The 144,179-nt window shown below is 43.3% G+C and overlaps 3 long non-coding RNA genes across 15 annotated transcripts; 1 reads left to right on the top strand and 2 right to left on the bottom strand.

Annotated features, from left to right (window-relative positions):
* Positions 1-5,184: 5,184 nt before the first annotated feature.
* Positions 5,185-11,418, bottom strand: LOC117203459 (uncharacterized). Its single transcript, XR_004486235.2, has 2 exons — positions 11,258-11,418; positions 5,185-6,735 (listed from the first exon to the last, which is right to left on the bottom strand). It is a non-coding gene; the product is annotated as an uncharacterized LOC117203459 (long non-coding RNA).
* A 35,001-nt stretch (positions 11,419-46,419) lies between these two features.
* LOC125962662 (uncharacterized) lies at positions 46,420-53,635 on the bottom strand. 3 transcript variants are annotated; one of them, XR_007474123.1, is made up of 2 exons: positions 53,064-53,635; positions 46,420-48,122 (listed from the first exon to the last, which is right to left on the bottom strand). It is a non-coding gene; the product is annotated as an uncharacterized LOC125962662 (long non-coding RNA). The 3 variants fall into 3 exon arrangements; XR_007474122.1 differs by lacking the exon at positions 53,064-53,635 and adding an exon at positions 49,690-50,154; XR_007474121.1 differs by lacking the exon at positions 53,064-53,635 and adding an exon at positions 49,016-49,313.
* LOC117203460 (uncharacterized) lies at positions 47,292-91,970 on the top strand. 11 transcript variants are annotated; one of them, XR_007474126.1, is made up of 4 exons: positions 47,292-47,432; positions 51,130-51,179; positions 85,977-86,320; positions 87,471-91,970. It is a non-coding gene; the product is annotated as an uncharacterized LOC117203460 (long non-coding RNA). The 11 variants fall into 11 exon arrangements; XR_007474131.1 differs by having other exon boundaries at positions 47,299-47,405; XR_007474128.1 differs by lacking the exon at positions 47,292-47,432 and adding an exon at positions 48,054-48,172.
* The last annotated feature ends 52,209 nt before the right edge of the window (positions 91,971-144,179 follow it).

The following is a 144,179-nucleotide window of genomic DNA, read 5'->3' as shown; positions in this document are numbered from 1 at the left end:
GATTAACAGATACACACTATTGTATATAAAATAAACAACAAGGTCTTACTGTATAGCACAGGGAACTATAGTCAATATCCTGTAATAAACCATAATGGAAAAAAACATGAAAAAGAATATATATGCATAACTGATTCACTTTGCTGTACACCTGAAACTAACACAACATTGTAAATGAACTACACTTCAACTTGGGGAATTCCCTGAGAGTCCAGTGGTTAGGACTCCGAGCTTCCATTGCTGGGAGCCTGGGTTTGAACCCCGGTCAGGGAATTAAGATCCCACAAGACAAGCGGTGCGGCCAAAAGAAAAACCAAAAACAAAAAAACAAAAAAACAAAAAACTATACTTCAGTTAAAAACAAAAGTGCCTTGAACATAGGAGATGCTCACAAAATTAATTATGAATTAATTAAAATAATTCCCTTCCTTCTTCTCCTCCTTTCTCTGGCCATGGCTCTGCCACTTAGGAGCCTATGGCCTTGGTGAGTCATTTTTGCTCTCTGGGCTTCATGAGGGGAAGAGAATGTCAACAGGTCATCAGCACAGATAGTCTGAATTTACTGTTTACCAGGGGGAAGGAGATGATGTCTCTTTTTCCCCAGCCGCAGGGCCTAAAGGACTTGCTTAAGTTAGCACAGAGATGCCCCTCCCCTGCCTAAATGGGCATGGTGGGGGACTTCAGAAAGGAAGCTAGTGAAAGGGACTACCCTTTGAATACTAAGCAGGCTCTTAATTTCTCCTTGAATCGACGAGCATTATATTATGGCCCTGCCGTTGGCAGATAGGGGAAAACCTTGATGGTGGCTGAATTAAATATGACTGGGATTTACAGAGGAATAAAAGGTCCCAGAGTAATATGGCTTCTTTTCTCTGAACTGTACATTGGAAACCCTGGTGCCTGATCGGCTACTAAATCTCCAGTCCTGAGGGTTTTTAGATGGAGAGCTCTGGAAGCACTCACCTGGCAGCGAAGTTTCCAGCAAATGATATCACCAGAGGTTTTGCCCTGCAAGGCGTGCTGGGTTGAAGGGCAAAGGGACCTACCATATTTGCATGGTGTTGATGACATCACACTGGCTAAGAGGACTTCAGCCTTTCTCCAATCATCTCAGGGGATGGCCTGAACAGAGGGCAGCAGACGAAGGGCTGGAGGGAGCATAGGCAGGCAGCATCATGGTTCAGCTGCTTGGAGTTATTTGCACAAGTTCGATAAGCACCTCCTCCCCCTCCCTCTCTGGAAGAATGCTGCAAAGATGGAAAACAGTCGGGACCAGTGACTGCTTGGGGCCATGCCTGCAAGCCCCTAAGGACATTTTCTTCGGGAAAATACCCTGCAGCATTTTAAGGAGCATAGTCTGGGTACAGCAGAGAGTAGAGTCCTTACTTGCTTGAAGTCTGGCGGGGGAGGGGCAGAGAACAAGACAAAGGCAGGGAACCTGTTTCATTGTCACAATAAAGTTCAAGGTGGGTGGGACTGTGATTGATGTCATTGTAGGAATAAAGAAACCGAGATCTAAGGAGATTAGGTGACTTGTCCACAGTCACACAGTTGGGAAGCAGTTACTAAACAAGAAACAAATTCCCTGGACACCTCAGGCCCTCATGTTCTCTCCTGTTAAAGCTGCCTTCAATCCCCCTGTTCATAAAGAGGGGTACAGATGGTGCTGGGGAGGATGTGTACATGGTGATGATGCAGGGTTTTGTCCTGCTGCTTCCACCCTTCTCCAAGGCAGGGGAACAAGCTGCGGACTATGAAGGCTGTGAAGACAGAAGCTAAGATATTCAGTGCCTTTATGGGGCTTAGAAAAGATGCCCACTCTGGGTCAATGTAACCCTGTGCCAGGCCTGGACTTTAGCCTCAACTTATCCTTCAGGCTGCGTACATTTTTGTAGAGAATAATGTACACGTCCCTCCACATCTGCTCTGCTGACAGGAATTCAAATCTCAGCTTCAGAAGGAGGCTTTCCACCACCAAGACTTGCCATTTGCCTCTCTCCTCTTCCCTCTGCTCTTTTAAGCAACTCCTTCAAGGAACTGTCTGCTAAAGACACCCAGACAACTTACCCTACTGCCTATCTAGTACTTTTTTTTTTTTTTTTTTTTTTTGCGGTATGCGGGCCTCTCACTGCTGTGGCCTCTCCCGTTGCGGAGCACAGGCTCTGGACGCGCAGGCTCAGCGGCCATGGCTCACGGGCCCAGCCGCTCCGCGGCATGTGGGATCTTCCAGGACCGGGGCACGAAGCCGTGTCCCCTGCATCGGCAGGCGGACTCTCAACCACTGCGCCACCAGGGAAACCCTATCTGGGACTTTTGACAGAACCCCACCAGACCATTCAATCCAGGCAGGAAACAGAAAGCAGCAGAGGTTGGGAGACATGCCCGAGGCTGACAGTCAGGTGGGATCCACCCCAGGCATCACCCCTTCTGGTGTCATCTACCATCTTTCAGGTGTCTTCTACTGTCTTCTCAGCCACTCTTGGAGTGGTCCCAACCCATCTCTGAGCCAGTAGTCATTAAGCTGCTTTGGCTAGAGCTTCCATGGACACATAGAAGGATATTAATGTCCAATCTGCTTTTTTTTTTTTTAATGTCAACAACTCAACTTACTTTTTGGCTTTTTCTTTGCTACATTAAAAGTCAATTTCTCTTAGGTGACCTTCTCTTTAATAAAATACAAATATTTTTCTTACTAACAACTGTGCTTCTGAAGACCAAACCCTTCCTGGTATAAAGTAAGAGAAAAACCACTATTGTGTGTGCATGTGTGCGTGTGTATATGTGTGTGCGTGCACATAGGTGTGTATGTTAATTAACTAGGATGTCATTAAAATTTCATTTAGGGGTTTTATGAAAGAGAAGAATAAAATAAAACTTTTGAGTTGAGGGCAATGTGAGTATGTTCTGCAAATGAGAAGAGACTGGGAAAGAAGGAAAAAGAAGCGGGGTCTGGTTCCAGGCGTGTGTTGGAGTAAAACAGCCAAGCTGGGGTTCCAGGCAGCTGGGCATCAAGGACCAGTGTCAGGGTACTGTTTGAGTTTCTAGGAGGTAGGCTGGAGCAGGATGTTTGTCCAGGGACAACGTACCTAATATTCAATTCACATGAGGGGACCACTTCATCTGCCCCTAACGTCCTCATCAGCCCAAAATCCAGTGACTTGCAAGTCTTTTCTCTCCCGTCATATAGATATGCACAAAGCTGTCTCTCTGTAGAGGTCCAAGATCCACTGTAATGGTGGAAAGGGATTTTGAGCAGGCAGCAAGGAGATGGGGAGAAGCTGATGTACCTGTGTGAAGAGGTGAAACTGAGCAAACAAAGGTCCATGGAATTAAACATGTGGGGCTTGATTTCTCGAATAGGTAACCTCCTCAAAGGATTATTTTCTGGTGAGATCAAATCCAATTGTAAAGGTATGAGGAGAGCTTGCGATTGAAGAACACATAAAACATAAAACATAAAACAGGATGTTTTATGAAATAAAGAATCCTTTGGTCATGAGTCAAGTTTGCCCCATGATTTAACTTAAATAAAACCCTGTAAAAATCCACACCATCTTGGAAAGTGGATTTTCCTAAACCTAACTAGAAATGCAGCCACTCTTTAGCTCCTCCCTTAGAGGAGAAGAAATAGGCCCTCTTGGACAGGAGATAGCAATGCATCACAGGGAGCCCTCCCATCTTCTCTACTCACATTCAAGCTGGAACGTATTGGTGAGGTTTGCTGGGACCAGGCTTCGCAGAAGCTAAGACTCATTGGATGCTGTGGTTAGAAAGGATCTCAGAAGTCATCTGGTCTGCCCTCACACCTGTTATAGCAACATCCTGCTCATGACAGATGGCCACTTGAGGACAAGGACCACTGGGTCTCGTTTGACTTTGGTTCCCCAGAACCTATAACATCATTTGTTAAGTATCAGGTGCTCAATAAATATTGATCTAATTACCTGCTGACTGAGTAAATGAATGCATCTCTCTCAGTAACAAAGATTGTCTCCTGGATCAAAACTCTCATTGGGCTCCTCTGAACTCTCTTCTCAACTAGGCTCTGACTCTTGTGTTTCTATGTTCAACTTTTCATCGTCCAGTTTTAGCAAGAATTCTGCTAAATCAGTTTAACCAGAATCCTCTACCCTCAATATCTGATGGAGTTGTTCATCCTCCACCATTCCCCAGCTGAGGTCTGATCACCCTGGCATATGCCTTCAGCAAGAATCCTATTAGGTTAATTTAGCCAGAATCCTCTCTTACCCCTGATGTTTCCTCTTAGTAATTTTTAATCCTCTGACTCCCTCTCTGCTCCTTGGCTGTAAATTTCCACTTTTCCTTGTATTTGGAGTTGAACCTCATCTCTTTCCCTTACTATAAAACCCCATTGTAGTAGCCACCCCCCACCTCCCACCTTGAATAAAGTCTGCCTTACCATCTTTTGATGAGTACCATGAATAATTTTTTCTTTAACATCTAAGCTATTTGGACACCTCCAGGGACAGGATGCTTACTATCTCAGAAGGCAATATATTGTTTTTGTAGATCTTTCTGATTATTAGGAAGTTGTTTAAATTGAGTCAAAGATGGATTACTTGCAAATTTTCTACATATGTCCTGGTTCAGTTCTCTGAAGGCAGCAAAAAAGCCTCTTCCTTTATTCCCTTACTATAGTTTTTGTTGTCCTATTTTTCATGTGCTCTTTCTTCAGTAGCCAGTGACCTCATGCTTTTCCTTGCTGAGCTGGAACATATCCAGTGAAGTGTTTAACTCACAGATGCCTTGCCATGGCTCTATGATTTAGGTCTCTCCTTTTCTCTTGGCCGTGTTCATGTTGAATGAACTTGTCATAGGTACCATCCTTTCTCAGCTAGCTGCTACCATAAAAAACTAGCTGAAAGAGAAGATATTTCTGGTGGGGATATTATTAGTGACTTTTTTTTCTTCTTTACATTTTCTTGTAATAATGGAAAATATTTACAATGAGAACGCTTTACTTTAATAATCAGGAAAGAAAATCTATAAAGCTATTTCTATTACAGAAGAAAGATACTGATAAACTAGCTTATAATAGAGTGCTGATGAACAGTATTGGCCTAGAGAAACTTTATCAAATATCTACTGTTGGAGAAGAAAAAAATTCCTCCACTCTTCAAGGTTCATTTGCCTGGTCTAATAATTAAATTGAGATAAGACAGATTAACAGGAGAAAAACAAATTTAATTATGTGTGTACGGGAGCCCCATAAGAATATGAGACCCACAGGAAGTCAGGCAATTAAGACTTATATGCCATCCTGAGCTGAGGAGAAAAGGGTAGGGGTCTAGGGCTTCAAACGGAAGGAAGACAATTTACAGGAAGATGGGAAAAGCAAATGTTTGGTAAACAAATGTTTGCCATGCCACACAGAGACAATGGGACACAGAGAGGAATTTGGCCCACAGGCCCTGCCTAGCTTCTCCCCACCCAATTTACCACACCTAGCCCATATTCTTTGTAGCTATCTTTGGTGATAGCTCTCTTCCTGGACCAGGCCCCGAATCTAAATTCTTTTGGGCAGTTAAGGGGAAAGGTGAAAAGCTCTTCCTGAGTCATTTGGGCCTTGACTGTCTTCAGCTCAAATAAATCCACATGGCAAAGTGGCACATTTTGGGGAGGCTCATTCTGAAATCCTCCTGTCCTGCCTTTAAATTTATTCAAGAAATTTTATAGTCCAGAAGTTGAGTTGGTAGATTGCTCCATCTATTGAACCAGTCTCTTAGTCTGAAAATAGATCAGTTTAGTTAAACAGTTGTGTCTCATTTTAGGAGGCAGTGAGGCAGGTGGGCTCCAAAAGTGAGGCCTATGGTGCAAGCAATCAGGTACTTTATAAGAGGCATTTCTATGGAAACAAAAGAAAACAATGGTTAATGATTGGAGCTGACTATAATCTTAGTGTCTGCGTTCTGAAGGCGGTCAGTTGGGAAGATTGCTCAATGTCCAGCTCATGACACTTTCAGATGGAGTGAGGGCAGGCAATGTCAATCTGATATATTTACTGGATTGCAGTTTGAATGTCTCTGGTGATTTTTCTGAGTAGCCACACAGTAACAGGCACAAAGATTGCCCCTACATGAGCTACTATGGTGATTTCTCTAAAGTTGATATCAAGTTGTCCAGGCTTATTTTTCCAATGGGCTTTATTGGTTCCATAAAGTCAACCTTAGTTCCTTAAAGCTGTCTGGTCATATATGAGTCTATATACATTTCTCTCAAATATGACATTTCATTCAAGGCCTTGGTGATGTAACCAACGTTTCTAATTGTGTCCTGTTACAAGGAGAACAGATTCTTAGGGAACTTAGGCAAATAACTGCTGTGAAAATAAGAATACTCACTGAGAGTTTCTGAATCCTGGAGGGATCAGGCAGGGAATAAAAGTAATTTTTCATCTTTGTTCACAAAGATAGATTTTACCAAATTACTCTAAGGAAAGAGAAGAATGTTTGCTTAAATCTGGAAAAACAAAACTTAAAAGGACCAGCGATGTTTCAAACAAAAAGTCATAAAAAATTATAATCATCCTCATCAGTTCATTCAGTCCCATGAAATTAATATTTGTTATACTTGAATCCAGTTTTTCCATTAATTTTGAAATTTCTTACCCAGTTCAGTTTGACAATCTTAAAATTGTCAGAAATCTATATTCTAGAATACTTTAAAAGTCCTTTCCATGAATCTCTCTAAAGATGAAGTTTTTCAGGAACACTTCTGCAAAAACATCAGAGTAAAACAATGACAGAGTGAATGACAAAAGACTTAAAAATACCCACTTTTAAAGATCTGATGAGAGTTTATTATAATGTAATTGACAAGGAAATTTACTTATTTTTGTAACGTGCAACATTTTAAGATAATGACTATAGTTATGACTGATTAACATTATACCAGGACATATCAGAATTTTAGGAATTTCATACAATTTCTAGAACACTCATATTTTTTAAAATTTAATTTTATTTATTTATTTTTATACAGCAGGTTCTTATTTGTTATCTGTTTTATACATATTAGTGTATATATGTCAATCCCAATCTCCCAGTTCATCCCACCACCACTACCCCCCTCCTCCACTTTCCCCCCTTGGTGTCCATATGTTTGTTCTCTACAACTGTGTCTCTATTTCTGCCTTGCAAACCAGTAGAACACTCATATTAATAGTATATATCTATACAAATACAATCTAACACTTGTCTTCACTTATTTGATAGTGCTTCTTGTAACTTATCAAATAAACCTAATTATTTTAACATCTCTCTTTTTATAAGGAGAGAGAAGAAATCTTTTGAGATGTTACAGAGGCCCTCTGGAAAATCCCAAAGTTACTTCTGGGTCAAAAAGACATCATTTAAAATTTGATTTGGGGAAGTTTGTCAAAAATATCAAAAGGTTTGGACGCTTGACTAAATAGAATCACAGATCATTATGAAACAATATTTAATTATCCATTCAACCAAAATGACAAGAAGATTTCAAAGGCAAATGTAGAAGCTTACATAGTTCTGAGCAAAACTTAGCTCTTTTAATACTTCATTTAGTTAAGTAATCAAAAGACCTGAAGATAAAGACAACATGAAGCACAGGAAATTATTCTGATAAAACATAGAATTTCTGCTTTTAGGCATATTATTGAAAAAGGTAAAGAAAAACCTTTTACAATCTCTTATTAGGAGCAGACCAATAGTCCAACAAAACGTTTTTCTTTGGCAGATGAAAGAAAATTAAGGTTCAGTTTTATATAAGTACACTATTGACATTAAAACTTATTTAAAAAACCCCTATAATAACAATTCAATTGTAGCCAGCTTGATTATACAAGGTAAAATTCTCTCTGTCTTTTTTTCTCTCTCTCTTCCCTACCTTCTATACCATTTAGTTTGTCCTTCATTCTTATCTTTCCCATTCTAAAATAACCAGTTTTACTTTAGGACAAATTTGCTTTCTTTTTCCTTAACACAAATGCACCTCCACACCTCTTACATTTTCTTAGCCCAATCCACATCCTATTTTCTTTGTATTTCCCTTATTTCTAGTAGTTTTAATTACACATATTAGAATTTTTAAATTAAAAAAAAACCCCTTAATTTCTAGTGAAAATAAAAAAGTAAACAATTGTGAACTATCTTTTATATTAGCATTCTGTGGCTTGGCAAATTTATAAATACTTTTTGTAATTTCTAGAAACACATGCTTAGATCTCACAGTAAATTTTTTGGTGTGGCACAAAACATGCTTACTAAGAGACCCAAATATCTTTTGTTCCTTTGTAATAAGGGGTTAAAAGTATTGCATAGGTAAACTTAGACTTATTTAGCAATTAATGTTTTAGCGTTTTACCTTATTTGGAAATGATCTAGCCATTTAATGAATTCCCATCAGTTAATTTAACTTAGCAAAATTCTAAGGGTGGAAGTTACCAAAGAGATTTGGGAAGCTATTTTAAAACAGACATACCATAAAACAATTATTATTGAAAAGTTACCTAAAAACTCTTATGCCACTTACATCTATTACACAGTTCATTTGTTTTTAACAATCATATTTAGATTATGCCTGAAGATTTCATAAGACTTTAAAGCAGCTAGCCATCACCTTAAATTATTTTTCTTGCTGACATATTTTGTAACAGAGATGAGCTTATTTGACTTTCAGTAAACCTAGGTAAAATAAAACTATTATACCTGATGCTGATAACTCTAAAGACATGTCTGTGCTAATTAAACCAACAAACTTAAACTAGATTTTATTTACCCAAAATTATCCTAGGTCATGCAAACTTGAAAAACATTTGGGCTAGTTTCTATTACATTTCTGAGATTTAAAAATAATTTATAAGTGCTTATTTTAAGCCAATGAAATAGAGTTCTTTTACAAATGAATTTGGCAATACCATCCAGAGGTAGAAAAATATATCTGTAATGCACATACATAGACATACATAAACATGAAGACAGACATAGAGACCGTATAGTTTGTTTTTTTTTTTTTTTTTTTTTTTTTTTGCCATACGCGGGCCTCTCACTGTTGTGGCCTCTCCCATTGTGGAGCACAGGCTCCGGACACACAGGCTCAGCGGCCATGGCTCACGGGTCCAGGCGCTTCGCGGCATGTGGGATCTTCCCGGACCGGGGCACGAACCCGTGTCCCCTGCATCGGCAGGCGGACTCTCAACCACTGTGCCACCAGGGAAGCCCGAGACCGTATAGTTTTTGATTTAAAATTGTAGCCATGGGATGGGTATGACTGTGCAAAACTCACTAGTTTGTAGAATAGTGAATTGGAATAAGTTAAGTGTACCTGACTAGATTTTGGGCAAGAGAGCTTTTATAGCAGTTTGTTTAAAAAGGCTCTTCCCTTCCTTTGTCCCTTTTTTCAATCTTAGGAACTAGGAATGGTCTAGATAAGAGTTAATATTTACATCTCAAAGGCACAGGAAATGAATGCAAGTTCCTACAAGAAAGACTGGTTTCCTAAGACCAATATTTACAAGCCTTTTGAGGTAAACAGGGGAGGTTCTGGGATTGGTGAAAAGGAATAGGCCTTTAGAGCTGCATTTCTACTTTTGCAAAGATTTGTAAGATAAACACAGTTGCTTTTCATTCTTCAAAGAACGAGGTTACAGCCTAAATGAAGGAGCTGACCTGCCCATCCAACTATACTACCTTCAATTTACTTCTGTATATCAAAGAGAAGATTTCCAACTAAGATGGAAACCAAAAGATTTATGTCTTTGAAAAGTCCATATAAAGCATTTTTAAAAAGCCTTCCTTTTGAGTACACAGTTCAACCTTGGACCAATTCACCTTAGGGGGAACGCCTCTAGATTGCTTCTATCAGCCCCTGAACATCAGCCTTCAGCTGATCATTTGTGGGAGGGCCTAGGAGGAATTCTGGTCACCTATTTCCCCTGTGTGTGTATTTTTCTTCCCCAGGGGGTCATCTGAATTGTCTATAATTACGGTATAATCACAGAAGGGAAGAATACCTCTTAGCAGTTAATCTAGGTTCTGAAACTGAATAGGCCCCCATAAGGCTCCTGGGCATGGAAGACTTTCTGTGTCCCCCTTTCCTTGTTTTCAGGAAACAGACTCCAGCTTCCATGGCCTTCCCTGAGTTTCAAAGGAAAGATTTGAACAGTTGCTAATCAGGGATGGGAGAGGCTGCAGAGATAAGGGAGGAGTAACCAAGAAACTGTAGTGCAGCTTTGGGGCAGGGTCCTGGTTCTGCCTTAAGAGACACACATCACAATATCTTTGAGCTCTTTATAGAACTAAAACCCCAACAAATGGAAGATGTCAGCATTCTTTATTCCAGAGAAGACCACCTGAGGCCAGATTAAAGGAAACAGAGAAGCTCACCAAGAGATTATCTGAGACCAGATTAAAAGGGTGCAGGACCTGCACATACCCTAATCTTATCAGCAGTCCCACCCTTGAACCATCACTATAAAACTCCTCAACAAATCCTCCTGGGTGGGGACACACGGTTTTCAAGGACTGGAGCCTGCTGTGTCCCTCTTTTCCTGGCAAAGCAATAAAGCTATCTTTTCTACTTCACCCCAAACTCGGTCTCTGAGATTTGACTTGGCACTGCTGCAGAGAGGCCAAGTTTTTGGCCTCAGTCCCTGTGAGTGGGGTTGTGAATGGTCACGAATCTTTTAAATTCCTTTCTAAATTTGATACCTAAGTCAAATGCGTCACTGGGTGGAAGATTGTGTGGTATTTTACAGAACACCTTGTTGTACGGAATTTTCTTGAGGTTTGGTGGGTGACCTAGTGTCAATCTAACCTTCTCCATGACCAACTGATCTTAACATGAGAGTCTTTGAGTTAGGTGGTGAGCACTCTAATAGCTTTTAAGTGCTTGATCCATGCCTGCCAGTTTCACAGATTTGGCTTCCAAGATGTCCCTTAACAAAAGCCTTTACCTCATATGCACACTAACCCACAGCAAAATGTGTCTAAACATACTCCAGTCTGGTGAGAATCATGAACTCAACCAGTCTGTGAGGCTGACTCAAATATCGGACTTATAGGGCTTATGCCTACATTCTACCCTATGGTTTTCCTCCTTATGACAAATGACACAACAGACAGAGACAAAGAAAGACAGTGGTCATCTCTATGAGGGAAAGGATCAACAAGAAGAATAGCAAATCTTTACCAAAGTTGCTATACCTATAATATTTTCTCCTGCTAATTTAAATTTAGAAAAGTAAAAAAAAGACTCTCACCACTCTTGCTTCCATTGGATTTTGCAGCCTGGAAGACTGAATTGGTAAGAATTTTTACTTTCTGCTGGCTTGTTGTCAGAGGTCCCAGTTTTCTCAGCTGTAGCAGCCTCCGACTGAGCAGTGTCCAGCCAGTGAAGGTAATCCTATCTGGGTCACCAACTGTTGGGAAAGAAAATACTTTCCTCTACTCTACTAGGTTCATTTGCCTGGTCTAATAATTAAATTGAGATAAGACATATTAACAGGAGAAAAACAAATTTAATTATGTATATATGGGAGCCCCATAAGAATATGAGACCCATAGGCAGTTAGGCAATTGAGCTAACATGCTGTTCTGAGCTAAGAAGGTGGTAGGGGTCTAGGGCTTCAAAGGGAAGGAAGACAACTTACAGGAAGATGGGAAAAGCAAATATTTGGTAAACAAATGTTTGCCATGCCACACAGAGACAATGGGACACAGGGAGGAATTTGGTCCACAGGCCCCTGCCTAGCTTCCCTCCACCCAATTTACCACACCTAGCCCATATTCTTTGTAGCTATCTTTGGTGATAGCTCTCTTCCTGGACCAGGCCCCCAATCTAAAATCTTTTGGGCAGTTAAGGGGAAAGGTGAAAAGTTCTTCCTGAGTCATTTGGGCCTTGATTGTCTTCAGCTCAGATAAATCCACATGGCAGAGTGGCACATTTCAGGGAGGCTGGTTCTGAATCCTTTCACTACTAAGTACCTGGCACTGACCTAGGTAGTACAGAGATAAACAAAAAAAAAAGTTTTTCATTTAGGTAGCTCTCAGTTTATTTGCTCCAACCATTATGCCCTATGAAAAGAAAATGCTCAGGTCGCTATGGGGGCACTGAGGAGATGCACTGAAAGTAAACTGGGAGAGCAGCAAAGAACTTTAAAAAGTAGGTGTCTAACAGGGAATGAGGAAGGGAGAATTAAACAGGAAGGTGCACTGATATGCAAGAGATTGTGGCCCCTTTGAGGAACTTCCAAGGGTTTGGTGCCCTGGGAGGGCAGGGTGTGAAGGAGGGAGGGGAAGAGCTGAGGCAAGAGGGGTCAAGGTCATGGAGGACTTGCTGCTAGACTTTTAGACTATTCTGTGTGCATGTACATGAGGGTAGGGTGGTGGGGAAGGAGGCAGGAAAGGTGAGAGCCTTTAAACAAGGAGGACTAATAACTTTGTCCAGAGAAATGATTGGTAATGGTAGAAATCCTGGCAACATGATTGTTAGAAGGAAAGATTTCTGGGTGACGAGAACGGGGAGTAGGAGAATATATGTGCTTTCATTTTTCAAGGAATATCATACTTGTAAAGACTCATAGTCCTTCTGCTCTGCCACAAGAAATGGGAAAAGTCATTGCTTAAGGCATAAGAACACGTGTTCTAGAACGAGTTTTCCTAAATTCTAATCACAGTTCCACTACCTACTGGTGATGTGATCATAGCCTCTCTGTGTCTCAGTCTCCTCATCTGTAAAGTGAAAATAATAATAGTACCTATCTTATTAGGTTGTTGGGAAGATTAAATGAATTAGCATATAGGCATGGCTCTTAGAAAATAATATTATTAGGTATGGCTTATCTTCTAAAGGGTACCAGAAGATGCCACTCAAAAATATACCTCTTTGGGGCTTCCCTGGTGGCGCAGTGGTTGAGAGTCCTCCTGCCGATGCAGGGGACACGGGTTCGTGCCCCGGTCCGGGAAGATCCAACATGCCGCGGAGCGGCTGGGCCCGTGAGCCATGGCCGCTGAGCCTGCGCGTCCGGAGCCTGTGCTCCGCAACGGGAGAGGCCACAACAGTGAGAGGCCCGCGTACCGCAAAAAAAAAGTATATATATATATATATATATATATATATATATATACCTCTTTGGCATGTGGATTATTTTGAGTTAAAAGGCAATTGAGAACCAGAAGGTGCAGGAAAAGCTTTAAAAGGAGGGCACAATTTTTCCTTTTACAAAGGAAATTTTCACTTGTAGAGATGTCTCTGTTGCCCATACCGGGAAGAGGAGGACTCTTACCAATTCTTATCACCAATGTAAATCTGCATAACAAACCTCACAACATTTTACTAAACAAGTTTGCCATACTTTCCTGGTCACCTTTCCAAAACTTGCCTCCCCATCCCCTCTTTCTACCCAGAGGCCCCAAACACTTTTTCCTTTTGTTTAGCCTAAGATGGTGTATAAGCTCAAATTCCAACCACCCCTTTGAGTTACTCACTGCTGGATGCTCCTACGAGCAATGCACCTGTTAATAAAATTCTGTTTGTTTCTCTCTTGTTAATCTGGTTTTGGCCAGTCTCATGCACAGGAGTCCTCTGAAGAAACTAATCTGGGTAAAAGAAAAACCTATTTTTCTCCCCTACGCTTTTCATCATTGTTCTATCTATCAAGGAGAAAGAAGGGTTGAACGGGATTTGGAGTCAGAAACAGCATGCCTCCATAACTAACTGTGTGACTTGCACAATTTAACCTCTACTGGTCCCAGTTTTCCTGTTGGAAATGCAAATAATGATAATTCCCACCTCACAGGGTCTTGTGGGGATCAAACGAGATAATGGGTGCAAAAACACTTTATAAATTGTAAATTGTCGAATACCAGCCACTAGATTAATATTCTCTCACCAGTCCTCTCATGAAGAGGGCAGGGATGGGTCTCCCTGCTTAAAAAACTGAAGGCCAAAGGGGTTCAGTAATTTACCACAATTCTTCTGCAAGTCTGGGTCAGGTCTGGCCTGGGACAGGACTCTGCACGCAGCAATTTCCCTACACAGTCTGGTCAAGTGTGCTCTGCTGGCCACCTCCACACCCAAGAATTCACATGATTAAAAGCAAAATCCTGGGCCCGCCCTCCCCCCCCCCCCCCCCCCCCGCCACTTCACTGGGTTCTAATTGCCTTTTCCTTCAGAAATAGGAATAATTAAATAGCAGCTTTATTTTAATAAGCCTCAGGTCAGGCTCAGCATTCTGCATCCTAGGTCAATTTCCCCACGTTTCTTAGCTAATCTGGGGGAGAGGAAACTGTCTAGAAGCAGAAGCAGCTCATTTGCATCAAAAGCACTATAATTTGTAAGTAAATGGCATTGCTTTTAAATGCAAAGGAGCTTCCGTGAGCTGACAGAGAAGACTGTCTTTGATTCTTCAAATAACTGTGACCCCTAATGTTCTGGAAATAATCTTTCCCTCTCTCCAATTACACCCATCCCAGGAGGATCCCCCCTTAACTCCTCTTCAAAATATAGCTATTAACATTTCTCCAATCAAAGGCGGCTCTCCTTGACCACAGGAGGACTTATTTGAGGAACAATCCTCAATTGGGCAGACGCATTGAGATGCTACTAAATGCCAAGTGTTGGGAAACAAAGATGAATAGGACACTGTCATGGCTGTTAGGAAGTTTACAATCTTGGAAGATAAGGCTGCTACATGTGTAATAGAAGATAGAATATGTTGTTTGAAGAGAGATGCAAAATGTTCCATGAATTAGTCTGAACCTGCCTGGGAGATTAGGAAAGACATGGAGGAAGATGGTTACTATTTTGAAGCTCAAAATCTGATATGATCTCTCCACCAAATCAGTTCTCCTCTGTCCTCCACAATTCTTACTCCCCTCACAGTCTCAGTCCAGTTCCTTTGCTCATGCTTGGTCTTCCGTATTTGACAGTCCTTCCTGTTAAAAACAAGACAACAGCCCCAAAAGGAAGTCACTTGTCACCAGACGTCATCAAACCAAGACTTAATACCTAATTTAATGACACTTTCAGTCTTTCCCAAGAATGAAATCTTAAACCAGTCAACTGGACTGGAATTACCTGGTCAACATTAATGAGGTCATCTAACTGATAGATCCCTGCTGTCTCCTATAGGAAGGTGGCCTTGTCACAGACAATCCACTTTTAGCAAGTATAAATCCCTTGTCCTGATCTCTCCGGCATAGGAGTCTTCTGTTTTGTACAGCTCCTCAGAGCTCCTTTCTAGCTGCTAGATGGGATGCTGCCCGATTCATGAATTGTTGAATAAAGCCAATAAGATCTTTAACATTTTGCCAACTACCAGTTGGCACTTGCCATCTACCTCTACAAGGATTAAAAATCACGAGCCGCTGCAGCTGCTGACTTTCAACACCCCCTGAAAGGAGTTCAGGGTGGAGATCAAGAATGAGGCACTCTGTGCTCTGGGAAAAACTGGCAGAACAGGCCTTCAGATAGTTAGATATTTTCAGGAGAAGATTTTATGAGCCCAACTCTTGCATCTCCTTGTATCTAGAAAAGTACTGAAATCATTAACTGTGATATTTGCTCCTCGTGCCTAGCAGCAAACCTCTGCCAAAATGTGTGCTTGATTGCACGTCCCCCCTTCACTAAAATCGTATATAATGCTGACCTTCCCCACTACCTCTCTGAAGCAGCTCCTCAGAGCTATCCGAAACGCTGTCTCCCAGGCTATAGTCCTCATTTTTCCCCCAATAAACCTTAACTCACAACTCTCCTGTTGTGCTTATTTTTTTTCAGTCGACAGTTAACTCAGTTGAATTTTGTTTTCTTAACAGTCCTTAGTTAAAGCATCACTCCCTCCAGGAGTCCACCAGGAAGAAACTTCACCCTTGTTAAAAAAACGAAATTCAACCAAGTAAATTTGAAGATCTAATAGGCTTTATTCACTGATTCACGAATTGGGCAGCATGGTATCCGGCAACTAGAAGAGGACTCCAAGGGGTTGTACAAAATGAAAAGTTTTTATAGGAAGAAGGGTGGGGTAAGGGAGCTATTAGAAAAAGAAAAGAAAGGATTATTTTTAGGCCAGGATATCTTCTTTTCTGGGAGAAGGGAAAGGCTAAGGTTTCATCATGCAGATTGCCTCTTCTGCCTCTGAGGGTATGGAGAGGGTCCACATGACAGATTACCTTACTGGTGTTGACCAGAAGATTCCAGACTGGTTGATTAAGGTTACATTTCTAGTGAAGGTCTAAACTGCAATTAGGTTAGGTATTACATCTAGGTTTAGTATCATGGGTTTTGCACAAGTGCTACCATTTTGGGCCTGTGCTTATTCTCTTTGACACCATCTAAAGTGAATTTGTGTAGCCTATTAACTAGCTTCAGGCCTCTTTTCGAGCCTTTGTTCTGTATACTCTGTGCCTGAATTCTTTCTCGCTTTGGGCAGACCCCTGAATGCTGAGGATAGACGGTTCAGTGGGAGATTAGAAGTGGGAGTGGATTGGAATCCAGCCTCTGACCCTAGCCAGCTGTGTAAATTTGGGGAAGTTATACAGCCCCTGAACTTCACACTCCTCATCTGTAAAATGATAGTAATAATTATCACTGTACCGAGTTATTGAGGAGAGATGGCTAATGGATATAAAGCAGTTAGAAACTGTTTCATAAAAAAAATGTTTGTGTTCCTTATGGCTATACATCATTAGTTTTGTTGGGTGTGTTAGGCCATTTCCTGGGTGTGTAGGAAGATCTTTTCCTGGTACTTGGTATTTAGTAGATGATAACTAAGTGCTTACTGAGTGAATGAATGCTCTGTTTCATCTCTATAAGTTTGTGTATGCTTTTGCTCGTATTTGAAATATCATCATCTTAATCCCTCTCTCCCCACCACATAACTTGGTTAACTACTGTTAATTACTTGAAAAGCAGTCCTGCAGCCCACTTCCAAGCTAGACAGCTCCTGTTATGGAGTAGAAAAAATAAGGGTAAGAAGACTTGTTTTTCCTGGGGTGGCATGTCACTGACTACATTGCTACTGTTCAAAAGTAACCACTGCCTCTTCCCTACCACATTGATGGCTGGCTTGACCATGTGACTTGCTTTACCCAATGAAATGTGAGCAGCAGAGTCACGTGTCATTTCCAAGAAAGAATTTTAAGAGCCAGTATGTGAACTGCCACAATCTCTTTTCCCTCTGCAATCCCACCAGTCATGCTCTTCCACCTGCATGGGAACTGCTTAGAGAACATGCGGCAGAGCCACGAGTGACCTGCAATGCAAATGTATGAGAAATAAACCTTTGATGTTGTAAGCTCCTGAGGTTTGGGGGCCATGTGTCACTTCAGCTTACCCTGGCTGATATAATAGCATATTATCTGGCTTTTCTTCCTCTGAGGTGCTGCCCAGCCCTTTTCTCCCATTCCGGTGATTGCATCAATTCCATGCCTTAATATTTACCAAACCTATGTATCTCAAGCCACAGTCCTCACCGTGTGGATAGCCTGCTGGCACCTGAAACTCAGCAGGCACAGAACCAGACTCACTTTGCTCCCTCCCTTCCCCAATTCTGCTGCTTCTCCCATCATCCTTTCTATATCCATGGACTAACTAGAGAAATCTGAGAAGTCACTGGTACCGTTCTCAAACACTTCATTCCACTGAGGGGTGAGGCTGATCACTTCTACTGCTGAAATGTCTCTCACTTCCGTTTTCTCCTTTTAAAGTCTCTAACCCTAATCTGGCCTTCCATTTGTCACCTGAATGCCTACAGGAGCCCTGCAGCTAGCCTCCCTGCCTTTTGTCTCTTTCCTAATCAATCTGTCAATCCTAATATTTGCAGGGCCTGGGATAAAAATGTGAATAGAGACCCAAACATTACATGTCTAAATATTTAAAATTTATAAATCAAGATAAAATACATGCTAAACAGAATATATTCTGGTTTCCTGTCTTAACAAATAGACCTTCATAATGACTTGGAAGCCCAGATCAAATTTCAAATTTTGGGGGGGTTACATGATGGAATATATAGAACGGGGAGAACTGGATCCCGGACACCAGCTCATCACCCACACCCTTTTCTCTTCCCATTCCTGGCTTTACTCATGACATAAGAAGCTTTGCACACACGTGTGAGAATTCTGAGCTTGCATGTGTAAGATTCACCCTCACCCCATGCAAGCAGCCAAGCTTTGCCCACCCTTCAGCCTAGGGTGAATATGACAAAACACAGTCTGCCCTTAGGATGAAGAATCAAAGATGGTTAATAGTTTGTGCCATGGAAGTGGGCTTGCAGCCATGTGTGTAGGGAATTCCACGATCTCGACATGCTGAGGGAAGGACACTCTGGAGGGAAGGACATTGGCTAGAATGCTTTGTCCTCCTGGTTCCTTGTACTTTCACCCTATGAGAAGGGCATGAGTAGAGATATGGGTCAAAGTGCATCCTTCTAAAGTGGAAGGCCTAGGGCAGGGGTCCCTCTTCCTGAGCCTAAGAGCAATTCTATAAACCATAATCACAATCAACATTGATTGAGCATCACTGATGTGCCCGGCATTGTTCTAAATTACTTACTGATGAAGAAACTCAGCACATCTCTTCATTTGCCCAAGTTATACTGTTACTGGACACAAGTTTGTGTGCCTGTTGCACAGTGAGGCCAAACTGAAGGCTTGGAGTTTAGAGAAGAGAAACTCCAAGGGCCCAGCAAGGAGAAGAGAAACTCCAGGGCCCAGCAAGGAGAATGCGGCTCATGGCCAAAAAACTCTTGAACTCCCTGAAGGGTTTCAGCAAAGCATTTTAAAAGTGAGTATTTCAGCAAGGTGAGGGAGGGGCTTCCCAGGGTCTGTGACCAGCTCGTGCACAGTTCTCTGATTGGTTGATGCTGAGGCCACAGGACAGGTAACATTATCCATCCTTAGGCACCAGAAGGTCTGGGAGCTATGTGCTCATGATCATCAAGCAGTTAACTTCTCCCATTTGGTGGTGGTTTTTAGTATCCGAAAAATGCAGGAAGTATGCATGAGATACTAATATCTAGGTACTTCAGAGAGGAGCTACAGCAGAAGATATGGGGGAGGGGTCTGTCCTGGAAAGACTCCAAAGGGTTCTGACCAATTACAATACAGCTCATAAGAGGCAGAGTCAGGGACTGAACCCAGGCAAATCGAATCCCAGAACCACAGCACATAACATGCTACACTGCCACTAGAATCAACTGAAAATCCCGGATCTGATTGAAGCCGTCTCCTGTTCACCAAAATGCAGTGTGTGACCCAGTAAAGATAATATTAGGGAAAGGACTCCAAGATTTGGAGCCAGAAGATTTTGGTTTTAATGTTAGCTCTACCATTTGCTAGTTCTGTCTATTAATCAAAGAACTTTGCCTTTCCATAAAATTAGGAGAGTAATAATATGTCTCCCATTGGGGATTAAGTGAGTAGTGAATATGAAAAGCTATAAAGCCCCGTTATTATTAAGTCTGTTATTAAGATATTACAGTTACTATGGATACATAATAAATTACCCTAAAACTTAGTAGTGTGAAAGAACCATTTGTTAAGCTCCTGGATTCTGTGGGTCAGGAATTTCAACAGAGAAATTTCCATTTCTCTGCTCTGCAACGTCTGGGGTCTCAGCTGGAAGACTTGAAGAATGGGAGCTGGAATAGCTGAAGACTTGCCCTCTCCCAATGATGCTGGCCATTGGCTGAGACCTGCAATGGGGCTGAGGCTGAAACACACGTGAGGCCTCTGCAATACCTGGCCACCCTCAAACTGTGGTGGCTGGATTCCAGGGGTGAGGAAATAGAGAGATAGATAGAAAGATAGTGATAGAGACAGATAGAGATAAAGATAGAGAGACAGAGACAGAGAGAGAGAAAGACAAAGAGACGGAAATGGTAAACAATGTTGAACAAATCTCTGCCCCTCCTGGTTTGTATCTTTCTGAAGTGACATTATCTCTCCACACTTTCCACGGTAGCTGGGGATCCAATTGCAAGGTGTCCTTGCCATGGCATTAAGCATCACAAATCAGGATGGATCCTTGTCTGCTTGACTGAAACATCCCGCATCTTTCTGGCATATATTGGACGAATATTTTGTTAAGAGCAGGTAATTAGCTGTGCAACTTTTCTTTTGAATGGAGGAAGTTACGATGTATCAAGCAGCAACTTGCCTTCCAACATCATATTATGTTAATTCTTCTCCATCATACGAAGGTGATTTGACACAGCGTAATGTGATGTGACTATAGAAATCAAAGTAAAAGATGGGGGCGGTTACTGCCCAGCCTCCTGTTCCTGAAAAGGAAGATGTTCCCAAATGGGCTGTCCTAAACAACCTGAGAGCCCAGGGGATCACTACTGTTGACTAAAAGATTTTTGTGCACAGCATCTCATTTACTCCTTACACCATAATCTTGTGGGATAAGCATGGGTAGCGTTCACATTTTACTATTGAAACAGTGAGGACTCAGAGAGTCCAAGTTACTTTCCTACAATCGCATAGCTGTTAGGATGTGGAGCTGGAAGTCTGGAGGAACATGAGGGATGTCCGGTGTATGAGCTTCTAAACCTGGGTTGCCTGATACTGAGCTAGCTGGGATCAAGGGATCCCCCTTCCACAGAGGGAGGGGCTGTGTCAAAACTTAGCTTCCCACTGGTCCTGAGGGCCCCAAGCATCCCAGGCGACATGGAACTGTGTTTCTCAGTATCCCCCTAAGAGCCAGCAACTAAGCTTAGACTGCTAGACATTTGAGCTCCAAATGTGTATCTCCCCATACAAAGCTGCTCCCACCCTCACCCCACAAAACAAGCAGATGGAGGTGTTGGGGGCCTCTGCTGGAATTCAGCTGCACTCTGGCCACTTCTATGGCCATAAGACGTAGAGAGAAGGCCCCCTGTGTGCACCTACTGAAGTCCTGCCCAACAGTGCCTTCACCCTGATAGGGCTTGCTGGTGGTGTTGGAGCCCTTGTTTTACAAAGACAAATCCACATCCTCTACTGGACATCCTCTGCTTCCTGTGTTGTTTGAGGCCATTGCATTTCATGTGGACCTGTTCGCATTTATTCAACTTTAATTTATATTAGCTCATTACCTACATAATCTCATAGAATCCAGGAGGGTCTGGGAATGCAGCATGAAATACTATTCTACCTCACAAGGAAATGTGTTCTTTCAGCTCTGCATCCTAAGGAAATGCTTGGAGATAAATAGAAATAAAATAAGCTTTTTTTTTTTTTTTTTTTGCGGTATGCAGGCCTCTCATTGCTATGGCCTCTCCCGTTGCAGAGCACAGGCTCCGGATGCGCAGGCTCAGCGGCCATGGCTCACGGGCCCAGCCGCTCCACGGCATGTGGGATCTTCCCGGACTGGGGCACGAAGCCGTGTCCCCTGCATCGGCAGGCGGACTCTCAACCACTGCGCCACCAGGGAAGCCCAAAATAAGCTTTTTTGAAAACAAAGCTGTTCTCCATTGACAATTGTTTTTCTATATCTAGGTAGAATTATGTTCACAAGATCAGGGTAGATATTCCTTTGGATTTGAAGAATCTGTTTGGAACAGTGTTTGAATCATTATCTCCAAAATGAGCCCCAGTTGAAAGCTCTCCTAAGATCAAGTCTTAACAGGGAAAGGGAGCTCACTCAGCTACCTGGGAATGATGTTGCTGTATCAATTTGGGCAAAAGGAATGATTTTGAAACGACACAGACAATCTGACATAATGTAGATCCAGAAGTTGGAATCAGGAGCAAAGAGACTGCTTGAAAAGTGAATGGGCTGCTTGAGAACAAAGTAAATTCTGTTTCTCAGAGGAATTAAGATGGGTGACCGTTTGGTGAGGTTACATTAGAATGACCAGAAGAATTAGATGGGGGCAGTAATAATAATAAGAGTAATGGTAATTTTTATTTTTTGAAACTTAGTCTAGGCCTAGGAAGGAGCTAAATTCTTTACATACACAGTATTACTTAATCCTCATAACAACCTCATGAAGCAGGTATTATTATCCACATTTTGAGGATGAGAACACTGAGGTACAGAGGTTAAATAGTATATTCAAGCTTAAACGTCACAGAAATAGGTTTAAATCCAAGTCTTTTTGATTCTAAAAGCCCTTGTTCTGGGACTTCCCTGGTGGTGCAGTGGTTAAGAATCTGCCTGCTAATGCAGGGGACGAGGGTTCGATCCCTGTTCCGGGAAGATCCCACATACCGCAGAGCAACTAAGTCCATGCGCCACATCTACTGAACCAGAACTCTAGAGCCCATGAGCCACAACTACTGAGCCTGCATGTTGCAACTACTGAAGTCCACACGCCTAGAGCCCGTGCTCCGCAACAAGAGAAGCCACTGCAGTGAGAAGCCTGTGCACTGCAATGAAGAGTAGCCCCTGCTTGCCACAACTAAGGAAAGCCCGCATGCGGAAATGAAGACCCAGCACAGCCAAAAATAAATAAATAAATAATTTTTTTAAAAATTTGGAAAAGATACCTTTAAAAAATAAATAAATAAAAGCCCTTGTTCTTGACAGTTAGTCCTGGAAGTCAATGCCATTCTTCTAAAGAATTCTCTGACCCCTGCTAAACTCTTGACTTCTTGATTTAATAGTCATGGAATAAGTCCCCTTACGAGGGAAGTTCAGAGCCCTTGCACTGTGTGTGGTTACACTGGAGGTTATTTTCCTACAATATTTTCCTCTGTGTGGTCCCCACCTCTCTACTGGCAGATGGAGATGAGCAAAGTCAGGCCTCCTAGCAGACAGTGAGCGGGGGGGCTACCTTCCAAGAGTAATGACCTGTTGTATTGTAAAGTAGAGGGCTGCAGGACAGGGTTACTCCAGGCCACTGAGAGTGCAGAAGGCTCCTTTGAAGTAGAGAGTGTAGCTTCTTTGGGGAAGAGTTCCCCAGTGGGTGTCCATGGCACCAATGGGTCTTAGGGGTGCCAAGATACTGATTCCCCCAGTCAGCACGGCAGGAGGACAGGTCCTAGGATAGCCAGAGCCTGGATCCCGAAACCCTAATGGCCTTTGGCCACAGACAGGCTCTCCGATTTCCCTGGTGTTGTATAAACATTATTTTGTATATATGCCTTGATGTGAAAAAGTGAGAAAACACTATTAAAAGCATATTGCAGACGGAATGTTAGTTAGGAGGAAATCACTGAATTTTATGGATTTTATGGGAAACTGAGGCTCAAAAGATTTACTCTGGAGGCTGTTCACAAGTTCCCTTCAGGTTCAGTCAGGATGATAGTAAGAAGGAGGAAAGAAAAATAAAACGAAAAGGAAAAAGAAGGAAAACAGAGGATCTCTACTGTCAAAGGGGAGGGAGCTGGTGTGAATGTTGTGGAGCCTTCAGACCCATTACAGTCAAGCAGGACCTTAGCCAGGGACTTCTTAGCAAGGGGAGATGAATTATTGAAACGCCGGAATTTAACATGCTATTCTTACTAATAAGTGCTCTTAGCTACAACCCCAAAAATGTCACTGGATGTCAAGAGAGGATTCATAATGACACTTAAGTTTGCAAAGAATCCCATTCTGAAACTGCAGCCAATCCATAACACATTATCCACGTCGTGCTGAGCTCGTATTTAACTCTGACAAAGGACAAATATGAGGTGGTGAGAACTTGATGCTTTTCTCCGCCGCCGCTAGAGAGGAGAAGCGTTGGGGCATATTGTTTTTGACACGGCACCTCAATTAGGCCTTAAAGAATAGGTAGTACATGCTTGATGAAATAGGAGATGCTACACTGATCCGAGGAGAATTCAGCAGCTTGGTTTGAGGTTTAAGTTTGATGTTCCCCCACCAGGGACCCAGCAGTCACAATAATTACATTGCTGTCTTTTCATAATATGATTTATTTAGATGTTGCTTTATGAATTAATTCCCTCTAATTGCTGCTCCTCTCAATGTAAATCAAGGTTTCTTGCCTTCTGTAGTATGACGAACATTATCCTACAGTGCAGTAATTAGTCCAATTAGGAAGCAAGGCAGATGCGGAAAACCAATTAGTTTCAGGAATATATCTGTGCCTATGTATCCCAAGCAGTATTCAATTGAAATTTAATAGCAACTTAATAAAACATTGTTTTATTCATAAACCATCTACTCTTTCCAAGCTCTCATTTGTTTGTTTATCTGTTCATTTCTAACAGAGCCAGCGCCAACTTGCTTCATGCTTGGCGAGTCTCTTTCCATGCAGAGAAGATTATCATTTTCTCCCTGTTATTGGAGTGAAGGGATCCTTGCTTGGAGAAGGAGGCAGAGGCCAGTGGTTTGGGAAGGGGTGAACTTTTGGCATCCTCATCCTCTTTATCATAAATGTAACCATCATTTGATCCAGGGACTTAAACCAGGAGGTGTCAGCTCTGCATTCTACATACACACATGTACATACATTCTTACACACACAGAAATAAAACATGTATGCACAGATACATACACATATACACACATATAGATACACATGCACATACATAAACTCACACACGGACACACACGCACACACACAGATAGATACACATATTAACATACACACTTACATGCATATACATACATATACACACATACACACAGAATCATGCATGTGTATACACACAGGTACGTGTATATATCCAAACATACATGCACACTCATACATATGTATACACATATACATGTACACACACATGTTCTTGGCCACTGCCCCTCAAAGGAACCTTGTTCCTAGGCCCCTTTCTGAATCTAGCAATCTCGCTGGGGCTTTTGCTGCCTTAGTCTGGGCATGACTCAAGAGACATCCTACTTCCTGAGGTTTATTTCATTGGAAAATTAGAATAAAATGAATTATTAATCCCCTGGGTCCAAAAAGTAATCTATTCCTCAAAGTTTCTAAGTATTAACCCACAAATCACCAACAAAACAAAGTGGTTTAACATGCAAACCGTTTGTGCTCTAACCCAAGACAAATTACTGTGGATAACACCACCCAGCTACTCACATAGACAATTTCACCAAGTGTAAAAAAAGGAAGAGGGTTATACCATCCCTTGATTTAATGTAGGATCTGGGGAGTGAAGCATTGCACACAGAGTGAGGAAAAACTCATGTTTCTTTAGTTGATGAAGGGCTGGCTGACTTTCACTAAAACTGCAGCTCAATTCTCTCTAGAAAGTGGAAGGCAGGAGGTGTCCTGTTGCATTTTGTCTGAGGAGTGTAGGTACCTAGAATCTCAGCGAGAAAGGGACCTTCAGGAATGCAAAGACCCTTCTACATACAGTATTTGATGGAAGAATCTGAAAGCCACAGATGGGAGCTGGCTTCTCTCCGCAAGGTGGCAGAGTTAAATCAGCTCAAGTGTCTCTTGACTCATCAAGCTGCCATGTTCTTTGCACAGCATTCTGCTGCCTCCCTTTAGGAAACACATTTCCAGTTTCTAGAACATCTTTGTACAAGAGTTATTTAAAAAACTCTATCACAAAACAATCACAATAACTGAAAATCCCTATTCACTGCTCGATCTGATAGGTAAATTACTGAACTTTTGATTTATGTAACTCATTATCACTGCAGGGTGGTTGCAGTGATACGCTCCGTTTGTTTCCTTGATCATTATGTGGTTGCTTCTCTCTGTGTCCTGAAAGCAAGACCTTAATAATAACCAGCAAGGGTAATACAATTAGCAAGATGTGGCATTAGTGTGTGCAGTTAGCTGTGTGAGGATGTGTGTTGTGAAGGCGCAAGTGATGGGGATTTCAGTGCAAGAAGTTCATCTTTTGGGACCAGGGACCCCCTTCTCTCCTGACCCAGGAGAGGGATGGGGCCTGTGAAAGTTCTGTTTATATGCCTAGACAGTCCAGTTGGGGGCCCTTGGGTACACGCTGTAGTGTTGGGGGAAGGGGAAGGGAAGAGGGAATACTGTCAGTGTAGAAAGGAAGAGAAAGGATGGTGATAAATCTGTGGTGGATCTCAGAAGAGGGCTGCCCTCGTGACCTGAGAGATGAGGTTGTTCATTGCAGCTCCCAGAAAGTCATTATTGCTCTTCTGATGGCATCTCTCCCTGGGGGGGACATTGTGACAGCGCTGGGGTTACAAACGCCCAGCCACTCCAGAGTGGATGACGTACCCACCTAAGCTGTTGGAGGGGTGTTAAATCAAAGCTTGAGAAGCAGAAATGTTTTCCTTGCCTTCCCAGCCTTTCACCTGTACAGGCACTTTTGGGGGGGTGGGTGGGGTAAAAAAGGCAACTGTCAATCAAACCAGTAACATTCTTAAGAAGTCAGACTCCTTTCTGACAATTCCATACAATTTAATTCCACAAACGCTTATTGAAGAATACCTGACAGTTATAATTATCATTAATAATATAAATAATAATATACTGTACTGGAGTGTATGGCTTATTGAAAGAAGAATCATATAGGATTCCTGGCCTCAGAGTTTACAATCTACTCAGTCATGAGCAAATGGTCCAGATGCCTGTAAGACATAGATAATGAGTGATACAGGAAGCATCCAAACGGTGAAGGGTCTGAGAGAAAGGGGGAGGGGATCAGAGGAAGCTTCATGAAGAACATGATATGTGAGCTGTATCTTGAGGAATGGTGGGTTTGGGGCAAGCAGAAGACATCATTGCAGACAGAAGGAACAGCCGGCAGCCACGTGGTCATAGGAGAGTAGTGGTAATTGTCAGAGGGAGCAGGAATCCAATTTGTCTACAACGAGGATGGCAGTGGACTTTAAAGGTGGGATCTGCTCTTAAGTTTGGTGGGCACGGGGCAACGATAGCCTTGACCAGGTTTTCTCATATTCTTGGGACTTTTCTAACACAGAAACCATTTCAACGATCCATCCTAACTGCTCTGCTAAATGATTGTTTTGGAAAGTGAAATGCATGAACCCTTGCAAATGACATTTTTTTAAAAAAATTTTTTTTAAATATATTTATTTATTTATTTGGCTGCACCGGGTCTTAGTCATGGCACACAGGGTCTTTAGTTGCAGCATGCGAGATCTTTAGTTGCGGCTGGTGGTCGAATGGCTAAGACTCTGTGCTCTCAATGCAGGGCGCCTGGGTTCGATCCCTGGTCAGGGAACTAGATCCTGCATGCATGCCGCAACTAAGAGTTCGCATGCCACAAATGACATTTAATTCTGTGCCCCTCACAACTCTTTATCAGGCGAGTCTTCAAGCACACGCTCCTTGCAGGCTTGTCTACAGTGACAATATTGTATTATTCGTGAGTCCCAAGATTTATAAACTACTGCTGTAAGGTCAGTTTTGTAATAACTGAGCAGAATAATTTTTCTCTGTTATTAATGCATGTGTGTGTGCCGGGGGAGGTGTTGAATACTAAAAATAGCAGCTATTTAAGTTTTTCCAGGGACTTCTCAGGGCCACACTTCTCCAGCAGTCTGCTGTTTGGAGGGAACTGGAAACGAGGACAAAAGCTCAAAGACTCTTCTCAGCCTTCCCTGGGGCCTGCATTGATTGTGGGAAGTACTGCCTTCAGGGCATCTGCTTTCCCAAGAAATCAATGCAACAACACGAGTGAGAAATGAGTAACAGCAACTGCTTAGCATCCATTCTTCCTTGTAATTAATATCATTTGGCTGTGTGAACAGCCCGGAGCTGTCTGGTGGAGAAATGCTCATTCAGGGAAACCAACCAACAAACAAACAAACATGAAAAGACATGCTGGCACATAATTCTTGCAAAATGCAAAAAAAAAGAAAGGGCTTACTTCAAAGCTGACTCTAACTGAATTACCACTGGGGGTTTATGTTTGGTCTTTTTTCTTATCCTCTGAAAAATCAGCTCATATATTTTCTTGCAACCAAGACAAGCACTCTCTTAATTGTTCCATTAAAAGAGGTGTTGAAATGTTACTAATTGTCAAATGCAATTAAGTGTAGCAACATGTCACAGGCAAATTAACGGGAAGCCAGGTGCTTGGAGGGGGTGCACAGCATTTATACTGATGGGAATAATCATTATCCTTTCCTGTAGGTGACTCCTGCTTGCCTAACCACAGAACTATGCATGACACCGGCCCCTGATTACAGCTTTTAAGGGTTTCTGACTCATCAGTGGCCATTCGCTGTGAGTAGTTTTTAGCTGTTCTCTCTCTAAAAGCTTGATCGTGATGTTATGAGCAGAGAGTGCTGGTAACTTGAAAAGTCAGTTGTTTCCTTTGAGTTACCCAGAGAAAGGGAAGAGTATTTGCAGAGAGTTCCCAAGCCCACACCTGAAATTGCAGAAAGGTGTATCCACAGGGAGAGAGGTGCCTTACACATGAGGTGCTGTGGTCCCAGTAGGTTAGGTAGGTTTTGCAATCCTTCTTTTGATTTCACATTTATTCACTGCACACATGTTTCCACTATAATACGTGCAGTGAGACAGATCCTGAGACCCCTGCTTTGGTTGTCAGCTGCTTCACTGAGGTCAAGCACACACATTTTCAACTAGACTGTAAGCTCTTTGATGGCAGGAACCTGATCCTATTCTTTTACTGTAGCTCCAACATCTAGGGCAGTGCTTAGCACATATTAAGAACTCAATAAGCATTTAATGAACCCACAAAAAGAATTCAGCAAGTTGGGAGAGGGAATTGCTCTGGAGGAAGAGGGTACATTTGGTTGGGAATTCATACTTGCGGAGGCATTCGAAGACTAGCCAGACACTTAAAAGACCAAGTTCCAGATGAGGTCAGAGCTGGAGGTGGAATATTGAACATCAATTATAAAGAAGGGAGAGCTGAACTGTGGGCTGAGATCTGTTCCTGATGGAAGAGCAGTGAGAGGCCTAAAGGCTCAGTCGGGGCAGGTGCTCATCGTGCAAGGTGGGAGGGACTGTGGGGGGAGGCAGAGGATGCAGACCCCTCTGTTACCATCCACCCTGCTGCCAGGCCCTGAGAGGGCTGGGAAGGCAGTAGAAGACATTGTCTTCCCAGCTGGCCGGGGCTTTCTGAATGGGGACACAGCCACACGAGGGCAGTAGTCTGAGGGCCTGTGTGGTTTTTATTTTTCTGATACCAACAACCAATTATCTGACACCAGCTGGGTGTTCAAAAATCCAATTCAGTTCAGATGTTAAGTGTCTGGAGTTAATGCAGACCCCACAGGTAAAGGGCCAGTCCCATAGGACTGCCCCCATTTCAGACACCAGCCACAAGTGGGGTGCCCAGGTTACCCACACTTCTGCCCAGCTGCCTGCAAATTAGAAGATTCCCACCACTCCCTCCTTGGGTTTGATGATTCGCTAGAACAACTCATAGACCTCAGGAGAGACCTTTGTTTACTATTACCTGTTGAGTATAAAGGGTACAGCTCTGGCACAGCTAAATGGAAAAGAAGCATAGGGCAAGGCATGGAGGGGGGTAGGGTGGGAGGTTGGGAAGCTTCCATGCCCTCAACCATCCTCCAAGCACGTGGATGTGTTCACCCACTGGGAAGCTCCCTGAAACCCACTAGGATTTCATTATGTAGGCATGACTGGTCCAACCATTTGTGATGGAGCTCAATCCCCAGCCCCTCTCCCCTTCCCAGTGGGGCTGAAAGCTCTAACCCTCTAATGGTTGGTTTTTCTGGTGACCAGCCCCCATCCTGAAGCTATCTACTCACCTCGGTTATGCCATCAGCACACAAGACACTGTCATCACTCAGCAGTTTCCAAGGGTTTTAGGAGTTCTGTGCCGGGAACACGGATGGCAAAGACCTAATATTTATTTATTTATTTATCTAATTATACCACAGGGCCCATTTTAAAGATGTGCCCGCGGGGAGCTCACTCCACATGGGACTGTGATGAAATGGGCTGTCCTGGGTATTTCCCTCCTGTCCTGGTCTCACTTTGACTCCAAATTTTCACACGTTTTGAGGCAAGAAATTTGCAGCTCACAAGATCTCTCCCTGTCAACCTATTAACAACTGCCTCTTAGGACTTTACACTCCTGCGTAGATTTCTGTGGAAACCCAGTATTGCGTAAGTTAGCCTGGGGTCAGGTAAGGCACAAAACAAATACAAGCACGTAATGGGGTTCAGGGCAGTACCCCCCCAAATACGCAATTTTGGTAAATTGATTAGCTTGAATTGAAGTTGCTTGAGAAACAGTCAGTGCAAGGAAAGGACACCTACCTTCCTCTCTGTCCCCCTAAACACAGGAAATAAATCTCCCATGTGGAAAGTACCCTCCCTGTACCAGGGAGTAGAGAGACATACTTTTGGATTTCTGTTTGGCTGTGGGTCGCAGCTATGGGATCTTAGTTCCCCCACCAGGGATGGACTCTGCTGTGGAAGCGCAGAGTCCTAACCACTGGACTGCCAGGGAAGTCGCTAGAGAGACATTCTTACCACCAGAGATAGGACATTCAGGGCTGAGAAGGCTATGTAAACAAACTCTGCTTCGTTTCTTCACTAATTATTACCCAAGCCTAAGTCTCTTTGCCTTGCCAGTTCTTCACACATTTAATGTTTCTTTGTCTAAAAGCTGCCTGCTTTGGTCGTTTCTTTGAGTCTTATATTTCTATGACCTTCTGCATATATGAAATTAAAATTTGATTTTTTTCCTGTTAATCTGTCTCATGTCAATTTAATTATTAAACCAACTGGAAGAACCTAGAAGGGTAGAGGAAAAATTTTTCCTCCCCTACCTAGGCAGTGTATAAATTTACTTCCAAACTTGGGTACCAGATTTTGGATTCCTTTTGTTTTCAATTTAAAATAGTAGTTGTGTTGGGATAGACATAAAACTGAGTGGTCATCTTGTCAAATAATTCAAAAGTGGTGACCAAAAGTTCACCTGAAGAGCTCCTAAAAAAATAAAGATTTCCAGGCTGTACTCTGAGATTTATAAAATCAGAATTTCTGGAGGATGGGGACAGGAGGGCAAGAATCCATATTTTATAAGCTCCCCCATGTGAGTCTGATGTCTAAACTTATTCATTTTATTCATCCAATCATCCCCTTCAAATTTGTCTGGAGTCTTTTTTTTTTTTTTTTTTTGTGGTACACGGGCCTCTCACTGTTGTGGCCTCTCCCGTTGCAGAGCACAGGCTCCGGACGCGCAGGCTCAGCGGCCATGGCTCACGGGCCCAGCCTCTCCGCAGCATGTGGGATCTTCCCGGACCGGGGCACGAACCCGTGTCCCCTGCATCGGCAGGCAGACTCTCAACCACTGCGCCACCACGGAAGCCCTGTCTGGAGTCTTTTGAAGACACATATATCCTCTTTCCTACACCTCTCCTCTTGGCAGCATATAAAGAGACTCTCATCTCCTGCAGGGGGATGAACATAGAAAGTTGAAGACCTGGCTCAGGACTTAATCAGAAGAGTAGCCAAGTTCCCACTCTAGGCCAAAGCAATCCATAGAGACCTGGGTTATGTAGACATCCCGCAGAGTATCACACTGGTCCACTATGTTGATGACATGACATCCTATTAATCAGACTGGATGAGCCTGCTGGAGGCCTTGGTAAGACAACATGCACTCCAGAAAGTGGGAGATAAACCCTAAGAAAATTTAGGGGACCATCATATTAACAAAATTTTGGGCATCCAATGCATTGGAGCATATTGAGATATCCCCTCTAAAGTAAAGGACAATTTATTGTGTCTTGCACATCCCAACCCAAAGAAGAAAACACAATACCTCTTTGGATTCTGGAGGCAGATATTTCACACTTGGGAATACTCTACATTCCATGTAACAGGTGACGTGAACGGCTGGCTGTTGGTTTTGAGTGAGGCTGAGAGCAAGAAAGGACTTTGCAATAGGTTCAGGCTAGTGTACAAGTGGCCCTGATGCTTGAGTCATATGATCAAGCAGACTCAATGGTACTAGAGGTGTCTGTTATGATAAACAATGCACTGTAGAGTTTTTGGAAAGTCCCAGTGAGAGGATATTAACATAGGCACCTGGGATTCTGGAACAAGGCCATGCTATCTGCAGAAGAGAATTACACAGCTTTTAGAGAAAAAGCTCCTAGAGTGGTACTAGTCATTAATGCAGATGAAACACTTGACCATAGGACAATAAATGATCACGCATCTGGAATTTCCCATCATGAGCTGGATTTGATCAGATCCACCAAATCGTAAGATCAGGAGGGCCCAGCTTTCCTATGATGGAAGTGATATATCTGGTATTGAGCACAAGCAGAAGAAGGCACAAGCAAGTTGCACAAACAAGTAGCCCAGACCTCATGACCTCTGCCTTGCCGTACCAGAGCCTTTTCCTCAGCTCACATGTGTGACCATACTTGGGATCTTGTATGACCAGTTGATGAAGGAGGAAACAAGCTGATTTTGGTTCATGAATGGGTTGGTTTGGTATGTGGATGTGTTTTGAAGCTGAACTACAGCTCCACTCAGGAGTGGGATTGAAAGATGGTGATGAGGGAAAACCTCCAAAATGGGAAGACCTCAGGAGGTCCACCTAGTCATCCATCTAACAAGTGGCTCAAAGTTAGAATATTTATGGACTCGTGGGCTGTAGGGAATGGGTTGGCTGGAGGTATGGGCAAGAGGCATGAGGATGGACATATGGAAATGGGCCAAAAGTGCAAAGATCTTCATACTATATATTTGTGCCTAACAGAGTGTACTTTACCATGGTATAGATATTATAGAACCATGTACACAGAAAGTTTGGCCAGGATCTGTCATTGGCCTCCCCTGTGTTGGCACAATGGACAAATGACTGTAAGAGCCATGTTGGCAGGAATGCAAGATATACGTGGGCACAGCAGCATGAACTTCCAAGGTTGATTTAAGTATTGCCACTGTCAAACGAGCAACCTGCCAGCTACAGAGAACAATGATGGACCCATGATTTAACACCATCCCTCAAGGAGACAAACTGACCACTTTGTGGCAAGTGGACTGCATTTGGACAAAAATAGAATCATACTCCAATGACCACTTAAGGAACATGTGCTTCTTACCCCACAGATCTGGGCCACGAATGTGTAAAAGCACTGTTTCTTTCTTTTCTTTTCTTTTCTTTTCTTTCTAGCACTGTTTTTTAAAGGGGAAATTCTGCTGGAATTCTATTGAACCCTTACTTCCTCGACACTTCAGGCACCTTGTGTCCGGAGACCAGTAGGCAAAAAGAGGAGTTACCATTTTGTCTGGCGTGATTTACCCTGGTTAGAAGAAGGAGGTAGGGCTGCTGTCACTCATTGCAGGCAGGGAGAAACATGTTTGGAATTCAGATGATCCACTTGGAGGCATCTCTTGGTATTTTCTGACCAGTTTTAGTAGGTCTTATGACTTTGTTAACTTCATAATTGTTAAGTGGAGCACAGGGTGTAAGCTGGTGAATCACAGTTCAACAGCAGACCACAGAGAGATTGAAATAGAGAAGTTTATTACTCACGGGTCCTGGGAGAAGTACACAGCGCGCCTCAGGTCACTACACGGGGCAGTCAAGGAATGGTACTGAGAGAGAGGCAAGACCTGGGGCGCATGCCTTTATTAAAGTTCATGGGTGGAGTGCTTTGTGATTCCTGGGCTAGGGATGGTTTGGTCAATTCAAACCAAAAGTGTGGGGTTTTGATAAACCCCTTGGGGGTCTTATCTAAAAGGTACGTACAGCATACAGGTGCTGGGAGGGAAGGGAGACTGTTGCTCAGAAGGGCTATTGAGGAATTCATATCAGTATCACAATATCACAATAGCAGGAACCTACCTTTGCTTGCGACTCTGTGGGCTGCTGTCTAGAGTATGTGCTCTCATGAGAGGGCTAGTGTCAGTTGAAGATAACTGCAGGACACCTGGCCAGACAAAAGGGATGCTGAGGCAGCAATACCATGGAGTAGCTTAGCTAAACGCTCGAAAGTAGGAGATGGGTAAGTGCATCAGCCCTGGCAGGAGGAGGGCATGGTGACAAAGAGCACAGACCCCAAGGAATAAGGGTCTGGGTCATGCCACCAAGTAGACCACCAAGAGCAGCAATGGCACCAGCTGAAGGTGGGGAGATACGAGTGGATAGCGGAGGAGACTCTCAATCCATGTTTGATGCAGAATGAAATGCACTTGGTTTTTCCTGCTGTGGAAGCCAGGTAGTCTAAGTTGTCATCACTGTCTAGTTATTCTTGGATGTGTTCTTGTTTATCCAGCTTAAGAGAAATCTTCCTGACGTTGCACAACTTTTGACTTAAAAGTTACTTTTCTGTCTTTCTGCAGAGTCTATTGCTCTACACTTGTCTTCTTTCCTCAGTAAGAACTTGGTAAACTCTAACAGATTTCCTGAAACACAGAGCAGAACAGCCGGGTGTGGCCCTGGGGGAAACTGGGAGGCAGAAAACATTAGTCTTCAGTTATTCAGCAACTCTTTCCTTAGTTCTTTCCCCACTCCCAGCACCCCATTACCTCTGCTCTTTCATCCTTTTCATAAAACTGAGCTCTAGGAAAGGGACTGATTTAATCACTTATAGCTTGGTGTGACTTTAAGTTAGTATACTATCTCTTTCTGGAGTATTTGCATTTTGGGGCTTCATTTTTTTTGACCTTGGAATTTTTTAAAAATTTATTTATTTTATTTTTGGCTGTGTGGCTCTTCGTTGCTGCGTGCGGGCTTTCTCTAGTTGCGGCAAGCGGGGGCTACTCTTCGTTGCGGTGCACAGGCTTCTCATTGCGGTGGCTTCTCTTGCTGCGGAGCACAGGCTCTAGGCGCACGGGCTTCAGTAGTTGTGACTTGTGGGCTTCAGTAGTTGTGGCTCGCGGACTCTAGAGCACAGGCTCAGTAGTTGTGGCGCACGGGCTTAGTTGCTCCGCGGCATGTGGGATCTTCCCGGACCAGGGCTCAAACCCGTGTCCCCTGCATTGGCGAGCGGATTCTTAACCACTGTGCCACCAGGGAAGCCCTGGCCTCATTTTTGATTGGGGGGGAAAGAAACGCTCTATAGAAAGTCTGATGAACCCTGTTCCACCCCTTCAGAATATCTATTTTTGTTTTTAATTTGATAAAGTTAATTTGTGTATCAGGAACCACAGAATGAGGGCAACCCAGTGGCCTGGCCCACATCACAAATCTGAACCTCAGTCAGCCCACACTTAACGCCTCACTGTCAAGGAAACCTCACACACACTGGTCACAATCCCCCAACTCAGCTTTAAGTAGCTTACCTTACCTAGAAGATAGGGTCTTCAAGCCTTATAAGGAAATCCCCCACCTCCTGGTCATTCAAGCCCTGTGTCCGAATTGCCTCTCGTAACACCCCTATAAAACTTGCACCTGCCCCAGATCCATTGAGAAGAGTGTTCCACTGCTAGTGAGGCCCTGCACTCCCCCAGTCCATGGACTGTTTTCTCTGTGGCAGGTGCGGTGTAAGCTTATGGCCATGCAGCATCTCAACTCTAAATAGGTCGGCATTTTATTAGGCCCATTTTTTAGAAAAAGAAACTAGTACTAATAATAACAACAATAGCAACAGATGCCACATCAGCTACAACTGTTGGCAGTTATCAGGTACTTATACGTCTTAACATTAGTACTAGTTTCCTTTTCTAAAAAATGGGCCTAACAAAATGCCGACCTACTTAGACTTGAGATGCTGCATGGCCATCAGCTTACACCGCACCTGCTACAGAGCAAAATCTCAAAAAAAGTGTGGCCATCATATTCATGGGACAAGAGCCCAGTTTTCCAGGTACTGTGTCTTCCTTTTATCCTACTGAATAGGATCTGATGTAGCAAAAGTTTATCTATATTTAATAAAATGCAAATTTTCTTGTCAGGGAAGTTTTAACCAGAAATCTACCTATTTTATGCAGGAGCTCATATTTTAGTTATGAAAACCTGAAATGATATTTTAGCTATTAAAACACAGGAGAATGCACACCTTAGAAAATTATTCAGCTAAAGGGAGGTGAGATCTGTATTCCGAATTACATAGCAAAGAAGTGTTCAGGTTCAATGTGGGTGATTAACCATTTGATACCTTGTCAGGCTTTGACAAGTTCTCCCTCTCTTTTTTTTTATGTCTCTCACTATGTCTTGTGTAATTAAGAAACGGTGCTGAGTTCTTGTCATCCACCATTAAGGACGAGTCATAGATAGTTTCATAACATCTGCTTCTTGCAACCTTCTAATTATCCATAAAAATCTGACAGAGGGACCTGACAGTTTATCTGGAACACAGAATATGAATACAAAATAGGGCGCTTTGCTTCTCGCTATAGAGTATGGTGTAAAACAGTTTCTCTCTCACCTCTTATTTCACATGCAGCCATGTTGCCTGCTCAGATCAGATCTAGGTGCATGTCTTCTCAATAAAGACTCAATTTTGAAAAGCATCTTTTGACAAAATGAATGTGGGTCAGGAGTATGTTAATGGTGCTGTGTCAGAATCTGCTGTCAGGCGCTGCCCCAATATTCTCTTTGCAACCCAGCCAGACGCTGTTGCTTCTGTTATTTCCTGCCCATACTTGCAGGCTTGGAAGCCATCTATGCCCTGATAGAAAGCACTGAGGGACTCGACTGGGCCAGACACTTGCCTCCAGCAAGGTCAATTCATAGCCTCCTGTTGCTTGCTTCTCGTGGTGGGTATGTTTCTTGCCCACCAACCCATGTGGCTTTCCAACTCGTTGTCTCACCCTTACGCAGGGAAATGCACCTTCCTGAACCCCTACACTGTGTGATCTGCTGAACCACTACTTTATTCTGATTATCGGTCACAGTGTGTCTTCCCTCTGCCTATGTATACCTCCAACATCCATTTGGATCCAGGGATAACTTGCCCTTTGGAATCCACACTTGCCTCTCTGCCCATTGTGTTTTAGACTCCTACTTTGTTGAGGCCTCTGGGTTTTTTGTGTGTCTTTAATCTCCTCTGGCTGTGACCTTGCAGTCTTTCCTCAGCTCTCCTGGTCCTGCTGTCTTTCATTGTCTCTGTGTCCGACTACCAGTGAGATGTAAAAAAATACTCCTATTCCTAGTTACCATTCACTGAGTACTTCTTGTACCTGCAATGACTTTGAGAGACAAGGAACATGATTTGCTTTGTAACTTGTTTGTCAACTGAAGCACAGATAGGTTTATTATTTTACTTAAGGCCACAGACTCTGGATTTGAACCCAAATCGGTCCTGCTTCAGCTTGAGTTCTTTCCACCCAGTCATTGATTTCCTGAGCCAACATAGTACTGCTCAGAAGAGTCATTTATCTGTGGTATTCACTTCTCCAGTAACCACTGAGAAAGTAACTCAATATTATAAGTATAGTTTTATAAATATATATGATATTAAATATTTAATTTTTGCATTTTAACAGCTCTACGGTCCCCCTGTTACAAAAAAATGAATTGAGGCATTGAGTTTCAGGTGTTGATAAATCCACGTGGTAATTAGCCAAGAGAGCAGGAGGTTCTTAGCACAGCAACAGAGTGGCTTGTTGAAAGTAACACTAGTCTACAAGGCGGGAGGACTAGGTCAGTTCAAGGTCTGGCCCAGAATCTTAATCTTTGGTAAATTATCTGACTTCTTCTTTCATCTTCAAAATTGCTCACTAAGTTTAGCTCTGAGTTTTCTGGCAGCCAAAGTATACTCATGGTTCCTAGCTCCAGATCAGTGGTCATGGGCCAAGATCCTTGAAGGTGCTTCCTCTTAGTTCCTGGGTCCCAAAGATTTTATCCATAGTAATGTACCTCGTATATTAGGCATTGGAGGTACCATTACTATTCTAAACTGCTGTGGGTTCTTTGAATTGGGATCGCCTGGGCCATTCTTACGTCCAGAAAAGACCCCAACTTCTTCATCACATGTCAGGGCCTGGGCTGCCATGACAAGCCCGAACCCCTCTTCTGCCCTCTGCAGCTCTCATGTGTCCCCGGAGTGGCTAAGACGCCAGGGACCTGAAAGAAAAAACAGAGGAAAAGGAGCAAAGGAAAGCTGAGAAGTGGGTCCTGGCCCTCTGTTGAACTGAGAGGCGTGGTGTTGGGGAAACTGGCTTTGAGTTTCAAGCCCTCTAGTTCTTTGCTATTCCAAGTGTAGGCCTGGTGCCACAGTGGCATCACCTGGGAACTTATTCAAAATGCAGTCCTCAGGCCCCACCCTACATCTGCTGAATCATTTTTACAAGATTCCCAGGTGCCTTGTGTGCACATTCAAATTAAAGAAGCCCTGCTGGTTTATTAACCCATAGAAACATTGAAAATTAATCTCCTAGGGGCGAGACATGTTTAATAGACCCCGCTTGGAGGGGCCCAGGGAAGTTGCTGCCATTATTGGCATGGGCTTGACGGAGGAAGGAAGGACTCTGGACCAGATTGCAGTAGATAAAGCAACTTAGCTAAAAGCCAGGCCTTCAGGAGGGCAAAGGGAAGTGCTGTGGACTTTTGAGGTGAGGCCATTAACAGCTGGATTATAATGCAACGTGCCATAATGGTGTAGTGATGAAACATAATTGATGTTATGTTATAAAAAAGGAACACTTTCTTTGTTCCAGGCTCTCTTTCTTAGAAAGCCAATGGTCTGGGCTAAGGTAATGAGACAAAAGGAACAGGTTCTGTAAACATTTCCCTGTCTCTTTTAGCCTTCCTTTGTCCAGCTACCGGTGAGAACCTCCCTGGTACTGCCACCTACCAGATAAGCAGTCTCCAGCCAGTACCCTCATACTCTGAGATCAGCTGGGCACTCTAGGAGGGAGTGGTGAACTGAGAGCCAGGCGTCTGGCAGGTCCGAGTGGCATAACAGCCCCACTCCCATCTGTGAAAACCCTTGGGGAATGAGCCCCAGCGGGGGGCTGGCATGCTTGCTGTCAGGACTGCAGTCTCTTTACTGGGACCTCCATGTCATGGCTTCAGCGGGAAACTGCTCCTCAAACCTCAGCCTCTGGCTTCAGGGTACTGAGCTCAGAGCCATCGCAGCCTCCTTGCTGATGGTCTGTTTGCTATTTCTTGATGTCTTTCTTGATTCATCTCTTGAATGTTCTACTTTCTTGGGAGCTGAAACCATTTTTCCTTTATTAGCTCTTCACCAGTTTCTTTTTCCCTCATACATTCCACTTGCCCCAGGGAAAATAGAGTGAAAATTTGAAATGACACTTATCCTGGAAAAACGGTTACTTACTTCTGATTTATGCCACACCTATTTTGAAAAAAAAAAAATCCTCAAGGCCTTAAGGTACGACACATGCACTGAATGTGAAGCTAAAAAATGAAAACTCCCCTAAAATGAAGATGATGGGAGGAAGAGAGAACTGTTCTAGAAGCCGAGGTGGCTTGTAGTTGGGACTAAACTGCACAGTGAACTCAACACTGGATTGCTGGCAGCCAAAGATGTGCATATGGTTACTTTTTCCTGGTCGGCAGACACAAGGCAAGCTTCTCGAAGATACTTGTCTTGTTATTGAGGTTACAATAGTAAATACTATTTTTGAATCCTTATGGTTTACTGGACCCTTGCTGAACCCTTTGCCTGCATTATCCTACCTCATCCTCACACCAGCACCCAGAAATGGGGGAGAGTAATAGTCCCGTGTGTGAACTCCAGGGCCCGGGAGCCCAGGGTTGCTGCTCACAAACTGGGTGGCCTTGGACAAGTCCCTTACCCCTCTCTGTTTTACTTTTATGATGATAAAACTGAAATATCAATCATACCTTATAAGGTGATTGTGAGCATTAAATGATTTAATATACGCAAAGCATGCAGTGTCTGGCCCTTAGTAAACACTCGCCATTATTATCATTATGTCCACTTGACAGATAGGGAAATTGGGTCTTAGAAAGGTTAAGCGTCTGGCCCAAAGTCCCCTAGCCAGATCACATTGGCACCAGATCTAATCTGACCCCTCTTAAGTACTTCACACACTGACTCAGAAACCGCAGCCTGCTGCCAGCAATGCACTTGGGTGCAAATAAGGAATTGTATTAGCCTTACGCAGTCAGTGTTTGATTATCTTTGGTGAGAGTTTCTCATCTATAGATTATCTTCTGGGGAACTTCTCCCAGCTGTTCAGCAAGATGAAGCCTCTGGGATGGTATCTCCTTTCAACATGACTTTAAGTAAATTTAAAATAATATGGGAGGGCTTCCCGGGAGGGCTTCCCTGGTGGTGCAGTGGTTGAGAGTCCGCCTGCCGATGCAGGGGACACGGATTCGTGCCCCGGTCTGAGAAGATCCCACATGCCGCGGAGCGGCTGGGCCCGTGAGCCATGGCAGCTGAGTCTGCGCGTCAGGAGCCTGTGCTCCGTAACGGGAGAGGCCACAACAGTGAGAGGCCCACGTACCGCAAAAAAAAAAAATAATAATAATAATAATAATACGGGAGTTGTATTGCAAATCATAGTGTCTATTTGTTTATTTATAGATTCCAGTTACTTATATTTATTCCTAGCCAAATACTTCCCCAATACAGTTGAACATAGCAGAAACGTAGGTGGGTATCTACCAAATTGCTACTATATTTAAAGTCCGCTTCAATTCCACATACCCTAGCAGCTGCTTGCCTTATTTCCCATGATCTCCGAGGGTGCACAAGTCTCCTTAGACCTGTAGTGATGCTTGAGAGCTAATGTGGGTGTAATTCCCCTATTCACCACCAGGTGTCCCACCCAGCCCTGCTATCTGACACGCATCAAGGAAAAAATGGCCTTCTTCACCCCTCCAAAGGGGAAAATCGAGGGGGGACGGAGGCGTTGTGGGGAGGAGGGCGGGAGACTGTGACGAGTCTTCTAGAAGCTGCTCCTTGCCTCCGGACAAAGGTAGTCTTTTGCATTGTTTTTCTTTGATGCATAGGTGTCTCTCTCCAGAAAGCCTAGAGTCAGTTCCCTACAGTTTAGGAAGCTTTTATTTCCACTAACGAACTGGTGTCTGGCCAGCCCTTTGCATTTCTGAGTTTGAGTCTGAGGCAGCTGCCTGCTTGCATTGTCTTCCTTTTGCCTGAAAGACCCTGACAGGCTCTCATCCCTCTGTGGGCTCTTTCTTTCAGGGTCTAATTTAAAAAGAGTTAAGGGAGGAACTGATTCCTCCTCACGTCCTTAATCAGAGGAGGTCAAAGATGGGAATCAGTGTGTGACTATGGCACGAACTAGCACTCTTGTAAACAGTAACCTAATTCGTCCCTGATAGCAGTATTACCGTGACAGAAAGGCTTCTTCCTCACTTGCAAATGAAATTGTCATTTGCTTCTCTGGGGGCAGGGGAGGGGACATGGGGACGGGGGTTGGAAGTAGGAGTAAGGGGATTTGGATCCACTGACTTTTAAGAACTAGGGACTTTTAAAATTCCAGAATAAATCTCTTATCTTTTGCAGGTGCTTGGCTGCTTGCCTGTTATCAGTCCTCCTTCCCTTCTTCCTTTCTTTTGGAGGACCACAGACAGGGTCAGAGTTAGGGTCAGGATGAGAGCTCTGAAGCCACGTGGTTTTTCCCTCTGACACTGCCGTCTGCACTGGGGCTCTCTGCAGACCCCTGTCCATCGTTGTAGGTCACTCCCATAGACCCTAGACATTTACCACGGACCCGAGGCATTCAAAAGGATGCGGTTCTCTGAGCTGTCTGGCAAACGGAGGCCCAGATTGTAGCTTATTCTGTGACTGAAGCTTCACCCAGGGGTCTGCCGAGAACGTGAAGGGGATTTCTTTATTTAGCACCGGCTTTAGGATATTTCAATGTGGGATATTTCTTCCATCAAGGGCCTTGATAACAAAGACCAGACTACAGCCCTAGGGGAGCAGGTAGCTTCTGTCTCATTATATGCATGGCTTTTACTGTTTGGAGAGCCTTTTGCCAGTACACATTTTCTCGTGAACTAGGAAACCAGAGCCCGGGTGTGTATTATTGATAGGATTGTAATTTACTCTTCTCAGGTTGTATCTACAGTGTATACCATTAGCACAACCTATGAAATTACCAGTGGTTGTATATATTTGTCTGTCCAGGTTTGGCTTAATGATATTTGCCTTTTGCCTCAATAAAAGATCATGAATAAAGCGAGCAGGGCAACATTGCTTGTTGTTGCAGGGGAAATTTGATTAAATCATTTTCTCTGTGTTGCGTCGTGGCGAGCCATGCTTTGCAATGAAGGTATGGGACATAAAATAGCGGGGGCTGGATGGGGAAGACGGATGGGGCAGTTCGCTCCAGCTCACAGCACATGCTGGCTTCCCTGGCAGGTGGCTCCGGGCTGGCTCACACTCCTTCCGAATGGGAGATTAACCACCCTGCCCGTGCTGCACCAGCAGGGGGAGGGGGCAGTTCAGACTCTTGTGTCCCTGCTGCGAAGATGGCGTTGGAGTGCGATCTGGGGTATGGAGACCCAACAGTGCATCACGTAGAGCGTAGAGGAAAATATTTTGGAGAAATGCTTATTCCTCTCGTCTCCTGCCCTCAGTCTGGGAGCCCTGTATTTCTGAGGGGCGGAGTCCCAGGAAGGGGTGGAGGGGTGAAGAGGCCCCTCCCCTCAGAGGTCACTGGCTGGGGGAGGGGGCTTCGATACCCAGGTGACAGGCGTCCGTCTTAAAGCTGGACTCTCCTTTATAGCCGGCTCGTAAGAAAAACACCACTCGGCCAAGCCAGGGGCATCTACTGACTTTTGCCATTTGGGGCACATTCTGGAGGTGAAAACCGGTTTTTCTGAAGTCTTGTCAGGGGCAGGCTTTGTTCAGATTTTGCCTCTTTAGTGGACTGGCTCCCTGAAGGAGCCCCTGTTTACCTGAGGAAGGGGCAATTCACAGAAAGGCTTGGGCATCTCCTCAGTAACTGGTGGGACTTCCTTTGGACTTAGGGACCCACCCTATTCCCCACAACCTTCTTCTTCCCTAAAGAAGAGACGTGGAGAAAAAAAAAGGCAAACCACACAGGACTGTAAAGCCAATGAAATCAATGCTAAATCTCTCAAAGCAAATCATAGAGCCTGACAGCTGAGAAGTATTATTTGTTTTTTCGCCTTCCGGATTTCCACCAAGCCTGGTGTTTTAATCATATGTCTTGGGGAGAAGAGACCCATATAAGGGCAATTACAAAGGATAAATGATTAAATGTTAGACCTGACATTTTTATGTGTCAAATATGTTGAAGTGCATTAACCTTTACAGAATTTGCACCCGTACTATATGAGATATATCTTGTATAGCGTCTCAAATATCTGCAATCTGCCCTCACTTAAATCTTACTTACACTTATTTTATTACAATATAAATGGGTTTTAGACATCTTAATAGAGTTTTTTTTACACCATTCTGCAGGTCCTGCTGGCACTGCAGGGAGGCTGAGGGCAGTAGGTTTCCTTGCTGATTTCAAACAGTGTTCCAGCCACCTGCCTGGAGAACCCAAGGAGAGCAGGGATTCTGTGTCGGTTGTTCAAGCCCACGTCTCCGTTTTAGCTCAAAGGGGAGGTGACTTAGAAGGCCAGGGAGTCGGCATCCAACAGCGTGAATCACAGAGACAGAAAACTTTTAATTTTTATGAGTTACAGAAAACACACGCGTCCATAGCATTCATTTTGGAAAGAATAAGCAGATCCCATCTGTGGCGCTTCTGCCAATCTGCCCATCGCCCGTCCCATCTGCGGAAGGATACTCACAGCAGATGTCTGCATCTCTCACACCTCTCACTGGGCCTTTCCTTTTCCAAGTCAAAGCTACGCTTGCAGCTGCTCTGGTGTCAGTTCCACGCCTCCTGAACTTCACTCCACTGAAATCTGGTTGGGTATGAGACAGACTCCGGTGGAATGAAGGACAAGAGAAACACATGGACGGTCTGAGGTCTTTTTCTCAGAGGGTGGGCCACGCGTCAAGCCCGGCCTCTGCACGCAGGGTTGTTGCCTGGCCGAAAGCCTTCGGGATCTTTGAATCACAGACTTGGGAGGTGTGGGAGATCTGAGTACTCACACCTTCCCCAGGATCACTTCCTCCCAGAAGCTGCAGAGATCCAGCTCACCAAGATCCCCCTGTGTCTGCAGCACCAAAGATGCTGAGTGGTGGGGATGGCCTGCGGGACTGGGACCCTTGCCGTTTCTTGCCCTGGAAGCAGCCACTCCACACCAGTCCATGTGGAAGCTTCTCTGCGTTTACCTAGATGGATGCTGGTCATCCTCCTCTTTGGTCTGTGTCCCCCTGCGTGGGCCGTAACTGAGCTTGGTCCTGGCTGCAGAAGGCAGGTGTTCTGAAATTGCTTTAGAAGAATCCATCTACTGTGCACTTGCCTACCAAGGCAGAGGGAGGCAGGGGCGGGGGCGTTGCCCTCCAGAACACACTGTCCAGAAAGCGTGAACAGCACTTGGCAGGCCCATCTGCGGGTGCGAAATGGGAGGAAGAACGGCCGGCTGGAGCCAGGCACCCTCATCGGGGCTGGGGCAGGAGGGCACATGAGGGTGAGCCTTCTTTTTTTTTTTCTGTACGCGGGCCTCTCACTGCTGTGGCCTCTCCCGTTGCGGAGCACAGGCTCCAGACGCGCAGGCTCAGTGGCCATGGCTCACGGGCCCAGCCGCTCTGCGGCATGTGGGATCTTCCCGCACCGGGGCACGAATCCGTGTCCCCTGCATCGGCAGGCGGACTCTCAACCACTGCGCCACCAGGGAAGCCCTTTCCGTTTTTCTTTTTGTTTGTTTGTTTTTGTTTCCTTTTTTGAGGGTGAGCCTTCTTGCTCTCACTCCTACAGACTCATCTAGGATGGCCACTTTCCGGGGGCCCCCCATGCTTTCCCAAACCTTCCTGGAAATGGCACCAGTACATCTTCTCGGGGCTTGGGGATGGGGAATGTGGAGAGGGAGGCCATAACCTGGATTTCAGAGACTGTTAAACAGAGAGGATGGAAACCCTCTGAGAGCTCTCTGTCCTCCTACAAAGAGATGCCATCCACCCGTTGCTATGTAGTTACTGCCCCTCCCCTTCCTCGCTGTGTTCAGACGTGCCCTGGGCTCAGTGTAGGCCCCATAAAAGGCTGTTCTCAGCACCGACTTGCTGACTGGGTGAGTTAGGGCAGATCCACCCTGTTGTTTGGAATACTTTCTTCCTGGGGCTTGTTCTGGCCCGATGCAGGGAGGCAGCGGCTTGTAACGTGGCTCCCCACCCCCCATCCAACCCCCTGGGCGTTGGGCATCTCAGAAAAGGCTCTTCAACAAGGGCTCGGGGTTCCAGCCATTGCTGAGGCAGAGCCCCACTTTCCTTGGTCAGGGCGAACACAGGGTGTGCTCTGGGCAGGGAACTGGGTACCGGGAGGAAGGAGGCTGGCCCATCCTCTCCCATCAGCCTTCTTCGTAAGTACGCGTGGCTCTCAATCATGAGAGAGAAATGTGCCCCACTTGTGAATGATCTAGATGATATGGTCTCCCTGCACTGTCTTTGAACCATTTCATAGTTAAAGGAAGAAAGAGACCAACCTGTTTGGCTCTGATAAATGATGGCAGGCGATGATGGGAGGAAATAGCTCTGGGATGGAAGGATTCTTTGCTTTCTCTCTGGATTTCAGCCCAAATCAGAGAGCACAAGGGACAATTCCTCTCCCTCCAGACCTCCCTTACCCCACTCTTACCCCTCCCAACATGTACCGTCCACCAGATTCTTCAAATCCTCAATCGGAGTGTGCAGAGAGCATCACCCTCATATGGGATCCTTAACCTCCAGGGTGGATACTCCAGTGATGGCAGAGTCTGTAAAAGCACTTTAACTGTGAAAGGCCGTGCAAATAGGAGGTAGCACTGATATTAGAGAGCCCAGAAAAGGCAGGCCCTTCCCTTATCACCCTCCCCTCACCCTACAGACCTGCAGCTGCAACATGACAGACAGGAAAGTATGAGCTGAAACCTGTATCAGGAACCTTGACCCACTGTGGACCCCATACCTCAAGTTCAAGATTCTTCTGCCCAATATGCCTTCGCCAACTTGATGTCCCAGTGACCTTTGCCTTGGCCACTTGCATTGTGGGGTTTGTTTGGAGAAGCAAACCACACATGTATTTGGCTATAGAGTAAGTTCATCCCCTGACTGCCCTCCTGTGCTGCCCAACCGCCTTCAGGACTGTGCCTTAAATGACTTCCTAATAAAACCAACTTGGACATGAGAACCAAAGAACGGAACCCAGGTCCTGAATCTCCTGTTAGGGCTGCACCCTCTAGCCCAGGACTGAAAAGCCAGTCAGCCCCCTGTTCCTCTCATTGGGTAAATTTTCACGAAACCAGACAGAACTGCAATCAGCGTACTTAACTGATTAGCTCCCACCTCACCACACCAGTTCCGATTATCAGGGAGATTTATTGCCTGGGATCCCTGGCAGTCTCTGAGAGAACATGGAACTGACTGGGGATTTGGTGAACATACAGCAGGTTCAGTTCTTTTAGCCTTGGGGGAGGTTGATAACCAACTTCCAGTGCTGTGGCTTTTTCCACAGCTCACTCTCTTCTCTTTTTGCCCAATGATTCTCTTAATGGAGCCTCTTGGCTTTGGTTTTCCAATGCCCCCCACCCCCCAATCCAGAGATTTCAGACTCACCTGTCAGTATGAGTGTCTTCACTGTTACCTTCAGGTAACAGGGCCTCCTCTGAGCTTGATTCAAAACAATACATAGATTTTTTTCATCAGATAATTCAGAACAAAGGGATGGCTGGAGACTCGTGCGCATGAGAGGAAGAAAAGGAATTCCAAGTCTTGGAATGTTCTTTCACCCCTAAGGTTTGAGGACCGGGAATAAGAAACGAGGAGCACTTACTGTATAAAGTGTCCAGCTGAGCAGGCCCGTGCAGAACAGAAATGGGTCCTGAGTGAGGGCAGGTGGGGGCCGGTCCTGAACAGTCACTTTACCTTTAATTAAAAAAGCATATGAAAGCAGAGGAAAGGGGAGATGGAATAGAGGGGAGCAGATTCAGCCAGAAAGAAAGAGTTTGGAGTACGGTGGGGCTCAGTTGAACTTTCAGCACAGACAATAAAAGAGAGAGAAGCCGGTTTTTCCAAGGCAAAGGTGAAGAAGTAGGACTCAGACCCTTTCAAGGAGGTGGTGCTAGTTCCACACTTTATTTATGCACCTCTCCGCCAAGCTTCGGGTTACCTGCCGAGCCCGCCCAATGCGGAGAGGCCTGGGCCGCTGGCTCCGCCTCTCAGCACCCACACCCCCTGGGGGCCAGGAATGGCGAGGCCCTTCTGCACCTAACCTCGCTTTCTTACTGTTCTGTAAACACCAGAAAAAGGAGGGGAGGTCTCTATCCTTGGAGAGACTCAGGTGATCTGAGCGCTGTTCCTGGCCTCCCAGAAACCTGGGGAAGGAAGAAAGGGAATCTAAGATCTTATCCCGGCTAGGAGGGGCTGTGTGTGTGTGTGTGCGCGCGCGCGCATACGTGCGCGCAGGTAGTGGAACTGGATGGCCTCTGGAGCTTTTAGCCGTACTCCTGGGTCCTAGCTCTACGCAGTGCACATCAGGAATCCAGCAGAGATCCGCCACCCCATCCAGGGACCCTTGGGCCCGAGGAGAGGCCCAGCCAGTGGGTTATCCTGGCATTTAGTACAGAGTGAGTTTGCTGCGCTCCTCGTGAAGAGTAAGAGGCTTTTATAATCCAAGAGGCTTTCAGACCCTCTTCTCTTTCATTCCAGGGGGTGGGGAAAAACACTACCCTGTGTGAGAGGAAGTTGGGAAGAGACAAAAGGAATTGGAGAAAGAGCCAGACAACTCATTAGGAACATTAGTGGTCTATCAACCACTGATTATTTTAATTCCCCTTCCCCCTCTCCTCCCCATCTCCTTCTTCCCTCTCCCCATTTCTCCCTCTTGCCACATCGGGAGGGCAACGGCACTTGAAGTCTCCTCAGATGTGGTGTATTTTGCCGAGACTCCTAGCCTGACTTCCATGTGCTCTTAAGGCAGATCTCCTGGTGCTCAGGGAAAGTAGATTCCTCCCCCGTCCCAGGAAAGGAGGGGAATTAAAGAACCCAATTTATAGGATATCGCGGGGCCGTGCTGTCCCACAGCGCTTCGTAGAACCCAAATTCTCTCTCTGCTCAAAATCTCTTCAGACATCAACCAATCCAAACTTCTTACCAAACAGATGGGAAAAATGAGGCTCTAGGAGAATTTCTGTCTCAAGTTCATGCAGCCAGTGTAGGGTTAAGATTCAAAAATACCTGGATCTCCTGGCTTCCATCAAAGGGCTCTTTACATCAGACACTCCGTGATTGCCTTCCCCAGTTCTGGAGGGCCTTGCGTCTGCCTGGAGCATTCTGCACTCTTTCTGGAAGAAGAAAAGGTTCCACTGGGGCTGATGGGAGGGAGATTTTCCAGGTGAGAGCTTTCTTAAGTCTATGGACTCCTCCCCCAGACCATCAGGGCACATCATTTCCCTGACATCTGGACTCAGTTTGCCTTATCACAGCCTCAGCTCTTCCATTTCCCAACCAGTAATGTAGACTGAGAAGTAGAGATGACCAAGATGAGCCACACTTGTGGAGTAGAGACCCCGTGACCGTGTCCATCCCTCCCTCCCTGTATTTCATTCATTCGCTCTCTGTGTCCTTGTCCATCACCCATTTCATTCATTCACTCTCTGTGCCCTTGTCCATCCCTCCCTCCCTCTATTTCGTTCATTCAGTCTCTCCCTCACTGCCTCACTCCATGATGGCATCAACTCTGTAGCAGGTGAGTGAGGGACTGTGCTTACCCTTGAGGAACTCCCAACTTAGTTACACATGTACATGGACAGACAGAGAAAACAGGCCAATGAGAAAAACACGATGAATACCCCCCAGAAAGAAGCTGCCAACTTTTGTCTGTGAGATTCAGGGAAGGTCCCACAGAGAAGGGGACACCTGAGCTGACTCTGAAAAGACGAGGAGGGGACAGGAAGTTGGTAAGGACCTGGCTTGAATGAAAGACCTGAGGAAGGAGCCCTCGCCCTCTAGTTCAGAAGCTCACCCCGCTCCCAGGTAGGACTAGAGGTAGGTGGCTCGCTTCTGGCCCCAAAATGTGGGGTGAAGGGAAGGGAACGAGGGGTACTGAGGGCAGAAAATAGGCACAAATCCTGCTGTTCAGATTCTTTCCCCTCCAGGGGTCATCTTAGATCTCTGAATTTGTTCAGCAAAATGGGAACAAATTATAGCCCAGCTGACATGGCCGGGAAAGTCTCACCTGCCCTTTATTAGTGGTAATATTATCTACCTTCCCCTCAACTTGATTCACAAGGGTCCAGGAGGATGCTCTGTGGACTGGCTGGACACTGGTTTGTATGGCGGGTCAACAAGGGGGTGGGAAGCACATCAGGGTGGCTTTGCTGAAAGCCTCCTGTCTCCCCACCCCTGGGTCTGGCTCTTTGTTCCAAAGTCAGCTTGAGAGGTAAAAGCCCTAGGAGTCCTCCTTGCCCCCAGACTTCTAGGTCCGCGCCTCTAAGAGGCTTTCCCCAGACTCTTTCAAGGGTTGCCGCCCTGCCTGCCTGCCTGCCTGCGAGTGTGTGCTTGTGGGCAGAGGAGAACGGACTGGGGAGGGCAGGGCTGTTGGGCTGGGAGCACGGGGCTCCCATCTCCACTCAGGAGCTGGCCATTCTAGCGGGATTTGCTCATTTTCTCCAACTGAGCTGCACATTTTGGTTTGACTGTGTATCCCTGATCCTGACTCCTTCTCCCCTCACCATGCCTGAGTCAGGCTGCTGTGCTGTGGAGGATCTTTGGTCCACACATGCCTCTCTGGGTCCTGGAAACCCACGAAAATTCCCTCTGCTCTGACCTCCAGCCCCTTAACTGACGGTCACCTCTTTATTTCTGAAGAAACAGGCAAAAGACTGCAAAGTCTCCCAAATGTTCTAGTACCTGATTCAATTAGATTCTGGTTACAAGCTCATCGAAGTTTGCAGCTGTACCTCCACACCTTGCGCTGTGCCTGAGGTCTTCCTTTGAAGGTCTGGAATCAGCTGCAATTCTTTCTACTGGGGAGGGACAGCAGAGGAGCTTCCAAAGAGCCCTGTTGTACAACATTTGGAGCGGGCTGGCCTCTTGGAGTGAAACACAAAGAGACGGCTTATTCCCAGGAACCTGCTGGGGACATCAGTGCCTATGCCTGGGGGACGGGGAGGGCCCCCTTGGGCTGCCTGCGGACTGGAGCTTTCATTACCAGCTTTCCACTGGTCCTGGGCCTCCACTCTACATATTGAAGAGTCAGGAGGACCTCTTCCTGAGAAGTTTCTCAGGGCCCAAAGTCAGGAGGAATGCATGCTAAGTCATCTGCCTCTACCGAGTTCTGTACTTTGGCCCAGAAAGTAACCGCACACATGTAGGGTAGGGAAGATGTGATTCAGCAGCAACATAAATAGAAAACAAAACAAAACAAAAAACTTAGGATTTGAGCTTATGGTAAGCTTTAGGGGACTCAATGTTTTGATATGGCTGCCCAAAGGGGAAACTCTATCTTTGGTTGTATTATTAGAAATATGAGACCAGAAACAAGGGAGGTGATATTCCTACTCTGTACTGCTCAGATTATACTTGGTTTACTATGTTTGGTTATGGGCTCCACATTTTAAGAGGGGTCAAAACAAGTCTGAAAGTGAGAAAAAAATGATCAGAATGGTGAGAGGACTTGAACATAGATCACTCTGACAAAGGATTAAGAGACAGGGGCTGATTAGTCTGCAGAAGCAATTACTGGGGAGTAGAGGGAGGGATATGATAGATGTTTTCATCAATACATGAAGGTGTGCCATGTAAAAGAGGTTTATATTTGTTCCTAGTGGTCTCATGGGATGGAATGAGGGGTAACTTCTTTTCCTATCCCCTGTTCCCTATAGAAGTAGCTTCTTAGAAATAGACCACAAAGGACACAGGCAGGCAGCGAAAGAAACCTGATGGTTCCGGAGTCAATAGAGCCCCCTCAGAGAGGGTAAATGCTTACCCCAGAGTGGAAAGACTAGGCATGCTTTCTGCATACACCCACTGGGTGGTACAGAACACCTGTCTGAACAGGTGGAGCCAAAGCCCTAAACCCAAGTCAATAAATCAAATGGAGGCCCCTTCCTGCCCTCGTGAATACACCTTCCCTCCCGCTCCATGGTATCTCCTTAGTTGACTTGCCTGGTGCAAGTGTTGTGCCCTCAGAAGTTGAGTTTGGGGTTGCTTTTCCCTAGCCAGCCCTTTGTACATTGACTGTTTCCCGACACCACATCCCCACTCTGCACATACGATCCTGTGATCAGTGCACACCTCTATAATACATTACCTTATAGGTATTGATTTCTTGTCTTTCTGTCTCTCTAGACCTTGAACCTCTTTAAAGAAAGCCAGCACCTAGAAGTTCCTGGCTTGTGGTAAGTGCTCAGTAAACATTTGTTGACTGGGTGAAGGTGAGGAGAGGCCTGAACTGGGAAGTCTGACCCTCTGTTACTGAGGAGACTTGAGGTCTGGGGCTAACACCGCCGCCTCCAACTCCCCTGGCCCCATTACACTCCAATATGGATCAGAACTGTCCCAGAGTTTCAGGACCTGCCACAAGATGTTTTCCTGCTCTGGGAGATCTGACGGCTTGTTGTTCACTCATCTATTTCTAGGCTGGGGCTGGAGACCCCTCATTCCTGAGGTGGGCACATTCTCTGGAAGCTGTAGAGGCAGCAAGGCGGGCTGAAGCCGGCCCTGTTGTGGGTCTCCTCTCCCAGGCCCCTCCCTCCCAAGGCCTAACCTAGTCCTTCAGGTGAGAGAAACAACTTCGAGGCCTGCCCACGTTCCCCTCCTGGACAGAAGAGAGATCCCAGGGGACATTATGGTGCATGAAAGCAAAATCATTTGTCTTTAGCACATTTGTCACTCTGGACATTTCCTACAGTTATTGCCTCCAAAAAAAAGTCTCTCCAACTTGCTTGGAGGTTTTCTGGGTTGGGGGAACTTCCATTTCCATGGAGAATGGTTGTTTGAGATTTTATTTTTCTACATCAACATCTGAATACCACTTTAGGAAAGCAGAGGGGTGGGGGAGCATTCTTAATAGAAGAGGCTTTGAAAAGCTGAAGCAGTTCATGTTATTTGACATCAAGAGCAGAATCAAAAAACACTGAGCTAGAGATAGCTTGCACCTTCCTCTGTCCTCTACTTGTGGCCCTCATCATTTGGAGAACTAGAGGGTTTGGAGAACACAGAGGAGAGACAGGTGTCATTTGTTCACTGATAACTTCACTCAACCTTTCTTGTGCACCTACTATGTGCCAGATACTCTATCAAATGCTGGAGATCAATGGATGGCTAAGATTGAGCCCCTGGACATAAAGACTTTACAGTACAGTGAGGGAGCCAGTGTGGTGACATGGGCTACAAGAGGGAGAGGCAAGGACAGTAGCCCCTGTGCTAGCTAGCACTGTAGCAGCCAAGAGGGAGGAGCCTCTGTCCCTGCCTTGTATATCAGTGAGGCTTCACGGAAGAAGTTCTACCCAAATGAGCTCAGAAATATAAGAGAAAATGTGCCAACTGGAGAAAAGAGAGAATTTGGTGTGGGGACTCCTTGGGGTGGCAGGGCTGAGCAGGGGTGGGCAGGTTGCCTTCTTCCTAAAGAAAAAGATAAAAAAGTGCAAGCTCTACCCTGGGTCACTGCCCAGACAGCAGGTTTACTACCTGGGGGATCTGGAGTGAGGTATGGAAGGGGATTGAAAGAGCCCACGCTGCCTAGGAGGAAAAAAAAAATCTAGCCAAACTTCATCAGCACCTCTGCAAGGTGGACCTACACAGGTAGTCAAGTTTGGCAATCTCTGTTGGCTGCCTCACCGCGTGTTTCTGTGTGTTTCATGAGATGCCAGTAAGAATTTGCTAAATAAAGAGGGAAGATCAGCAGTAGAGGGGCGAGTTTTAATGGGGAGAAACTGACTGGTGAGCTCGTAAAGGAAGACAGATAGACTTGAGGCCACCAGAATGCTTAGCTCGGCACCAGGTAGGGTTGGCCCGCACATGCGTGTCCGTGCCCACGTGTGCACGTGTACCTGAAGGTAATTACAGCATCAGGGCATTTTAGCCCAGTTTACCTGCTAGTCACAGAAAAGCGATTAGGTGGGCAAAATGAATGAGGTAGAAATAGAGGCGGAGCATTGGACAGTTGCAAAACTTTTCTGTGAAAGGTTCCAACCCTTGCTGAGTTGTTGGAGGGGGAAATAAGCCAAGTTTGGGTCTCTCTTCTACCTGCCACTCTTAGAAGAAATAATTGGAAACCAAACCTTCAGGTGGGGAGTCGTTTTGGGGCTCGGAGCGCAAGTCTCTGCTCTCAGACGCTGGCGGGTGCCAGCTCATCCGTCAGGCATAGTCCTGGAGAAGCCGGCGCTGGCGCTGAGTTCAGCAGTTCTGAGCAATAGAACAATAAACCAGTCCGGGAGCCCTGCTGCTGCAGCGGAGTGGGGTAATACTACAATTTAATAAGCAGGAACACGCAGCAGGACTGAAGCAGATTGTTTGGAGGTGATGAGATTGCAGCACCTTGCTGGGCCAGAGAGAAGCCTGAGAGAAGGAGTTTGGGGTTTGTCATGCTGGGGTGGGGGACGGGATGAGGGCAAGCTGAGGAAGAATTGGGCCAGAGCTTTACCGGTAACCCTGGGATTCACATTCCAAAGGCTAGGAGGATGGATGACCTAAGTCTATTCAGCATCGTTTGAAACTCAGGATGGGGTGGAGGGCTCACTCTTACTGAAGTGGGGCTGAACCAGGTGTTAGGCAGTGAGACCCCCTCTGGGTTGGGCAGAGGGGTCAGACTCCATTCATTGCTAATTGTGCCATTTAGTCAAGTCGCAAGTCACTCTGTAAAATGGGCATAATAGTGATGCCTGGATAATGCATGGGTATAATCTTCTAAAACTGTGAAGGCTTTCAGAATCATGATGAATGTTTATCACACCTGAGATTCCAAAATGTTAAAATGCAGAGTTTTATGGACTCGAGTTGCTAGGTATATCCTGTTTTTGGGTTCTGTGTTTGGCACTGAGGACCTGGCTGGTATTCCCCAGTTTTCCTCAACCCAACCCAGAGAGGTACTGCAGCTGTGAGAGCCAATTGTTAACATTTCAGGAAATAGTTTCCCATCTGGTTGTTAAATGTGTTGGTAGCTTGAAATCAGCCACCGTGGAGGTACTTATACCATGCTACAAATCAGGGTCCTCCTGAGAGTTTGTTGTTAAGCATTTATGAGCACACCTCAGATCTCATCTTTCCCTCTTCACTGGTTTTCCACGTTGCTTCCCTAGGGCCGGCTTCCCTGCCTGTTTTTCTCCTCAGCAACACTGAGCGCATTGGAGCAGGGATGCTGAGGGCCCTGAGGGGGGCCTGGTTCTGGTCCTGCAACCCAGGCTCCAGTCCCACTGGGCTGCTTCCTGTTTCCAGTAGATGCTATCCACATCGTCCACATTTTTTTTTAACTCTGTGTGTATGTTTTTTTTTTAGGGTGTATAAGGTTTTGTTTTGGTTTTATATTGGGGTATAGTTGCTTTACAACGTTGTGTTAGTTTCTGCTATACAACGAAGTGAGTCAGCTATATGTATACCTATATCCCCTCCTTCTTGGACCTCCCATGTCACCCATCTAGGTCACCACAGAGCACCGAGCTGAGCTCCCTGTGCTATAGAGCAGTTTCCCACTAGCTATCTATTCTACACATAGTAGTGTATATATGTCAATCCCAATCTCCCAGTTTATCCCACCCCCTCCTTCCCCCACACCCCACCCCGGGTCCACACATCCGTTCTCTACAACTGCATCTCTATTCCTGCCCTGCAAATAGGTCCATCTCTGTGCTTTTGATTACACTCTTCTCTCCATGAATGACTCTCTTATGATGGTTTTGCCAGGCTTTCCTATAATACTCGTGGCACAGACATTTCACAGATATGGAAACTGAGGTCAAGTTGTATGAGGTAACTTAACTAGGAAGTGTTAGGATTGAGATTTGGGAAGAGATTTTTCCTGACTCCTTGGGCCAGGGCTTTTGCCATTACTCTTCCCATCACATTTTCATACCTGTAGTCATTTTCCTCGTCCCCACGGAACCCAGTACAATGCCCTGCACAGTGTCAGGGTTTAATTCCTGCATGATGAATTGACTAAAACTTCACTTCCTCTCAGTCATTGTATTTTTTGTGACAAAAATGAGGTGGGGATTAGGGAGGAATCATAGCATGATATTACTTCTACAAAATCAACCTTGTCTTCAGCAAAGCCCTGAGGATATTTTCCCCCAGTAGGTACTTGGCTAGATGTTCCCTTCAGAGTGAAGCCTGGAGTCTGTGTGAAGGCAGTTGAAAGGGTTTCAACAGAAATGGACATGTCTGTGGACTTTCAGCAGAAGAATATTATTTAACAAAATGTGCAGGTATGATATTGCATGTGTCAGACCTTCCAAACTTTAGTAAAGTTTTTCTGCCTCTTGTTCGTGTTGTAGCCAGGACAACAATTGAACATTTCCCTTAAATCTGAGGATGGGGGATCCACGTGAGAATGAAAAATGGACAAGTAAATGGGCTTTTGGCAATGAATAAGAGATGCTTCACCACGATGAAGAGCGGCCCCCGATTGCCACAACTCAAGAAAGCCCTCACACAGAAACGAAGACGCAACACAGCAAAAATAAATAAATAAATTAATAAGCTAGAACCCCCAACATCTAAAAAAAAAAAAAAAGAGAGATGCTTCCAAAGGTTTTCGTTGTAGATTTCATTTATTTATTTATAAGTGTTCCTTTCATCCCCACCTCAAGAAAAAACATAATAAAAGTAGGGAATGGTAACGATTTAACAATGAGAGTTTCCTATTTCTCCATATGCTTAGTGCCTAATTCTATTTGGGCTTGGAGATATGCATCCATTCTTATTTCTCAACCAGTTTCAAAGGAAATAAGAGACACCTCCATACTCCTGTCTTTTCTGAACTGTAAGAGAGCCAATGCCACACAGTGGTCAAGAGGCACCAGTTGGGTTGTCCTCTGATGGCAAGTCAAGAGCTAAGTGTATCTACTTTCCCATGAAGGTTCTGCCAGGTCGATGGTCAGTGAAATTATAGGTTTACCTCTGGCCAATGTTTTGAAGAACCGCGGTGTTCCTATTCTTTTCCAGCTAAGCTCGGATGTGTGCAGACTCCCTGTAATTATGGTATAATTGGATTTAACTATAGAGGTAGAATTAGTTTTCAACCAAGTCCCCCTCAAATAATTTGTTGCTTATTAGAAAAAAGAGTAATCGTACTGGCTTTAGTGGCATGTATGGCTCCCCCCAGCTCCCCAAGGGAGAATAGAATTGCTGGTATGAGCCCCAGCAATTCAGTGGGGTTGGTTGAATCACAGCGCCCTTGTATCCTAGCTCTGAACATTCCAGAAGGTTCACTTCCTCTAAAAAGGAAGTCAGAGATGAGGCCTTCCTAGGGTCCCAAAGGGAAATGTTTCAATCTTTCTCACTCCTGTGGTGAGGAGATTATTCTCAACTTCCAGAATTGATAAACTGGAGGGGCGAAAGGGTGTATGGAATGAACCTGAGAATGGGTTAGGGCCACAGATGTAAATTAAGTGGTTTCACATAAAATTCCGGATTTCAGCTTCCCCTTAAAAAAAAAAACAAAAAAAACTTTCAATCCTGGGCCGGAAGTTCTTCATTACGACATTCTGCTGGACCTTGAATCTCAGGTCCTTTCAAGAAGGCAATGAGTTTATCACTTGCCTCCCAGCCCTCCTCACTCATTTACTTAAACGTCTTGACTGTTGGCATTTGAATGATTTGTATCCTTGGGTCCCTCTCTGTCTCTCTGTCAATTTGCACCCTCCCACCCCACTATCTCTCAGTAATATGAACTCATCTTTTATTGAAGGCAGTGTGATGTAGTGCAAAGAAGAAGGTCTTTTGAGTCAGAGAAACTTATTTAAATCCCGGCTCCCTTGTTCACTAACTGTGTTACTTTGGACGAACAGCTTTACATTTCTGATCGCTGTTTCCAGATCTGAGACTTAGCTAATACCACATCACAGACTGGTGTGAGCCCCAGCACAGTCCTTGGCAGATGGTGAATGGTCAATAAATATTAGTTTCCCATGTTCTCATTCTGCCCTAAATGGAAGCAGTGAAGAATATTGGTATCAGCCAATGTCACAGACTCCATACACTGAAAGGCAACTGGGGACATTGTCTTGTTTACTTCTCAGCCTCCAGCTTAGCTCTCACACACAGGTGAAACACAGAGAGAGGTAAACCCCCTTGCTCAAGGTTACTCAGTGAATAACAAATAAACCCAAGTGTCCTGGGCTCTCAGCCAAGGGTTCATTTCACTCAGGACAGCCTCCCAGACCCACACACAGATTCTTTCCAGCAGAATTGAAGATGGAGTGAGTGTGGGATTTCTGTTGCTTGGGGCCTGAGGAAACGGTTGCAGACAATGAGTGGTTTGAATGTCTGAGAAGAAGCATCAGGGAGTGATCTGAATTAATCATGCTATTGTTGCAAGATATAACCAGGGTGTTCATAAGCTCTGCTTTGCCATCTCACTCTTTAATGAGGCAGGTTGCCTTACCTTCCTTTTGCGGTGACTGTGCAATAAAGCTGTACCATCTAGGTCAACACCTTAACTCAGCATTTCTGGCTGAGTCTTAAAGTGAAGTAAAATAATATCAAATAGCTGACCCAGGCTCTTCTCCCTCCCATCACCGGGATCCCTTATGGACTATGTGGCCATCAGATATGTGTCTTCACTTGCAAATGGCTCCAGGGATATGGTTAAGTTGAGACCAGGAAGGGTCTCGGACAATAATGCTACCTTCTCATAAGGTGATTCAAACTGCCTGAGGTCTGGAAGTTAGAAGACCAGGATTCCAGCTGCCCACCTGCTACTAAGGAGCTGTGTGACCCTGGACAAGTCACGTCACATCTGTGGATCTTAGTTTTCTCATTTGTCAAGAGATGGGGCTGGAGAAGACAGACTCTAACGCTCCTTCCAGCTCCAACAGTCTTAGATGATTATTAATGTAGAGCTTAACTCTTCAGAAGGTTGCAGGTAGACTTTGGAAAGGACCCAAATCAAGTTGCTGAAAGACAGGAGGAAAGTTATGACCCTAGTATGGGTCAGAGAGAGGCAGGGGTAGCGGAATCAGATTCCATGATTTTTTATTTACAGCCCTTGGGAATCCCAATGAGCTTGAAGAACGCCAGGCTGCTGAGTTGTGTCCGCTGAACACAGTGCAGGGGTCGGAAGATGGTGCCACATAGGTGGGCAATGAGGCAGAAGGTAGAAGGCTTTGCAAGTCCATCCTTGGGTTTGTAGACTGAGCAGTGCATCCTTGGGAAGTGGGTCTCACTCAGACTCCCTACCTCAGAAATGTAGATGTGGGAAGATTGTATGTGAGTAGGGGATGAGATTTTAATAAGGCTCACTCTTGATCTTTAGTTGGGGTCAGACCAGAGATAGGAGTGAGGAGAAAAGTGGTGATGGATTTCTCTTTCATAATTGACTGAGTGGTTTCCAACAAAGCATTTAGTCTCTCCGAATCTCTGGGGTTGATGTCCTTCTTGAGGCTAACCTGAATCTGTTCCTTGAGTGTATCCAAGTCTTTGAGTAGAGAGGCTTTAGCCAGAGCCAGAACAATGCATGGGTATTGATTTTTTGACATGTGACCTTGAACTTGGCTTAGGATCACCATGAAGTGGAGCTCACCATTTCTTCTGTTGCCTGTATCCTGCGGAGCTCTTGAAGTTGTCCAATAGCTTGAGAAATTAGAAAAACCCTGTGGAAATGCAGAGGCAGATTTGAATCGGCCTGGACTGGGTTGGATCAGTCGTGGTTCTGCTAGGACTCTGACTCCAAGCCAGCTATGCCCTCCCTTGCTTTCTTGAAGATGTGACTTCATGTTACACCCCTACAGATGCTGTTTATAGCACCCACTGGTTCCTCTGACCACATGGATCACCATCCCTGACTTATTTCTCTCCTCCTATCTTACTGTACCCATCCTTTAGGCTGCTGTATGGCCTTCATCACGTTTTTTTCCCCCAGCTGCTCCAACCCATGGTGATCTGTTTTGCACCGACCTGCTGTGGCCATTACATTCTGAACGCTTCAGTCTAGCTTTTAATTCCATGCTGTTTTGTATTGTTCTCCAATTGTTTCATGTGTGTTCTTTACCTCTTCACAACCTCTCCAGATTGTAAGATTCTTGGGGCCAGGGACCCTGTCTTCTTGAATCACCCCCTGGCCTAAGCTTGCTGGCCTCAGAGTGTCTGATCTTTCATGGTCACAGGTTTTGTACTAGACTTTCCCCCTGCCTCCACACACTTTCCCCAGCTCCTGCTTTGCTCCTTCCCATGACCAACTTTCTTTTTCAGCTGGAGCCCTGCAGCTGCCCTAGCATGCCTGCTGCAAATCAGCTTGAAGTAAGCTGTCTGTAAGTGCACTGGTGAGTCAGTTGGGCCCCTCCTGGAAGACAAGGAATTCTGAGGTCTTGCAGGCACATGCCTGCCCATCCGTGGAACGATTCCACAGCCAAACCCCATCTTGCCTCTGGGAATGCTCCTTAGTTTTACCTTGCTGCTTCCCTCCACTGGTTGCCCTGACTTGTCAGGTGTAGATGGCAGGGCACCTCTGAAGAGCCAGCCCTTGGTGGGGAGAGACAGGACTCTTTCCTTTGAGAGCCAGAGCATTGTGAGGTTCTGCTGGGTTTACTTTGGTAAACCCAGGAGAAAGAGGAGAAACCACTGAGTCATGGCTTTTTTAAGTCTTTGCCCAAAGAAAGCAAGAGTAGGGTGGAGAAAAAGAGACCAGGGCTCCGATTTGGCTTGGCCACTCATTCGCTGTGTCATCTCATGTGGCTCACTTACCCTCTCTTACTCTCAAACCTCCTTTCTGTAAAGTGAGGTAGTTGGAGTCAAGCACTAGATTTCAAATTTATAAAACAAAGGAACCCTTTTATCAAATGAAATCTTATGAGGAATTTCAATTTCTATAGCAGAAAAGCAGAGCCATTCTGATTGAACCTGGGGTGCAGAGAGGCTCTTGGTTTCCTTCTGTTCTTTCAAATTATCCCCTGAAATATCCCCCTTGTTAGAACTTCCCAGGAACCCAGTTTGAACATTGAGCACTGAGAACATTGCTCTCTATGGCCATTCTAGGTCTGACTGTGTTCATACCCTTACCACTCAAAGTGTGGTCCTTGGGCCAGCAGTAGCACCTGGAAGCTTGTTATGAAGGCAGCATTTCAGGTCCCCTACAAGACCTACTGAATCAGAATCCACAACCCCAGATTCACAAGATCCCCAGGTTTGAGAAGCATTGGTCTGTACAGTTCTGTGACACAGAGAACTGAGGGACACGAGGACCAAGGGGGCATCATGTCTTTCATCATCTTATGTGGACCTGGTCAGCTGAGTTTGGAAGTGTGGGCCACATCTCTTTCTTGTGACTCCTGTGCTTCAGTGCCTTAATTGTTCCTTGGATGGGGAACCAGCCATGGGAAACAGCAAGGCTTGTCCTTAGGCTTGGCTAAGGAGGGCCTGGAAGGGGTACCAGTTGGCCCTGCAGAATGTATGTTAGGAAATGCTGGAGACACAACATTTCAAAGGGGGATTTGTGTTTCCAGTATGGAAGTGCTCACTGCAGATGCCTTATGAGAATGACTCTACTAGGTGTTTGTGCTTTCTTTTCCTCCCCTTTTCTTTCCTTTCTTTTCTTTAACATGTGTCCCTTGCACTGTCATGCAGGACTCCTGACCTCTCCGGCACCTGGGGTCTGACAGCTGGGCTTAGAAGACCTGTATTTTACTCCTAGCTCTGGCCTTTTCTAGTGTTGTTCCTTTTCTAGTGTTGTTCCTCTCTGGGCCTATATATAACACAGCATGGTAACCTAACAGAGCTGTGAACTGAAATATAGGAAAGTTCTTCTGGTCAATTGTAAAGTGCTAAAAGCTCAGGAATATTTTTATATTAATTCTGATCTGTAAAAACACCCAGAGTTTGGCTTCAGCTGACCCAGAGGCCACAAACACCCCTGTGAGGCTTACAGCTGGGATCTTGTGTCAGACTGAGCTTTTCCTTGAAGTCCAGGTTTCTTCAAAGTTAGACAGTCCTGTTGGTGGGTCTTAAATACCTTCATCAGAATTGATGAATCAATACTTGATTTTCTTTTAAGTAGTATTGTGGGATATTGAAAAGAAAGGGAAAGACAATTTGAAACTGTTCTAAGATGAAAAATTAAAAATTTATTAAAAAATCCAAAATAAAAGGAAAAAGAAAGAGAAGAAAAACAGGTTTTACTCTTAAAACCTGTCCTTAGAAAAGGCCGGGAGCCCCTTCCTGCTGTGATTTTTCGATTTGGTCAGAAAGCTGGGATGAGATGTGCCTTGAGTCAACCTTGAAAATGAACTTGCTCTTTTTTTCTTTCATCAGTTCATGTTTTAATGGCAGCTTCTGAAAAACAAAACAAAACAAAACAAACTCTTCCTGGTAACCTAAAAGCAGGTTTGTTCTGTCAGGGGGATGTTTCAGGAAATTTGTATATTTCTGGCACTTTTTATATTGACAGAAGTATTTAAGTGTCATTTAATAAGACCTTTAGGATTTTCTTCTGATTTCTCATTTCCTCTCTCCTTTTTGAAAATGTGAAATCTTCCTCAGCCAAGAAGAAACAAATTTTAGCCCTAAAGGAGTGGGCTTGGTTTGATATCTAAGCATCTGGAACGGAGGGAGGTTCATAACTTGGCAGGCAGCCTCAGCACTGCCCTGGTTCTGTTCGGGCACCATATGGTACCCCACCCTCTCTCTTCTCTGCGCTCAGCGCAGCCCCTGCCATGTCATCCCACCTCACCTACTACCAGCCTTCTTTCCAAGGGCACCCACAGAGTTTCTATGCCTTTAAAAAATGCTCCCTTGGGGACCTCTGTGCTAGACTTGGGGAGAGACTCTTTGCTTATTGTGGTGCTGTCATGAGGACGGAGGCAAATCCAGGACAGGTTGGGAAGATCTCAGAGCTCTTGGGATAAAGCAAAGTCAACTTCCCTTAAAAAATAATTTTACAAAGTACTGAATGGGCTGCTAAATGCCCACCCTATGAATCCATTCTGGGGAAGCTGGGTTTGGCGGTGCTATTCGGCTGAGCCCAGGGGACTTTGCTTGTAAAGCCTTCTTTACCAGGATCTTATGTCATTTGAAAGGTCATGCCATCATTGGCCAGGCCTGGCAGAGTAGAAAGGGAGGTTTTGTCCAGCTGCATCTGCCCAAGAGTCAGTTGGCCTGTTACAGAAAGATGCTGACTCTCCGGGCCAACCAAGGCTGCCTTTAGGACTTCATGGGGTTTTCCTCACTAATTCAGCATCTTTCTTTGAAATCTGGGCTAGTGATCAATTCCCAAAGCCCCATGGGATTTCCATTTGTATCTTCTTATCTCTTTGGGGGCTGGAAAGATCCACATACCTTCTCCATCCCTTCCTTTTTTCCCACTTTACAAATTGCCTTATGGCGTGCCTCCCACATTCATGTCTTTAGCCCAGATCTTTGTCCTGAGTATAAGACCTGTTTGTCCAACTTTCTCTCGAACAGCTGCAATTCAGACTCAATATGTCAGAATTGAATTCATCGTATTTTCCCCCAAACACTCCTGTGTTCCTTTTCTCTGTAAATAACATCACCTTTCACCCAGTTGCTCATGCTGGAAATTTAGGAGTCACCCCTGATTCTTTTCTTCCCCTTATTCTTCACATCCTATTTGTCATCAAAACCTGTCAATTTCGTCACCTTAATAGGCCTTGAATCCAGCTAGTTTGGTCCATTCTCATTACTCCCACACTGGTGCAGACCACAGGTATTAATCACCTGGATTAGAATCAAAAGGAGAAGGCTTCCCCTCCCCGCCTCCCAGTTCCAAGCATGGAGACTGACACGATAGATGCTGAAGAAATGTTGGCTAAATCAAGAAACGGGGAAAGCAAGGAAAGACAAATGAATCTATTACCAACTCCTGCCTCCTCAAAAGACCAGGCTAGACACAGGAGGGAGATGAGGAACTCTTCAAATATTAAGACCTCAGATGAGACGTCTCATAACATCCCTTCGCTGCAGGACTCATGGCCAGTAACTTCATTATCTAACCTGGATCCCAACTGCTATAGTGTAAACCTGTTTTCATTGGCTCTGTCCTTAAGGAAGAATAACTCATCCCATTTCTTCTGTATGTGGCAGAAGAAGCTACGGGGATTATACAGCTTTTGTCCAAAGCCTGGTTCCAATCCAGGCTGGAGACCTGAATTCTTTTGCTGGGAGGAGAGCTGCCCCAGGGCTGGCTTTCTATGCCAGATAATTAGCAGAAAAACAAAAATGAAACTGAGGCTTGCGCTCGACTTCCGATGTCTTTACGGTAGCTACGTACATCTCAGCTTCTCACATACTGTGTCCCTTCACTTTTTTCTGTGCAGCTCCCCCAATCCTTTGCAGTCTTTTCTTTTCCTCCAAATCCAGGAAGAAAGGAGATCACGACACAGTAAGAGAAGACAAGTCTCAAAGCCCCACCCTAGCAAAGTGAATTCTCTTCTCTCTTTGTTTCCACACCAGAACGTGATATAACACGTTTTGCTGATGCTAGATCCTAGAACTGTGGGGAAGAGAAGGAAGCCTGACAGAATGCATAGTTTGAAAAGCACTCCTTCCCTATTTTTTACCCCCTATCAAGGGAAAAAGAAGAGTTTCACAATCATCTTTCTCTGTCTGGACTAGCTCAGAAGCCTTGGAAGGTGACAGATATTTTGTAGGACGGTGGCCTTCTGCTTGCGGAAGGAAAACACTTCCTGCACGTGTTGGCCGTAGAGACCCCTGCATTACACTGGAGTAGTTGTGCCAGTTCTGCTGAGGGGAAGCCAGCCAGCCATGGCTCTGGCTCTCCTTGGGTGGTGATGGTGACTGTGCCAGTGGTGGTGATGATGGGGGTGACGGAAGGGGCTGGTGTGTGTTGGGGGTGGGAGTGGGGACAGGAAGCTATTGCAAAGGGGAAGGATAAAAAAATAAGCCTTCTTGGAAGGCACACTGTTGATGGACTAAATTATTTGCTCTGAGACAAGTTTTGAGCAGGAAGATAGTTCTCCTGGATTGGGAGAAATTCTTTTCATCTGCAGGAGAATTTCCAGGTACAGTAGCGAGTGAGAAGCTTTTTAGGGCTTCACTCCTTTAAAACAAAGGAAAATGACTAGATTTAGCAGCTTTCTTTTCTTTATTGTGATACTGTGATAAGAATGTGTCATCATTTCTTATTCATCTAGGTTCTTCCTCCAATTGACTTAAATGATTCACCGTGTCCTAGTTTTTCTGGATGTCTAGATTTGTAATTAGTTACTCCTGCTAATTTTAAAAATTTGTATAAAAATGTTGCATGTCTGCTGAAATTGAACAGATTACCCCTATTTCATCTGGAAAATGACTTTCAGTAATGCAATATGTTATTTTAAAACTTCAGAGTCTCTGCAAAGAATTACAGACCCAGAAATTCAGAGCTGAAAGGACTTTAAAGACATCTTTCGGGACTTCCCTGGTGTCCAGTGTTTAAGACTTGGGGCTCCCAAAGCAGGGGGCCTGGGTTCGATCCATGGTCAGGGAATTAGATCTCGCATGTCACAGCTAAAGATCCCACACACAGCAAAGAAGATCCCGCGTGCCGCAACTAAGACCGGGAGCAGACAAATAAATAAATAAATGAATAAATATTAAAAAAAAATAGACATCTTTCAGTGGGTCTCAACCAGGGACGCTTGGAAATGTGTTTGCTTGCTTTGGAATGTCACAATGACCATGACTGAGGGGCATAATTAAATTTAGTGTTCTGAAATTACGGATGCTAAGCATTTTACACTTTTACATGCTATATGGTGTGATATCATTCCAAGAAGCTGAGAATTTCCCTGTCCAAAATGGCAGTAGTGCTTCTGTTTAGAACATTGAGTCCAGCTCATCATTTAAGTTATGAAGATACTAAGGCCTGATATTCCCTAGGTCAATAAAATGACAGTGAATGGGGCTGATTTACAGGTCGAGATTTGACTCAATCCAGTTTCTTTTATTTCCGTATGCCAGCTTTACTAGCAGTTGCACAGCTAATATGAAGAGACCTCCTTTATGTAATGGGAGAACCAATCAGAACCTGGTATGTCTTGGTATTTGGATACCTATTTTTTTTCCTTCTTATCCACTGGGGACCACAAATCTTATTTTCCTAACCAACAAAAGGGCTTAAAGGTGCAAGAAGAACAATGAAAATTAAAATTGTCAAGAATGGATGAGCCAATGGCTTGAGAAAATTATAATGTTAATGGATGAATGAGAGATGATAGAAGCCCAGTGGTAGTTTGAGTTCAGTCTTCATCAAGAATAGGGTAGTCAAAGAAGATGTTAAAATATGAGTGTGGGAGATTTTAACATGAATCAGATCACACTCTCCAAGTCCAGGTGGTTGCACCCTCATGTATTAAACACATTTGCAGATGAAATCTCAAAACTCGTTTTTAGTAACCATGAAGAATGGAAAAGTTCCCAGAATACTAGAAATAGAAAAATATTCTTCTAATTTTCAGAAAGAGAGAAAAAGTAGTTCTGGAAGCCAACTCCAAGGGAACTTGACATTACATCTGGTAAAACTCCTCAACAGTACATTAAAGTACATTAGCATGATTTATTCATGCTTAGAAAAAAATGAGGTGATTTCTGGCAGCCAATATGGATACTGCTACCATAAACTGACCCACAGTGGACCAACTACATTGACAAATCTGTGAAGGTCCATAAACCTAGGATATTTCGATTTCTACAACATGTTTGACAAAGTCTTCCATGATATCCTGGTGGATAAGACTACAATAGGTATATTAAGAAGTATCGCAGTTAAGTGAATTTCTAGTTGGTTGAATTTATGTATTTAAAGAGTGTTAACAAATGATAATTTGGAAGGAGAGGTCGGTGAAATTTACCTTTGCCTTAATCATGTTGTGTTCAATCTATACATCAATACTTTGAAGGAACACAGTAACAAGTATGATTTCCAATTTCTTTGTATGACATAGAGTCATATGGGAAAACGTTACAGTGATCTCAATAGCCTGGGAGTCTGAACCAAATTCAAGAAGATGAGATTTACCAAAGATAAAATGTTAATCTGCTGTATTGAAATTCAATAAATCAACTGCACAGCTACAGAATTAGGGGACCCATTTTTGTAGATGTTAACATTGAAAGGGAGAAGGCTTTCTAGGTGAAGGGCTTTTTATTGTACAAGAAGCAGGAGATGAAACAATAGTGGGCTGTGATTTCCATAAAAGTTATTGTTATCTGGGAAGTATCCAGAGAAGCATGTTAAGTTGATGAGAGGCTTGGGGAATGCATCGTATGAAGGATTACTGAAGTAACAAAAGACCTTGTAATAATTGGGCTAAAGAAGAGGTGACTAGAACATCAAGGTTGTCTTCCAAAATTTAAGGTTTCCTTATGGGGAAAAGGGAGAGGGTTTACCTTATAAGAACTTAAGGTAGTAGAATGAAGACCAACAGGCAGAAGTTACAAGGAAAAAATTTTAGTTGAGTATAAGGAAAAACTTACTAGTAGTTGAGAAGAAATTGGCTTCCACCCATGTTCACAGCAGCATTATTCACAATAGCCAAAAGGTAGAAGCAACCCAAGTGTCCATCAATGGATGAATGGATAAACAAATGGGGTATATACATACAATAGAATATTATTCAGTCTTAAAAAAGAAGGAAATTCTGACACACACTACAACATGGATGACCCTTGAAGACATTATGCAAAGTGAAATAAGCCAGACACGAAAGAGTAAATATTGTATGATTCTGCTTATATGAGGTACCTAGAGTAGTCAGAGTCATAGAGGTAGAAAGCAGAATGATGGTTGTCAGGGGCTGAGAGAAGAGGGGATGGGGAGTCGTTTAATGGGTATAATAGAACTTCAGTTTGGGAAGATGAAAAACTTCTGGAGATGGATGGTGGTGATGATTGCAGAACAATGTGAATGTACTTAGTGCCAGAGGACTGTATGCTTAAAAATGATTAAGGTGGTGAATTTGTATGTTATGTACATTTTACCACAGTTAAAAAAACAAATCAAGAGCTCCATTGCCTACAGAATCAACCCGAAAAGTCAAAGAACAAATGGGCTGCTATGAGAGGTACTGAGCTTCCCATAACTGTAGGTATCCAAGCAGGGGCTGGACAATCTCATGTGGCATGCTCTAGAGGGAATTTCATGATTAGAAGGGATCAATGCCAATAATTTCCGAACTTCTATAACTCTGCATGAAAGCAGAGACTTAACTCCATGACACAGAGTCAGACTGCATACTTTCTTAATATTGTATTATACATGCATGAGTATTCATATATGTTTGTCATACAAACATAAGACCATGTTTTATAACAAATGCTCATTCCAAAATATACTGTTGAATGAATCTTTTTAAAATGGATATCCATTTAGCCTCCATGCAGTTTGAATATTGGAACATTGCCAGTATCTTATGTGCCATGTGCCCTTTTCCAATCAGATCACCTCTTTCCAGATTTCTGTGATGACCTGCTTCTGACCTTTTTAAAATAGGCTTACTACCTATTATGCACCCCTAAACAACATAGTTTAATTTTGCCTGTTTTGAATGGTATATGTATCATAATAGGTTTTCCTTTGTTACTTTCTTCTTTAGCTCATTGTGCTTACAAGATTCACAGAGTTGATACATGCATGCAGCTGGAATTAAGTCATTTTCAAGAGATCACACTGTTTCCTTGTGTGTATATGCTACCGTTTATTTATTGTTACTGCTGTTGAGGGACATTTGGGTTGTTTCCAGCTTTTAGTTTTCATAGACATTGCTGCTATAAGTATTACCTGGGAATAAAAATTCTGAGTTGTAGGGTACACACATCCCCAAATGTTCAAGATACTGCCGAAGTGTCTTCCTAAAGACTGTATTAATCTACATGGCCACCAGCAGTGTACCAGCTCTCATTGTTCCATATGTTTGTCAGATTCAGACTGCAGTTGTTTTTTTTTTTTAAATTTTTATTTTCTTATTGAAGTATAGTTGATTTTCAGTGTTTCAGGCAGCAAAGTGATTCAGTTTTATATCTATATGTAAATATATATTTAAATATAATACAAATTCTTTTTCAGATTCTTTCCATTATAGGTTAGTACAACATATTGAATATAGCTCTCTGTGCTATAAAATAGGTCATTGTTGTTTATTTTGTATATAGTAGTCTGTATCTGTTAATCCCAAATTCCAAATTTATTCCTCCCCTCCTTTCCCCTTTGGTAGGCAAAGTTGGTTTTCTATGTCTGTGAGTCTATTTCTGTTTTGTAAATAAGTTCATTTGTATCATTTTTTTTAAGATTCCACATATAAGTGATATCATATATTTATCTTTCTCTGTCTGACTTACTTCACTTAATAAGATAATCTCTAGGTCCATCCACGCTGCTGCAAGTGGAATTATTTCATTCTTTTTCATGACTGAATAATATCCCATTGTATATACATACCACATCTTCTTTATCCCTTCATCTGTTGATGGGCATTTAGGTTGCTTCCAAGTCTTGGCTATTGTACATAGTGCTGCTAGGAACATTGGGGTGCATGTATCTTTTCAAATTAGAGCTTCCTCCGGATATATACTCAGGAGTGGGATTGCAGGATCATATGGTAACTCTATTTTTAGTTTTTTTAAGGAACCTCCATACTGTTCTCCATAGTGGCTGCACCACTATACATTTCCACCAACAGAGTAGGAGGATTCCTTTCTCTCCCCAGTCTCTCCAGCATTTATTTTTTGTAGACTTTTTGATGATGGCCATTCTGGCCCGTGTCAGGTGATACCTCATTGTGGTTTTGATTTGCATTTCTCAAATAATTAGTGGTGTTGAGCATCTTTTTAGAACTTTTCTCTAGTTCTTTATCTAAGAACTAGAGAAGGTGGTGAGCTTGGCAGCTTGGTTCTAATATCTCATCATAAAGTGGGAAAATGTACTTCAGTTGCACCAAGAAGTATTTAGGTTCCAAATCAATGTGGGTTCTTCTTTTGAGTTAAATGGCTTAATAGAGATGGGCTTCCAATTACAACCTAAGCACATGAAGGGCAGGAGATGCCACGTATCTTTTGATCAGTTGGCCGTCCCCAATTTGCCCCTCAGCCCTAGGTTTATAGTGCCTGCTCATCAAATACTGATGACTTTATATTCTAGATGCAGTCTCCAAAGAAAGAAATTTCAAAACAAGGCATAATTTACTGAATTGTAGCAATGTCACTGTTGTAGCCTGAACTTGAACTTTGTCCTGCCCAGCCACTTTCCAGCTATGAAACCTTGAGCAAGTTAGTTGATCTCCCTAACCTCAGTTGCCTCATCTGTAAAATGGGTAGAATAATAGGACCTCCTGCGTGTATATGTATGGGAAGGGGGTTATGAAGATGATATAATTCATGTAAAGTGCTAAGCTCAATCCCTGGCATTCAGTATTCAATAAATGTAGCACACATTATGAGAATCTTTATCCCTGAAGAAATACTTTTATAGGTATTCTTGGATAATCTAAGCATGACTTTGCCTGGGGAGATGCGGCAGAACTTGACCTCTTCAGGATTTTTCTACCCGGCCCGCCACCTTGGTAATTTCCAGCAGCAAACATTTAGAATAAGCTCTGGTTTTACTCTTCATCAAACCCAAAGTGACAGCAAAAACAGACATTTTTTTCAGAAAGAAATTAATCTCCTAAACAGGGTGATTTTCCCCTTTTCTTTAAATACTTCTACACTCGTGAGGGAGAAGCACAGCGCACATTATCCATCAGAATGAAGCATCATCCAGCGCTGCTGAGTTTCATTGACTTTAAGATTGCCCTCTGAGCTATAAGCTTTTTTTTTTTCCTTTCCCAGAGCACAGTTAGCAGGGATATTTTTCTTTAAATGGCCCCATTTCATTTGCATTTTTTAAACTTTCACAGCAGAGAGTAGAAGCCATTGTAAATGGTTCCAAGAAGGCGGCTGTGATTTCACCCTACTCTGAGCTGCCTGAAGCTTCTGAAATTGAGTGTCAGTTTCCCCCGGAGCAGAAAGATATTAACTTCATATTTGTGCGCGCGGTTCGCTGCTCTGCTCTTGGTTCGGTGGCCTCATTTAGCTGCAGGCATTCTCCAGCAATGATCTGTTCTCCACAGTAAAATTAAATATCACCTTTCTCTCCCCCCAGCACCCACCCCCACCTTTTAATAAGATGTTTTCTTGTTTAGACAGAAGCGAGACAAGGTGAGAAACTGTGAGTTCTTCTCTGATTCCTTTTATTGCTCTTTTTGGATTAGGAGAGCACAGCAAAAAGGTAAAGAGGAGGAAAACCTACCATTGGAAATCTGAATGGAAAGCTGTACTAAGATCACAGATCAGTTTGAGTTTGTTTAAGAGAGGCCTGGAGAGAGGAAGGCAAGGTACAGAGAGCATAGGGGAGGCATTACAATGTTGTAGAGCGAGGGACAGACTGACCAGCATTCTTTCCGTGCTGATTCTTGAGTTCACACCATATACCCTCTGTTCCTCGTATTTACAAGCTCCTCCTCATTCCCTCTCCAGCTTCATCTTCCTTCAGCCTTGCTTCATGGATTTCTTTCATACTTGACGGGCAAAACCTCAACCCCAGATCTAATGAACTATCAGCCTTCTCTACCAGTATTGCTAAGTGTTGGAGAGAAAACTGCACAGGTGTGCAGATTAATTTCACCACAACTTCACGGTTTGGACTCTCCTGGCTTTCCACTGCTGCCCTGTAACCGTTCCATGGTTCCTTAGCCAATTCTCTCTCTAGTTCTCTAGACTAGCTTTTGCATGCCTTTTTCACTTTCCTCCTCTCCTCAAATGTTTGACTTTCACAAGTTAAGCATACGGCATTTCTTCCTACTTCACAGAGAAAGTAGATGCCAAAGATGGAAACACTTCCCCGCCCTCCCCTTAACTTACTGCTCTCAAACCTACAAGTTAGCTATTACCACCTCCATGCCTCCCTTCTTTGCTTCTGTTACAATGGAAAGGGAGCATCCCCACCTGGGCTGGTCCCTCCGCTGGTCCTCTGGAGCTCTTCTCTCCCAGTCCTTAGCAGCCTGGCTTGATCAGCGTCCCCTCTCTCTCTCCTACACCATCACCCTGACCTTTCCCTTTTGGCCTCTGCCTATCAGCACTTGAACATGTTCAAATCTTTCATTCTGAATATCCCATTCCTTTCAAACCTCATGGCACCTTTCAGCCATTGCTTTCTCTTTGAAGAGACATATGTATCTGCTTCTCTGCTTCTTTATTTCCCATTCTCTGTTCTACCCGCTGCAGTCTGGCTTCTGCCCTTATCACTCTACTGAAACTGCTTTCAGCAAGGTCATCCATGAGTATTTTATTGCTGAATCCAATGGAAACTTTTAAGCCATTATCTTCCTTGACCTGTCTGTAGGAGCTGACACTTTTGATCCTTCCTAGCATGTTGAAAGCTCATTTCCTGTGCCTCCAGGGCCACGTGCAGCAGCTGAATTCTCCTACCTCTTCAGGCTTCCTTGTAGGCCCCTCTTCCTCTTAAATATTAGAGGGGCTTCTGTCCCAGGTCCTCTTCTGGTCTTACTCATCTGTGCTCTCAAGGTTATCTTAGCATTCCATGCCTTATCACGGAACAGGAGGAATAAGGTGCAGATTTTGTGATGGGGAATAGTGGAAATGAGGTCGGCCAGGCACGGTGGTGCTCCAAGACGGAGACTAAGACTTCAGAAAGGAAGTGTTTGACTTGCTGAAGTTGGCAACAGGTGAACAAGCACTGGGTCTACAGTGTCAACACTGAGAGTTTTAGAGGTTAGATCCTCCCCTCCTGTTGTGTAACAAAGTACCTGTCTGTTCTTTGTCCTGGGTTCTTGGGATGGAGGTTTGAAACCCTTGGAATTTCCAAAATGATGGGAGTGTCTTTGTTATCTATGGCGAAGCCTTAGGACCATGCTTGAACTTATGCAAAGGAAGTGATTCGTCGTGAGCCCCTAGATAGTTTCAGGATGGGGGGTGGCTAGGCTGGAAAGACCAGCCGTATGATTAGAGTACTGGGGCTTTGAGCCATACGATATCGGCCCAGCTTTCAGTAGTGGAGGGGAGCTGGAGATCGAATTTAAACACATGGCCAGTGATTCAACTTAATGATGCCGACGTAATGAAACCCCAGGGAAAACTCTGGACACTGAGGCCTGGTTGAGCTTCCAGGTTGGTGAACACATTGATGTATCAGCAGGGTGGTGCATCCTGCTTCCGTCAGTGAGGACACAAAAACTTCACTTTCAGGGCCCTCCCAGGTCTACGCGTCTTTTTATTTGTCTGGCCTGGGGAGTTGTATTCTTTATGATAAAACGTTAATCATAAGTATAGCACTTTCCTGCATTCTGTGAGTCATTCTGAGTAATTGAACCTGAGGGAGCTGTGGGAACCCCAGCATGGATAGCCAGTTGGTCAGAAGTGCAGGTGGCCTGGCCCTGCACTTATGGCTGTTGCCTGAATTGCGGGCAGTGTTGTTGGAGACTGTGCCCTTAACTCGTGAAGTCTGAGCTAACTCTGGGCAGTCGGTGTCAGAAATGCACTGCAGTATTGAACCTCCCCGGGAGAAAGTGTGTGGACTCAGTGAGGGACTGAGTGCCCCATCACTAGAAGAGATGTGGTTATAGAATATAGAGGCATATAAAAGACTATACAGCCAGAGGCAATTGGAGGCAGAACTGACTTTATTTAGAAACAGTGTCTCTAGATTTTTGGTAAGATAGCAATAAAGAGATTTCTTCAAAGGCAGAAAGATTGTTCCCTTTAAGTCCGGTCATACTTTCCTTTAACAGCCTTTGTGCTTCTGAGTTCTTGGATCTGTCCATCAAAAATTTGCGAATACTATATATTTCCAGGTTAAAAAATATGACCTTTTCTTTTGTCCCCTAGAAAAGGCAGAGAGCAGCCCTTGGGGATAATAATGATGCCATTCATGCTGTGCTCTCTCGTAGTTAAAATTGTGTCAGCCATTTTGACCCCTGATGGGATTTACGGTGGCTCAGATCTCTGTTGGAAAAATGAGTTTGGGGCAATAGACAGGAGGAAAAGGGTCTCAGGCTTGGAGCATATTATTTTGGTGAAATGGGGAGAAAATTCAGTTGAGGCTTTTTTCCTCTTTTTAGCTGTAAAATCTGACTGTCCATATTCTATCACCCCTGTGTGCACTCTAATCTCACTGGGCTCCCTTGCCTGGGACCCTGTGGGCTTCTATTCTTAATAATATGAGCTCCCGTGATGTGCTGATCTCCTACTATGTGACTGGTTGCCGGGCCACCTTCTTACAGACCTTCACTCTGTCCCTCCCTCCCACCTTTGCAAATCACAAGCGCCTCCCTCTTATAGATGAGGAAACTGCAGCTTATGCTGAGGTCGGAACACTGTTAACGGCACCTGCACGGAATGCCACAGAGATCGGAACCCAGGTCTATATAACATCACTGTATAGTGAGTCTTAAGGGTGGAGCAAGTGCTGAACCTAGAGCTGGAGAAAAGAGTGATTAAGGCTCTGTTCTTGTCCCTCTGCGGAGCTTGCAATCAAATCAGAGGGACTGACCAAGGTGCTGAGTCAGTCAGAGGGACTGACCAAGGTGCTGGTTTGGGGCAAGAGTTGGTAGAATGAAGATTTTAGTTAAATGTATGACCTGTTGTTAAGGCTAAAAGATCACCATGGAGGGTCCCCAGCCACAGCTTAGTTTAGAAACAGCTTGCCTCTTCTTCTTGAACCTTCTGATGATCATTTCCTAAACTTGAATTTGAATCTTCTTGTCTTTACTTTATAATTGAGCCAAATTCCACTCAAACTACTCCATGAAGATGTAAGATAATACTGTTTTTAAATTTTCCAGATCAGGAGACAAGAAAGTAACATTTATTGACATTTACTACATTCAGAAAACTTCATACACTTGAAAAACATTTTAATCCTTTTAGACACCAAGATACAGAAGCTCTCTGTTCATCTTCCTTAAGAATGAATCCATGAGTCAGCCTGACTCTAAGGTAATATTGGTCACCCATCTCAAGGTTCTCCTTTTTGTATTTCCTAGATAGTGATCATATGACGTCAGTGGCACTTTTAACTTTTGCAAGTGTCTTCTACTGTTCTGTTCACAGTAAATCTAAAAGCCCCAGCTGTACGAGGCAGGGACTTGCTTGTGTGCCCATCTGATTGAGGAAACTAAAGTAAACACACGGTGTTTAGCGAGAGGCCACTAAATTCCTAAGAGGAGAGATAGAAGGAGAACACAAGTCTTTCTATCCCACCAACTTTTAAGTGAAACTCCTCTTTCAATTAAAGATGAAAAAAAAGAAAACTTGAAAACCTACAGGAGCCAGTCACTAGACACAGTTTCTTCACTTATTACAACAAGTGTTCAAGTCAAGCATGGTGGTCCTTGTTTTACAGATGAGAACTGAGGCTCAGGGAGGTTATGTAATGGTCCCAGAGTCACACAGCAAGTGGCAGGTCTGCTCTTGTCATCGCAGCCCACTGTCCCACATGGCTAACCTTTTCTACAGGATCTTTCAGTTGAACGTGTTAAAAAAAAAAACAAAACAAGGCTAACTCATCTAAAAAGAGGAAAAAAAAAATCTAACTTTCTCTTGCCCCATCTACCCTCTCACAGCCATCTCACCCTCACCTGCCCTTTCACGGTGGAGCCTCTTCACAGAATAATCTACTTCCCCAGAGTTCCCTCCTGAGTTCACTACCATCATGTTCCTCCCTTAGCTCCCACATGCCTGGCTCTTGCCAAATTGCTAGGGCCAACTCACTGTTATCCAACAGCTGGCCTTTTGTATGTGTTTCCTTTGCTTCTTTCCAGCCTTTGACACTGGTCCCCTGTTTCTGGAAACTGCCTTCCCTTTGTTCTGGGCCACTAATCTCGTTTTCTCCTTTCTCTCTGTGTCCTCTCTTGTGCCAATTCTCTTTGTTAGCCTTTAAGTGTCTGTGTTCCCCCAGAGCTCTGTCCTCAGGCTTCTGCTTGTTCTCATTTATCCAACTAATGGTGGTTGCAAGTTTATTGTGTATCAGGCCCTGTGCTAGGAGCTGGGGGTCAGTGACAGAGTGATGATCAAGTGGTTTGAAATGTGAGAAGCTCATCATGCTCTGGTCCCTCCCTGCTGCCCATCCAGCCCCTTCATTGGCCCCAACTCTGCTCTGCACAACTGCTGCGGTCCCCAGATCTCAATGAGCTCTCTCTTGCCTCGCTCGGGGCTTTTGCAGTGGTAGTTTCCTCAGCTAGGAATGTTCTCAATGTCTGTCCCTGTGTTTGCTTAACTCTTTCTCATCTGTCAAGGTATGGTTTGGGTATCATCTCCTCTGGGAAGGCTTTTATTACTCACCAGAGTGCTCCAGGAGCTGCCTCTGTGCTCAAGTTCATCACAGAACCTACACACAGAATAATTGCACCTGTGTCATTATTCTGTCCAGTCCCTGATGGCAGGAGCCAGCTCTTTGGCTCCTTTGTATCCCCGGCACCTAACACAGTCCTTGATATGTAGCTCTTTGTAGAGTGAATGAATCAGGCTTGCCACGACTGGACCTTTCCAGCCTGGACTCCTGTCTTTCCTCCACCTGTACTATTCCTGATAGCCCGTGTTTATCCACCTTGACTGCACATGATAGTCACCTGCGGGGGAAAAAAATGCCAGCCCTTACCCATTTCAATTGAATTAGATTATCTAGTGGTGGGACCCAGTCATCTTCGTTATTTAAAAACTCCCCAGTTGTTTCTGATGAACCGGAAATAATCATGAGTCGGATCTGTCTTGGTATCTCAGCACATAGTGGGTATTCAATTTCTAGAATGACTTCTAGATTTCTGGAATAACTGAGTGGTTGCCTAAAAGCCTAGCGCTTGTATATTCAAATCTAAGCCAGCCATATCCAGTCTCCAAGCACACTCACACAGAAAGCCAATTCTCCAGGAAATCTTGCTTCGGAAGGATTTGGCTCCCAAAAGGTATTACTCAGTGTTTGGTCCCCTTTTTTACAAAATAAAAGAAGTTTTCAAAGCCTAAATTAGCTGCTGATTTGTGTAATTTAGTGACACAGAATTTTTGTTTGAACCTCCAGAAAAGCAGTAGTCAAGGAGGTGGTGATTGGATGAGAAAGGAGTAGATGGAGATCACTGGTTTTCATTATGTGAGAATTTAGAAGGTTTGCCATGGTTTCTGGTAAATGCTGGCAAAAGTCTGTTTTGCCACAGGCCCTGTAAAAGCACTAACCTGCTTCCTTTTGATGTTGCTGGCTTTTCTTTGGCAAGGGAATAAGACCTAGCCAAGTCTGTTGGGGCTAGAGCAGGGCAGGGCCAGGGAGGTTACAGCGGAGGGGTGACAGCATCCAGCTCCCTTCGCCCTGTTTCCTCAGGTCATTTCTGCACCTAGAAACTCTTTGAAAGTCTCAGTGATCTCTAGCGAGTTGTGAGGGCACATACGTGGGGGCTTTTCCCCCCACTTTCCGTTGCCATCCCAGCCCCAAGTTCATAGGACAGAGCTCTGATATCAGGGGGCTTAGTCATTGTCATCGTCTGGCTGCAGCAGCTCCCGCTGGTGCCAAGCACTCTACAGGGAAAGTTCATGACCATAAACTTATTGAAGCTGCACAGAAACACCGTGACGGGGGTGTTGTTACTACCATTTTGTAGACAACAAAACTGAGGCTCAGAGAAGTTCAGTGACAATGTCCGGCTAAGTGGCTTGTGCCGCATTATCACAGAGTTATATATAGGGCTGCATTATCACCCCAATCTCCTGACTTTCCATCTAGCACTCATTCTACTACTGGGAAGGTGAACCACTCAGGCTGGAGCAAGAAGGCTCAGGACACAGACTGTCCAGGAGAGAGTTCTTCTTGGAGTGGACCAATGAGGTGTGAGGGGCAGCATTGGAGCAGAGATGATGAGGGTTTTGGGGTCTCTAGAAAGGCTGACGAGGTGGGAAAAGCTTGGAGCTGACTTAACTCGGCAAAGAAGTGAGAAAGAGCCTGCTGGGCACCATGGCTGCCTCATTCCATTCCTGGAGGTTGGGCAGAGACGTCCAAGGCTTCTTCCCTCGATTTGGAGTTTGGGAGGAACTCAGTAAACAGACACATAAAACCTAACTGAACTTATTATAATCCCATAAAAGGTTAAGAAACTGTTGGAGGATGGGTGGGAAGAGAGAAATCAAGCGACCTCTTGGTGTAGCTGTCTTGTTTACCACTGGCATCTTCTCTATCAGTGCTGTGTTTTCCATTTGTCAGGCTATAACGATAGCAGCTTTTATAAGTAAGCAGCTTTTTGTAATGAACTTGTTCCAAATGTGTATTCTGTTCTGGGAACTCTCTGTGCTCTGAAGCAGCTTTATAATTATTGCCTCTGGTGGAATAGCCAGGCTCTATCTGGCTTTTATGTAACAATTTCAGTTGATCTGCCTCTTCCTCTTTTAGCTTCAAATAAGGAAGATGAAGGGATGGAAACATATAATGATAGCCTTTTTTTTAAAAAAAAGAGTGCTTATTATATATTAGGCATTGTTCTAGATGTTATGCATTCATCTTTTCATTTTATCCTAACATTACTTGGGTCTCAGGTATTTTTATAGGCCCCATTTTACAGATGAGGAAACTGTGGCTCAGAGATTTTGAACAAAGTGTTTAAAGTTACTCAGGTAGTAAGTGGTAGAGACAAGATCTGAACACATGTCTGTCTAACCACACAGCCTGTGTTCTGGACTCTGCTTGTGTGTGGTGTGGGCTGCTTATGCCAGTGTGGCATTGGGGGTGGGAGGAGGAACTTAGGACACTCACTGATGCTGTGGAGTCGTTTGCCATGTTGGTCCATGCAAGAGATGTTGTAATTCAGTGCCGATGGCTCTGTAATTATGCATCATTTTCTGGTCTTTTGCTTTTATAAAGGGAAATAGAAGAATTTCAAGAGCTCCCCACACTTGTTACAGCCCATAGTGATGCTACCTTCTTCTTGGTATATGGCTGTACCATTTATCCCCAAGCTCAAAAAATGTTCATATCATACATTGGCTTCTATTTTGCAACATGGACTGTTAGTTACCATCTTATTTGAAACCCTGATCCTGTGCAACTGAACTGAGGCTGTTTTGGATCTCCTTTCTCCCCATCCTGCACGCTGCTCCAAGGGGACAAAGGACCAAGTGGTCTTCCATCGCCTCCATCTGCTACTTGAGCGGATGCTGGCCATGGACGACCAGCTCTGGGGTTAGTTGCAGCTCAGATTTCTGCTCCACCACATTCTCACTCTGGGACTCTGGATCAGTCATTTAACCTCTCTGAGCTCCTCTTTCCTCATCAGTAAAATGGGGATAATAATCGGAATGTCTACCTCATAGGTTTGTTGTGAGGATTAAATGAAATGATGTATGTAAAATGATTGGCTCCATAAATTTGGGCACTGTTATTCTCTCAGCTCCAATCTAGTCCCTGCAGTTAAGGATTGGGAACCACTAGCAAATCATTCCTAGTATCCTGCCTTATTTCAACAAATGTGCACAGAGTGCCAAGAGCAAGGTTGTCTCTAGGACACTGTTTCTTAATGCATCGCTACTCCCAATGTCACTTTATGGGGTTAAAATGTACAATGAGCAAAGTTTGCTTTGGAGAAAGCCCTTCCATTTCCCACTTATCATCTCTTCCCCCTTGTTGCAAAGGCTTCCTTTTTTCACACCTGGTACCCTCCCACTGACCCTGGACTCCCCCAGGGCTCCTCATGGGAACACCCAGGTACCTGGAACTTCACCTCCTGGTTTTTTTCTTTCTTGGCAAAGGTGTTTTTGAAAGTATCATCTTTAAGAATAAAAAATGAAAAGACATGACCAACACCAAGAAATTACTTCAATAATTGGTGACACATCCATTCAGTGAAGTACTGCTGGACCCTCACCTCTTGATTAAGACAGAGCCAGGCCCTTTACTGAGAAAGGGAAATTTGCTTGCTCTGACCCACGAGTGGATTTGTTTGCCTCCAATTAGTTGGAAAATCGAACTTGATCTATGAAGAAGACAGATTTATAACCTGAGCTGATACATGACTGCCCTCGCTTTGTTGTAATAAAAGATGAAATCGCTCCAGTGGGGGCTTGGGTGGACATCAGGCTGGGTTTGTAATGACTGTTCCCTCTGATTTTCAGAGCCTGAGTAAAGCCGGCCGGGATGATCAAAGAGCCCTTCATAGTAGATAAAAGATCATTTGGGGGAGCTGGAGAGGAAGAAGTTTGGAGTGTTCGTTTTTTCTTTGTTTTCTGTTCCACCCCCTTTCAGTGGGACTTAATGATGCTCCTCTAGGTGGGAAAATAGATCTGTTCTGGCTAATTTTCCACAGAAGTCCACGAAGACCACGTGTCCTCAGGACAGATAGCTGCCAACATGGCCTCCACCATGTATAAAGGCTGTTTCTCTCCGCTTTGAGCTTTCCTTTCTCTGCCTCTCTTTAGCCGTTGATTTACTTTTGTTCCGTTTTGCCACTCTCCTTATAGCTTCTGCTATAAGAGCTTGGCTCTGTCTCCTGCCATCTATCCTGATATCCTCCTGTTTCCCTTCTTTTCCCTTTGTCCTCCCTCCTCATCCTCTTTCCCACTGCATCACATTCTCTGCCTTATTTGCCTCTCTTCCTTTCATGGTCTTATTTTTGACACTCCTCTTTACCTTTTTCTCTCTCTCTTGATTCTGGTTCGTAATATCTTGAAAGAGTGTTTGATAACGTTTGCCTGACCCTGCCTGACATGGGGTGAGTGATCCTCCTCAGGCAGCTTTTGATGTGGTCTGTGTGTGATTGATGAAAGCTGCTCGATTTGCTTTTCAAAGCTCTGTTTATGGAGGGCTTGGGTGCATCTCCTATGGATTTCACTCTTTTTCTTTCCAGAAACAAGTCCAAATTATAGGACAAAATCATACCACTTCCCATTTGTTCATCATCCTCACAGATGCCTTAATGTGCATGAGAGAAGAACCACATTGCACAATCCACCTTTTTTTTCTTTAAGTGTTGTTATTCCCAGAGTCCTCATGTCAGAGATTTTTACCCACAAAGGATGTTCCTTGGGCTACATTTAATTTGAATACAACCTTCAGCCCAAAAAGGAACTTAGATTTGGACACTGACTAATGAAATAGAAGAAAAATGCCATCACTGTTAATACGAGAATCTAGGCACATTAGGTATCCTGGCTACTTACGATATGGTCAGCATAAAATGAGAGGAGCCATGATCAGAAGAATTGTCGGCAGCTTCTGGTTCTAGAAAGAACAGTGGGTCAAGTTCTTTCCAATGTTAATCACTCTAGATCCCAAAAGCGTATGAGAAGATGAGGGGTATTTTTCAAATGGTTCAGGTTTCCTGCACTGTTGTTTCTGCTTTTCAACCTAAGAAGAGGATTCTTGCACCTGCACCAGAAGGCTTACACATTCAGCTGCTTGAAGAAAGAGGGGTATACAAAATAGTCAGTAGGAGCTCTTTCTAGCTCTTAGATGCTCTGATTCTGAGAATCTAATACTTTAGGTATGATAAATATAGTGCATTGAAAAGATTACTGAGTTTTGTGCTAGAATACCTGAGTTTAAATGCAGATTTGGACAATTATTAGTTGAATGATTGTCAGTAAATTTAACATTTTTTTTCAGTTTTTTTAAACAGCTTTACTGAGGAATAACTTACATACCATAAAAGTGAGCCATTGTAGGTGTACAGTTCAATGATCTTTAGTAAACGTATAGAGTTGCGCAACCATCGTTACAATGCAATTTTATAACATTGTTTTATAAATCTTTTAACCTCTCTCCATTTTTTTCCCTTCACCTTACGATTGGACTTACACGGTGGATTTATTACAAAAATGACCTCAATTCTAATCCTTTTATACATTGTGACATGACTTCTTTGCTCCTTCCGTTGAGAGGTGGAATTGATTTCCCCAGCCCTTGAGTCTGGGGTTGGCCTTATGACTCGCTTTGACCAATAAAGTGTGGTCACTGTGAAGGTGTGCCTGTTCTGAGCCGAAACCTCAAACAACCCTGCATGCGTCTGCTTGCCCTTTTGGAACCCTGTTATCTCCACTGTGAGGATAAGGTTGGGCTAGCCTGCTGGAAAGTGAAAATCATGTGGGGAGAGGCCCCCATCATTCTTGCCACCCCGGCTTAGGCCATGTTAGATCAGCCCGCCCAGCTGCCCTCCAGCTAAGCTTCACCAAGACTGGCCAAGCCCAGCCCGGCTCAGCAGCACTGGCAAGCCACCCTGGAGACCCACAGATACAGCAGAAGGGGGCTGTTGGAAGCTACTAAGCTTTAGGGTGTACGATACTTTGATTTATGATAAGAATAGGCATTGGGTCTTCCACCCCTTCCTGTCATAGAGCTCCTAAAACCCTTGGAATTTCCTAAGCCTGGAGAGCTATAAAGGTGTCTTTTGTTATGTTAATGAGGTGACATTTGGGAAGCACCTAAGGATGGGGGATGGTTTACAGTAGAGCCAACCACGTGATTAGAGGGTTGGCTCTTTCAGTCCCACCCCCTGACCTCTGGGGAGGAGAGAGGGACTGGAGGTTCAATCAGTCATGACCAATGGCCAGTGATTTAATCAATCATGCTATGTAATGAAGCCTCAATAAAACCCCGAAGGGACAGGGTTCAGAGAGCTTCTGGTTGGTGAACACTTGGAATTGTGGGGAGAGGGGCATGCCTGGAGAGGGTATGGAAGCTCCGTGTACTTTCCCCATGCCTTGCCCTCGCCACCTCTTCCATCTTGCTGTGCCTGAGTTATGTCGTTTTATAATAAACCAGTGATCTAGTAAGTAAAATGTTTCTTTGAGTTCTGTGAGCCACTCTAGCAAATGAATCAAACCCAAGGAGGGGGTTTTGGAAACCTCTGATTTAGAGCCAGGCAGTCAGAAGTATAGGTGACAACCTGGGCTTGTGATTGGCATCTGAATTGGGGGGCAGTCTTGTGGGACTGAGCCCTCAACCTGTGGATCTGATGCTGTCTCCAGGAAGATAGTGTCAGGATTAAGTTGAATTGTGGGACACCCAGCTGGTGTTGCAGAATTGCTTGGTTGGTTTGGGAAAACCCCACATCCATTGGAATCGGAGTCAGAATTGTTAGGGTGGTTTGTAAAATATCATTAATGTGGCAAGAAATAACTGATGGGGGATCATGAGAATCAATTTTTAAAAAGCTATGAAAACATCTAGCCTTCTGCCTATTACATAGTAGGCTTTCAGTAAATTAAAAAAAAGATTCAATTTAACAAACATTTATATAGGCCCTTGTATGTGAAAAGTGGTATGTTTGGGGTTATGAGGGACGTAGAATTGAAAAAAGACATGATGTAAACCCTTCAGGAGTCAGTTCCAGTCAGAAAAATAGATACTTACCCAAACAGTTATAATATAGGACAGTCTGTCCCTCTATTCTAACATTTATGTCTAAGTGGTTCCCCCATTGTCTGCAAATAACCATGTTCTTCTTTTCTTGGTATTTCATTTTGTTCGAAAATGTGTTCAAGGGGTATAATTTATTAAAAATTCCCCAAACAGCACATTGACCAAAATTAAGTTTTATTGGTGTGTCCAAGACAGTGTTTGCATTTATAGGAAATAGTCTATATGAAGCTTGAAATGCCTCATGTAGCTAAGGAAACAGAAAAGCAGACATGAAATCAGAGCCAGTGTGGGGAGGAGAATGAAAAGGGGAGAGAGAGAGGTGGGTGGGAAAGTCTTAATTTCTAAAGCAACCAGGAGCTTTAATTCTAAGAATGCCTAAAAGTAGAACACTGCCTGGGCAGATTGTTTTTACTTGCCTCCAAACTATTCTAGAGGTTTGGGAGGTTGGGTTTGAGGTAGGGAGGAAAGGAGGAAGGAGTGGGGTTTGCAAACAGGATCTTTGGAACCCAGGATTCCTGTGGTTGGTTGGGTTCAAGCAGATTCCTTGAATTCATACTCTCCAGGGAGCAAGCCGTCTGGGTAGTCTGACAGCACCAAGAGCACCGTACAAAGAGCCCTGGCTTGGGAGCCTGGGACCCTAGTTCCAGTCCTTACTCTAACACTAAAGAACCCTTGCTGTGTGACCCTGGACAAGTCACTTTCCCTTCCTGGGGGTTGACCTAGATGATTTCTAAGGTCCCTTCTAGTTCAAAGAGTCTATAACTTCAGGTCTAATTCAGCCACTAAGTTGAAGGAGGAGATTGAAATTGGAGCAAACCAAGACAGATAGAAAGACCTTCTGACAATATGCGTGGACCTTCGGAAAATGGGGCTGTTCAGAAAACCAAAACAAAGGCCAGTGGGTGAGTCCTGCAGATCTGGGAACCCTCCCCACTGCTGCACTTACTGTAGTGAGTTCTGACCAGGCCTTTCCTCAAGGACTCCAGAGGTCCTGGATGCTCCCTGACCAGGGACCTGACCACTGGGTGAGGTCCCTGCTGGGCCTGTTGAAAGGCCACCTCCCTTTCCTTCTAGGGCAAGGGTGTCAAAGGGGTTTCTTAAAATGCACTCGAGCTCTAATAAAGGGCTGTCTAAACAAGGATAAATATTCCTAGCAGTCTGGTGGGAGGAATGGGGGTAAGAAGGTGGTCTTTTTTCCTAGCAGTGGAACTAGAAGAAACTCAAAGAGTAAAGAGCTCTTTGCCACAAGTAACTCCCAGAAGCTCAGATGAAATTAGCACTTTCAGTGCTGGTTAGGGTCTCTTTTAGAATGATAACCATCAACTATCTCAGGGATAACTGAGCATGCCTTTGGGCAGACACAGTCCTTGTCACCTCCTCCTGGAGCACCCCTGGGAGGTGGTAAGGGAAAGAAGCTGCGGAAGCCTCAGCTTCAGCCACCATGAAGTCATGTGGCTTCCCCCCATGGAGGGGGGCCTCTGAAATGCTGGAGACTCCTATCTTCCCTGAGGGGCAATAAGGAAAGGCCCATGCCATGGGAGGCTGTGGACCACCAGGTGTGAGTATTCCCAGGCCACTGCAAGGCTGGGCTACCAAAAGCTAAGCCTAGGGATGGCTTGTGAAATGTGATTACATTTGGTTCCTTTTTCACATCAGAAAAGAAAACAGAGTACAAACAGCATCATTCAGGTCCCTGTCCTTTTCTCCTTGTGTCATTCTCTTGTTTGTACTTTCCTCTTCCTTTTTTCTAATACTGTTCACTCTCACCTCCAGGATCATTGGGTCACTGAAGTCCTGCCACTCACCACAGATGGCCCAAACTTAGTGGCATAAAACAACCATTTCATTCTGCTCATGGATTCTGTGGGGCAGGGGTTCACACAGGGCACGGCAGGGATGCTTTATCTCTGCTCCACAATGTCTGGAGCCTCAGCTGCGAAGACTCCAAAGCTGGGGGCAATTCAAGGCCTTGGGGCTGGGATGGTTAGGAGGCTCCTCCATTCACAAGTCTGACATGGGGTACTGGCGATGGACTGGGACCTCAGTGTGGCTGTCGGGCAGAACACACACACATGGCTGGTCCATATCCTTGAGCTTCCTCACAGCATGGTGGTCTAGGAGCAGCCTTACACAGTGGCTCAGGGTTCAGGGCTCAGATGGCAAGTGTTCCAGCAAACAAGGTAGAAGCTGCAAGGCCTTTTTCCACCTAGCTGAGGAAGTCATGGAGCATCATTTCTGCCACATTCAATTGGCTACAGCAAGTCAGAAGCCTGCCCAGATTCAGGTGGAGGGGATATCAACCTACCTCTCCCTGGAAGGACTGTATAAGTATTTTCAGACATGTTTTAAAACCTCCGCAGTAGCCCACCATCACTCTCTGTCCTTTGTCCTAAAAGAAGCTCCTTCCTCTTCACTTCTGGGATCCCAGAATAATTTGGAGGTGACCATAGGAATGTTGCTCAAGTGCTTCTCGGTTCTCTGGCCATGGTTGAGTTTCAGAGTGGCAGCAATTCTGTGGGAATTTACTCTTCTTCAGTATTGACCCTCCACTGTTTACTTGCCATTGGATGGCCATTTGGGGGTCCCTGGAAGTGGTTTGGCACCCTCTCGTGTGTCCTTGCAGGAAGCGTTGATTGGTAATGATCCGTGCCCAGTTCAGCACAGATCTCTTCTTTGGCGATACCTCCATGCCAAGCCCTTGCCTCACCAACTTTCTGACTGAAGTGGTTTCTCCCCCATGGGTTGGCTTGGAGAGAAAGGCTCTCAAGAATGTTCTAGAAGGCATCGGCCTGCAGTGCCTAGCACAAAGCCGGCACTGGCACTTGCTCAATAAATGACTATTGAATAAATTAACCCTGGCTTGCATGGGCTCTAGGTGACTCAGAGGGTCTGATTCAGCCTGATTCACCAGAGGATCTGGGAGGATTTGACCAGTGGAGAGCCCTGCATGTTCCCGGATGGAGGCCATGTGTGTGTGTGTGTGTGTGTGTGTGTGTGTGTGTGTGTGTTTGTTCATGTGCGTGTGTGTTTTGGAGGAACTGGGGGCATGTGGGGATGGTCCTGTGTAATGATATTGTGGGCTAGGCCAACAGCACTTGTTGCCATGGTGACCACCGAGCTTCTGCTAAGCTGCCCCTGCTTCCTTACCTCTATTATTTGGAAACTTTTCGAGACACCTTGAGCAAACCCTCCAAGTGTCAGGGCAATCGTCAAGTTTCCGGGAGGCTCAGACCACAGCTGCTTCCTCTTTTCCTACCCAAAGTGTGCAGGTAAATCACCAGAAACTCTCTGGGTGAGTCTGACCTCACCACGTGAAGGACCTATTTACAATAGAGTTGAGGGCTGTCTGCGGGGGCGGGGTGCGGGTGGGTGTCCTAGGCTTACAGGGCCCTTTGTCAATGCAAGAAATCATAAGAGTAACTATGCTAGTCAATCAATCCAACTGGAGATGCTGGAGTCCCAGGAAACTTTTAGGAATGATCTGCTATTTCTCATTTAAGAAAAAGCAAAAAACAAGGACTTCCAGGCTTCCCCATAGGGAGGGAGCTGCTGGCTGGGAACATACATCCACAGAGGTAGGCACTGCAGACTGACTGTGGGAGTCTTCACGGCTCTCAAATGAGCTTCCTGTGTTCTCTTTCCTTTTCATCAGGCCCCGTGCAGATCCACGGCCTATGTGCATTAATTCTCCATGCCTACGCATCAGCATTGCGGTAGGCCTTTATGTATGTTACCTCCAAGTCTGAACAACATCTCAATGAGCAATGGACTGTTATCTCCAATCTACAGATGAGAAATTAGAGGCCCAGAGAAGTACATTAAATTGCCCAGAACACACTACTACTAAGTGGATGAATCAGATAATTTATTCATTCAGTAAACAAACTAGATTATGCCTCAAGCTATGTAGAGAAGAAAAAGAAAACGTTGAGTTGGTTCTAGTTGACAAGAAATTCACAGTCTAGGAGAGGAAAACAGCAATTATACAGCAATATGGTAAGTAAAATGATAGAGCTATACACAGGGAATTGGGTTAAGCACCAAGGGGACATCTAATGCAGCTTGGGAGGGTCAGGGAAGACTTCCTGGAGAAGGTGATGTTTGAGCTGAGGGTTAAGGATAAGCAGGAGTTAGAAGAAAGTATGTGGGGTGGGGCAGGACATTTCAGAAAGAGTAGGTCGCACAGTCAACGTGTGGAATTAAAAATAGCAAGATATGTGGAACTATGAGCAGTTCAGTGTTGCCCTGGGGTTGATCTGACTGGAGTTTATCTGACTTCAAAATGCAAGCCCTGGGCTTCCCTGGTGGTGCAGTGGTTGAGAGTCCGCCTGCCGATGCAGGGGGCACAGGGTCGTGCCCCAGTCCAGGAAGATCCCACATGCCGCGGAGCGGTTGGGCCCGTGAGCCATGGCCGCTGAGCCTGCGCATCCGGAGCCTGTGCTCCACCATGGGAGAGGCCACAACAGTGAGAGGTCCACGTACCGCAAAAAAAAATAAAAAATAAAAAAAATAAAAAATAAAATGCAAGCCCTCTTCCCACTCTGCTTGATCTCCTCAACTAGCTGATTTTGGAGGTGTGGCATATGTGACACGTTACAGGGGCTTGGGATGCCCAGTCTTTACTCTTTAAAATTCTGTTACTGAATTAGCAGAATGTGGGAGGTTTTTACCAGGACTTTTGCATTGTGAGTTCTCAGGAGGGCTTAAAGAGGATCAGGAGGGAGCTGGGCAAAGGCCGTTGACTAACCGAGGCAAAGTCAATTCAGCGCCATTGCTCCGTGGCTGCCCGACAGCAATTTGGAAGAAGGAGGCCAGAGATCACCAGGGAACAATGGCTCCTGGGTTCACTTCCACAAAGCACATTGTGATGAGTCAGAATGAAGCAACAGTTACCTACACCAACATGTCAAGTTGACAGCAGGTGAAGAAATTATCTCAGTGAAAGACCAGGGCTGAAGATGGGTGCAGTCTAACAGTGCCAATGATTTTGCTGTGTTCTTTCTATTTTTGGTGGGAGTGGGGTGTTGGGGGACTGTATGATACATGCATTTATGTTTCCTCCTACTAAATAAGTGGATCTGTTTCCGACAGGTGGTCCCCCAAATTGTCCTCACCATTTGGCTTTTTGATCTCCTTCCTTTAATAGGTCTTCTTGTGGTGTCACTTGGAGAGGACCTGTGGACACTTCTGGAGTCTGTCAGGAAATATCTTACCCTACAACCCAGGCCTACTGCAAAGAGGTGGATTTTCTGTCCTGCTGTGACAAATTCTATAGGAAGGATAACCGTGACCAAATAAGTTAAGTGACCTTTGTTAGAAGTTCTTTCTGTAATGAACACAACATTGTAATTCAACTATACTTCAATAAAAAATAAACTAGGGCTTCCCTGGTGGCGCAGTTGTTGAGAGTCCACCTGCTGATGCAGGGGACGCGGATTCGTGCCCCAGTCCGGGAGGATCCCACGTGCCGTGGAGTGGCTGGGCCCGTGAGCCATGGCCGCTGAGCCTGCGCGTCCAGAGCCTGTGCTCCGCAACGGGAGAGGTCACAACACTGACAGGCCCGCGTACCACACACAAAAAAAATAATAACTAATTTAAAAAAAAGAAGTGCTTTCTGATATGGGGCCTGGAATCATAGCACTAGGAGCTGGAAATAACCTTTGTCCTTTTATAGGTCAGAAAACTGAGTTGAGGATAAGAGGGAAGTGACTTGCCAAAGGTAAGAGTCAAATTTGACGTAGAACCAGGATAAAATCCAGTCTCTTGACTCTAAACCTGGTGCTGTCCCCCATGCTGGTGTTCTCTCCATTGCCACAAAGCCTAAACTACTGTTTAATTATCTTTTAAATGAGCATTGCTCTTTACCTTTTCTTTGCTAAAATATAACCACTTGAAGAACCATATTTTATTTGTAGGTTTAGTGCCCACCACATTGCCTAATACGGTAATAATGTCCCTAGAATATTTCTACCCTTGAATGTGTATACAGAGGCCCCATTGGGAGCTGAGAGTTGGTGGCTCATTTTGATTTAAATGGGACCTCACGTTTAACAGGTCTTCCTGTCTATTATCTTGCCTGGTCCCTGTTCAAATCCAGCTCTATTTTCTGGGTTATTTTTGCATTCATAATCCTTGACAAGAAAATCCTCCCATCTAATCTTTGCTTTATTTCTTTGTTTCAGGAGATTATCTAGCATGTCTAATAGAGCGGCAAGTCACGTCCCGCGGCTCCAGGCCTACAATTCCCCAGCATACCAAAATCAACCACAAGACTTTCCTCCGACCTCACCCAAGTCAGGGCATAGGTGGGGCTGCTCTCTGCCCCTTGGGGAGGAGGAATCTATGACCAAATGGGTATGTTCTTTCTTGATTTCTCCAGGGTTCCCCGGAGAGGTGGTATTCCTGGATGATGGGGTACAGGGAGTCTGAGTTTAACTTTCAATGAAACAATGCAAACTCAGACCTAGGGAAGAATTATCCACCTGAGAGTTGCTGGAATATTGGTGAAATATCACTTCTTGCTATTTAATTCATTCATCTGGGATTGAAAAGACATCTCTTGGGGCTGATTTAGGTCAGTGGTGTCCAACCTATTTTAGTATGGAGAGCGCATTTTAATTTCAAAAAATTTATAGACCTGCAGATAAAGATACTTACACTTTAGGAATGCACTGGGAGAGCAAATATTAATAATAGAGGCTATCACCTTAAATGGGATTTGAATTAATCACCACCTTATCTATATACTATCCCAAATCTGAGTTGTTGCTTTCCTTCTGTGTTTCTGTAACTCTTTGTCCTCACCACTGGCCTGGAAACCCCACAAGGCCATAGTTGATTTGCCTAGTTCACTATCTGTTGTATACTCGGCGCCTAGCACAGTTCCTGGTACAAAGTAGGCACCTTATGTATATTTGTAGAATGAATAAATTAGTACATTAGAAGTATCAGAATAGTTGACTAAACAGTATGATTCATGTACAACTATAGGTACTGATTCACACAAAGATGGTGCCCCTGTGGGGTCCCAGGGCCCACAGATTGGAAATCACGGGTTTAAATTTCCACACTTGGATCCAATATTTTCTTCCATTTTCCCCCGAGGGAGCTTAGTGTTCAGCAGACCACAAATACCAGTCTCTGAGCTTAGAGACACATGATAACTAAAGGTGGGAGCCTGCACCAGTTGACATTCCAAAGGCCGAATGGAAAGTCTAGGAAGAGGACAGAATGCATGACTTAAAGAAGGCTGGGACTTCCTAACACCCACGGCAAAGGGGAGGTTGATGACAGCTTTCCTCAAAAGCCAGTTTCTAACATTTGTAGGAGCAAAAAGTAAGCTAATCTCCGGGAGCCTCTAGGCTGTGTAGTTGGTATTTCAACCCCAAACAGACTTGAAAAGGTACTTTGCCTGTTTCCTCTGTCACCCTATTTGTGTGGAATGTTGATAACTGAAGCGACACACAGTAAATGTGTCTTGTAAGACATTGATTGGGAGTGGAGATGAGTGGGGAAATATAAGAATTGAAAGAAAGAATGCTTGATTTAAAATATGTGAATGTGTCCCTGCCTCACTGAGTGTGTACATTAGTATTTAATTGCTGACATCTCTCTTCCTTCTCTAGACAATGGGCTTCTTCTCTTGATTCTCCCTGCTCCTTCCTCTCCAAACAAAGAGAGGATGGTATTCCAGGTGTGAACAAATCAGGGCGGTTTCCTGCTTCAGATTCAGAGATTCACAGCCCTGAGGAAATGAGTAAAAGAGAGGAGGGGAGAGAGCAAAAGAGATGAAAAGCAGAATCTTTGCCACCTGCTATTTAGTGATTAGCTCCCAGATAAGGAAGGCAGAGATGCATTCCAGGAGCTCAGGACTTGCCCAGACGGAACTCAGAGTAAAGGAGGGCTTGGTGAAAACTGAAGCCAGAAAAAGGCAGTGGGGGGGGGGTGGGGGGTGGGGGGTGGGGGAGGGGCACTGAAAACACCATCCATTAATTTTCCTCAAAGCCCCTCCATGTCATGCAGCTCTTATAAATTTAAGACCCTCACTTTACCCATTTTTTTGTTCCACCCCAACTCACCTGCTTTGGTTTATGTAAAGTAGTCTTGTAAAGTTCTGTCACGAACTAACGGTGTGACCCTGGGCAAATCACTTACCTTCTTAGATACAGGTCTAGTGGTTGCTGTCTCTCTCTTTTTTTTCTTAATTGGGGTATAGTTGTTTTACAATGTTGTGTTAGTTTCTACTGTACAGCGAAGTAGAGTTCCCTGTGCTATACAGCAGTTTCTCATTAGTTATCTATTTTATACATATTATTGTATATATGTTAATTCCAGTCTCCCAATTCATCCCTCTTGAGTTTCAGTAGCTTCATCCAAAGCATAGGAAAAGAAATCAACAATCACAACCAAACAACCAAACCCCAAATCTCCTAATGCTGGGCAGTAGAAGCCCTGGCGAGTTTGCAGTGAGCAGCCTCTGTTCTTGTTCTTAGTTTCAAGCACACCAAGCTTTTGGATTAAACCACAGTGAAAAGCAAGCACTTACTCATTCCCTTACGGAGGAGCAGGCTGATCCACTATGAGGTTTTCCTTTCTCAGTAGAAAGGGGTGAAAATAATTTCTGCACAGCCTACCCTTCTGCCTGTGGCACCTGTGGCCACAGACACGACCCAGGTCTGAGCAGAGGTGCAGGATGCTGTGTACTTGTCTGGGGTGCATGGCCTCTTCCCTCACCAGCCTTTGCTGTTCCCTTTGTTCTTATAACTGAGGGTGTTCTGTCCTTGACAACGGCCACGTGTTCAATTTTTCCAGCACGGTTAGGTGAGGTCAGCACTTTGGCTTTTAGCCTCTAGAGCAGGTAAGAGCCATTGAACCTTGAGAGATACAAGATCAAGTTAGTAATTCATCTTGATTTTCATTTTGCAGTGCTCCCATAGAAAATAAATGTGGAGCCATGGACAATTATGCTTTGGTAGAAAATAAATACTCTGGTGATTAAAAACTGGAAATCACTAGCTTTGAAATTTCTTCAGAAATGCAGCCCCAGATGTCACGCAAGCTCCCATCAAACACGGGCTGTTAAAATCCAACTGTGGATATTGCCTTGTAAAGTGTTCACAGATGCAACAGCAGAAGAAATTCTCACAGCCTAGAGAAGCGAGACTTCTGCTTTTTTCCTTTCTTTCTGTCTTTTTTTCCGGCAGGGGATGATGGAGGGGTTGGGCATCAAACTGTTCATTTCAATATGTAATTTGCCTCAAAGAATTTTTGACTTAATTTATTTTCTCACCAACCTAAATCCAATTCAAAAAACATTTATTGAAACCTGAACAATCTACTTTCCGTTGACGAGTGCTAATAGGTGCAATGTTACCCCTGTCAACTTATAAGATCACATACTGAGCTTGGAGCTAAACAGGAAAACGGAAATTAAACTGGAGTTGGATTTTGTTTCCTTCTAAATTCTCTACCATAGTTGGACATGTACGGTGCTTAATGAGAAACAAGTTGCATTGTGGGCATTTCTTTATTTAAAAAAAAGCTTCTTTCTTTTTAATTTGGAAGATGTTTACATCTTAATGCCAGATGTATCTCCAAGGCAGAGGGGGTAGAACTGTATGAAAAAAATAAATGATGTCAAAAAGTCCCTGCGTTTTCAACATTTCTTTACTAGTTCTCGGACTAAACAATGTTTTTACCTAAACAAGGTAAAAAATGACAAATATAATTGTTTCTGGACTCTTATTTTTCGCAATAGACCAGCCTCTTTGCTCTCTTGAGTTCCATGGATAGGTGATTCTCCTGAGAAACTTAACGACATCATGTCACTTTTAGCTTGAGGGCTTTGTTAGAATATCTAATAGGCAGGAGGTAATAAGAGGGTGTGAGTGAGTGTATATGTGTATGTACACACTCCTTGTATGCGTGTGTGTAGTGCCAACAATGGTGTATCCTTACTGGACTAAAATTCCATACCAGCTCTTTGAATAAATCAGACAATGTGGTCAAATGTTTGGCCCAACATTATCACCTTTCCACCCTTGATTTGTAGTTAACTAAGAACGTGTCCATGCTGTTAACATTCTAGACTTCACTGGCCAGTAAGGTCCATAAAAAAGATCATTTCCCCTCTCCCTCTGTGTGCAGACTGTTTCTGTTTATCTGTAAGTAACAGCCAGGGTCTCATTGCTTTTCAGTTCATTTATTCATTCCTTTATACAATAGGCAGTAACCAAGTACCAACTCTGTACCAAGCAGTCTTCTAGGTGTTTGGAGACACAAAGAGAACTAGACAGAGAAGGTCCCTAACCTCATGGGGCTTACATTCTGGCGTGAGAGGACAAAAACTAACTAAATAAATACCATAATCCCAAGTCACAAAAATTCCATGGAGATTGAAAAATCAGGAAGATATAATATAATCAGTGGGTGTGTGTCTTTGGGGCAAAATTTGGATAAGGATGCCAGAGAAACATTCTCTGAGAAGGCAATATGTGAAGACAGCCAGGTGGTGGGAGGTGGGCTGGCATGCAGGGAAGAGGGTTGGATGCTAAAGAAGCAGTGGAGGTTTAGCACCTCAGCAGGACAAGTTTGCCTGTTCAAGTGAGCTGTCCTTGCATACATTACATTCTTACAGAGGGGTTTTTCTTTTTTTTTTAGAGGGGGTTTTCTTGACCTATTTGTAAACCAAGTGGGAAGCTGGACTCTGATAGAGTTGGATGTGAGGATCTGGGATACCATATAGGGGAAAATGAAGTGTTGCTTTCCTTAGAGATGGAGGACTTGCTGGAGAAGCTGAAAAACTTCAGAGCTCTAGTCTCACTTTGGCCAGTAACAGAGTATGGACCTGTGGGGAAGTCTCTTCCCTTCTCTGACTTCTGTCTCCTCCTGAAATAAGGTGTTGGATTGAGTGGTCTGAAATTCCCCTCCAGCACCAGACAGTCTTTGAGCCCTCTAAGAACAGAAGCTGGAATCGAATTTTTCTGCTTGAGAATCCCTATTGGTATGGACTCACTCACTAGGATGTTCAAAGCCAAGTCCTGGGTGAAAACAAGCATATGAACTGCTGGAGTCCAAAGGAGCCATGTTCAGACACTTGACATCTTTTACTTTCCTTGATTTGATCTGTGTTATGACTTTAGTCAGTAGGGAGTTCCTACAGCAGGCAACCAATAGAGAGAATTCCATGTATAGGCCAGACATACCAGTGTATACTGAGCAGAGACATCCATCCTGACCACATGCAACTGTGTGAGAAAGGGTAAGTCTGACAGCTGAGAAAAGCTGGACAGGGTTCCCAGGGTCTCAACCTTCAATAATAGATGATCCCTCCTAACAAAGGTCTCTGGTAAAGACAGCCCTTTACTGTGATCCTCTGGCTTGCTGGCATGGAAGCAGCCTTCTTTAGATCCTGCTGTAAGGATCAGAGAATCCCATGGCTATTTCTTCCTATGTTGGGTCTGTTGAATGATGTTCTATCAGTTCAGGTTGAACAACAACCCAAAGTCCAGTAAAGGTATAGGACGAGGGGGGTATCTTTGTAAATGTGTTTTGAGCAGCCTTACTATACAGAAGAAGGCATCTAGAGAGATACGTAGTGAATCAGATGTAGTCCTTGACCTCAAAGAACTTTCTCAACGTAAACTCATATGCAGATGCCTAATACTAACATAGGTCAGAGAGAAGGGAATGATGGATGTAATGAAGAGGAGAGCAGTGGATGAATTGACACTTAGAGTCGGTACTTAGGGATTAATTAGGACTTGAAAGGTCAGAGATAGAGGCAAGGAAGGGCATTCTCAGGCAAGAGAACAAAATGAGTAAAAGCTGGGCACAGGACAGAACTTCCAGGAAGGACATCAATGTATCTGGGCTTCAAGGGGAGAGACCCTCAGATATTTAAGTTTAAACTCCAAGAGCTTGACACAATGGAAGCCAGAGCTCTACCCTTTTGGAGTAAAGCTACTCTGGGTCCTGGTGTTTCTGGTTCCCATTCCAGGAGAAGCACAGCACCCTCTTTCCCTCCTTTCCTCCCTTACCCCTACCAAAGACGTGGGGAACCTGCAAGGAGAGCAAGGCTGTGGTTTTCAGTAATTAAACTTGCATCATTTGTGATCAGTGAACTATTTTAAAATTCCCTCTATTCTGGCATTCTGATGATTTGCTTCAGAGTTGGAAATAAAATTTAGCCTTAGGATTCTTCATTGTTCCTTTGCTGTGATTTCTAATTGCCATGTCCACTTCACCTTCCTCCATTTGATGTGTTTCATCTCAGACACAGGTGTTTGGAAATTTCTTTTTTCCTCTCTGATTTTGGTCCCCAGATCTTATACAAAGATAGTCACCTGTCCATATTTCCACTCACTAATCCTCATCATTCTGATGTCTCTGAGAAACAAAACCACATACTTCCTGGCAGCCACCCTGATCTGATCATTCACGTATCATCATGACTTTGTCTCAACTTAATTCTACCTTGTCATTCCCATCAATATTCTTTTCATCTCAGTGTATGCCAACTGACTGATTCATATTTACTCTTTTTTTTTTTTTTTTGGCGGTACACAGGCCTCTCACTGTTGTGGCCTCTCCCGTTGTGGAGCACAGGCTCCGGACGTGCAGGCTCAGTGGCCATGGCCCACGGGCCCAGCTGCTCCGCGACCTGTGGGATCTTCCCGGACCGGGGCACGAACCCATGTTCCCTGCATCAGCAGGGGGACTCTCAACCACTGCACCACCAGGGAAGCCCTCATATTTACTCTTGACACATATTTGATGATCATACAGAATTTTACCAGCTAGTTATTTTCTGGGCTACTTAGTTTGTGATCTCTATATTCCTTCTCTTAACAGTGGCGATGTTGCTAGTTAAACAAAGTTATCATTTATTATCACACCATTGTCCACATAGTAACAATAATGGTAACAAGGAATAACTTTTATAGAAGACTATCGACATCTCAAGGCTCAAGGCAACCTGTGAAACAAATGATCCCATTTTATAAATGAGAAAACTGGGAGATTGACTTGTCAATTACGTGATTAAGTTTAAGGTCACTGGTAGAAATAGGAATGGCTTGAACTCAGGACTACTGAATAGATTTGGTGATTCTTAAGATATGAAGCCTGCTTTGAATTCTGTCCGGGTCTACCTGTACTCCCCAGAGACCCTCCAAACCAGAGGTTCTCAAAGTCAGTGGGTTTTAGAAACACCTGGAGGCTAGTTTAAAATGCAGAATCTCTTCCTCTCCCCCATACGCGTTCTGATTCTGATTCTGAGGTCACGGAGTCCTCGAATTTTCTTCATTAACACAGACCCCTGATGTTATTGATGTAGGAATGTATGTTGAGAAATTGTTGAGCAAAGTGGGGAAGCTTCATTCTGATAGTCTAAAAATGCCCTCTTTTTCTTTTACCTTCCGTTGTATGCAAATATGAGTTCATTCAGGGAGAGATCATTTATATTCTGCTTTAGTTCTTATAAAACATCACTTTAATCTTATTTTAAATGACTGCATTTCTGGAAGAGGCCATTTTATCCCAAGGAGAATTTCATTTCTGATGGTTTCAGATAGGTCTCATTTTAATTCTCTTTCCCCTTTTTAAAATATGACATCATAATCCCCTTCACATCTAGATTTTGTGTTATATTGGTGTTTTTTTCATGGAATATTGCCAGAGCTGGTATTAATGATGGAGTTGTCAGAATTGTATTCTAAATGAGAGTAAAATTCAAATAAGGACGCAGATGAAAAATATGCCTATAAATATTTGAGAAGACCTCTCTCTCCATCGCTCTCTCTCTCTCTCTCTCTCTCTCTCTCTCTCTCTCTCTCTCTCTCTCTCTCTCTCTCTCTCTCTCTCGGCAGTTTTTCCTTTGAGCAAAAGGAAATGTGGATTTATGTAAATATCTTAGGGGATACATTTTACTGTTACAGGTACCATCTTAAGAAATATTCATCTAAATTCTGCTTGTCAGAATCAAATGGAGGTCAGAACACTGGCTAAAATATGAGTCCAGCTTTGATTTCCTTATGTAAATGTTTTCTCTAGGTATGTCCATTATGCCAAAGCTAATGGTTCTAATAAGCACTCCAGAGACATCTGATTCAATTTAATTCTCCTCGATCAAAAATGCAAAACAACTTTTTGAAAGACAGAGATTAGCTCTATTTCTACCACTAAAGGAAATGAGAACAGTGGTAAAGAGATGAGATCTCAGACAGAGCTTCTATACTGATCTCACCTCCCCTAAGTTTGATCTTGTGTATAGTACATAGAGTGAGATTTGATATGAAAATATGCATTTATAAGTCCCAAGGAAACTGGAACAAATCGTCCATATTCATCTCTTCTTTGGTGGGAGTATTTTTTTCCTCAGGGTCGGTGCAAAATTTTGAGCTCACTTCTCTAAAGATTTCAGATCATTGCCTCATAGCCATATTTTCATAAAAGCCATGGCTTTGGCTTCTTGCACAAGATGTCATATTTTACAAAAATATCTTCTTTCTATGGAACAAAATGTACACTCTCTCTTTACCTATTTAAACCTGTCTTGAGAGTTTGGGGCAATGTGCTTCAGGTGCCCACACAGTCTAATAGAAAAGGTCCTTTGGTCATTCACACTCCTGCTTCTATTGATTCTCTATTTCCATCCATTTTCTGGCTCGTAAACCATCCTTTGAAACTTCGCTCCATTCATGATGAGCTGGTGTGGGAACTTGTGTACTTTCATCTCTTTTCATCTTTTCAAGCAGAAACAGGAGCCTCAGTGGCGGTTAATGAATGCTCTTAACACGTGAGAATCTGGCTAGTGTCTAGAGGGCCAGGAGATGGACTCTCTCTCTCAAAAATGATTATGCTCTAGTTAGAGGTAAAGGGCCTAACAATAAAAATAGATCCTGTTCATTGATCACTTGCTTTGTGCTAACCTACTGAGCTAAATCATTTCCCAAATGCAATTAAATTTCATCTCATAACAGCTGTGTGTGTTAGGTACTGTTACTCCCATTTTACAGATGAGGAAATTTGGGCTCTTGGTTGCTCTGGTCCCCAGTGAACTCAGAGTTGACATTTGAACCTTGGTCTTTCTGACATCAAAGCCTCTTCACTACATATATGCTACACTGACTGAAACTATAAATAAGAGTCGATGACAGAAGACCAGGAAAGATCAACAGAAATAGAAATTCATCTCCAGGGTCAGAAGGAATAAACTAGAAGCTGGAAAGCTTTAACCATTCCAGTGTGGCAGGCCTTCTTTTTAAGTTATTTCCCCTTGCAGGCAGAATTCTCTGGAAGAATGCTGTTGACAGCTTTCAATGCATCGTAAATAATGTCCCAGGTGCTCCAACTACCCCCTCAGTCACTCTCCTTTAGAGAGCCTCTGTCTGAACCCCCCTCCGCCTACATTCCTTCTCATTCCATGCCCCCATTTTGACCTCAGTGTGTTCATATGTTCATATTTGATGATTGCTTTGTAAGTACTCAATATTTTTGGTAACCCATTTTTTGCTCAAAGTGCTGCCTCCACAGGATCTATTGCTTCTATGTAGTTAGTATCTAAAAATTCCACACACAGTTTTGTTTGTTATTTGATAGAAGAGAAAGGTCACCTAAGCTGCAGGTTCCTTCAAGGCTGGGTTATGTTTTCTTTTTCCTCTTCGGTCCTTAGCTGGCCCAGGACAGGTGCTCATAGAGATTTGATAAGCTAAACCAAATATGGAGCCAACTGTCCTAAGGTCTGCAAAGGGGGAAACACAGAAGACCCTCAGGTAAGTTACATTTTAGTGAGTGTGGAAGTCAATTAAGATAAATCTGCATACAACTCTAATATAATACAGAACAAGATAAAGTATTGTAAGAGGGATATTAAGTACCAGGGCACTTCAGAGATTGGAGAGATCTTACCCACTTATGTAAATGGGGGTATCAGAGGGCTTTAGATGCCCACCAAGCTGATCAAACCCTCATCCCTGGCACCAGGGAGATGCCAGGTTGTCATTCTTGGTAATGGTGGTGGGAGGTTTGGCATGGAGAAATCTTTTCCTTTATACTTTCCTGATATGAATGAGTATTTATGATAAATGTGTTCTTTTTGCAATTAAAAGGCAGCATGGGACTGGGTTTGAAAAGCTCTGTGGATGGGCTGAGGGGCAGGATGAAGAATTCCAGCCTGAAGACACAGCTCGAGGAAAAGCATAGACTCAGGAAAACATTGAGAAGGTTCAGGGAGCCAGAACTAGGAAGGCTTGGTTGGAGTGCTGGTCATGGGCAGGGACATAGCAGCAGGTAAGGCCAGAATGGAAAGCCAAGGCCATGTTGTGAAGTCAGAGATAACCAGCACTGTATTCATTTGGCCGTGGAAGCCTCTGAAGTCTTCTGAGCTATACAAGGCATGACCACAGCTGGGCTTTGGAGGAGCCCTCCTGGACTTTGCTCAGGACTTGGATTTGTGCTGAAGGAATCCTTCATGAGCTTAATGGCCTGGGGCTCTTAATGCCAGGCTGGTCTCTGCTCCATGTGCCAGCCCAGCCAGTGCTGCAGCCCAAGGGAATGACTCACAGCGGGTCTTCCAAGAAGAAGGAACAGCAGAGAAGGAAGATGATACATGTCTTCACAGCACCCCTCAAATCACCCATAGGTTCTCTTCTCTTCCTCTGGTCATGGAAAGTCAAGGTGGACATTGGGATTTCTTCAGTTTCATATGTTATTTCACTTCAAGAAAGTAAAGCTTTCTTAAATATTGATATTTCCTTCCTCAGAAAACTAAAAATAGAATTACCATATGATCCAGCAATCCCACTCCTGGGCATATATCTGGACAAAACTATAATTCAAAAAGATACATGCACCCCAGTGTTCATAGCAGCACTATTCAAAATAGCCAAGACAGGGAAGCAACCTAAGTGTCCATTGACAGATGAATGGATAAAGAAGATGGTACATATACACAATGGAATATTACTCAGCCATAAAAAAGAATGAAATAATGCCATTTGCAGCAACATGGATGCAACTGCACTTCGTTGTACAGCAGAAACTAGCAAAACATTGTAAAGCACTTATACTCCAATAAAAAAAGAGATTATCATACTAAGTGAAATAAGTCAGAAAGAGAAAGAAGAATGCCATGTGGTATCACTTATATGTGGAATCTAAAATATGATACAAATGAAATTGCCTACAAAACAGAAACAGACTCACAGACAGAGAGAATAGACTTGTGGTTGCCAAGGGGGAGGGGAGTAGGGGAGGGACGGGTTGGGAGTTTGGGGTTAGTAGATGCAACCTATTATGCATAGAATATAATGGATAAAAATCAAGTATACTGTATAGTACAGGGAACTATATTTGATATCCTGGGAAAAACCATAATGGAAAAGAATATAAAAAAAGAATGTATATATGTGTATAACTGAGTCACTTTGCTGTACAGTAGAAATTAACACAACATTGTAAATCAACTATATACTTCAATAAAAAAGTTTTTAAATATTGATATCCTTACCCTTCTTCTGCCTATTCCTCTCTCTTTTGTTTAAGTACATCTCAAATATAAACACGTACACTCACACACTCAACATATTCACTCACTCACTTATACCTCCTCCTCCAGTTACTTTGGGTCCGTTGGGAGCAATGAGAGCAAAAAGTCAATTAATTTCCATGAAATATCCATCTACTGCTTTAGTAGTGAACAGGCTTTTCATGGGTCAGGGTTCTCCATCAGTCACCCCTGGCTGTGATCATTTCCTATCATTTCAATCTGTTCCATGCTGTCCAGTATGAAGGCCCAACAGCCCCATCCCCCTTGCCTTGCTTTTGTTTTTAAGTTTTATTGACTCTGAGATGAAAAGCCATTTCCTTTTTCTTGACTCTGACCCCTTCATTGATGCACTTTTTTTGTATTTTAATATATTGCAAGGTATTTTTTTGTCATCTATTTGTTTTGTCTACTGAAGACGTTTTAACCAAAAAGACCCTAACAGCAAAAAGAATTACCCAACTGAATATGAATCTGTTGCTGGATAAGACTCCAATGGTCTTGGTGATGGTTAATTTTCTGTGTCAAAGTGGCTAGACCGTGATACCTGGATGTTTGGTCAAACACGTCTGGATGTTGCTATGAAGGTATTTTTTAGATGAGTTTAACATTTAGACACCAGAAACTTTGAAAATAGAGGGTAAAATAGATTACCCTCCACCGTGTGCGTGGCCTTATCTAATCAGTTGAATACCTTAAGGAAAATGCTGTCCTCTTCTGAGGAAGAGGGGATTCCCCAGGAAGTGGCAGACTGCCTTTGGACTCAAACTGCAATATCAGCACTTCCCTGAGTCTCCAGTCAGCAGGCCAACTCTGCAGATTGGAACTTGCCAGCTTCCACAATTTTATGAGCCAATTCCCTAAAATCAATCAATCTCTCTGTGTCTCGCTCTTTCTGGAGAAGAATCTTGACTGATACAGTATTCATGCCCATATTCCTCCAGCGAGATTACTGTTTCTTCTTCTCTTCAAGAAATACTTATTGGATAGCCAGCCACAAGGTGCCAATGAAACGATTCTTCTTTACACTGACAATAACCCCCTTCAACTCCTCCATCTCTTTCCCCTGCATGAAAACCTATATACATGAGAACCCCAGATATCATCCAGCTCTTACCTTGTTTCATATCTTTTTCTTTGCTTTTAGTGTCAGTGGAGGGAAGTGGAGTTTGGCTGTCATCACTGATAAAATAGATATTGCAACTTTGAAGACCCCTACCTTCTGGTTGTAATCTCCATGGCTTCCTTAATATCTCCCTCGGAAGTGCTATTTATCAGTGCTCTACTCATCTTCATTTCTCTCCTCTGAGCCCTCTCCAAGTTCAATATTTGACCTTACTGGGACCTTCAGTTTGATCACAATGATAAATTTGATAGGATTACACAGTGTCCTTGGGATGAAGTCAAGTATTGGGCATTACCAAGACTCTCCCACAGAAATCTATTCCTGAGTGAAGGTACATCAACCTTAACCATAGCAGACACCAGCATTTACCAAGTCGTACCTACATGTTAGGCCCTGAAGTAGATGATTTACAACCATTGTTTCATTTTGTCCTGTAAATTAGACATGAGAGACTTTATTGATTGTTGCCCTGATACTGAACTCCTGCTTTTAATAAGAAATGAAACCTCTGAGCTTTGGCTGGGTACATGGATACTAGAAATAAAAAACTAAACCTCCCAGCCCATCTTGCATAGAGATGTGGTCATGTGACTAAGTTCTGGCCCGTGAACTATAAGAGGAAGAGCTATGGAGAACTTCTGAGCAATATCCTTAAAGGGGGGATGGTGCATTCCCCTTCTGCCTGATGACTGGACTTTGGACAGGGTGCCTGGAACTTGCAAAGTCATCTTGAACCACATGGTATAAGTAAGTATGTGTTGTAGGAAGGTGGGGCAATCCGATAAAAAGAGCCTGGAGCCCTGACAACCTGTGGAGCCATCCCACTCGTCTAAAGCTACTTGCATCCAGGTTATTTTTATTCTCTTTAACATCTCATTTTGGTCACTTGGGGTTTTAGAGTTTTTGTCACTTGTAGCTAAATTGAGACCTAATTCATACAGTAGATTCAAATATTCCCATTTAAAAGAAAAAGAAATTGGGGCTCAAAGAGGTTAGATAACTTGCTTAAAATTACCTAAGTAGCTAGTTGTAAGTGCTAGAGCCTAGTTCTCTCTGATTCCAAAGCCCACTGCAGGGTCTCTTTCTGCTGTCCCAGCCTTCTTGTTAGTTAAGTACAGGCCTCTAGGTAATTTTCTTGCCTTTTCTCCTGGCCTAAAGATTCTTCCAAGCAAGCATAGTTTGGTCGAGCTGCTGCTGTCTGGAGAGAGGTTCGGAGGCCCCTTCACTGTCTTGAAAGATGCTCCAACCAACTTCTGTACCCCCGACCATTCAGGGACCCTGTATAAACTTATCCCCTAGCTACCTGGTATGTTTGCCAAGTAGCTCCTTTTTAAAATGCAGGGTAGCACGGATGTCTTGCACACCCTGTCAGACTGCTAAGCCTACCTGTCCAAACAAATCTGCTCTGCTATGACTTATTCCCCTGGCGTGTTGATACACATGTTTCTCCCATTGGGGCTTGGGGCCCAAGCATGTCTGAGAAATTGAATGGAGCAAGTTTTCCTGCCAAGACCAGAGCAAACATCCCTGGAAACAAGGAAAGGGAGTTTCTTACTGTGAAGTGGCCTGGCTTCCGTGTGGATCATCTGCCAAAGTATTCCAGAAACTTCCTTCAGATAGAGAGATCCTCAAGGTCCTTCAAGTACTCAACGGCAGTCTATGCCACAGTCAAAACCCCAATCCCAACAGAGAAAAATGTGTCTTCTTTTTGCTTGTGTGCGTACTGACTCTGATCTAGTTTACTGTGTGACCCTGAAGAGAGATGACATGCTGTGTTGAAAGAGCACAGGGTTGAATTTTTGAAAGTGTGGCTTCTTGGTTACAGCTCCCACGCTGCATAGTTCAATCTTGGGCAAGTCACTTAACTGCTCCCATGCGTCTTAGCTGTAAGATGGGAATTCATTCATTCTCCCACCTTTCCAGGCTTGATGAATCTAACCCTTCATCCAACTCAATTTTATAAAGTGTGAAGTTTTCTGGGTTCTGAGTGCACAAAGATAAACATGATATAGCTTCCCTGCTGAAAGAGTTCACCCCCTACCTGGCAGCATTATAGTAAATGTCAAAGTTTTAATGGATATGATGATACTTGAGAAAGTAGAACACTGTACATACAGTCAAAGAGTTATTTTTAAGTCACAACATTGGTAACCTCGATTGCCCCTCCTCTAAGGTGGGAACCCCAAAATGTGCCAAAGGGAGTCAATGGAGAAATAGGCATAGAATAGCAAACTGGTTACTGAGGCCACTAGCAATAGTTGGATCATAGATGGGGCATCAAATGTTGAATATGGACTCATCCTAGCAAAAGTATGTACTGAGAAGCACCTTGAAACTCTCCATATTCAGAGCCCTTGCCTGAGCTCAGTATCTAATGGAGCTGTAGGCTGCAGACTCCTATCCTTATGATTGGGAGATGCCTCTGTCAGCCAGGAGAGAAATTTCAATCTTTTATTAAAAGCACTTTGCAACAGGAAATCCTTTTCTTTTTTTTTCCTTTTTTTTTTTTTATTTGGCCAGTGCCAGCATAATTTAACAATGATTGAATAGCTTCTTTCACTTACTTGTTAAATTATGCCTCTCCATCACCTTCCCTTTGGGTTTTCCTGCTTTTTGGTCATACAACCTCCCATTATTTATTAATGTCCCATAATACATGATGGAAGCAAGCAGCCATTTCACAATGATTTAGGAGGCTTCTGGGAGTGAAACAACAAGAACGGGAGCATAAATTCTGAGAGTCTCCCCTGTACTTGCCTTTTTGGAACAGAGTTGGGTAGTTCTCAGCCATCATCTACTTGCGCCCTCCCCTCCCCTCCCCATCCACCCCCCCTGGCCATTTTCCTGCCCTGAGCCAATTCAAAATACTTGGCTCAAAATGACTAGTGAGTCACAGTTCATGTTTTTTTCCAAGTGCCAGCTGCTAGAATGAGCATGCTTCTCAAAGTTGTGCTTAACCTAAATGACACGAAGAGCTAATCTGCTTTCCCTCCAAGGGAGGAGCCCTGTGTGGGATGAGGAAATTTCAGATTGTTAGAATCTTTAGGGACTCAGTTCTTGGTAGGAAGGTTGAAACAACCTAGGGAGATGGTCCTTGCATCTCCTACAGTTCTTTTCTGGGAACAGCTTGGACTGTTTCAACTCATGGAATGACTCTCATAGGGAATAAATAGGATGAGTAGTTCCCAAGTACAGACATGGAGGTGTTTTATGGCTCATTCAAGGATGTAGAGTGGGTTCTAAGTGGACCATCATCACAATTCTGCTTCCTCCAGGCATTTGTGAGAGGAAATGGAACCTAGATCATTCACATCCCTGATCTAGTTTTCCTTCTCCTTGTCTTTTCCTTTCTGCTTTGGACTAGACTAGTGCTCATTCTGTGATTTGGTGAATGACATATGGAGGTTCTACAGGTGACGGGGGCAGAATGGCACCTAGAAAAGTACAGTGACCAATCCATTGTCATACAGTTGAAAAGTGGCAGAGCCAGAATCAGAGCCAAGCTTTCTTTTCAACAAAAGGTTGATTTGTAAACTTTTGTTGAGGTAGGTTTGTACTTAATCTTTTGGAGATAACATATATTCAAGCCCTTAGCACAGTGCCTGGCATTTAATTGCACGTTTGCCTTCCTTTACTAAAGACCACCCAAACCTATAACGATGCTTCACAGGAGGGGCAGTAGAGTATATGGACAGATCCCTGGGGTGAGAGACTTGGGCTTTCATCCTGGCTATGCACCCACTGATTGGGTAAACTTGGATGAGCTGCATTGCCTCTGTGGGCCTCAGTCTTCTTATCTATATAAAATCAGAGGATCGGGTTAGTCTCTGAGGTACTTTCTCACTGTAACTTTGTTCCTTAGACTACCTTAGTTGAGGTTGTGGGTGACTTAGAGTGTAGAGTGAGACTTTCATGTCTGGGGGATGAGTTGCTCTAAGTGAATAATGGAGTCATGACAAGCTCATAGTATTTGGGGCTTTAACACTGTTGTATTGGGTGCTGGTCAGATCAAAGCAGAAGGATTTCTTCCACTTGGCAGTCCAGCCCCTTATCTCTCACCAGGTCCCAGATGCCCCTTGGCATATACTGCATCGTGTTCCCACTCGTTCCCTTTTCAGCTTTTGGAGGAGCATCATTGCACTAAAGGCTGAGGATGCTTGTGATTCTTCCTTCATCCTCCAGTCCACTCACCTGCTTCCCCCTTCCAGATGGCAGCAAGCGCCTCAGAGCCCAGGCTTTGCCCCCTGGGGACTTGTTCTGACTTTCTTCTGGGGCCCAAGTAGTCATTCCCCATCTGGAGGCCTAGAATTAAAGCCCAAGGATGAGACAGGAGATGGGAGATAAAGTAATAGCTGGAAGAGAGATCCTGGTCCCCCTGTCCCTCCATCACGTTCCCTCCCATTCTCTGTCCTGCCCTGCAGAGGGTAGCACAAGGAATAAGTCAGTTCAGAGACTGGAGCTTTGGGTTTCTTTTGCTCATCCCAAGTTCTCTTTTCGGCAGCAAGCCCGACTTTGTGGTGACCTCAACTATCCTCCCATTAGCATGTCTGCAGTGCCCCAGGTTTGCAATGAAACGAGTCATTCCTCCAGAAGTTTTCATTCCTGTGGCACAAAGGCTGAGAAACTTGAGAGAGCCAGGCTGTTCTGTAACTAACATCAATGTGGAATCTGCCTAAGCCTTGACTAATGTATTCCTTGCATTATTAAACACAGATTAAATATATATGGATATTTAAACGTAATGTGTTATTTTCCTAAATCTAGCTTTACTTGATGTTCCTTTGACTTAGACATTTTCATTGCTCATCACTGTCTCAGGAATGATGAATTACAGGCAGGAAGGAGCTGGAGCTCCCTCAGCAACAGACTTTGCCATCCCATTACATTTGCCCAAGAGATGCAGCGGTAGTTCTCTCCCACACAGAGAATTACTGCTGGGGTTCTTCACATAGGAATTTTTTTTTTTCCTTCCTAAATAGAGCTTATTTCTTACCAATGATTCAAAGGCTAAGACAGCCAGAGCCTGGCAGAATAGTTTGCTTCTGTTCTGCAAGAAAGCTTGTGTCCGGGGTAAGTCATTGAATAACAAATTCGGACAGTCAACTGCCTTCCCACTGATGGTAACTTCATCCACTCTCCATCAGCTGTACAGTTGGTCACTTGTCTTCTACGTGTGCTTGGAAGGCCCCAATGAGTTCTGACTGATTTTCTTTTTTTAATAACCTAGTTTATTTGCAAGGTTCCTGCTCGATACCCCAACCTAACTGTAGGGAAATTAGACCCATCAACGAAAGTGATATGTTTGAAGCAGAGGCTATATACATCACTCCTGCCTGCATGCCCCAGGTCCCCTTCTGTAAGGAGGGGAATAAGGGATAGATCTTGATTATCTCCAGGGTCTTTGCAGCCTCTGCCTTCCCATAGATCTCTGTGCTTCCAAGGAACCAGAAGGGGAAATACAAATACTGTGCATTTTTCGAGCTATCCCTAAAACATGTTCCCCTCTGGGTCTTGGTTAAAGATTTTTCATCTTATGCCAATCAGTCAACGGATCAGGAACTTCTGCTTGTGTGTCCTGTGTTTATCTGTATTGGTGTGTTAGACTATACGTCACTGGTGCTCTGAGCCAGTTCATGTTAGCTAACAAGAGCTAATGGTGCCTATTTCTTCTCCATTCCTCACGATGGTAGCTTAAAATCAACCACTGGAGGAGTGTTTACACCATGGAAATCAGCAAAAGCTAGAAAGCAGGGCTTTTCTTCCCCCTGGAGAACTGGTTGTTCAGATTTGTAAGCACACCACTGCTGGAAGCTCCCTGAGGGCACTAATCAATTCCTATACCTCTCTTTATATCTAACTAAACATATATTAGATTTTACTGAAAATTTTTAAAAGATGAGCACAGAAGACATGTCAAGTCACAGATCTTTCCAGTTTGACTATAAATAAGTTATAATCTCCTTTGAGTGCCACAGTCTACCACCTTTTCCTCCTTCCTACAGCATTATATTACTGGTGTTATATTTTCTCAGTGGGGAGACATGCATGATCCCAGCACCCACGCTTCTCTGAGTGAATTCTCCCTCTCCTGGGTGTGCTAACCAGCCCCCCAGGCCCTCGAATTAGGAATCAAAGGACTTAAGAAAAGATATTTGTTTTCCATCTTCCCCTGAACCCAAGAAAATTATTGATAATCTCTGTCTTCCAACAGGAGAGCTACCAGAGCAAGACAATCTAAGGCTTGTCTGGGAGGGAGGAAAAGGAGCAGATATTGGGGTTACTGGTGAGGAAGAGGGATACTTGGCCACCCTATCTCCAGCAGGCAGGCCACTTGTCAGCTGGACTCATGAAAACCCCAAAGAAGGAGAGGAAAAGGCCATGTTCAATGTTCACAGTATACAATGTTCGCTGTATCTGTCATACAATTAACAGCACGCGAGCTTTCATATTTCTTGTGCCTCCTGACTTGGATGTTCTTAAGAACAGCTTGACCTTGGTTATCCTCCCTAAATGCCATGTCTGGAGCCTGAGATATAGTAGGCATTCAACAAACATTTATTAAACTAGCTGTTAAATTTATTTGACATCCATGGATCTCAAGGTTCAGAACATGAATGTGGCTTGTAGTTGGGGGGTGGGCGGGGAGAGTGGCAAAGGGCATTTGTTCTTTTCCTGAACCCTTGCTTTATTCTTTATGCTTTAGTCAATGGGGTAACCAGGCCCCTCGAAGGAAAGGAGGTAATTTTCAAGGTGTGAGGACTCAGACATGAGAGAAAGGTTGGGGCAGGAGGGATGCTAGGCATTTGTGCATTGCCAGCTTCAACGTTAAGGGGCCTTTATTTTTTTAATTTCTTTGTCTTTTGAAATTGACTTTTTTAAAAATTAATTTTTATTGGAGTATAGTTGATTTACAATGTTGCGTTAGCTTCTGCTGTACAGCAAAGTGAATCAGTTATACGTAAACACATATCTACTCTTTTTTAGATTCTATTCCCATACAGGTCATTACGGAATATTGAGTAGAGTTCCCTGTGCTATACAGTAGGTTCTCATTAGTTATCTAATTTACTTATAGTAGTGTGAATATGTCAATCCCAGTCTCCCAGTTTATCCCTCCCCCCTGCTTTCCCCCTTGGTAACCATAAATTTGTTTTCTACATCTATGACTTTATTTCTGTTTTGTAAATAGGTTCATTTGTACCATTTGTTTTTAGATTCCATTATGGGACCTTTCAGTAGAAAGTGTCTGCAGCTTAGGTAAGCAGGGAGTTGAGGTCTGAGGAGAATGGAATTTTCCTTGTGGCTGTACAGGCTTGTTTTAACCACAGGAATGAACACAAGATTCAACTTGTTCCCTTAGCTATTGTCTGGAACGCTTTCCCCTCCAACCACCGGCAGCTGGAGGTTTAATGTGACATTTTTCTAAGTATTATGATTGTTCTCTGGCCTTCTCTGTATAGCTTTTTTTCCTTCCTTCCTCCTATACGCTCATCCCTCTAGTCTTCAACTGCTTTCCAGTAAGCAAGCACTCACCTTTCTGCCTACAGCCAGGGGAAGACATGGGGTTGCTTTATTGACTTTTTAAAGATGTGTGTCTCCTCTCCTTCCTGAATGACCCCCACCCTGCAACTCCTCCTTGAAACCACAAGCCACCACCCTTGCCACTTCCCAAATCCCAAAACAGAGTGCAGAGAAGACTGCAGGATGGAGAGCTCAATTCAGATGCTGTTTGAGACATCCCAGCAAGGGTTTCTCTATAGCCTCGTCAACACAGGGAAAGAATAAGCTCATTTTCTCTCAATAAATGATTGCTGCCAGCCCCCAAACACTAAACACCTTCTGAGTCTTATTTTCTGGATTTTGCTTTAGATTTTCCAGTCCGTGTGTGGCTCCCTCTAGGGTCTCTACCCAGTCCCAGCCCATCTCCATTCCATTCATGTTTAATTGAAGCAGATCTCAGAAAAAGTTACCCCAAAACTGGCTGACAAATTGGGGGTGAGAGAGATGGATTATTTCACAGATCCTCTCCCTCAGTTGCCTTGGTATTCTTGCTGCATCTATTTCATCTTTTTGCCTGCTTGTATGAGTTCTCCCTGTGTCCGAGGATGACAAATGGCCAGAGAAAAGTCAGCAGGCCCTGGAACCTCAAGCAAGCCGAAAGCTCCGGGCTTGCCTTCTCTCTGCCAATATTGCAATGAAAAAGCATTCCTGCAGACAATTATGTTTTTTTATTTTTATTTTTTAACCAGCATTAAAGAGATTGAAACAGTTTTCTTCCCAAAGCATTCCCCTTTGATGAGGTGCCAAAAGGTTAAACAAAAAAGCCAAACTTTGGTTTCAAATATAAGACGCCTTTACTCTAATTATAATGATCCAATGTGTTTGGGATTTCATTATTTGGAATAAGAACTTGAAAAAAGACATCCTGTAATTACCATTGAACTTATCTTGAGGCATAAATCTAATAATTAAATACTTTCAGATCTCATTCAGTGAGTAATTAAAATTTAAAAAAATACCATGGTTTCTTTTCCATGTTTGTAAGGAAAGTTTGAAAATTATCAATGGCGTTCAATGGAAAGACCTGCATCTTACAGTGTATAAAACACAATTCTTAACAAAATCATAATTTCAGTTATTTATAGTCCTCTCCCCCCGTGATCAGGGTGTTTGAGCAGGTAAGAAAGGATGAAGTTAGGGGTTGGATCTGGATGAAAAATAGTTCCTTCAAGAAAGAGAGCTCCCCAAACTTGAGCTTCATTTTTATTGTCAGCAAGGAAAGGGAGACAGGTACTGTGCATTTTTTATGAGAACAGAGTTCTGTTTTCTGATCAGTTTTGGCAAAAATTAGCAAGCCATATGCTTTCTCCTCCTGGAAGAGGAGCTGGGAGTGAGGTTTGGCAGTAGCAGATGACTGTCAAATCCAAGGGAAGGCCTTGCTAGAGGGTATGCTTGAGGAAATTTAGCTCCTTTCATGGGACCAGTCCCCAAACATGACCAAACCCCAATTCGGACAGGGAAGGGGTGGAGCTGACTGGTGTGGGGAAATGTCTGCTTGGATAGCATAGTCCCTTAAAAAAAAATTTTTTTTTATTGAAGTATAGTTGATGTACAATATTATATGTTACAGTCACAATATAGTGATCCACAACTCTTAAAGGTTATACTCCACTTACAGTTATAAAATATTGGCTATATTTCCTGTGTTGTACAATCCATCCTTGTAGCTTATTTTATACTGAATAATTTGTACCTCTTAACCCCCTACCCTTATATTGCTCCTTCTGCCTTTCCTCTCCCCACTGGTAACCACTAGTTTTTTCTCTATATTTGTGAGTCTGCTTCTTTTTTGTTATAGGCACTAGTTTGTTGTATTTTTTAGATTCCACATATAAGTGATATCATGCAGTATTCGTCTTTCTCTGTCTGAATTATTTCACTAAGCATAATATTTTCTAGGTCCAGCCACATTGCTGCAAATGGCAAAATTTCATTCTTTTTTATGGCTGAGTAGTATTCCATTGTGTATGTATATACCATACCTTCTTTATCCATTCATCTGTTGATGGACACCTAGGTTGCTTCCATATCTTGGCAATTGTAAATAACGCTTCTATGAGCATTGTGGTGCATGTATCTTTTCAATTTAGTGTTTTTGTGTTTTTCAGATATATACCAGGAATGGAATTGCTGGGTCACATGGCATAGTCTCTTGAAGCTGAGGTGTAAGCCTGCTACCCCTCACCCAGCACCCCGCTGGGAACAGATATACAGGCATTGGCATTGTTAGGAGGGCAGATCAGAAAGAAGAAAGGAATGGGTCTCAGACCCATCTCATGGATCAGCTGCACAGCTTATCTAACGAGGTTATCTCTCCCCAAGATTCAAACCCTTTTGATACTCCATCACAAGTAAGTTCCCTGTAAAATGCTGCTTCCCTGGGGATGGTAAGTACATTAAATAAAGAACACCATAGATGAATGATGCCTGAGAACTTGCACTTACAGAGAGACATTTGGAACAGATTCAGGGAGTGGAGGGAGCTCAAGGAGACGTAGGCGAGTGCCTGCAAAAACAGCAATAACAGTGTTGGTAATAGCAATAGACACTTATCTACCCTTTATACTGACCCTTCAAGGCAAACATTATCTCTACGTGAAGAAGAGGTAACTAAGACCTAAGAGTTAAGCAATTAGTTCATATGTTTTCAACATGGAGGTCAGATTTGCTATTAACTACTGCAGTGTATGGCAGGGTTCTCAAATTGGGTGCTCCCAGGATCACCCATAGAACTTCAAAAAGAAAAGATGTTTAGATCTTACCCCCAATATATAGGAGACCAGTTAAAGGCAGTAGAACAAAGAAGCTAAGAGTTTGATTTTTGACGCCAGACAACCTGGGTTTGTTTATTAACTGTTAAACCTTGGCAGATTAAACCTTACTGAGTCTTAATTCCTCATATGTGAAATGGGTAAAATTAATGTACCTACATCATAGGGTTATGGGAAAGAGATAATACAGTGACTGGTACCAGTATATGCTCAATAAATTCAAGCTATTAATAATTGTTCTGTGTAAGAATTCTATTAGACCTTAAAGAATGATGACAATTTAAATAAAGGGAATCTCAGAGAATATTGCAAATTAACACAAAATATCATAAGCAGTTGTGATATTGTTTTATCCTGGTCTTGCTTCCTGCTTCTACTTCCTAAATTGTAGACAGGACTTAAGGTTCTGTCCTTGTCCTCTTTTATGCCTGTACTCTATCTTTGGGCATCTCATCCATTCACACAAGTATCATTATCTCTTATTTACCTAGATAAACCCTCAAGCTTTATCTTGGGTGCCATCATTTTCTTAACCTTCATTCTCCTGCTTCTAATTCCTACCGGATGTTTCTTCTTCCTGAGATCTTCCTTCCAGCATGTCAAAAAATGATCCCCTAAGGGTTTCTTTTAATGGCTCCACCATACGCCAAGTCACTGAGGATAAGACCTCTTTGATATGTCCATCCACTTTCTCATATCCAATCAAATTGCGATTTGGGTCAACATTATTGACTCCAGAACTAAGGCTGTTCTTTTCAATATGGATAGTTGCATTACCTTCTTAACTGTCCAGCGAATCTCTTCCAAACTGTATTGTACACAATCACCAAGTTGATCTTTCTAAAGGTAATTCTAATGATATCAGTCTATGCTCAGAAACCTTGGATTATTTTCAAATAGTTCTGGTGGATCCTACTATTTTCTGTTCTCTGGACACAGCCTGCATTTCCTGCCCTCATCTTTGGCTCACAGAGTTCCTTTGATCAGATCTGTCCTTCCCACAATCTTTACCTGGTGGGCTTTTAATCCTTCTTCAAGAGGCAACGTTCCCCTCTTCCACTTACTTTTCTTCATCGTTCCAGATTGATAAGATCTCTTTTTCCTCTGGACTGAGGAAGCATTCTGTATCCCTTTTATGATAGTGATATTGGCATGTGTTATAGTTTTACCAATTAATATAAGCACCTTATATTAAGGAAGCCAGATATCTGCTCTTATTCATCTCATATGTGATCTCATTTAATCTGCAAAATAATAACCTTATGAGGGTCAGTATATTTTCATCTTTCAGATGAAGACAGTGAAGCTCAAAACAGTTATGTCAATATTTGAAAGGTCCCAAATGTACCAAGTGATTAGGGAGAAGAAGAATACATTTAAACCGAAGTCCATTTGGTTCCAAAGCCACTATACACTCTTGCAGGGTAGATGGGGTTGAGGGGAGGAGGAAGAAAGAAAGATAGGGTTGGAAAGATGTTGAGGAAGGCTTTAAGTTAGAGGCAGAGTTTGAGCTGAGCTTTGAGAATGATGATTTCACTAGGTGGGTGCAGAGGAAGACATGCTTAGAAAGGGAACAGCATAAACAAAAGTGTAGAGATAGGCCCTCAGTACCTGCTTGTTGAGCAAATGAACCAAAAAACAGGCGTGGTCCGCTTTCCTACTTTAATGAGGGAGATCTTTAGCAATGGGGCTTTGTCCTCAGCAGAATCTCTGCTCCCACATACTTTTGTAGACTTAGAGAGAGGGGAGGTGGTTCAGCATATAGTTTCTCTATTCAATGGAAAGTTCTAGGACTCAGATTTTCAGGAAAATAGAAGTAATTCCACCTAAATCTTTAGGCTTGTGGAGTACAGTGAAACCCATCTGATAAGTGGAGGCCCCTCCTGCCAGCTTGGGTTTCTTGCTTCTACCTGGCACCAACCCAAACTCAGCAGGGGACACTTGCTGAGTCAGTCCACAGCTACCCCTCCAGGTGAGGTAAGAACAGAGATGTCTCCCCCTGAGCAGTGGGCATCATGGGTCTATGGCAATAATTTCTTTAAGTTCTACTTTCCAAAGCCCTTCACACCCTGCTCCACCTTGGTCGTAGCCTAAAGCCAGAGCCAAGAACTCCACGGGCTTGGACCCCATTTCATCAAATCTCTTCCCATACCTCAGTGATCCAAAGCGCAGGGGAAGTAAATGACAAGGAAAATTAAATTGCTCCACCATAAAACACAAGAGCTGAGTCATATTTATCTCAACTGAATAGAACGAGGTGGTAGGTCTTCTCTCTCTACAGGCTCTTCACTTGGTTTAAAAATCACAATGAATTAGGACCTCAAGTGTAATCCCAGTTAGAGACTCGGCTGCCAAGCCTTTGGACACAGCCTCACAACATACTCGTTATTTAGAGCCTGGTGTCAGCCCCGCAGGGAGCTGTATCTTTGTGTTTCAAGTGGCTGCCTGGACAGAATCCTTTTAGCAAATGGCACTAATACATATTTTAGGCAAAACAACCAAGTTGGTTTAATAACCCAAACAGAGAATACTTATATAATATTCGGGTAGGTGAGGACCATGATACCATGATACCATGACACTAAGCATGAAACCAAAGGCAGATAATATAAATTTTTTAAAAAATGGATAGATTTAACCACAGAAATTTTTGAAACCACTTTGCAATAAAGACTCAATAAAAAAAGGCACCAAACTGAGAAAATTATTTGTGAAAAAATATGACATAGGGTTAACATATAGACTTATGAACATATATTAAGAAAATTATAAGCACCTTAATACAGACAAAAAGGACATAAGTTGGCAGGTAACAAGAGAAAGGTAAGTGGAAAATAAATATATGAAAAATGTTTAACATTACTGGTTATCAAAGGAATATGGATTAAAACAACTATGGGATTTCAATCTGTCTATCAGTTTGGTAAAGGATTAAAAATCTGATTCCCGCCAGGGCTCTGAGTGTGAGGGGTCACAGTCTGTTCTGCAGGAGAGTCTGTGAACTGGCTCTAATTTCCTGTAGCGCACTTTGGCCGCATGTATTTCAAGCCTTAACAGCAGCCGCAGCCGTTGGCCTAGCAATTATGTTGCTGGAACTCACCCTCAGAAAATATCAGGCAAATATACAGATATGCACGGACAAGAACATTATAACGTCATTATTAGTATGTACAGAAAACTGGAAACAACCTACATGTTCAAAAATTATAGTACTGTATCAATATCATAATAGAACATTGTACAGTCAATAAAATGTTGGTATATAGAGTTACATCTGTCGTTATGGGAGGATGATTACATTATATGGTAAAATGAGAAAGTGTGTTAGAGACTATTTAGTCAGGTTTTGTTTGCTTTTCTTTAAAGAACAAAATGGAGATATTTTAAAAGTGTTTATATTCTAATTTAAAATGTTTCTGTGTTTTCTAACTTTTCTATAATGAACATGGATTATTTGTGTTAAAAAATGAACAAGAAATGACACATGTGATAGGCAAAATAAAGGCCCCCCTCCTTAAAATTTTCATGACCTATTTCCCCAAATCTGTGAATATGTGAAGTTACATGGCCAAAGGGACTTTGCATGTGCACGTGTGATTAAGTTAATCATCTTGAGATGGAAAGATTCTTCTGGAGTATCTGGGTGGGCCCAGTGTAATCACTATGGTCCTTATAAGAGTTAGGCAGGGGACTTCCCTGGTGGCGCAGTGGTTGAGAGTCTGCCTGCCGATGCAGGGGACATGGGTTCGTGCCCCGGTCCGGGAAGATCCCACATGCCGCGGAACGGCTGGGCCCGTGAGCCATGGCCGCTGAGCCTGCGCATCCGGAGCCTCTGCTCCGCAACGGGAGAGGCCACAACAGTGAGAGGCCCACGTACCGCAAAAAAAAAAAAAAAAAAAAAAAAGAGTTAGGCAGGATGGTCAAAGTCATACAGATTTGAAAATGCTATATGGTTGATTTTGAGGGTGGAGGAAAAGGCCATGAGCCAAGGGATACAGGAGGCTTCTAGAAACTGGAAAAAGCAAGGAAACAAATTCTCCCTTAGAGCTTCTAGAAGGACCCTACTCTGCTGATACTTGGATTTTAGCCCAGTGAGACTTCTGGCCTCCAGGACTGTCAGAGAATACATTTGTCTCGTTGGAAGCCACTAATTTTGTGATAATTCATTACAGTAGCAATAGGAAACTAATATAATCTGTGAAACCACCACCCACAATCGGGCCCTGTTGGGTGCAGGGTTAGTAAGAGCAGGTGTAGAAGACCTTTTGCTTTGGGGACAATCCTTCTTAAGCTATATTTAGTTAAATTTGTGGAAATGGAGTAATTATGGGTAGACTGAGAGATTCTCATAATAATCCTACTCCTTAAACTTGGCTTCAAGAATAGTTTTAGTTGTTTAACCATTTAGCTTCCCTTGAAACTCTGAAATGTCAGGGACTTGTGTTTGCTCTGTTCATCTCTGTATCCCTAGCACTAGTGCCATACGCAGCTGTTAGCTCATAATCACTTGCTCTTGAATGGACAAAAACGTGGATGAGATTCCAAAAACTACTGTCTACTCTTTGAAGCCCACTTTCCAACTGATGCAGGAGCTCAGGGCTGAGTTTCTTCTTCTCCTGCTTCCCCTCCTCTTCCTCCTCTTCCTTCTTTTTATGTAGATGGTGTAGAATTTAAAGCCGACTGTGGTTTTTCATTCACATTCAGATGGTCTCGTCTCCTAGATTTCAGAAGCCTAGGACTGAGCATTTGGACACACACCCACCCACATTTAAAACCACAAATAACAACCATGGAACTGGAGTTCAATACTTGGTATGTGGAGGAAAACACATAGGACTCTGTAGGGTCCTGGTTTCAGATGTTTGACAGATGCTACTTGGATGACCTCTACAAAGAAGAGTTCCAGGTCCTCAGAACAGGCCTGAACCCTGGCACAAGTGTAAGAAAGAAGTTTGCTCACAGACATCTGTGCTCGATTGTCCCTTGAGCCCATAGATTAACTTCTTTCACAAAAGCCTGAACTTAGAGGCACTTGAGGGGGAAGGAGTGGGGCTGGTTGCTGGTGTTTTCTCTGCAGAGCATGTAACCTGTTCTGTGTGGAGTCCCCAAAGGCAATGTGGGGCTCCCACTGGTGACCTGCAGCAGGGAAGTGTCAAATGCTCACCCCCAGGCTCAACATCACTGACTCACATTGGTTTAACTCTTAAAAGGAAAGTAGAAGGAAGAAATTTCTGGCAGGTGTACTTCACTACTTATAGGAAACAGACTGCTTCAGAAAGTTGCAGCTTCTTTTCTAGATAGGTAATTATTGAGGCAGAGTCAGACCCAGCACTGACTGGGAGTGCTGTAAAGAAGACTCTAGCTCGATTCTATAGATAAAGGCTCTGCCAGCTCTAAGTCACGTGATCCCATAATCATTCTCTAGAGGCTGCATCAGAGAGGCTCATAGTAAACTGCAGTCACAAATAATTAACGGGGGAAATAGGGTCTTGTCCAGTGTGGTTGAAGATAAAATTCAAGAGCTTAAAGAATAAGTAATGGGGGACTTCCCTAGTGGTCCAGGGGTTAAGACTCTGTGCTTCCACTGCAGGGGGCAGGGGTTCAATCCCTGGTAGCGGCACAGCATGGCCAAAAAAAAAAAAAGAATAAGTAATGAAAGGGGGTAAAAAGAACAGATTATTTCACAGAATAAACACCCCTGTGTCCTAAATCCACAGAAATCTTAAATCCACAAATGTACAGGATTATGAGGTTCAGTCCATAAGGTGGTCAAAATAGATTCACTTCGGTTCTGCCAGAGAACAAGGGGGTAGTTTAAATGCTCTCTGCTGCCTCTCCCAGCTTGAATGTGTCACTTCTTTTCCTGGTCCAATTTGCCCTCACTTACACAAAGCTGGCCATTTCTGCCTCTGGTTTCACCTCTGTGCTTCCACACCTGCCAACCAGGGGCAAGGCCAGGTGGGAGAAGCAGGGGATTCATATTTGAATGTTGTTTCTCTGTTGCAGGAGCTGTGCGAGGGAGGGTCTTTCTCTAATGCAGTTCAAAGTCACTCACCACAGCTCAGGAGGGATTCAGGCACTCAGGGAGCGTGAAACTCCATGCTGGCAGCTTGCCTGTTAGCAGCTAAACCCATCACTGTGAGAGGGCAGGGACCTTTTGGGGGAATTGCATTGGACAGCAGACCTGACCAAGGGTTTTTTGTTGTTGTTATTTTAATAATGAAATCTTGGCACTAAAGTCTAGCAGATCCTGGCCATGGTTTGACTACTGAGGCTGCTACTTTACACAGATATAATGAAAGGACTAATACTTGAAGAATACAGGTTGTCAGAGGTGATCAGATCCAATGTTCCTCACGTTTTCTCTTCTTCCGTGGTACTGCTCTGTTATGCCTACCCCCAGTAGCAGGTGCTAAAGGCACCGAGCCCAGGGAGATTTTCAAATATTTCTGACGTGAAATAGAAGTCAGAAGAGCTCTCCTTCTCCCCCAGAGCCATCACATTGAATCCATATTCCAAAAAGAAAATAGCAAAATCAAAATAAATGTTTAACTAAATCTCCACAAAACGTAGTATGTCCACCAACTCAAAAATTACTCAAGTCTTATGTGGTTACACATCAATTTCTTCAGCGTGGGATGTGGGTACACTTTAATATCTTTGGTGTGATGTAGAGTGTGACCTCTAAAATAAGCTTGCCTGGGGCCTAGGGAACAGGATGTATCCAGCACCTACAGAACCTGGGATGTTTGGCCAGCCTTTCACCTGCTTCTCCTGGACCTGCGCTCTGAACACTGGGTGGCAGCACGGAACTTACTAAGCTTTCTCCAGAGTCTGAATGCAAAACTGAACAATTCCACCTTAAGAGGGGCCATGCACAGAACCACGCAAAAAGTGCAGTAATTCTTGGACGTGGCTAATCTCTATAATTCACCTGATTTCAGATACAAGTGACAGCTGCAATAGGGGTGATGTTCTCTCATTCCCTGTGTCACTAGGATGCTATTTCAAATCTTCCTGAGATTAGAAAAAGGATTACAATTGCCCCCAGGGGCTTGCTATGTAATTTTTATCAGTCTTGATTAGTGAGTTCCCCCAGGCAGCGCACGCACTTCCGTGTGTGTGTGTGTGTGTGTGTGTGTGTGTGTGTGTGTGTGTGTGTGTGTGTGTGAGTGATGAGCAGCCCATCATGGGAGGGAAGGCTCCTGAGGACCACATGGTACATATTTCCTACCATGAGACCACATTTCCGGGTTCACCCCCAACTCCAACACCCTTACCTTCTCACCTTTGTTTCGCCCTGGACTTGGTGGAGCAGGGCCACTTCATGTACATACAACCCATGCCGTTAAACAGGGCTCAGTGCTCAGAAGATTCCTGTGTTTGGTTTAATTCTCTGCAGTTGCTGTCTTAAAATTCTGAATAATTTTTGAATAAGGGCTCCTGCATCTTCACTTTGCAAAGGGCCCCCTGCATTAAATAACCAGTCCTCCAGTAGAGAAGTGTGGTCAGAGGAAGACTTTTCTCTAAGTCTTGACTTCATTCTCTCTCAGCCTCTTTCAGTGGCTGGCTTACCTTAGAATTGAGAATGCAAAAAGCATGGACTTTTGATCAGTTATACTGGAGTGCTGGTGGGGAGCCCACCTCTTCTTGCCCATGTGACCTGAGCACGTTTGTTAACCTCATCTGTTAGAAGGTACAATTGTCCTTACATCATTCACAGGGTGTAGTGAGTATTAAATGTTAGGATACATGCAAAATGGTCTGGCACCGTCTAGACATTCAGTAAATGTTGCTTGCCTCCTTGGACCCATCACTCCTGGAAATCTGCATTGATTCCTTCCATGTCATCTTCTCTCCCCTGAGCAGCCAGCTCCAGTTGGAATTAAAGCTTGCTTTCATTTTCGATGTGAGCTGAAAGTCATTTCTCACTGTGTTCAGGTCTCTGTTCTGAGGAAGGGATGCGTGGCCAAACGGTGGTTATGATTTCTGCATCACAGGAAAATCTGGCTTTATAGAGCCACCTACCGTTTGGGGAGCCTCTGAAGACAGCTTCTGATGGAAATGGGTCTTCAAGGAATTTCCTCTGTACTAATTAGCTTAATATGTTGCACTTTGATAATGCCCTTTTCTCCAAGGATCTGTGGACACTTGGCAAACAACATTCATCACATCCTGCTGCCTTGATGTCAGATAACTGTTGGTTGACACATTGTCTCCCCACCTGGACGCGGAGTTGGGAGGCCCTGGGTCCTAGGCCTGCCTCTGCTCAGGACTTTTGTCTGGTCTTGAACGACTTTTCTGGACCTCAGTTACTTGAGATGTAAATTGAGATTAATAATTTCTGTTTGATCTCAGAAATCCTATCAAGACAAAATAGCCCCCAAATGAAAACACTCTTTAAAAAGTAGAAATAACTTCCCAATGCAAGGGATGGCACTATTACATCTGGGCGGTTAAGTTTAAGTTTAAAATCCAGTGCTGTACCAAACAATATACTTTTGTAGCCATTGAAATTTCCTGTTGCTAAAACTGGGGTCAAATGTCCAAGAGGCAATTGGGAAGTTGCTTAGAACACTGAGAGGATAATTGGCTTTATAATAATATTCTACAAGCAGTCCATCTGCCCTAGGCTAACAAAATGCTGAGCAGATACCGGAGGCTCAAAGAATTCTCAAAGAATTTTCAGTTTTTTTTGTTTTTGTTTTTGTTTTTTTGCGGTACGCGGGCCTCTCACTGTCGTGGCCTCTCCCGTTGCGGAGCACAGGCTCCAGACGCGCAGGCTCAGCAGCCATGGCTCACGGGCCCAGCCGCTCCGTGGCATGTGGGATCTTCCCGGACCGGGGCACGAACCCGTGTCCCCTGCATCGGCAGGCAGACTCTCAACCACTGCGCCACCAGGGAAGCCCCAGAACTTCTTTAATCACCCCTATGTCGGACAGATTTTTTTCCCTCTTCTGAATTTTTATAAACATCAACACCTATCGTACTCATGTGGCACTGAATCAGGCAAACTTGTGTTGCCTTTTGTGACTTGAAACATAGCCCTGTCTTCTCACCTTGATGGTAAGCAATTGAGGGAAAGAATGGGGTAAGTAGATATTTGCCAACCCATTCCAAGCACTGTGCTGTGCACTAGTGTGCCCTTAACGATGATCAGTACTAAAGAGGATAACTGAATGAGTCTGCCACTTCCAACTTTTCAGGCTCTACAAAATGCCCTAAAGTTATATAAGAAGAAAATCTTACAGTAGCGCCTCTGTGTGATGTGAGCTGAAGTCTCTCATCTAGGAACATCATTCCTATTCCAGGCTGATTGACTTAGGTTTTAATCTGTGAGGGTCTTAATAAATGTAGTCACTTTTGGTGATTTAATTAGTCTTATAAAGGATTTTTGGTGACTCGTGGGGGAAAGTTTATCAAAAGTATCCTCAAACTCTTTCAAAAAAGCCAAAATTGCTATTATCCTATTAAAAATCAGAAGGTTCTTTGATGTGAGTTTTGAGAGAATAAGGATGTAGTTATACTTGGAGCTTCTCACTTTTAAAACAAACAACAGATAAGATCTTAGACTGCTTTGTCATGATAATGCATCATGCTAAGTATATCTATATCTATTTCTATATTCTTCTACATCTGTATAGTTCTTTAAAATTGTTTAGCTTATGCCTCTACACCGGCTTGCACAGTCCTAGAAAGATATCGTATGAAGAATGCAACTGACTTTGTATGTTAGAGCTCGTTAAAGACTGATGCTGTCTCTCATTTAATGAAGAGAGATAACTATTTGCAATATTGATTAAGAGATGAATTAGTGTGTATCTGGTAAGTTATTGGAAAGGTAGGGAATAGACTTCAAGCCATCTGTCCCTGACTAATCAATCTACCATAATAATTAAGGTCAGTCTTTTTTTTTTAATTTGGTCTCTAAAATGGGGCCTAGAGTCTTATGGCATTAAATAACTCTGAGGCAAAGGCCAATTTCTTCCAGTCCCAAATCGTGAATTCACTTCAGTATCATGACCCTGTAACTACTCATAAAAATTGTCCTCCTTCGTAGCAGAAGGAGGCTGACCGTGACCTGTTCCATCGCTCTCAAATTCTGCAACAGAGACAGGGCTGAAACATTTCACGGGGGAGTGGAGGGGAGAGATAAGCCATCTCCATTTTAAGCTGAGGTTTTCTGAAAACTGTAAAGCTAATGATCCCTAGAAGTAGCTCGCCTTCCCTCCCAAGCTTTGAATTATCTACTTCTAGTGGCAAGAAGGAGTCACAAGAAGTCATTTAGCCCATCCATCTGTCTCCAGGCTGTGTTATATATTAAAAGTTCCAGAAAGGAGGAGTCATAACAATCCTCATCCTTGATAACACTTTAGTGTTTACCAAGCATTTTATATACATCATTTCCTTTACTGATTTACTCAAAATACTCCAAATTAGTTATTACTATCTCCATTTTACAAAGCAAATTGAAGGTCAGAGAGGTTGTTACTTGCTGAAGATTGTACTGTTTGCATGTGCCAGCACCTGGGCCTGGACCTTGTCAAATGTCCTTTCTATAGCATCACTGCAGACTTAGGTTTTCCCCAGGCCAGGAATTCCTACCACTTCCTTTTAGGTCCAACAACCCTTGGAGATGACTGCTACCAACCGATTCCTTCTGTTCCTAAACCTACATCCTTTGTTCTCCTCCGGTCTAATGCCAATGGGTTTCCATTCTTCAAGGAATAGCCTTAGATGGACCTAAAGTTTTAAGAGCTGCTCCCTTAGTCCGTCTTCTCAAGGCTGAGTACTCCAAGCTTCTTCAGTTTCTTCTTTCACTGGCTTGGGAGTTAACCAGCTCTGCCATCAGACAAATCACTTCACTGACATATGTTTTCTCACCTATAATAAGGGGGTAATGTCACATATCTGACGTGGTGGTTGCGAGGATTAAATCAGAAAATACATATGAAGTGCACATCTGAGAGGTACGACAAATCAATATACTTAATTTTTCCCCTGTTTCCTACTTTTCCTTTACCTTCCTCTCTGGCATTTTCGTTATGCTTGTGGATCCCCGGAGAGAGGGCATATTCCCTGTGTATGATTATGGATTTGTAGCCTGGCACTTTTCTAGGAAAGGCACTCTACTTTCGGTAAACTTCTTCAAACAAATCATGGGTGGAATCCTATAAATACTCAAGGGACATATCAGAGGTTAGCAGCCTCTCCGCTGACTCAATGCCTTTTAATCTTGTATTATCCATGTGCACCAATTATAGCCTTAAAACATAGCCGGGGCGCCACCTAAGAGCATTTGATTTATTAGTTTTATTAAACACAGATACCTTTAATGCAGAGTCGCTTGTAGCCCGCGCAGGGTTTCTAGCTACTTTATCGCATCTCTTGGCCAATGTATGAATTATCTTCAAAGGACGTGGCTTTTGCTTTTTATCGCACTTTCTCTCCAACTACCAAGGAAGAGGTCACTTGGGAGACACATCCTTTCATGGTAAGAAAGTGACCTCGTAGATCAAACGTGTGTTTGTTCCGGAATGGTGCAGCAGCCAGGCCAGGCTTGGAGGAGGGGCTGGCATCGCTCAGAAATCTTCATCCATCACTCACCAAATGGGACCCACAGGTAAAGACTTTGCTGGGAGATGAGTCTCGGGAATGGAGGGAGTGGGGGAGGGAGTGCTGTGCAGTGGGTACTTCTGAGATAAAGTTAACTGGACTCTTTTTGCACCTCTGTGATTATTTTGTTTTTTTCTGTCTGGCCCAGCAGAGTTGGGAAGAAGATTCTGAGGGTGCTGGCTGCTGATAGGAGCTTTTGAGTTCCAGGCAACAGCCTGGTATTTTGGAAATAACAATGAGTGACAAATCAAGAGACCAAGGGTTCTGGCCTCACCTGGGTGGCTTGAGGGAACCTGGAAAAGTTACCTCTTGGGCCTTAGTTTCCTCATCCATGAAGAGGAGATAATAATAGTATTTACCTTACAAGATTGTGGTGTTGATTAAATAAGTTATTTTATTTAAAACCTTAGAAGAGTGCCTGGCCCATAGTGAAGGCTTGTCTGAGTTTGTTGCTGTCACTACTACTAACTACTACTACTACTATTTCTAACTAGCTGTGTGATGTAGGGCAGGGCTCAACTCCTTTCCAGATACAATATTCTGTGACTTTGATGAGTCTAGAGGGAGCATTAAAAAGCAAGAAATAGGGGAGCAAGAAAGGCAAGACAAGGCAGAGCTTGCATGTGGGTGGCCTGGAGCTGAGTCCATCTTTGAAGGTGCTGGGCTTGGGGTCATGGTGTACGTGAGTTCACGACAGTGTCATCACCGAGGGCTTAACTCTTGTCCAGATAGTTCCTTTCCCCCAGGGTTAGATGCTGAAGCTGACAGACTGAGTCCTGTGATGCACTTAGCTGATAAGCTCTTCTGGTTTGCAGCGATCTAAACTCATAAATACTGGGGAAAAAATTTCGACCCCCTGAAACTGGCAATGAACCTCAAGGATGAGAGTCAAGGTGGAAGTTTCCATCCCAGGAATGTTTTAGAGAGTCACACACCTGGAGGCTGAGGCTTCAACATGGGGCTAGAATTATTCAGGTTGTTTATTCAATGAAAGTTTTCTATCTCAAGGGGGGAATGGAGCAGCAATAGAAGAGAGGGCTTAGCTGTCATCTTTGGCCTTGAGCACATTCTGTCATCAAACATTTAATACATTGGTAAATATGATGTGAGGGGTGGGGTGATGGGGGCAGGTGGGGCTGACAAGGCTTCTTGCTTCAAGCAACAACTGTCTTCAGGATGGATGGACCCTCAAAGTAATAGCAGAACTTGATAACTGCTGTGGAGTTGTGGAATGCAGCCCCAGGAGAAACACCTACCAAGGAGAGAAGCATTTATAACTTTTGTGGGGTGGAGTAGGGAGAGAGTGATTTACTGCTGATGAAGGAATGTTTTTCTTCCATCAAAAATAGAATTTATTGTCAGTCTAATGTGCGATATATCCAGATTAGAAGAGCAACATTTTGCTAGAGATGCTCTGTACAGTACATCTGCCCCCGACACCAGAATTATTTAAAAAATCAAAATAAACCTTTTTCTTTAAAATGAATACATGCTATTCTAGAAAATTCATGTATGGAAACATAAAGAAAAATTAATATCTTTTCAAAATCTGATGATCAAAGATCACCAATTAGCATTTTGTTAGAATTCATTCTATTTTGTTATTTTTAAACATGGTTCACAATGGTATATAAACGTTTTAATTCTAGCTTTCAAATTTAACAATTAAGTGTAAGCATTTCCATGGTATTAGAAAGGTTCATAAAATGATTACGATGAGGTTATAACGTTATGTTGGTTTCTGTACTGAAATTACTAAACCATAGTGCTGGCAAACACTTCATGTCTCTTCCTGTGTGCCAGATACTACTCCAAGTGTTTCACATACACTAAGTCATTTAATTCCCCAACAAGCTTACACTGTTAACATCCCATGTTTTATAGAGGAACAAACTGAGAGGTTAAACAACCTGCCAGAGGTTGCTCAGCTGTGGAGTGATGGGGCCAAGATGTGAACAGAGGCAGTTAGCGTTCGAGGGGCTATTCCTAGTTCCTCTGCATTATCCAGCCACTCCACTACGGCAGCCTCTCAGATGACAGCTTTTTAAACAATAAACCTGCTATGAAGGAGGTGTCCTCTTTTCCTTACCCATGAAAGCTTGGACTGCTGAACCCAGGAAGACCCTTGGGTGCAGGGACGGAGGGGCTGCCTGGCCAGTGGTCTGCCAGGAATGTGAAAGACAGAATTCTGGGGATATAGCCCAACAGGAGAGCCAGACCCTGGGTGGCAGAATCTGAGTCAGAACCCTGTTTTTCTGACTCTTTCCTACTCTATTCTTCTTTCTGCTACTTTGTGTGAAGAGACACACAAAATCTTTTCAATAAGACAATAAAATCTTTTAAAAGATCTATGTCTAGAATGAAGCTTTTGTGGGCAGAAACTCTGGCTTATTATTGTAGCACATTATTTTCTCCCCATGTCTATCTTTATGTCTTAGATTAGCATGGAGTGGGCTTTTGTTGAGCTTTTAAAAGTATCAGGAAGGGATTTTGCATTGGGTGATGAGAGTAGGATGACTCATTTGATTGGAGACACTGGATGAAGGGCAGGGGACAGGCATGGCTCAAGCCCTACAAGGCCTTCTCACCACCAGTGTGCACTCCTCCTTCTGACCCTGCTCCCCTGCAGGAAGTTCTAGACGTTCATCTGCCTCTTGGGCTCTTGGGCCCACTGGGCTCAGTAACGTGGATGACAGACAAGGCTCCTCTAGGAGTCCGGCAGAGTGAGGTCTGCTTTCAGACCCCATCATCCTCATCAGAGTCCTAGGGACTAAGTGTGATGGAAAGCAGGAAGGAGCCTGATTTTAACCATAGGTCTAAGGTTCTGCAATTCAGACTCACCGACAGATAAATTTATGTTTGGATCCCCCCTTTGGCTGTAGTGCCTATTTCTCAGTTGGTTTAGAATCCATAGGGAGAGGTGTGCTATTAAAACCCAACCTCGATCTTTGTGTTTTGTAGACAAAAAGCATTAATGTGAGAGTCACGTTTCCCCTCACCTCCACCCCAAACACTTATGGGATACAGTCTGCCATCCTCAGCATCCTCAACTCCCATTCTCTAGGAAGAATTCTACCTTGAGAGGTGGATGACTGAATCTCTCTGAGTCTCAATTCCTGGACTTTGATGATGCAGAATCCCAAAGACATGTGGTGACAGGCAGAAAGGGGAGGTAAGCATGGTTGGGTGGGAGGCTGAATACAAAAGGACAGAGATTTACTCATGGGGGAATGAAAAAATAGAAATGGAAGAATAGGGGGAGAAGGAGGAAAGCTAAGAACTTACACAGGTACCCACAGGACTCTTTGGGGAAAGGATTCAGATCCACTGGGGTATGCAAGTTACACTGAGAAGAAGTGGAATGGGGAAAGATAATTTTAAGAAGTTTTTATTGGGAGCTATGAATTAGGTTCCTTTGACTTTGTGTGTGTGAGAGAGAAATTGTGTTGAATATTAAAATTCTCTAAAAAGCTGGAGAGATTGGGTTTCTTTGAATGTGACTTTATTTGCAGAGAGGGCCATGACTTGGCCCCCATTTTGTCTGGATTACATACATCTTCTCAAACATTAAATCTGACTCAATAGATGTTATCATATGGAAATAGAAGAAACGCTCTTAAGTATCCTAAGCCCTGGGATGTGTAGGTGTGGGGTCCATGTGTATACATATTCAGGGGATGGGAGAGGTCCCAGATTGAGCCAGTGCTGTTTGATACAAAAGCTGGGCACCTTGGGGACCTCCTCACTGTCCCCCGGCATCTACTTGTCTGAGATACCAAGGATATGCTGAGAAAGAGGATGTCCTAGAGAAAGAAGACTAAAGGGTATGAGCTTGGTCAATGACAATGCAGCAAAGAGAGGGAAGGAGGAAATTCTGACATCTATCCTTCAGAACCCAGATCCTGAAATAAACCCAAATTCTTGGATGAGGAGGTGGCTATAAAAGAAGGGCACAACAGCAACATCGGCTTCACTGGACGCCACCAGCTCTAGGCAGCCCCAGGGAATTCTTGAGCACCATGGCCAGCCGTGCAGCAGGGGTGATGGGAGGTTGAGGCCTCTTCCCAGGGATCTGCACCTTGGTCTTGGTCATCTGTGGCCTCAGCAGTAACTGTCACCAGAGGAGCTGAGAGAGCCAGCAGACACCGTCTGGAATCCAAGAGATGTGGGTGATCACGTGGGGACAGAGACATAGAAACACTGTTCTAGGACAGACTATGGAGTCTGGGAAACACAGCTTAATGTTAATTTTGTTCTCCCTCTCCACTCAGGTCAGAGAAACCTGACATTATCTCAGTGGATAGAAGGAGGGAGAAACTTTCAAATAGGTGTCAGCTGTACCACGAAAAGTTTGGAAGAAGTTTGGCAGGAACCCCAGTTGGGAGTTCCATCTGCATTCCCGACATCAGATCTGTAATATTTGGATTCTAGGCTCAGGCAGATGGACCATTTGCCACGTGTCTGCTTTTCCTGGCTCCTGCTTTCTGACAGCCCTTGCTCACTTGGATCAGGCTATTAACAGATCTGACTCCTATGCACTTGGCACTTTACACACATATGCGTCCTCACGCACGCGGTCTTCTGCTTATCAGCATAAGGATGTGAAAAAATAGAGGAATGAAGTCCTTACTCTCTAGCCTTGTGTGGGGTCCTTCCGTCCACCACAAGCAGGCTTGGCTCTGCATTGGAGCAGCTGGCACAGTTTCGTCCCGAGGCTCTCAGTGCTATGTGGGCACTGAGCAGTGCATTCCGTGGCCGTTTAAGGAGTCAGAATATACATCAAAGATCCACAGCCTGAATTTTAGGAGCTGAATGTCCCGGGGGAATTGGGGGAAAGGTGAGGATCATCTCTGAAAGGCCTTGAGTTCATCTCCAAAGCCACAAGACAACAAATCCAAATACAGATGTTGCATACTGGCTGTTAGGGAGACCTCACTGGTGGGAAGTGCATTTTGTTCCAAAGAGTTTATGGCATGGTTTAGAGGAGTAGCAAAGACACACGCGTATAAGGTAAATCTCCACAGGAACTTCCCAAACAGACAGCCCTGACAGTAGGCTGTCTTTGGCTACCTCACGGTGGTGTTATGTCCTGGACTGTCCTGGACAAACCTGGTTTCCAAAGGTCATGTTCTTGTCAGACCATGTGCACAACCGATATGTCCCCATGGGGGTTGGGTAATGATGGAGACTGTACTCACACAGCTCTAGGCAAGTACCCAGCTGCCCTATGCTATCATTTCCATATGAAGGAACAACACGACATTGGATAGAAATGTAAACCTAGCTGGTTTCATGGGTTCTAGACATTATTACTTGCCATGATTAACCAACGGCAACTCATTCGAGAGGGAGAGCTCAGCTCTTGAGTGTCAGCTAAAGGTGGTTGCAGGAAATCAGTTTCTTTGTGCTGTGGTCTTGGGATTCTATTTCTACTTTGGAGGCTCAGATCAGAGGTGAGGCATTAAACTTCATCCTTGATTCTTTATGCCACTGTGTAGTTACAGGACGGATATGCTTTTAAACCAGGAAAATCAGACCATGGGATAAAGAGGGATTGTGAGAACTTAACTGAGACTACCTGAAATGTCCGGTGGAGAGTTTCAGATTCTAAAAGAGAGGGGGGTTCACACTTTGCTTAGGTTTGAGGGAAGTGTAGCCTCCTGGGTTTCTAAAACAACAAAAAAAGAAGCCTCAGAATTTCATAAACAGACTTTATATCAACATTTGGAGTTGTGAGAATGAATCAGACAAACATGAACCAAACGTTCCTTGAAAAGCAGAGGGGCTGAAAATGGAACTGCTAAGTGTTTTGTCAGGTCAGGATTTTGGAATATTATTAGCTCCCTCCCACCCCATACGCCACCAGATAATTGACTGTCTGTATTTGGCTGGTATTTGTTTGCCTCCAAAACAAGTGATTTGGAAGCCTGTCATGAGACACACTTTTCTTGAAATGCTTCCTTTCCTTATTATTATTATTTTGGTGTGTGTGTACATGTGAAGTATAAATCAGATGGACGTTAGTTCATTTGGAGACGATTTTGGTTTTAAATCTTTCCAGACACCCGCCCCTGGATCAACACTCCCAAGAAAGGGGCAATGACTGTAATAGACAAGCCTCATTTCCCGGCTTTAGTACCGGGACCCGAGAAGCAGAAGTCGGGAAATTCAAGAGGCTGCCTTCTTACATCAGATATCCATTCCCAGCTTTGCCGCTCAGATCGGCAGGTTGATTTCCTCCCCCAGCAAAAGATGACTCGCTATCTGGAAACCTGCGGAAACTGTCTTTACTTTAACATCTACGCTTAATGCAGTTTTGAGTCACTGAGCCTGATGGGCTTTTTGTCTCCTTTATTCTAAGAAGCTTAGAGTCAGGCCAGTATAAGGTGAGGTGGAAGTGATGAACGTCGCTCCATCAGCTGGATAGATTGCACAACGACAGCCTGATATTAAGCACCCCAGAGCAGGAAGGCAATTCTGAGAAGGTCTTGGAGGGAATATCTCTGGTTGCACTGGGAGCAGACTCAGAGTGGAATCTGAGAGTTGGGTACCCCAGTTTCCGGGGCAAAGCACATGTCTTCTTCCACCGCTGCAATGGGACACGGTTGACTCAATGAGGCCATCTAGTGGTCGGACGCAGCCATCACCGCTGGCACTACGGAGCTGTGGCGCTGGGCGGGTGTTGGGGTCGGGATGCGGGGTGCGTGGGGCGGTGCTGTAACAATTTATCTGAGTTTCCTGTTTCCTGTTCTCCCATCTTCTCATTCCTATTTTCTACCTTCTTCATTTTTCCTTCGGGATGTCCAGACCACCGTCTCCACCTCTTCACAGCTCCTTTGCTCAAGCCACCTGCCTTTCTGGACCTGAACAGATTTCTCTTTTGCATTTGGAAATCGAACATTATTGCTATCTACACATTGTCACCAAAACCAATTTGTGCAAACTAACAGGCTTATCAGCGCTGCTGAAATGAGATTAAACTGCTTCCAGTGAAACAGATGAAAACCAGATGAATGAAGCCCTCTAATAAGACATTAAAGATAATGACAAGAATGATTAACTAGTGTGATATATTGAGGAGTCGGATGTCCAGGATCAGTAAGCTAATAAAAAAGAGTCTACCTTTAATTCCCTTTTGTCAGTGAGGTATAATCGCATCAACATTATGATTTTTTGGTTATTGTTTATCTGTGAGAGCAATACCACACCTTTCCTCCAAATTGCTCAAAGCTTATTAGCGAGAAAAAAGAAAGAAAGAGAGAGAGAGAGAGAGAGAGAGAGAGAGAGAGACTGCTTTGGGGTGGGAAGAGCTCTTCTCATCTCAGCTCTTTAAGAATAAAAAGGAATGCTTAATACCCTGCTTGCATTTACACACCGATTATGCAGACACTCTCTCATTTTTGTTTCATCTCTGAGAGTGGCCTATTCATAGCCAGACTGTTTTACATTATACGATCATTTTATCAATTATTGCATTATCAAGTCACATCAAGACAACTTGTCAATTACATTTCTGCTGGGTAACATCGCAGCTGTTTCTGGCCTTTCTGGCCAGCTGCAGTTTCTCTTCCGGCCTTGCTGGGTTTGAGTTCATGAAGGAAGGACCAGGAAGGGGAGGGCAGTCATTTATTATTCATTTAGAGTTTTTCAAACCCTACTATGTGACGGGCCCAGTGCTATGCTCCACGGATACAGGTGAACAAGAACTTGGCTCGGCCCTCAAGGATCCCATAGCATAGTTGGGGGAGAAGGGGGAGGGGAAGACAAGGAAACAAAGGTGATAACAAATAAACAAACCCATGTAACAAGTGACTCTCTGATTAATACAATGGCACTGGGGATCCCTGGAGGAGGAACTAACTCTGGAGAAGCTAGGGAAGGCTTCCCAAAGGAGGAACTCTTTGAGGTATGTATGAAGAGTAGGGTTTTACTAGAGAGAGAAAAAGAATAGGGCAGAGATGAAATATGGGCATGAACAGCCACGAAAGAAGCCTGCTGTGTCGTGGGAATAAACGCTTGGTGGGGAATGACAGCCTGGGAGAGCCTGGCAAAAGAGTCTGGGGACAGTCAAGAGGTACCCTGTATTCTATGCTGAGGTTTGTACATTTTATCTTAAAAGCTGAAGCAATCCATTCATTCTTTGTAAGGGTAGCTATATGATTGAAACTGTGTTTAAAAATATAACTTTGGTGAGCTGTGGAGAATGGGTTAAAGACAAAAGAGAGGAGTCAGGGAAACTCTGCTCGAGTGAAGACAGAAAAACACTGACAGAACCAAGACAGGTATATATCTGTACCTAAACGTAGCTACTAACTAGCCCTGTAATCTTGGGTGAAATCATCTCTTGAATCACAATTTCCTCATCTGTAAATCCAGGATAGAAATAATTACTTTTTGACGTTATTGGAAAGATCAAAAATAATATAAAATTTAAGGACCAGGTGTCCAACACATGATAAGCCCATAACAGACATGATAGTGATAATTATTCATTGAGCCCTGCAGTGGGGTGTGGAAGGGGACAGGTTAGGATGGTGGTGGTGGTGTGTGTGTCTGTGTGTGTGTGTGTGTGTGTGTGTGTGTGTGTGTTACTGGTAGGAAAATTGATGAATAAAATAATACTAAATTATCACATTATGTTGAGAACAGAAGGGAATCTGGAACTTAAAAAAACATGTTCAGATGGTTATATTATTTCTGTCACTGATGTAGTTTGTTGAATGAAATTGCATGGATTAGACATTTTTGCAATATTTCAGAGAGCCAGCAGGTTACAATATACCCACCTCAATCATTTCACAGGGCAGTTCTGAGGTCTCAAAATTGATTGTGAAATTCCTTGATTACCAGAATGTCATCTCCGTGAGGACAGGAACATTGCTCACTGTTACATCCCTAATGCCTAGAACTCAGCAAAATATATATTGAAAGAGTGGATGAATTCAATATGAATGAGTGCAAAAGGCAGTGGAAACATTAACTTAATTTCTAGTCAATAGGGTCAAAATATCCAGTTTCAGTCTTTCCATTCTGCTCACCAACTAAAATTTGACCCTGAATTCAGCATTTAACAAAAATTATTGATTCCTTCTAAATATCCTTGACCACTATATGCCATGTGTATAGAATGAGGTGCTTAGTACACAGTGGTGAATAATGCAGACATGGCTTCACCCTGAGCTTACCGCTTAGTGAATGTGGGCAGTTGAATCTCACAAAGGCTGTCAGACGTGTGAGATCCCGTCCTCCTCTTCCACTGCACCCCACTATCATTCCAGTTGAGATTCAAATGCTGGGTAGACATGAAAGACACTAAGTAGAAGGCGGTGTAATGAAACAGAAGAGGATGTATCCTGGGGCCACATGCCTCCTGCCTCTATCACTTACTAGATATGAGAATTTTGGGCTAGCTACTCAGCCTCTCTAAGCTAAAATGTCCTCATCTTTGAATTGATTATTTTCAATAGAAATTAGTAAAATCAGGTAAACAAATTATTTGGTGCACAGTAGACTCTTAATATTATTTTTTCCTTACCAAGAGATTTCCTTGTAGGTGAGATTAATAGCTATGAGAAGACAATTGTTTTCCAAAGGACTCAAAGCATTGATATCCACAAGTTGCTTCTCCTGATTCCACAATATGTCAGAGAAGATAGTCATCTAGCTCAAGTTTATTTAAAAATAGGAGAAACTTGGGGCTTCCCTGGTGGCACAGTGGTTGAGAGTCCGCCTGCTGACGCGGGGGATGCGGGTTCATGCCCAGGTCCGGGAGGATCCCGCGTGCCGCGGAGCGGCTGGGCCCGTGAGCCATGGCTGCTGGGCCTGTGCGTCCGGAGCCTGTGCTCTGCAACGGGAGAGGCCACAACAGTGAGAGGCCCGCATACCGCAAAAAAAAAAAAAAAAATAGGAGAAACTCCTTTCAGACCCTCTGACAGCTCTTGAAAATGTGTATCTTTTCTGGTGGTTTATTAACATGCAAGCAAACCCATACTCTAAAACCTACATGTTTGCAGATAGGGCAGTCCTCTTAGAAATGGACAGGTAAGGGTATGCGCTAATGAAAAGAAAAACCTAAAAACAGTATGCTTCAAAAAAGTTCTGTTTACAGAATCACGACATAGAGAACAGACTGGTGGTTGCCAAGGGGGAGGGGGTTGGGGGAGGGATAGAGTGGCAGGTTGGGGTTAGCAGATGTAAGCTTTTATATATAGAATGGATAAGCAACAAGATTCTACTGTATAACACAGAGAACTATACTGAATATCCTATGATAAAACAATGGAAAAGACTATTAAAAACAGTTCTGTTTAATAAAACAACCTCACTGTTTAAAAAGACACCAAATAAAGGAAGTTGAAAATATTAATTCCATTATTTTTACATTCACTGTTAACTTTTTTTTTTTTTTTTTTTTTTTTGCGGTACGCGGGCCTCTCACTGTTGTGGCCTCTCCCGTTGTGGAGCACAGGCTCCAGATGCGCAGGCTCAGCGGCCATGGCTCACGGGCCCAGCCGCTCCGTGGCATGTAGGATCTTCCAGGACCGGGGCACGAACCTGTGTCCCCTGCATCGGCAGGCGGACCCCCAACCACTGCGCCACCAGGGAAGCACCACTGTTAACTTTTATAAACATATTTAAAAATCTATTATTTCTGAATTTAATAGAAATTTAAATGTGTCTTTTTGGTATTGTTTTTAAGTTCCCAGTCAAGATTTTCTCCTCACTTAAGCCAATCCCATGCCTGCCATCTTACCTCTTTCTTTGTCCATCTACAGAGAAGAAGGATTTTCATGAAAGTTTAACTTACTGATAGAGTCCAAATTTTATAATCAACATATTTCATTCAAAGACCATATTTAGAAATACTTTAAAATATTTATGTAGTCTACCAATGACCGTATTTTTAAAAATTATTTTTTACCAAAATCTGCATGATTACAAAATATACGTTTTATGAAGTGGGCACTTACTCCTGGAGTGAAGACCTAGGGTCTCCATAAATTTACATTTGCTACTATGACTCCTTGAGTAGGAAAGTGCCCTTCCCCTAGTTTCTAAGATCTGCTGTTTGGAGAAAGAGTTGAAAATTATTTCTCTGGCGTACTATGTACATCCAAGAATGGGAGATGCTTGATGGGTCTGAATTACATTACCTCTTTAATTTCTTTCTAGCTTGAAATGTACATGGTTGTATGACTTCATGGTCTAAAATCTAGGAAGACGCTGCAGCTAGTGTTTCTCTTTTATTTTCTGGGCTTTCTACCACTTGGTCTCTGGGAAATAGGACTTGTCCCTGAGGTAAGTATATAATCAGAAGGGTGAAAGGAAGTACTAAAATAATTAAGATTATATAACTTTTTTTTTTTTTTTTTTTTTGCGGTACGCGGGTCTCTCATTGTTGTGGCCTCTCCTGTTGCGGAGCACAGGCTCCGGACGCGCAGGCTCAGCGGCCATGGCTCACGGGCCCAGTCTCTCCGTGGCACGTGGGATCTTCCCGGACCGGGACACGAAGCCGCGTCCCCTGCATCGGCAGGCGGACTCTCAACCACTGCGCCACCAGGGAAGCCCTATATAACTTTTTGAAATGTCTACTTATTACGTTATAAATGGGTTTATTGTATGGATGGATATGAATTAATTATACTCAACAATTACTTTCAAAAGTAGTATTTCTAAAAAATAGGAGTAATGTGTATCATATGCATTAAAGTAAAACAAAATTTCTCTATATTGACTATATAAACATTTGAAATAACCTAAGTAAATAATTATTCCTGGTATACCTTTACATATTTCATTTCTTGGTTGTGTCAGTCTCTAATATTACAACATAGGTATTTTTCTGAAGAATAAAAGTTTGGATATGGCTTACTAGTCAATTTTTTTTCATAAAACTGATTGCAGTATCTTTCAAAACTACATTTTATGGTCGATAAATTTAAAATTGTTCATAGCTTCCATTGACTTCTCTTTGTAGACCATACTATTTTTAGTTGCAAAAATACCTCAGGTATTGATGTATCTGTCTGGTAAGCTCTGAGTGAATTCTGCTGGATGAAAGATATTCTTAACTCTATTTTTTAACATGTAAATGTATAAATATTTTATGCCAAATATTTTTTCATGCACTGTCCTTTTGCCTCCATTGCTTCAAAAAACAATTTTACAAAACATAACCTATCAAGAGATTATCTGCAATATTTGAAGGCTATCTCAGTGTAGTTCTATTCAGTACAGAATATGTTTTATTCAAAAAAAAAAATCCAAGGGCTCTCCATTAGAAGATTTTCCCCAGAAGTGAAGATATTCCAAAGTATAATTACAGAATTTCAAAGTTTAATATTTTATGCTTTTCATCTTTTATCATTTAGTTAATCCATTTCTTCCTTTGCTTTTATGGGGTTACAATTCATTATCTTTCTGGTTTCAAGATTTTCTTTCAATAATTATAATTTGCTGCACATTTCAAAAGCTGAAGTTGTTTGGTGTTCCATCAGTTGAATATCTGATTAAAGATTTACAACTTCTTTCAAACAAAATGCAACCTAAATTTAGAGGACTGCTTTACAATAAGTTTCAATATCATTGTCAGATGCTGAGTTGGATCTACAAAGTAATTCTTTAAAATTAAAAAATTTCTAAAATCTGATGGTGACAGACAGCAAAGAGATAAAGCATGCACTGCCATAACTGAAACATTTCAAAATAAATGCAACATGAATTTTGTCACAAAAGTTTATAATTTTGCTGACTTTAAATACAGCTTCTATTTTGACAAGTAGACTATCAAAGCTTGTTTGGACACATTCATGAACAATATGTGCACTACAACCAATTCCAACTAGAACTCCAATTCCAAACCTGCTCCATAAGTTTCCTGATTTAGTTAGAACATGGGTTTTACCACAATATTGGGCCCTCTCAAAATTTGCATTATACTATCACTGTAAATACAAATAACTTTATCTTCAAGACTGAGCTTTTTATCCAGATTTTTAATAGCATTTACAAGAAAGTTAAAATATTTTACCAAGAGAGAATCAACTTCTAAAAGTTTTACTTTGATTTCATGAGTTGATTTAAAAGACATTATTGGAATTAACTGATTTTCTATTTGAAGAATCTCATGACACTAATGTAAAACTGATATCATCTAATTCTTAGTGAAGTTCTCTAGCTAATGGAGCCAATATTTTTAATAGCTATCATTTCACTTTTACACATACACAGGAGAAACTTAGAATCGAGAGTGAAATTATTTTAGAAAAATACTCATTTGATCCCAACGATAAGTCATGCTTTCCAGTATTGTAAATAAACCTTCTGCAGCTGTACTTGTTATATTGACTCTTTTGGAAACAGTCTTTTAAAAATAATTACTAACTTTTGAAGTAGATGCTGATGCTTCTTCAGAATATTTGTGTCTTTTGGCAGTGTTACATAGATGATAAACATAAACCAGAATTTTGTGCAACTGACATTTGTATCACCAAGTTTCTTAAGAAATGGAAATTCAGTATTTAATATTTCATTAAACGTTCACTTTTTTGAGATCATTGCTTTGAAAAGGACAAAATAAAACCAAACCTTACTAAACAATAAAGTAAATACATAATTGTAGGTTTATATCATACAGTAAATAATAAGCACCACTGAACAAATGTATTCAGACTATTCTCTCTGTGATCTATGGTAGGACAGTCAAGCCTGTATTTCCTGCACATATTTCCCATATTCCAAACCTATCATTCCTGATGATTCCCACTGACTGGTAGCCTGATAGCTTCCTGCAATTTGCAGGCTGTGGCATTGACCATGGTCCTGGTCACAGCACAACTGGCTGCTGGTATACACTCTGGGCAGCAAGGGCAGCAACACTGAACACTTCTTCCATCATAGCCAAACCAGAGGATTTAGCTGTCCCTGGCTACCTAATCAGAACCTACTTTGTTTTATCAGTGAGTGCATGCTGTCCTTGAAAGGAAGGTGTTAAATATCGTATGATATCTCTTATATGTGGAATCTAAAAAAAGGGTACAAATGAACTTAACTACAAAACAGAAATAGAGTTACAGATGTAGAAAACAAACTTATGGTTACCAGGAGGTAAGGGGTGGGAGGGATAAATTGGGAGATTGGGATTGACATAGACACACTACTATATATAATATAGGTAACTAATAAGGACCTACTGTATAGCACAGGGAACTCTACTCAATACTCTGTAATGGCCTAGATGGGAAAAGAATCTAAAAAAGAGTCGATATATGTATATGTATAACTGATTCATTTTGCTGTACACTTGAAACTAACACAACATTGTAAATCAAGTATACTCCAATAAAAATTAAAAAAAAAAAAAGAATGTGTTAGTAGCATATCCTGTCTTGAAAGGGAAAGGAAAGTAGGTTTGGTTATCACCTGTCATCTTTCAGATTTAACCATATGGCAATCAGAATTCTATATACTACATACCAGCTACATACAACTATACTAACTACTACATACAACTATACTAACTACTACATACAACTTCATATTAGACAAGACGCTGGCAGAAGCTAGAGGTACAAAGTGGAAATTACCAAACTTAACTTAGTTTATCTTAATTAATGCTTTGTTAAAAAATGAAAAAAATTAAGTTACATGTTTAACTGTACGGGATCTGGGACATTAAATAAAATTTGGGAGTGTCCCAAGCAAACTAGGGTATAAGATCACCCTAATAATAGGGATTATTTTCAATTGGGGATGTTTAATAATTATTGTGCTGGTGATTAAATAAAGGGTTCAAAATTTTACAGATATATTTTATCTACCCAAATTAAAAATTAGCAGAAAAGTGCAAATATTAGACTAGGTATAGTTGAACTCAGTGGCTCTCAGTTTTTTGTGTGTTTAAGATACAGGTTTGAATACCAAACAAGTGAGCAGTAATTATGAAGCAAGCATTGCTACGGCACAGCAGGGTCTCCTGGTGTCTATTAAGTCATTTAAAGTTACAGCCCTATTCACTTGGTTGCCTTTAGTTCTGTGTTACTTTTTGAGCTCGGTTGTTTACTGCCTTGGCTGTACTTGTACTCTCTTTAATACTCAGGAGGTAATGTTCTCACACTTTGCTGTAAATATGCAATCTTTCTTTAGTGCCTGAATGATATGTTCTAGGGCTCTTACCCATTATTCCCCTGCAGTGAATCTTACATCTTGCTTCACTTATGCCAAGGCTCCATCTGACATGCATCGTCATAACATCACGTATACTCATTGTAGCAAAAGCAATTTTTATGAACAAAATGATATTTTATGAACTCACTGACATCCAGGGAGAAGAATGTTCAATTTAGTCTTTGTTGATTGAAGTCATCCCAATTCTCATTCTGCTGCCTCCTTGGCTCCATCTAAAGCAAATTTACATCATTGCACAGGACTCGTACACATCCAGAGGGAATTTATTCTTTCTCAGATGTCCACTTAACCTGCAGGGGTAAGGTAAACAGGTGAGGTAAAGCTGACACTATCATAGTTATCCTAATAAAGACTTGCCTGATTCCTGCTAATTCATAATCTCAGAGCTTGTTATGCTTGTATTATTGTAGGTAGCAGCAGTTTTGGGGAAGTTCTCCATAGCCTTATCTTTCCTAAGTGCTTAGACCAAGTTCCCATAGAAGTGAATATGTAAATTCTTCATTCAACTCTCAACCTCTGAAACAAAGTCACATCAAACTTGTGTACAACTGAGGGCAACCAATATATGGGCACAATACTGCCGCTTCATTCACCATTCAACAGTCAACACGTATTAATTGCATACCTAACACTTGCCATTCACCTGGGCAGGTAATGTGAATAAGACACAACTCCTGGCCTCAGAGAGTTTAGACCGGTGGTAGATACAGGAAGGGAACCAAACATTTCCTAGAGTGTGCCCATTGTTCTAAGCGTGGAACACATAAGCTATAATGAACAAATGGAGGAAAACGCCCAGATCTGTAGGGAACTTTCTGTGAGCTTTTCCAAGAGTGGAGGAATACTTGAGTTGAGGGTTTTGCCACATTTGGTGGATTGGGAGTGGTGGACGGGAAGACATTCCAAGCACAGACAATAGTCATATGAAGCTATTCATGCATGCAGGTGGCAGCCACTGCGATTCTGACATGCTGTTTCCTTTATTTGGAACATTCTACCACCTCACCCCATGCATTGATGTGGCTGGTTCAGTCTCATCTCTCAGGTTACTCAGCGCCTTGTTTAAGCGCTTCCACAGTGCCCTGAACTTCTTCTAATAGCGAAAAATAAATTCAATTTTTGTTTCAAATGCTAATTCCTTCCACAAGTGCTAAGTATTTTGAGGAGAAGTATGGGAAGACCATGTTGTTTATGGTCTTGCCCTGGTACCTGGCACGGCCTGTGGTAGAGAATAAGCTCTCAGTATATTGAAAATAGAAGAATGAATGCATAAACATATCGACCAGGCTATGTAAATTGAGAGATAATTTTCTCCAAAGGCTGACTGAAGTTCTTTCAGAATCTGGTCAGCCACTGCTTTTAATAATTTTTTATAACCCTCTTTTCTCATAAAACTTGGTCCAAAGGACATTTACGAGTGTTTTTCTCACCTTGCTTAAGATGGCAAGCTGAGACTTTTCCTCTCATCAAAATTACAGCTTGAAAGCATACAAAAGAATGAACACTTAATAGCGAAAGTAAGGTGGTGATAGCTGGTAGGTTCACCAGCTGAGAGACTTTAGCCTGTCAGACAGGATGGATGGAAGCACGTTAACCGAGGAAAACTGTTAAGACTTGATCATTTGCCAGATGCGGCTGCAGTGCAGGTGAGATTGGCCTGCTGGCTAGAACATGGACATGCTTGCAGCTTGGTGTTGGTAAGTAAGGAGGGCAGAGGGGGAGAGTGCTTGCTGAGAGGAATATTAATCCAAGATTTATTTGTGGGATGCTATGCCAGGCACATTCACCCTCCCTTCTCCTTCCTTTTTTTTGTTTGAAGATTTTATAATTTCATATCTGCCTATGTTTTTCTGGGCTATATACAGCTGAGAGCTTTTAAAAAATGATTTATTTTTAAATTTTTTTGTGCTTTTAAATAAATTTTTATGTTATATTGGAGTATAGTTGAATTACAATGTTGTGTTAGTTTCAGGTGTACAGCAAAGTGATTTAGTTATACATATATCTATTCTTTTTCAGATCCTTTTCCCATATAGGTTGTAACAGAGTATTGAGTAGAGTTCCCTGTGCTATACAGTAGGTCCTTGTTGATCCCCTTTTCTTTCCTATTCACAGAGTGATAGGAAAACTGGTATTACTCTCTCAGGAAACATCTAGATGTTCTTTTCTAAAGATGGACTTTCTGGGGCAGCCAAGCCTTCTTGGTTGAGAGTGGTGCCCAGAGTAGAGATTGTCTTATTCTGCTACCTGTAGAGCTTGCAGTCTAAGGGCTGCTGACTCTTCCATTCTTTTTTTTTTTTTTAATTGAAGTATAGTTGATTTACAATGTTGTGTTAATTTCTGCTGTATAGCAAAGAGATTCAGATATACAAATATATACATTCTTTTTTATATCCTTTTCCATTATGGTTTATCCAAGATATTGAATATAATTCCCTGTGCTATACAGTAGGAACTTGTTGTTTACCCATTCTCTATATAATGGCATCTGCTAACCGCAAACTCCCAATCCATCCCTTCCCCATCCCCCTTTCCCCTTGGCAATCACAAGTCTGTTCTTTACGTCTGTGTGACTCTTCTATTCTAATGCCACAGAGCCTAGAGTGAACCTGCTGGTGGAAAAGCTGACCCATGAACAAAGGTGTCAGCCTTCCCATCAAGGAAAAGTCCTGTTGAAAGAACCATACCTGCAAATACGCAATAAATAAATGCACTCCATCTACTCAGAGTAATCAGACTTCTCCTCAATAATTTAATGTAAAAAATTAACAGTGATTGTCAGAAAAAGAAGGAAACAAGAGCATAAATGAGAATGGCCAAGATAATGAAGAATAGCTGATCCCAGAGGAAAAAGTGAACAAAAGGGCAAAGCTGTGCTCTGTGAAAGGAACAATTGGGAGATATGATTGATCTCATGGAAATAAAAATAATGTGATTGCTGCAAGAAAGACTGCTAATGGTCAGCAGCTAAGCGCAAAATTTGTGCTTCTTCCAGATTATACAGTTATTGTGGGAAGCAGTTGTTTAACCAGGAGCTACATTTTATAGTTCCCTCCAGATTGCATCTCAGTGAGACCAAATGAATGTGCACACATTCTATTGGTGAAAGTGCCATGTGACACTTGCATGTCAAGGCTGTTGAGAATCAGCTTCTCTTGCTTTTGTCCCCTTTTCTTGCTGTATACAGGGGGCTGTGAGGCTTGGGTGATGGATGAGGCTGACTATGGAAGGAGCCAGGAACCTTGAATTTTCCTATGGGGAGGAGCTGCCTGATGAACAGTAACATCTGTGTTTAAAGAGTTACACAAATGAAGCAAATGTTTATTGTGGTAAGCCACTGAAATTTGGGGGGGGGGGTGTTATTTTTATTTATTTATTTAAATTGAAGTATAATTGATGTACAATATTAGTTTCAGGTGCTCTACATAGTGATTCAACATTTATATGCATTGTGAAATGATCACCAACATAGGTCTAATTACCACCTGTCACTACACAAAGTTAATACACTATAATTGATTATATTCCCCATGCTGTACATGACATTGGGTTTTATTTAGTACAGCAGCAGGCAGCATTGCCCTAAGGAATACAACTGACAAGTTTGAATAAAAGAAAAAAAATTAGTGGGAGGGTGGGAAGATAAGTTGAAGAAATCTCCTAGAATCTAGAAAAATTAGGGAGAGAAAAAAATTTGAGAAAGCACAGGTGACATAAGGAATTGATCCAGAAGCTCTAAGCATTAAAAAAGAATTTCAGGAAGAGATAATATAGAAAATTGAGGAGAGAAAATTATCAAAGATACAGTAGAAAAAAAATTTACAAAGCTAGAGATCGAGTTTTCAGATTGAAAGGGATCAGTGAGGTCTGAATAAGCCCAAACTTAGAAATGTACTTGCAAAATTTCAGAAGATTATGGTTAAAAAGAAGATTCCCTCACATCTGTTAGAATGACTATTATCAAAAGGACAAAAAGTAACAAGTGTTCGGGAGAATGTGGAGAAAAGGGAACCCTGGTGCACTTTTGGTAGGAATGTAAATTGGTGAAGCCACTGTGGAAAACACTATGGAGATTCCTCAAAAAACTAAAAACAGAACTGCCATATGATCCAGTGGTCCATATGATTCCACTTCTGGGTATTTATCTGAAGGAAACACTTTCAAAAAATATAGGCACCCCTATGTTCATTGCAGCATTATTCACAATAGCTAAGACATGGAAGCAACTTAAGTGCCTATAAATAGGTGAATGGATAAAGAAAGTATTTTATATATATATATATATATATGGAATATTATATAATATATATGTGTATACAATGGGATATTATTCAGCCATAAAAAAGATGGAAATCTTACTATTGGTGACAACATGGATAACATGGATGGACCTTGAGAGCATTATGCTTAGTGAAATAAGTCAGACAGAGAAAGACAAATACTGTATGATCTCACTTGTATAAAAAACAAAAATGAAAACAAAAATAAAATTCATAGATACAGAGAACAGATTGGTGGTTGCCAGAGGTGGGGGGGGTGAGGGGTGGGCAAATGGGTAAAGAGGGTCAAAAGGTACAAACTTCTAGTTATAAAATAAATAAGACCTGGGGATGTAATGTACAGCATTATATTAACTATAGTTAATACTGTATTGTATATTTGAAAGATGCTAAGAAAGTAGATCTTAAAAGTTCTCATCACAAGGAACAAAAATTTCTACGTGTGGTGATGAGTATTAACTAGACTCATTGTGGTGACTGTCTCACAATATACACAAATATCGAGTAATTGCTGAACACCTGAAACTAATATTTTATATATCAATTATATCTAAAGTTTCAAAGAAAGATAAATCAGTGCAGGAGAAAACAGATTACACATAAGTGAAAAGAATTAGACTGGCTTTGGGTTTCTCAGCAGCATCACTCTACGCCAACAGGCAAGGAAGAAATGAACTTCAATATTTTGAGGAAAAATATTTTTCAATCTAGATTTCCAGTCTAGACCCAGCCAACTATCCGTCAATTGTGAGGGTAAAACAAGGTATACCAAGACATTCAAGAACTTAGAAAATCTACCTCTCACATATCCTTCCTAAGTTATTTACTCCAATAGAGAGAGAAAAATCAAAGAAGGAGGTGATGTGGATGTGGTGTAAGCTAAGAGAATCACAGAGATTCTAAAGGTTTGAGCCTGGATCTTCTTATTCGGTGAGATGATTAACGTGCCTATTGTTCAAAACTGTTTAATTAGAATTTTCATTCATTTGTATTTCAGAATATCCAATTCTATACAGAGGTTTCTCTAGAAACAAAAATTATTGCACTAGGGTAGGTCTGAGCCACTTAGCTCTCTCCTACCTCAGGATGACTATAGTTTCCAGCCCATCTGGGCCACTCCTTCTGAAATTTGAAACCAGATATTTTTCACTGTGTCTTTTTTGGTATCCTTAGTTTCCTTTTTCTGGGTTCAGATATCAGTACCAAAGTCCTAAACATTTCTCCCGTGACGCTTAGGAGTCTTCATGCAAAAAGTCCCAGTGGCCTGTACCACTTTCCAGACTTGCTCAGGTAGGTATGCAGATTAGGCTCCTAGATCGACCCCTCCCCAGTGTTTTCCAGAGTTTGCAAAAACACTAATCCCTTCAAACTCCAGGATTAAAACTGTTCTGTAGGTAATGCTTCCTCCTATTCTCTCCTCTTGGAGAGTCCTACAGTACATTAGCATATTAAGAGCTCTGAACACACTTGCAGTGAAGAAACCTGATTAAGTTTGTTTAACCCAGTGTTTCCTAAACATAATTGACCACAGAACCTGCCTCCCTCCCTTTTTCTATCAACAGACTTTAACATCCCTAGGGACTAGATTTTCTTAGCATGTGTTTTGACAAATGCTGCTCTAGCAACAAAGCCAGTCTATAGATTGCATGTTTTATCTGTGGTATGATTTTAGATTATAAACTGCTACATATATCAATTTGTTCTGCTCTGGATTGTATTCGGAAGAAGCCATTCTGTCAGTCCCTGAACCAAGATATCCCGTCACCAACAC

Source organism: Orcinus orca, chromosome 1 (genome assembly GCF_937001465.1).
Source record: "Orcinus orca chromosome 1, mOrcOrc1.1, whole genome shotgun sequence".
In the NCBI taxonomy this organism is placed as follows: domain Eukaryota; kingdom Metazoa; phylum Chordata; class Mammalia; order Artiodactyla; family Delphinidae; genus Orcinus; species Orcinus orca.
This window is presented reverse-complemented; position numbering and strand designations above follow the sequence as displayed.